The sequence below is a fragment of the Lutra lutra genome, chromosome 9 (assembly GCF_902655055.1).
Source record: "Lutra lutra chromosome 9, mLutLut1.2, whole genome shotgun sequence".
In the NCBI taxonomy this organism is placed as follows: domain Eukaryota; kingdom Metazoa; phylum Chordata; class Mammalia; order Carnivora; family Mustelidae; genus Lutra; species Lutra lutra.
Window position 1 is genome coordinate 69479004 of NC_062286.1, and position 144179 is coordinate 69623182.

Consider the following 144179-nt stretch of genomic DNA (forward strand, 5'->3'; position numbering starts at 1 on the left):
CCATACATCACATGGTGCTCATCACAAGTATACTCCTTAATCCCCAACACCTGTGTCACCCATCCCCTTCACTCTCCCACACCTCCAGTTCTCTATAGTTAAGAGTTGGTTTCTTGGTTTGCTGCACTCCCTCAAGTTGTAGATTTATTTTCTTCATCTTTTTACTCTTAGGATTCGGGGTTTTAATTCTGGAAATCTATAGATTTTTATCTCTTTGAATACTGATGTTCCACACTTCTTGCCATTCTCCTCTAAAGCTTTCAGATGCCTGTTGGAACCTCTCAGTCTCCCTTTGATATCTCCTAACTACTCACTCATATTCTTTGTCTCCCTGTGTGCTGTTTTGGGTGAACTTCTCAGCATCACCTTTTGGTGCACATACTCACTCACCACATACAGTCTAGAGCTTATCTAATTTGTCCCATTTTAAAATGTTTCAATATGTCAATTTTTCCTTACTAATGCTTCTTTTCACATAGGCACTTGTCTGTTTTATTTATGTTTATATATGTCAAACATCATGCTCTTTAATAAATGTTATCCTTGAGTTTTCTAGACAAACTTATTTGAAATCCCTTGTGGTACTGCTCTTATAAGTAGTTCCTTTGGGAATAAATTCACATTCTAAGTATTAATGGGCTGTCCTTAAGGGCATTACATCTACTCATGGGTTTTGAAATTTTGGTTTGCAAGTTCATTTGGAATATTTAGCTTTTGTTTTCTGGTGTTATATTCTCTTTCTATCTTTCTTTGTTCTCTCTACACCAGGAGGATCTGCAGTTGTCACTTTCCAAACCCTTAGGATCCTCAGGTCTTAATGGAATACTGGGAGTCCTTCCCATTGTGATGTTGATAAAATTGTACAACCAGCTAGTGAGCCAGGGCATGGCTCTGTTCAGTCATGGTTTGGAGGTTGTATAGGACCTTCCATTACTGTAGTTCAGCAGCTCATGTACACCCAATGCCACATATAGTGGCCAGTTTTTTCTTCATAGCATATATTCATAAGCTTCCTGTACAGTCTCTAGATTAAAGCAAAAAGATTTCTGCAAGGTTCCATGCCCCATGGAGTACTTTAAGTCTCCCTTCTCTTTCAAAGGTCAAACGAAACCACAACATATACTGCTTGAGGTCCTCAGCCAGAAAATTTATGGTCCAGCTACATCCACCATTTTTAGTTCCTCTTTATTTCAGCTCTATGGAGGTTCTTTTTCTTTTGTTTATGTTTTTGTTTTGTTTTTAGCCTAGTTATATATTTTCTTTCTCTGTCTGTTCATAATTTACCTATGTGTTTGAAGCAGAGAGAATATATTACAATATTAATTCATGGTGCCCTCCTGAAAAGAAATCCATGTCATAATTTTGAATGGTGAGTTCACCTTTGTACCTATTTTTTTTTTTTTTTTTACAGACAGATCACAAGTAGGCAGAGAGGCAGGCAGAGAAAGAGAGGAGGAAGCAGGCTCCCCGCCAAATAGAGAGCCCAATGCGGGGCTTGATCCCAGAACCCTGGGATCATGACCTGAGCTGAAGGCAGAGGCTTTAACCCACTGAGCCACCCAGGCACCCCTCGTACCTATTACTTTATTCTAAGTTCCATTTACATTAAAATTCCGTGGACACAGTTGTATTTTCAGTTACAAATTTCCCAAACTATGATATTATCACTACCAAATTATTTTATTATAGAGAATATCATGAGAAAGTTTGGCAAATGCTCTGCCTATATCCAAATACCTATATTATTCTCTTTCTATATCAGTTACTATAAAATGAAATGATTAACTTTGGCCTGACTGAATTTCATAATCAATTAGTAATCTTTATGAAAATCTGCTTGAGGGACATATCAACTTTGTGAGCCCACTTTAATGACAATTTAAGTAGTAAAACAAATACTAGTTTTTATGCCAGGAACTCTGGAAGGCCTTTCTTTCCTAGCACTTCTCCAAACCTCTGCCATTCTTAAAAATTAGCTATATAGGCTCTTTTTCTACCTCTGCATCTTCACTCAACCGCCCTCACCAAAAGTATTTATTTGGTTCTAAAGAAGATATTTGATATAAAAGAGCAAGTTTCCCACAATAATCTGTCATGAGTTTCCATTTTCTCCTGATTATGTTTGCTTTTTCTTTATTTGCCAGTGTATTTTCCTTGGTAAGAAAGAACGAAGCATAAAAGAATTAAATAGGTAAGATTTCTCACAGCTCTCCACAGTGTAGTATCTTCCTCCAGTGCTATCTTTATCCTTTCTTTAACTTCTTTCCCCCTCATCCTAACCAGACTAAAATCATCCCAGTTATCCTTCTGCAATTTTCCTCCTTTTCTGTATTTTATACCTATATTTTTATAAATCTGTGCTTGCTCAAGTGTTTCTAATAGAGTTAATTACTTTTTATCAAAAACAGTCATGAGAATTCTGAAAGACTCTCTACAAGTAATTGTTGATCCATATAACCATATCATGATAAAAAAAAAAAAAGAAATTCCCCAAATCTTGATAGCTATTACCTTTTCCAGGGGATGGTTTTTATTTTTATTAAATATTTGAGTTAGGGATTTCTAAAAAATTGAACAAACATGATCAAATGCTTAAACCCTCCTTCCATATACATGACCCCTTGAAGATATCAAGAGGATATCAAGAGGTGATATAATAGTGGTAATAATACCAATATCTAACTTTGTGAGGCATTTACCATGTACCAATGCACTTCATCAAAAACTCTACATAGATTAACTCATTAAATTCTTAAAATAACTCTTAGATAGTATAGTGGGTTGAATAGTGTCTCCCCAGAGTTCCTGTCTACCTTGAATCTCAGAACATCACCATATTGAAAATGGGGACTTTGCAGATGTAATTACTAAAAATGAGGTCATATTGAATTAGAATGTGCCCTAATCCTATGACTAGAACTCCTTTAAGGAAAAAAAATGGAAAACATGTAGAGCACACAGAGGGAATGCCATGTAAAGGCAGAGGCAGAGACTGGAGTGATATGCCCACAAACCAAGGAACAACAAGATAGCTAGCATCTACCGGAAGCTAAGAAGCTTCCAGAGGCAGAGAAAAACCCCTAGAGAATTAAGGGACAACACCTAGATTTCAGACATGTAGCATACAGAATTCTCAGAAAATAAATTTCTATTGTTTTAGGCCCCCAAGTTTGTGATACCTTTTTATGGCAGCCCTAGGAAACTGATAAAAGTAATTGCTTTTGTAATTCCATTTTATAGATGAAAAAAAACTAAAGTTCAGCAAAGTTAAATAATTTATCCAAGATCATATGGCTTGAAAATAGCATAATCAGACTGAAAACTGAGGAAGTCCAATCCCAAACCCAGATATCTATGTATGTGTACATAAGATATATATATGTGTGTGTATATATATATATGTACATGTACATATACGCACACACACACACACACAAACACATGCACACTACAAATCACCATAAAGTTGTGTAGATATGAGTGCTGCTCATGTAAAATAAGATAAGGTAAGATAAAAGCTTTCCAGGGTACTCTCATCAAAATTTTTGTCAAGGAGGTAAAACTTATATTGGACCTTATATTATTTTGATAGAATTAAATAAAATGAATAGAAATTAGAATTCTCAGGTTGGGGAATGGATGCAGAACAATGCTTTAAAGCATGGAATGTCATAGCTGTTAAATGATTCTGGCTATAGGATAGTATCCAGAAAAAGATTCAAGTTAGGACATGATTGGGAATACAGAATGGAGGGAAATGGTGGAGCACCAGGTACACCAGGAAAAGGAAGTAGGTCTTTATCATAAAGGTACAAATTGTTATGATAATTGAGTGTAAAAGAGTATTTGCTTTGAAAAGAAGGACTTAATGAAAACTGTACATTTGGAAGATTAATTTGGCAACTATATTGACTATGACCAATAGGGGAACAATATTATTGGAAAGAAACTATTTTAGAGAACAAAGCAATAACCCTGAGGAATTAAAAACCTAGATATGATTGATGGCAAAGGAAAACAAAAAGGTAAGATAAAGATTCAAGAAATGTTGCAAAAGAAAAAAAAAAAGAAATGTTGCAAAAGAGATTAAAGGAACTGATTTCTGATTGACTTGGTTAGTGGGAAAGAGAAAGGAAGGAGAGCAGATGGAAAAAATTATTTTCTTTGTAAATAGGTAAATTTGGAAATAAGATTAGGACAAAGATTGTTCCTTTAACAAATCTAGTTTATCTATATCCATGATCATCGTAATTATTATTTTATTATTATTCTTTTCTATCCTAAAAATAGATTGATTCAAATTTTTCTCCAAAATTATTTTTAATATGCATTGTGGTGTTTTCCTATTTTTAATTCAAAATCCTAAAAGCTATAGACTCTTGAAATAACACACACACACACAAAATCATTACATTAAACTTAGAAATCATCACAGAACACATTTTCCTAAATAGCAATTGGGAAAGCTAAAGGAAAAAAAAAAAAAGTTTCTCTTTAGACTACTTGGTCCACCCACTAATTTATCCAATTATTAGTCATTTAAAATGGTGTATTTCACAATTTTCCTAGCGAATTGATATTTAATGTGTACAGCAGGGCAAATCAGGAAAGCATCAGCTGATTTCAGGAAGAAAGTTTTACCACGTCAGCAATAACCATGATGTCATATATTACGTAACGCTCTTTCTTTTTTAAGCCATGAATAAGATCAGGTTCATTAAATTTTTTTTTTTTTCAAAGCTGAGTGAAGAGAGACTTTTTTTTTTAAGATTTTATTTATTTATTTGACAGACAGAGATTACAGGTAGGCAGAGAGGCAGTCAGAGAGAGGAGGAAGCAGGCTCCCCGCCCAGCAGAGAGCCCGATGTGGGGCTCGATCCCAGGACCCTGGGATCATGACCCGAGCCGAAGGCAGAGGCTTTAACCCACTGAGCCACCCAGGCGCCCCAGGTTCATTAAATTTTTTGCACAAAGAAAACACATATGAAATAAAATACAGTTTCATTGAGAATCTACAAGAATTTCAATTTTTTGGCAAAATCATCCCAAGGCTGTGTCCAAATGCCTAGCTGAATTTGACTGAGTGGAAAACTTTAATTACCAATAAGAATTTCATCAATATAAGAGCAAAAAATTTTCCATTAGTTCCTCCTCCCCACAAAGTCATGAGGGCAATGTAGTAAGGACATAGACTACTTTGACTCACAAGACATTTGGAACATTTATTAACCTATAATATATGCTAGCATGATGGAAGCGGGTAGTGTGATTTATCAATCTCACACTCGGAGGCATTCATAGAAGGCTTTGTGATCCAAATACCCTCTATGGTCTAAAAGAAGTATAGCTCCTTTTTCCATCTCATCACCATAGCAACTTTATCTTACACATTATCTAACTAGCACGAACATGTAAGACAATACCTATGCTAACATGGTTTTACCTAGTAATTATAGAGAAGGTGAAAAATCCAAGATCTAAGTCTGATTATAAATTTAAACATAGTTTTAAGATGAAAGATTAGAAGATGGCATTGCTTACTGGTTTTAATGACATAGTGTTGAGATAAATTTTGCCTAAATTTCTCCAAGGCTAATTAATCTCTGTCTCATTTGTGTTTTTGCACTCTAGATGTACCAACTATCCAGCCACATACTTGTATATCTCTTCAGTAATAATGACAATGTTTAAATATTCAAAGTATCCTCCTACTCAGGAGCATATTTGCTACACTGGGGAGCTTTTATTTTTCTCCTAGGTTCAACATGCCTTCGTATTGCTGCAATACAGACCACATGGGGAATGGGAGCCACTGTCTTTACGTCAGTCTTTGAATTTCTGTTTGAAGATGTGAGCATGTTGCTCTAATTACACAGAAATGTCCCAGTGCAAGCTTTCCACAGAGGAATTTCACTTGCGGAGTTTACACCTGAGGTGTTCTTCCCGATCTTCAAAATCTACTGACATTGATACATATTCATGTCAACAATATACCACAAACCCAACTAGATTGTGGACTTCTTGGGTTCAAGTACCATATCCCAAAGTATATTTATAGTTTCCAAAATATCAAATACAGTGTTAAATACACACTGAAATATGAGTAAATATTCACTAATTTTAGCAGTCAAATTATATTATTTTTTGGTTTAATGAAGAAGTGGTCTGGTGTTACTCCAAATCAAAGAAAATACTTCATGACTGCTAGACATTTAAAGGGAAGAATTCAAAGATAATTGCCATATCTCTCTGATAAAGCAACCATTCTCTCTTCATTTTGTAATTTAGAAATCTACAGCAATAGTTTGATTTCAAATACCAACCTAAATGACAGCTCCATCATTCAAATTCTGAGTGCAGCTGTGACATTCTAGTCAGGCTGAGAGAGAGCTCTGCATTTGTTGAAATTCTAAAGGTCTCTATTAAAGAGATCCTTTATTAAAAAAACTTAAGTGCTATCAAAATATTTTATCTTCCAATTATTGTTTTAATTATGAAAGTATAAGCATTCAATTGAATTTTGAAAATAATCACTCTTACATCTACACTCCCTACTTTTCTACAAATTCATTTGGAAAGTAATCTCTCTGAAAGCCAAACCAACATTAGAGATATCATATCCATAAAACACCTACATAACAAGTTTATTGTCTCAATTTCCAAATTTTTGGAACCTGTAAATTAAGTTAGGAATGTATTAAAGAAACAAAAAAGAAGCAATAAAAGAGAATGAACTTTGAGTCAGACTCATGTGGATTCTGTTCATGGCTTACTTACAGAACTTGCTCTGTACTTGTAGGTAAGAGACTCTGATTTCTATTTTTTTCATGGATAAAACAGAGGTAATTGATTCTGCTTCATAAGATGGTTGTGTGAATTGATGTAATAATATATATACAGTGACTAGTGCATGGCCTGGTACATAATACCTACTCAATAAATTATAATATCTACAACTTCTAGGAAGAGAGGATGGAGAGGCAGGATGAAGAAAAGAGGGAGAAGTATGAGGAGAAATGATTTTCATCCAACACAATTTTCTTCTTTAAAGAAATGGCATAGTTGGTCTGGTCACAGGAAGAGAATTATGCAACTCAATATCCTGGCCAGTATTTAGATATGACTTAATTAACCGGGTGAGTAAATGGAACAAGAGAAAAGAAAAGAAAAACTAAACTAGGGGCGCCTGGGTGGCTCAGTGGGTTAAGCCGCTGCCTTCGGCTCAGGTCATGATCCCAGAGTCCTGGGATCGAGTCCCGCATCGGGCTAGCTGCTCAGCAGGAAGCCTGCTTCCCTTCCTCTCTCTCTGCCTGCCTCTCTGCCTACTTGTGATCTCTCTCTGTCAAATAAATAAATAAAATCTTAAAAAAAAAAAAAAGAAAAACTAAACTAAAAAAACAAAGAAAAGAAAGAGTGAGAGAGAAAAAAAAAAAGTTACTCTGAGTATGCTCACCACATGTGGGACAATTAAAGAAGTACAAGCTATAATCCAGTGGGACACTGTCATCACCAACAGTAAATGTCAGCACATGTAGATTTGCCCAAATATAGTTTGAAAGACCGAACCAGATAATTGTAATTCTAACAATTCCTCAGAACCATTTACCAAATTAAAGCAACTTGTCCTCATTGATAAAGCCCTATGTGAGGTGAGGCAGGTGCACACCTGAGTGCCAGAACCCACCCACGCTTCCCACAGACGCGCATGGAGTATTTCAATCTTTGCTATCCTATTCCTAAATTCAAGATATGAAAAAACCCATGGGGGAAAAGTGGTATTTATACCCTATTTTGATTTAATCTATTTTCTTCCAGTTAAAAATTGGTATTTGTGAGCCTATAATTCCCTTTATTCCAACCACATAAATATGAATCTAAAGAAAAAAAAATAGATCATCTAATAGTGGACCGTAGAAGGTGTACTCAAAACACAGTTTGATTTAAGTTTTGGTTTAAGGAAAAAGAAAGGAAGAAAGAATTACATTTATAATTTCTCAGAAGCCCAGGTTATTATGACCATACATTCTCAGTGACCACACTGTCATTAAGCAATTAACTTGACATACAAGTTGATTATGGTTTTAGATCCTGGAATCTAAATTGATTCTTATTATCTCAGAATATAAAAACACTTATGGCTTGGGTAACAGCTGGTTTTCATAGATGATTTTCAAAGGAGCTAAACACAGTCACTTGGGGAAAATAAATTATGAACACATGCAAATACATATAGACAATTCAGCTCACCAGGTTTTAAATGATGCTTGATTTTCCTGAAATGTTTTTCTAATTGTATCTCATTTATTAAATGAATTATTTCTAATTTTCGGAGGTGCTTGCCATTATACTGATTTGTGTTATATAATTTCATAATGAACATAAGAAAATATTATGTTTTATCAACTACATTATTTAGAATCAGGCTCTTGATAAGGTAATATAATTCATCTACTTTATTAGGAAGGAACCAGTTATGTTTGCCACTGTTTTATGCTAAACAATATTCTTCTAGGCCCACATTTAAGTACATGCATTTTAAAAAAATGGCAATTCATGTAGAGATACTTGGATAGGTGATTTCAGAGTATGTTTTGTAGAGCGGATATGGTTTCTCCTACAGACACAAATTCTTGACTATAATAAATGTAAAATATGTAAGATTCAAACTATTATTGATGTATTCCTTAGATCACTGCCTATCTGATGTCCTTTACTCTTTAGATTTGAGATTTTGCTTTCACTTTCAATTTTTAATTTCACCAAGATTTCTGAGGACTAACTATGAGTCATGCACTGTTCTAGCTTCTGGTTCTGCTAAGAGGAATAAGACAAAATTGGCTCTCAGGAACTTACAGTTTAGTCAAGGACTCTAGAAAAGAAAGAAGGAAAAAAGTTATGCTTACAGTGATAGAAATCTGAATGCAAAAGGAGGCAGAAAGATTATTTCCCACTATATAAATGTATGGGGAGAAAGGGAAGGGCATACAGAACGAGCTATATCACAGAAAATAAAACGACAAATTTAGAGAATTTCAAGAGGTTGTATTTGCCTTCAGAATGCCACGCTAGAAAGTATGATGTAATGGGAAGTTGGAAACAATGAGCAAGACAAGGCCATTGATGGCTTTCTGTGCAATGCTAAAAGGTTTGGAGTCTTAAGTTTCCAACAGGGGAGTGAACATCACATTACTTATTTGTTAAAAAGCTCCCTCTAGTGGCAGTGTTGAATTTGTGTTGAAGAGTTGGAGGACTGCCGGTGGGGACACTAGTGATAGAACATTGAAGAATCCAAGGGAGAAAAGGTAAAGGCCTGGAAATTAAACACTAGTTGTAGGAATGCAAAGAGAAAACAGATGAGAAAAAGTTCAGACATTAGGATGAAACCTGAGTTTAGAGCTTACAGATTGGGTGGAGGCTTATGACATTTACAGAAACAGGGAAAAATAAAACAAACTATGAGTGTGGAGGGAAATCTCTTTAATTTTGACTTCTTGAATTTGAGATTCTTGTAGAATACCCTTCCAGAGATGCCCATGGACAATTAGATATATGAAAGTAACACCGACTTTTTATGCACTTGAACCTCTTAAATCATTTCTGTGGTGGTATATACTTCTGGGAAGCAGATATAGGTAATGGTTAAGAAGCTCTCCCAAGTTCACACTTAAACAATAAAAAGCCAAATCTAAATGGAAGCTTCTGAGAACAATTATGACACCCAGAAGGCAGTTAAGCTTATCCACCAGAAAGAAAACAAAGATACTGGCAAGAGCTAAATCGTAGTCAGCTCTGGGTCAAACGGAGTCAGATCTCATCTCTAGTATTTACCAATTGTATGAGGTTAGGCAGTTGACCCAGCCTCAAGTACTTTGTAAAGTAAGGCTAGTGACTCTAATCTCAGATTTGTTGAAATAAATATTTTAGATCATGTACATAAAGTACCAGCAGAGAGTCTTCACCTGCCTAAAAATGCTATCTAAATTTATTCTCTCTGATTAGTTCACAATCTTAGTCCCATGGTTTGCTTCCTGATGAAGGTTGCCTATAGGACATACACATCTGTCACAGAATGTCTGACAGGTTCACAGCTGTGGAAGGTAAAAGTTGAGCTATGACTAGATGAATGCTAAGAACAGGTAGTTGATAGATGGCTCTTTGTTCCCACAGTTTCTACTTCTGAGCCTTTCCTAGAACTCCAGTTGCTTTGTTTAAGCTCAAAAAAGATGGAAGAATGATTTGCTCCTCAACACTATCCAAAGGCATTTTGAATATGCATTGTCATCCTTCATCTTTCTCCTTGACATAAATGAAAACATTACTGCAGAGATTTATGTGGTATTCTTAAATACTTTTCTAACCAGGGATTACATCATTCCTCCCCGGGGCCATCTACAGTGGGAACCACTTCAAACAGGACTTTACAAAGAGCCTCTCCAAACAACCCTTCTCAAAACAAAACAAAACAAAACAAAACAAAACAAACAAACAAAAAAACTGGAGGTAAAGGGAAAAATGAAACTTGGAAGCTCCACTGAAGTAAGCCCATTATCTAAGTTCTGGAATGTGCCACTGAGGCCACAAAAAAAGCACAGACAGTGGTACTCCTGCTACTTAGCCTCAATATTGTGTCCTTAGCTGTCTGTGTCCTTGGGGAAAAAAAAATATAGAAAACAGAAGGATCTTTATCTGCCTTTCATCCTTGACCCAAAAGAGAAAGGTATGGCATATAAGGTGTAGGATGGAGTTCAAAGATGTCAGTTGGATGATTTTTAAAGCATTAGTTCCAACAAATCTATGGTCTGTATACACATTTCACTAATTTACCTACCCCCCTGAATATCTTTATAACCAAATGATTGTAAGTAAGTTTGTCTAGGAGGAAATATATGAATCATATTCTCTTTAATACAAAAAAAAAAAACTGAAAAATGTGGATAATTTATTCTCTAACAAATCCTCACTTACTCTAATTGTGGTGCAGTGGTAAACTACAAATCTAGTTTTTGGTCTTCGTTGGGAGGTGATTTTGTAACAATATGTTCTAGAACCCACTTCCTGGAGTTCTTAGAAATCAGGTCAGACTTCCTGACTCCTATTTGCTGTAACTGTTGAGGAAACACTTTTGAAATTTAGACCCTTCCTAAATAACAATCTGTTGTCCACTTCTAAGAAACACCAGTTTTGAGGACACCAAAAGAATTTCCAGAGGAAGCATATGGACATCAGGAAATTATGTTGCCTTTTGATCATGAACGAGTCATCTGCAAGTGTCCCTTGAGAGATGAGATTGGCCCAGGACTTCATTTTCAAAGAGAACTGTTGGAGCATTAAAGCCAAAAGCATCTGGGACCAACTAGACAACCCAATCAGCTTATCTTTGCATGAACTATGACAGACACCAAATGTAACTCCAAAAAACATCAAAGCAATCGCCTGTGGATTCTGCCAAAAGAGGAAATGCTGCCAGTATAAAAGAGCATTCCTGGCTTAGCAGTTGGAGCCTCAAACTGCCTTTTTTTTTTTTTTTTTAAATGAGCAAAAATAGAAGCACAAACAAACGGTGGTCAGCAATACTTGGGGAGCATGAAGTGAAAATATTCAATAAAATGCATTTGATAGTCATATTATAACTCTTCCTTTGCCCACTTGGAAATTTCACATCCAACATGAGTGCTTCTCTGTTGGTTAGTATGTCGTATTCAATTACACAGTTTTTAATCTAATAGGTTTTCTTTAAGAGTCAAGGGAAGATAGTGATTAGGGAAAAGTGGTATGTGTTAGATGCTTTAAAGACATTAAATTATTTACTCCTTTCTGTTTTTACTTCAAGAAGAAAGCTCAATGACCTCTTTAAAAAGGGACATCTTTGAACTAAAATGGTTGAAAAAAATTAAAGCCACTCAGAGCCACATCTTGGAAAGGACTTTAGAGTTCCTTCCACGCTATTCCCCATTCAAGGCAGAGTCTACCAGGTTTCCTTGCTCATTTGTAGACATGGGGACTCCCCTAAGACTGTTCATATCATCATTGTGTAGTTTGCATTATTAGAAAGCATTTCTCAAATATTTCCTGCTAACTTCCATGCATCCATTTGAACTCTGCTATATGACGAAATAAAGACCAGGGATGCTATTTCTTCTCCATCAAACCCTCATTTCAACTATGAGGTGACAAAAACTATGGCTTCCCAAGTTTTCTTTTTTCTTAGAAAAATCTTCAATTTATACAATCATTACCTTGGGTAACTCTTGACTCTAACATCTTGTTCAACTCCCTTTCTATATTTAAGGATTTCGTGAGGGGTCAGGCATAGGACATGCTTAGATAACTGAATATAATAAATATGGTGAAAAAGTTCAAGTGCAGTCTGCTAAATTTCATTGTTTTTGTTGTTTGGTTGACTGTGTCTTAAGGTGCTATTATGTTGACTAGTATGAACTGTGCCCTATGTCTACTAGGATATACCAATCTGCTGTGCAAACTTGAGAGTATTTTTGGGGGGGAGGGGGCTTTTTAGACTTGTGGGTGGCTTCTTCCTATTTTTAGAACTCTCTAAACTTGCCCAAAGCTCTCCTGTATTCATCCCAATGTCACCCTGAAACAGGCCATCCTCACTCTAAGATCATTTTCACTTTATTCTTGCCCTAATCCAACCTTATTCCAACCTCACCCTTACCTTGCATTTGGAAAGGCTTTTTTAGGAATCATTTGATACATTTTACTAAACCCTACATCTTTTAGGCAGAGCAAGCAATATTATGTCTTTTAATACTAAAACATGTATAAATTTTATCTTTTGGTTATAATGCGTCTGAATGGTCCAATACACAGTCATAAGATATGGAATCTAGATGTGAACTCAGTGTTGTGGATGTAGTAAGGTCAGCACAGAAAATGATAATTGACCATTTACTTCATTTCTAGGCTCATGGTTTTGATTCCTATTAAATCACTTTAAAAGAATAGCACATCAAATTTTCAGGTATAGTTAGGAGAGGAAGCTTCAATGAAAGAGAAACATAAAGAAGAATACTAAATATCTGGAGTAAAAAGAGTAGAAGTTCTATTCAATAGGTGGCTGAGAGCACTGAAGAAAGCCTCACTGGATCAGTGTTCATTAAAGTTAACTCCTTTGCTGACCAAGGTAAAACCTCCATTCAATACCCCTTGAGCTTCCTGGAGAAGCAGATGATAATTTCCACATTCTTGAAAGACAGCACACCTCTCTATTGGTGAAAGCTTGAGAATCTAGTGACAGAAGAGGAAACATGTCCATCTCTCACTCTTGTCGGTTCTAGGTATTACTGGGACACGGACACGGACACACACACATCCGACTATTTGAATAATATCAACTGTATTCATTAATTTTCAAGGTTGGTTTTCCCTTTTCACTAGCTTCTGATGTGGAAAAGTCTTAAGGATAGAGACGAGTAAATGTTGGAGGGTTCTGAGGACTTACACGCAAGAACTAAGTGTTCATAATCAAGGCAAGATTAAAAATCAGAAGTATGCAATGCTACATGCTATGGATTTATACTCCAGATTTATCAAACAACAGAAGCCAAAGTATCAGATTGGATTGGTTTTACAGTGGACACACTTTGTAGAAATTATCATTCAACAGCCTAGTCCAACTCTCCTTGAATTGCCTTGGTTTGATTGTCACATTTCAAATCCTTAATAACTATCATATAGCTTATTCCATCAATAGAATACTTTAGATTAACACCTGATTCCCAGAATTAGATCTTACCAACAGCAGTAATAAACACAGGAGGGACACTGCTTCATCACTGTGAAGGAAAAACAGAAGGAGAAATCCTGTCTTGTACAGATGTCTTGTTTTTCATTGAGATGTGAGTATATTTATATGTACAACTTCCAACAGGGGTCATTGTATCTGCAGTGGTAGAAAATAGACAATAGAAAGGTCAATCTTCTCTATTTTCTCTTTCTGAAAACTCTGCTCAGACTGCTGTGAAGGCTTACTTCCCATTTACTTCTAGATACTCAGAATGGAGCTGTGTGTGCCTGTGTCAAGCATCATGATGTGATGTGACATGATGAGAGAGAATGACCCTGTGATGTGACGTGATGCCAGGGCCCATCACTCAGAGATGCACTTAATGATACATACATGCCGCCTGCATTCCATGATCCAGCCAGCAAAAGAGCAGACTCAACTGTCACTGAGCTTTGCAATCTCTGTGATAAATAAGCAAGGAAGGGGAGGAGAGTGTTGCAGGAATGATTTACTCAAAGCTAATTACACAGAAAATCACCACCTTTGGGAAGCAACCATGTAAATTAGCAGGCAAAGAAAATGGCTGGACCCAAAACTCTGCAGTGTGGGTGGTGACAAAGCATATGAGCCATTCTTTACCTGCGTAGTACGCATGCAGGGCATGCCCATGTGCAGAGATAAGATAGTATTTGTGGAATCCTTCTGTGCGGCTGCTCCTGGGGATTTCCTAGCTTGTGGATTCCTAGGGGATTCAAGGTGTCTTAAATAACATTTCAAGAGCTTTCATTTCAGATCATTGCAGAGTCATTTCAGTTAAGGGCCAAGTCTTGAAAATTATAATTTACCCTTACTGCTACACTTTGTTGAAAAAGAGTCCTGAATTCATTGCTGCCTTAGTGACACAAATATCTTCTCCCAAGCCAAAAATTTTCCATGGGAATCAGAATACAGTCTAGTCCAGCAAAGCTGGAAGATCCAGAGGTTTATGATTTGAGAGCAACTGAGTTGGCGCAATTTTCTTAATGTGATCTACCTCCAAGAACTTTAGAAAGCCCCAGTGAAAAGCATCACAGATACAAGTGATGATTTTTTTTTTCTTTTTTGTCTGCCAAGTCTGGTTGGCAGTACTGGCAAGACCAACTGTCAAATGCCAATTTAAAAAAAAGAAAACAGTCCTTTGTTTCCTCCACTGAAATTTAGCATTTACTTCACATCACCACACCTGTTTATTCTCCTTGTCCTTTGAGGTTTCTAGAATGTCCTATTTGAACTTGATTTTCATTCATCATACTGCTTAAGAGTTTCAGAATACATTTCCCTCCATTAGACCATGTTCTCATGGGATTCTGGCAACTGGAGAGGTCTGTTGTTCCTTTCCCAAGCTGAATTTTTTTTTTTTATTTGAGTATAGTTGACACACAATGTTACATTAGCTTTACCTGTACAACCTAGTGACTCAACAAGTTTATATATTATGCTATGGTCACCACAAGTGTGGCAACCACCTGTCCCCATACAAAGCTATTACAGTATCCGTGACTATATTCCCTATGCTGTGTCTTTTTTTCCCATGACTTATTCATTCCATAAGCCAAGCTGAACTTTTAACCTTGAGGATTTCAGATACAAGCTATTTGCCTATTGATGGTGGTTTCCCATCACTTCAGAAGAGCTGATAAAAAAACTTCATCTAGATTATTATTATGCATAAATCCTTTCAGTGGTCTATTTTGAGTATCTTCCCCTTCATAAAATTCAGAAATTAATCAAAGGGTAATCATATCATTGTTCTCTGGTTGAAAAGTCCTATTCCAACTTGCCTGTAGGATACCCCAGGGTTGTGATAGTTGCAGTAGCTACCAAAGACACATTTAATCATACTCCAAATACAATTGAGAGATTCCGCATTGTGAAGTAACATTAGATAATTTTTTTTTTACTTTCCAAGGTCAAATATATTCTTATAACAAGGACAGAAGAATAGTAGACTCAACTGATTTCTTCATATTAATTATAAGCGACTATTTCTTTTAGAAAACTACTTTAGGCTTTCTTCATTGATCAAGACTCTCAGAAAAAAAATACACAAAGCAGCCTGTTTGGTGTGTTCCCTACAATAATGAAATAACAAGAGCCCATAATAGATAAACAATGATGTTTTCCATATATTCTATAAAATCAAAGTACAAATTCCTTCTAGCTTCCTCTTGGATCACAAATTTTAAGATAGATCATTCCTCCGGAGGAATCAAACACAGTCTGATCAGCACAGTTGGTAAATGTCTCCAAAATAGGAAAGCAAATGAAAGATGACAATAAATATAAAATTAGAGGTATCCTGTTGAATCATCAAAGTATTCCTTTAAGCTTAAGAATTACTGACATCCCAAACTACTGCAGTGACAATCCACTGCTGTCTACCTTGATCATCTCTTCACACAAATAGTATTTTCACTTTAAAAGTTATATATGCACAGCAAGCCCATGGAAAACTTAGCAATGTGCACAGCTTTAAAAGGAAAATGACAAGCTTCCATTTTCTCTTCAGTGGTTATAAAGAAAATAAAGTGTGTTGAATGATTCACTGGGCTTTTGATTCCAGTTGGAGGGTTGGCCCTTACCAAAACTGATGAAGTGTATCTTTCATTAATTACCATAGCACTTTATAAGAAATAAACTCAAAATTCTGTTCAGAAAAATGATATTTATATTTCACCAGGTAATAAGGGTAAGAGACTCCCTTGGAGCCCTAGATGTCTGTGGAATAGTCTTTTGTTTTTGACATAAAAATTCTTGACATCCAATATACAAATATTTCCAACTATTATTCTTTGTTATTTGTATATTGAAACAACTATATTAGACAACTGATATTCTACCTTGTGATTTAGCAACTTCTTCATTTCTGTCCTGCTTTGAGTAGCTTTGGTCCCCATACCTAATCCAGTGATGACCCAAAGAAAAGCCTGACTCTAAAAAAATCATTAATACCAGGTCAAGTTCAGCAAATAGAAAATAGCATGGAGTAAACCAAGGCCATCATACTAGCAATGAGCACCTACTCTCAGAAATGGCTGTGGCATTCATTACTTTCTTTATTTATTCATTCAGCAAATCTTATTTAGCATCTACTATGTGTCAGTCTTACTCATGGGGTAGTAAAAAAAAACAAAAAACAAAACAAAAAAAACTCCACCTTCATTTACTACATTCTAGTAGAGAAAAATGTTTAGTAAACAAATAAGAAATATAATCTTGGATAATGATAATAGTTATAGACATATTTAGAAAACAGCAGGACAAAGAGAAAGAGAATGACTGGGTCTATGTTCTAACATGTGAACAAGCAAAGCGTATCAGAGAAGGCAAAATCTGAGCAGAGAACAAAATGAAGTGAGCAGTGGAGCTATTTGAAAATCTAGAGCTAAAGCATTTGGGGCGAATGAAACATCAAGCAGAAAAGTCACTGTGTCTGGATGAGATTGGTGTGCTCCAGAACAGAGCAGGAAGTCAGTGTGCCCGGAAAGGAAGAGCTAGGAAGAAGGTTGGGAGACAAGGTTGTGTAATGGACAAGGACCAGTTCAGGCTGGGCTGGTACACCATGCTTCCTGTTTAGGAGTGGGAATCTTCTGTTAACTGTGGTCTTCATCCAAAAGATCTACTCTGAGCACAGAAATGATATACAATGATTTAGATTTCAAAAGGCCACTGGTTGCTATGTGGAGAAAAGCCTAAAGAGGAAGCAACACTGGAAGCAAGGAGAGTGGGAAGGAGACTGTTGCAAAAGCCCAGGTGAGGAATGGTGGTTTGAACCAGCGTGGTAGTGTTCAGCGGTTGGATAGGGTTGGATGATGGTGACTTACTGAAATGCTGGCCACAGAGTGAGAATGAATGAGAAGAATCAGGGAATGATTCTACAATTATCACTTATCAAGGTGAGCTGTGGAGGAAGGACACTTGGCCTCGGTGCTATTATTCCCCTGCCTGTACTGCTATTGATGCTCCTCTCCTGATGTTAGCTCAAATCTGCTCAGGTCTCTTACTTATCTGCTGGGCTTTCTCAAAATTCTTTCATGTATGAAGCCATGATCAGACCTGATGCTGAACAGGAAGAGGCAGCATAGGAAAAAATGCCCTGGAGGCACAGAAACCATTGTTGTATTTCAACATATAGAAAACACTCACGAAGTTGACCAAAAGGAAAAAAATCAATCAAAAGGAAATAACTGAGCATCTACCATATGCTTTACCTCATTTTAGGTGTCATCAGAAATTTAATAAAAGGATCAAATGTTAACTGCTCAGAAATTAGAACTGAGTTGGAAAGCCAAACAGTATGAATAATACAATTGCAAAGCAAATTAAAAATTATGAAATAGAAACTTAGGAATTTACTATAAAAAAAGTTATCTGAGTTCCTACCTGACAGCACCTAGCACAGTGACTGGCATATAGTTCTTCAATAATTTTTAAAAATTATCAATAAGTTAATTAGTTAATTTATTAATACAATCAAACTAACTTAGATTGGAATTATGTGAGGGGGGAACCTTAGGAAAAAAATTACATTTATACAGTAAATTATTCTGTGCCAAGAAAAACACATAGAGGGGCGCCTGGGTGGCTCAGTGGGTTAAAGCCTCTGCCTTCGGCTCAGGTCATGATCCCAGGGTCCTGGGATCGAGCCCCGCATTAGGCTCTCTGCTCGGCAGGGAGCCTGCTTCCTCCTCTCTCTCTGCCCGCCTGTCTACTTGTGATCTCTGTCTGTCAAATAAATAAATAAAATCTTAAAAAAAAAAAAAGAAAAAAAAAAAAGAAAAACACATAGAAATGTATAGGAGAGGCCATTTATAGGAATAATGCAGTCTAGAAAGAGCATCATGCTATTTAATTAAAGAAACAATATGCAGGGACACCTGGGTGACTCAGTTGGTTAAGTGATTGACTTTTGATTTCAGCTCAGGTCATGATCTCAGGGTCCTGAGATGGAGCCTTGTATCAGACTCCATGCCTGGTATGGAGCCTGCTTAAGATTCTTCCTCTGCCCCTCCTCCCTGCTCTCTCTCTCTCTCAAAAAAAAAAAAAAAAAAAGGAAACTATATGCAAGAATAGTCTTTGATCATTTGATCCTGTACCACCATCAGCATATAAAGCTTCATGTTTTCCAGTCAGGTCATCTCCTCTCATTAGACAGATGTTCCATGGAAAGAGACAAGACCCCTATGGATTTCTGAAAGCAGAGAGACAAAGAGCAGCAGGCATTGGCCTCCTCTCACCCATTGAGGTTTGATGCCACCAAACTAGAGAAATATGGGCTCTGCTGCTGACAGTCTCAGGCAGATAGAAAGGTCCGTCCACCCCGAGTCTCCCTGTGAGGGTGTAGGCCATTCTATCTGGTTGGCAATTTTGAATATTCAAGGCCTTCCAAGATAAAAGCAGAAAACTTATTTCCTGGAAAAGCCTTACCCCCTTCCATCCTTGGTATCTCTTCTATTGCCTAAAAGAGGAAAAAGCCAAAGCTATTTACCAGATGCTCTAGACTGATTTTATCTTTGCCCTGAACTTTAAATCAAATAATAGAAGAAATGGACCACAAGTGGATTGGCTTAAAGGTGAACCAGAGACACAACGTGGCTTAGTTGACAGGAGGAATTCACCCACATAATCTCTGCTACCCTGCACACTACAATTTTGAAGTACATCCAAACATCCCTTATGCAAACAGCAGGGGTTTTTGATACTTGCCATGAAAAGGCAGGGTACGCTCCACGTTTGTTTCCCTTTGTTGCCGTCATAACGTAGCAGGCTGTTAATATCAATTTGATGAAAAAAAAAGACTGGATTCCCTGTCTGTCTACTTTCATTCCTTCAGAGGGAGTGTCTCATCTCCAAGTTCTCTGCATAAGGAAAGCCTCTGAACAGTGTCCTTCCCCGTGGGACTCATCAGTGAGCCTCACATTCTACCCCATTTACAAGCTTAGAATCTATATTTAATCTCCACAGTACAGTGGAGCAGCTTGGGGGAAATTCACGGGTTTATCAAAGGGAAAGCAAAAAGCTGAAGAAAATACTTCTCACACATCAGACGGACAATTTTACTTTCTCTGAATGACCATCAACAGAAAACTTACCTTCCAGATGGTCAAATCAGACCTTGCTCTCCTTTATTTGTATTTTTTTTTTTTTACACAGACCTCTCCTCTCCTCTTCATGCCCTGACAAACTCTCCTTAGTTTTTGTACCAGAGAGTATCCCTTTATTCACAAGAAGACCCAGCTGCGATCTCTAAAGGCATTTTAGGGTTATGTCTTTGGTGGCATATTTTTTCTTCCTCCTTTAGGTTGAAAATTAGGAATGCTCTTGCCTACATGTAGAGAGGCCTCTCCAAGCAGTGAGATAATATTCCAGGACAGTGAGAAAGCCCTCAAATCAGCTTTCTCTTCGCCTCTTGACAGCCAGGACCAGAAAGAAGAGGTCTGCCTCCCTAGGATGGTTAAGTGGCTGTGAGCAGGTGCTCTAGTGTTGGAACAGAGCTAACTTCTCTCAAATATGTTCTCAGAGCAGAGAGATAAAGGATAAGGGGAACTGACCCCAAACAGAAGAAAAGTAAAAAATTCATAATGCTTCACAGTGATTTTTCTAGCATTCAAGTCCTGCTTAGAAACACACACACATTCACACATACATACTTCTAGATTCCCCACCCACATGCAAATTTGGTTTAAATGCCTTACAAAGGTTCCAAGTTCTCCAAAATGAGATATGCTTTTTAAAACTGGTTGCAAACAACAACAACAACAAAAACAAAAACAGAAAAACAAAAAACCCCAGCATCCTACTTTTTTCATGGTGCAAAATCACTCTTAAGACATTAATATTGGCAGGAGATAGGAGTATTATTAAAGAAAAATCACTCAGGTCGACATGAAAAGGCAGGTACTGATTTTATTCCAATATCACCAAAAACCAGCAATAGGAGGCAGAGCATAAGATACTCAGCTTTGCGGATACAAAGGTGGGAGGTTTTTAAGTGCTGGGGCGAGCTAGTAGAAAAGTACTGAAGATTGTAGGGAGAGGCTGGTCAATGGGATGTGTCTTATTATTATAACATTGAGTTATCACTGAGTTAGCAACTGCTTTTCTCTGTGATTATGTCATCTGTGTTTGCTGATTGGTGTCCACTGAAGTTAGGCTACTGCCATCCAAAGACTGGGAGATGGGGTTCTACCTCCCTCTGTGTTTACATTTCAAAGAGATAGTTCCTACGTCCTTGAGAAAGACTTTCTGGGTTATAAACTTGCAAGAGGCTGAGAGAAGATTCACATCTCCAAGCAGCAAAGAAAGAAGTTAAAATGGCAAGTTTTCTGAAGTATTTTGACTACCTAAAAACTTGACTATTAATAGCCTGCCATTGACCTGACCAATAATATAGTTGATTAACACATTCTTTGTAAGATATATATATTATATACTATCTTCTTAAAATAAAGTGAGCTAGAGAAATCAAAATTTTATTAAGAAAATGGTAAGGAAAAGAAGACACATTTACAGTACTGTGCCATATTTATCCAAAAATATCTGTGTGTAAATGGACCCATGCATTTCAAACCCATGTTGTTTGGTGGTCAATTATATACACATTTCTCTCAATTTGTGGATTTATATGTCAGAATTATTTCTTATCAAATCAGATTCTATAGGAGAAATACTCTGGATGTTAAAGTGTTGATTTTAATAGGCCATCTATTAGTTATGGAAGTCAAGGGTTTCTCCCTCTTTCTCAATCTTCTTTCTCTCTCTCCTCCATATATATGTATACACACACATACATACACACATTTCAATAAGCAGGATTTGATTAGCTATAGAAAACTTGAGTTCTTGGCACCTCATATCCCCAATATTATCAAGAAATGAAATAAAGCTCAAAGGTCCATAATGAGGTTAGAAAGTTCTCAAGAGGAGCCACACTTAAGAGAACAATGTTCCTTCCCACACCTTTTCTTTACCAGCCTATGAAGTTCTTAGAAGTTGTAGAGAACTATTAGCACCAACCAGCCAGGGCCTTTCATTTCTATTTAGAGGATAAAATTTTCTGTCTTATGAGGATTATGCAAAATGATCTAACTGCTAAAGAATTCTGAAAAGGAATTTTAAAAGCCTGCAAAGATAAAGAGAAAAACTCTCAGGGCACTTTGAGACATTATCTGGGTAATCTTTTCCTAAGGAGCTTAGATACCTGTACGAAGATATTAACTTTCTGTGCAGATAAGCAGGTCAAATACTTATTCTTCTCGGAGTCATCATGTCCTCATTTGTGAAATCAGGAAAATAACATCTACCTTTTTGGGTGGATTTAATGAGATCATAGATGTTAAGTATCTGTCCAAAAGTGGAGGCTTACAAAGGGTAGCTTTTATATTCACATGGCAATTCTAATTTTAAGATTCTATAATCATTTACAGTGGAAAAATTTTTTAAATATATTGAATACTTTATTGTATTCTTAAACCCATTCTACTGGACATATAGAACTTTGTTGATGGCTTGAGATCATTGGCATGATCTAAGAATGATGCCACCAAGGGGTTTGAAAATCCTACAGGGTGTTTGCCTAACATCACAGTTCATAGCTCTGTCTAGAAGTTTGAAGTTGCCAGAAATCTAAACTCCATATTAAGTCACCACAAATTTCTTCAGTTCTAAGCTACATTTATAAATTAATAAGAGAAGGTATATTTCATTCAAAGGCTTAAATAGAAAAATAGAGTTTATTCGGATAACTCTAGTACAAGACAAAAAGTGACCTACACTGGGAATAGAGAAGCAATCATGTAGGAATAATTACAGTCCCAAAAAGAATTCTCAAATCCTGAGTTTTAATAAAAATGTGGGTCAACCTGGGAAATAAGATATAGCCAGGGGCAAGCAATATTGTTCAGCATATAAGGTTAACAGAGAAAAAACACAGGGTGTAGGCAAAGCGTCTGAGTTAATGGCAGATGATTTCAACCCTCTAGAAAACCTTTTGGACAAGAAATTCATAGCTGGAGGGACGATGTATCAGAGGAATTTAAAGCTCATCTTAGACTCAAATGGTGAAACCCTCCACCATACGTATTTAGAGCTAAAGCTTGGGCAACTAGAAATTTATTAGTTTGAGGAAGAAGTTGAAGTGGCCATATGACATCAGAATTAAAGAAGATATCACAACAGACAAAATGAATTAACCCCATAGTCAGGTTTCACGTCAAGATACCTGGTTGGGAAGAGGGTGAGGGGTCCTCCCACTGCCTACTGCCAAGACTGACGGCTCCACGGAGAAAGGGGAGCACAGAGTTCACATTCTGGTGGGATGCAAGAAATAAATTCATCACTAAGAGTTTTGTGTGCTCCAGCTGTCAGAGAAGAGGGCAGCTGGATTTAGGACAAGGTTAAAGGAGAGGACCATGGTCTGTAGATTGCAGTAGGTCAATGCTATCTGATTCCCTGTCAGGAATGGGTTTAATTGTTTTTGGAAGCTAGTGGCAAAATAACGGATGCAATTATAAGCAATGGGATGTGCCATGCTTACCTAGAGCTCTGTATTAAAAATGAGTTGTATTAAGGCAACTTTGTATTAAAAACAACTTGAAGAAATCATTAAAAATAATCACAATTAGCATATACGTTACAATGCATACTTGGAGGCAAGTATAGAAACAGTAGCAAGCAAGTGCTTGATTGGATTTTGTGCTGGAGGAAGTAAGGGGAAAAAATGAAATCTTGACTAGTTTAAATGCTCAGGTTATCTTTTATAATAATTAGAGAGAAGGCAAGCCCTTGGTGCTTAGAGTATGAGTATTTTCATCTTCTATAATCTGCAAAGTGTTTTTCAAAGAGAATAAGTAATTCGGGCTCTCATTGGTGAAGTCTTTTACAGAATTCAGGGAAGATTCTCAATCAACCAACAATTATTTCTAAAATACTGTTTATGTGCCTAGTACCAAGATAAATACTATGAATGGTAAAAGAGAACTGTGAGATACTGACTGCTGCCTTTGTATAGCTCATAGTCTAGCTGGAAAATCAAAATTGGTGTTATGAAATTATTTAAATGCTCTAACAGTTAACAAACTCCAGTGTGTAACACCAGACCAGAAAGAACTGTAAACAGCGAGTGCTTAGAGCAGGTAAGGGTAGACAAGGAGGGAGACCGACTTCCATCGAGGAGATAGATTCTTACTTGGGTGTAGTCGGCAGAAATATTCCGGGTGAAGCTAGCTAGAAATACCTCATGGAGAGAAATGACATGTTAATAAGCCCATAGGCAAAAAAGGGATGTTATGAAAATTGAATACTGTATTCTTCTAACAATATGACATTCTTGAGAAGGCAAATCCATGAGACAATAAGTAAGATCAGTGGTTATGGGGGGTTAGTGGAGAGACAAATAAGCAGAGCACATTTTTAGGGAATGATAATACTCTGTATGCTATTATAATGATAGACATATGTGACTATACATTTTTTCCAAACCCATAGAACATACACCACCAAGAGTAAATTGAATCCTAGGTAAACTATAGAGCTTAGGTAATTATGATGAATTAACATAGGATCATCCTTCATTAAAACACTTTACCGGGGCGCCTGGGTGGCTCAGTGGGTTAAAGCCTCTGCCTTCAGCTCAGGTCATGATCCCAGGGTCCTGGGATCGAGCCCCACATCGGGCTCTCTGCTTGGCAGGGAGCCCGCTTCCTCCTCTCTCTCTCTCTCTGCCTGCCTCGCTGCCTACCTGTGATTTCTATCTGTCAAATAAAAAAAACAACAACAACAACAAAAAAAAACACTCTACCATTTTGGGGTGCCTGGGTGGCTCAGTCAGTTAAGTGTCTGACTCTTAGTTTCAGCTCCGTCAAGATCTCAGGGTCATTATCTCAGGGACATGAGATCGAGTCCCGTGACCAGCTACATACTCAGTATGGGGTCTGCTTGAGTTGAGTTGAGGTTCTTTCCCCCTTCCTCTCCCTCCCACTCGGCTCTTCCCCCAACTTGTGATCTCTCTCTCCTCTAAAATAAATAAATGAATAAAAACTTTTAAGAAAGTATCATCTTGGTGAGTGATGTTGATAATGGGTGAAGCTATGCATGTTTAAGGGCAGAGGCTACATGGGAAATTTCTGCCACTTCCCAATTTTGCTGTGAACCTAAAACTGCTCTAAAATATTTTTTAAAAATTTAAAAAGGGGATTGTCGGAAAACAGTTTCCATTCCACTATAGAAATCATTAAGGAAAAATGAACTCTAAATGTTAAAAAATCAACCTGTGGATAAAATATATTTGGTGTCAATAATGTGTCTCAAAACAAACATTCTCCAAGATCTCTACTTCTTCACTTTCATCCTAGTGTTTTTAAATCAGGAAGGAGAGAACTGTATCAATGCTAAGTATCATAGTGAAGGCTTTTTCTAAACATGTTCCCCCTGAGCTTTATGGGAAAGGTTTCTGGACCATTGCCTTTTGCAGATTTATAAGTTGAGTTCATCTGTGAAGGGCGAACTGACAGATTCTTGGGTAATATCTCGATTTCATCCTTTGTTCAGTCCAACCCCCTCTAGAGTTCCCTCTCCTTGCCTTTCAGATTGTCAGTCTGCTTCCCTCTGTCCACTGTCCTCTCCCTGTTTTAGATGACAAGGGTTCACTTACTTTATCTGAGACACAGATTCACATTTCAACAGTTCTGGTCCATTGTCCTTCCCTAAAGGGTCAGCTCTATTATTCTATGGTATCATCAGGAGAGGGCACTGCAAATTTACCGCTCTCTAATCCTTTTAATTAGGCGTTCCAACACTGTCTGCTATGCACCTGTTTGTGGTCCTACCTCAAACATCCCTGTGATATCTGTCTTGTTTTTCCATGTAGGGTGATCACTACTAGAAGACAGAGAGTCTGACAGATAGACAAATCTCAATTGCCCAACTATGCAAATGGATTTCAGAAAGTGTGCAGAGGCCAGACTAATTGTTTAGGAAGCTGTACATTTATGATCATCTCTGTGATATCAGAGAGCCCGCAGAGTGGTATAAGTCTTCATTTATAATTTTAACACTTGGAATCAGACATGTAAAAATACTCATTTTTTTTGTAGATATCCAACAAATAATATTTTTAAAGTGGAACAATATTTATGTATTTCTGAATTATTTGTACAGTGGATTATATACAATCCACAAGAAATTCTTAAAGGAAAAAGAGTTCAAGAAGCAACTGCAAACATAAAATTTGTAGACTATCTGGCTGCATTAAATTTCTTCTTCCCCCAAAAAACCAAAACAAAACATTTCCATATGTCAGATAGGGTAGGTGGAGTTTTTAGGAGTTTCAAAGACATTATTCAAAAGACCAATGTTGGGGCACATGGGTGGCTCAGTGGGTTAAAGCCTCTGCTTTAGGCTCAAGTCATGATCCCAGGGTCCTGGGATCAGGCCCCACATCGGGCTCTGCTCAGCGGGGAGCCTGCTTCCACCTCTCTCTCTATCTGCCTGCCTCTCTGCTTACTTGTGATCTCTGTCAAATAAATAAATAAAATCTTTAAAAAAAAAACCCAAAAACAACAAAAAAAAAAAACAAAAGACCAATGTTCTTTTGTCTTGGAAGCTCTTCTATATTGGTATGGACTTGACTTAGGAAAAAAATCATTCTTTTTCCATCTCTCTTTACTAGTCCTGGTCATATATTCAAGTAATCTCTATAAAGTTAGGTTCTACCTTTCTAAAAATGATGAGTTTTTTTATTTTACATTTACTGAACATTTGCATGCATCAGAATCCTGATCTAATCCCAAAAGAAGTTTTACATATGACATGAAATTAGATGTAGCTAGGTCAAGGTAAATTCCTGGCATAGTGGGTCCCAATCCCATGGGTTTTATTCCCAGCTCTATCATAGAAAAGCATGTAATCTTGGTCAAATTACTTAACCTTTTATAGTCTATCTCCATAGTAACATGTGGAGCTGAGTGACAACAGGAAAAAATCTGGCATACAACATTTCCTTTTAAATGAAGTTGATTCTACATCTCAAAGTTGCACAATTTTTTTCTTGAAATGACAAATTCAGCTGTGAATGCATAAAGTTACCCAAGGAGTTTATCCATTGAAACAAACCAATAATAAAATATCCTAATATTTTTGTATTTATAAGGACAAAGGAACATTAAAACTTTTGAGGGTTTTTTTTTTTAATGGCAATATCTACTGCATTGCCTGAAATTTGTTCAAAATATTTTCAAGAAATCTTATAAGGTAATGGGAGTACAGGAGGGCTATGAAAAAAAAGGTTTAGAAAAGACATATTGTTATTTATTAAGCCTCAAGTGCCGTAAATCTCAATTGTTTACAAAAATGGATAAGAAATCTGGCAACAATGTGCAGTACATTATTAAAGCAAGGAAAATAAAATCTAGAGGGAAAAGAAAGCCAAATCAGGCATAATATTGGCAGTTTCATGATACAGGTACAGTTAGGGACTGCATAATCACAAAAGAAAGAGAAATTAATTCAAGATGGGCAGATGAAGGACTTCACAAAATGCTAGATATGGTTTGGCCTTGACCATGTGGACAGAATCCTATTATATGAGAGGAAAGAGAAGAAGGATACATTTTATAATACATGGAAAGAAAAGAGGAAAAGATTGGTTGAGGTGGGATGGGCAGAAATTACTTCAGAAGATAGTTATAAATAACTACTATTTTCCCTCAAGAAGTAGACTCCATGTAAATATATACCTTTATACTTGACAATGAAGAAGAATCCCATGGTTTGAAAAAAGTCATGCGGCTGTAGGGTGATCTCAAGAGGTGTGAAGAAGGGTTGAAGGTCTTCCTGCCTCACATTCCTTCTCTACCACAGATGGACACAGGGACCTCTTGAAGCGCTGTCAGAGTCAACAAGGGAAGGTGACAATTGTGTCCATGAAAAGTGTAATAGAAAAAAAAAAATCTAAGGTTCCCTGTGCTTTTGTTATTCTCTTTTCATTTAATTTAAAGCTGTTACTTATCAGGAAATTATTTAGTGCTCTCAGACTAAATGCAAAACTCAAGCTCCTAGGATTCTGATCACGTTTATTGTTTCAAATAAGTAAATGCAACCTTTCAGAGGCTTTTATCTCTCTGGGACAAGGCCGAGCAAGTGTGCTACTGTGAGGCTTCCCATAAGGACGGGGGTGAAGGGTAGGAGTAGGTTGACTATACTTTTAGCCTCAGCCTCTTCACAGAGTCCACAACCCACACCGTGTTCTTTCCTTGAGGACTCACCAGCCTAAATCCCTTTGCTTTCACCAGTTTGAAGCAACCCATTAGTGGCATCGCGATGATTTTTTTCCCATGTGGCTTAACACACTAGTAGTTCCATCTCAGGTGCCTTTAACTAAGTGCATCTGCAGATAATTGTTTTAAAGGATAACCAATTGTTTTGACAACTACAGGGTAAGGCTTTCAATAGATAAAGCAGCGTTAAATTTGGGGTTTGTGAAACTACCAGAGTTATACTTGAATACCATATGCACTTTCAAAGCCAACCACTGACATGCTCTCTTGCTAAGTGGCTTTTTATTTCAACTACTATAGACATAGGGATCAGAACACCTCTTGGTTCACAACCTCATTATAATGGGATCATCTAGCACTACTACAGCTAATTTCCTGGGTTTAATCTCTTTCTGGTCCCTGGGGGAATTTCTGTGAAAAATGTCATTTTGAGGAGAAAATATGGCAGTTATGAATATACTCATCTTCAGACTTTTGTATAAATGCCTTTCAAGGATACAGATAAGAATCAAATCCATGTAAAAAAAAAAAAAAAACATTTCATTCTGTGCTCACTGTATTCCAAGGACAGTTGGGTTAATGACCAATAAAGCAATTCCTCTATTAATGAAGAGGATGTCTTCTCAAAACACATTCTGATAGATATACTCTTTAACTGAACTAAAAGTTGGAAGTCTATTGATGGCATCTAGAAGTAAGATGATCACTCCTTTTTTCCTTCCTTTACTTTTAGTTTGGGCAAGAGTCCTCCCCGCCACACCTGAAAGCTGCAAATCTATGAAGGTAGTCCTCCTGCTTTGTTTAAGCAACCAAAGGCAGCCATGCAGTGAAGCACAGTCCTTCCCTCGCTGGGCCAGCTGGGCCAGCACCTTAGCAAATCTAGGGTATCTATGCTAAGACAGTGTCCATGGCATCTCCTTCCTAGCAGCTATCAGCTCAGGCTGAGGAGCAAGGACACACCATTGGATCTGCCACTTGTTGACAAATAATAATGATCTCAACAGCAGCAATAGTGTTAGCAGTACAAACAGCAACTGTTGTTGGCTTGGGAGAGGAGGAATCCTGACTTTCCATGTCCAGGGGAGAGACATCAGCTGAGACCTTGCTCCCCAACTCTCATACACTTCTCCTTAGGAGAAGAGGATAGTCTTATCTAAATGGAGAGTTGAAAAAAAAGAGCCACAGAAGTATGGCTGAGAACCACTGATACTGTTCACAGAATGCATGCTGTTTCCCTCTCTGCTGTGCGGGCGAAAACTGTGCCTTCTGGGGGTCTTGAATTGTCCGAGTTCCACCTGGGGAATCAAGTTAATTCAGGAATACAATGTTATCATATTTACTTAGCTGCAACTCTAAAGCCACATTATCCATCAGTTTGTCAGTAATACTCTGATCTCCATAATACTTATGTTTAACTTTTAATTGATTCTGAATTTGGGAAATGAATGAGGGTATTATTTATGAGCCTCTAAAGACTTACCAGTGACAGAATCTAAAGCTAACAACTATAGGACATTAACTAAATTTTGGATACCATACTGAATAGTCATTAATATAGCATAGTGGCTAATTGCTGGGACTCTGGAGACAGAAAGCCTGGGTTCAAATCTCTCACATCATGTGTTCTTTACTTAGGGAATATTACAAAACCTCATTGTCTCTCATTTTTCTCATCTGAAAAAACAGGAATTATACTAGCTCCTACCTCATAAGATTGTTGTGAAAATTCAGTGGATTACATGTAATATGCTTAGAAAAATGCTCGGCACATAGTATGTGACATTTTTTACTACAACACAGTAAGTACTTAATTTGTGTTAATTTTATAGATGCAGGGACTGAAACTCAGAAAAAGTTAAATATATTTCTCTGGAAGTGCTCACTGTTGGCAAATTTGAAACCAGATCTAGCTAACTGTAGTGTTTTGGTTCTGACCTCTGTATTTTGTTCTGAAAAGGGATGTTTATTAAGATAGAACAAGTGAATTGAAAGAAAAGGGGCAGAGAAAGCTAAAAATGCCTTCATTTGTCTTGTTTTTCTATATAATAAATAAATGTCCACTGTTTCACATCATAGCAATGTTCCCTGCAAAGTTTTCAATCAATACTGTCCTTTCTTAGTATCTATATGTAATGGAATATCCACAACCATGTTTTAAGAATTGCTCACTTTTAAGGCTGTCACTAAAGTTATATCTAAACTATCATTCAGATAGTTGTAAGAAGTTTCCATTCTTAAAATAAAAATCCTTGCCCATTCACTCTTACACAAATATGAGAAAAATCATAGGTATATTTAAAGGCATTCTTTATACTTGAAATTCCCAAGGGTGGCATTCCTATTTTTAACAAAAATCTGTTAAGTAATTTAAAATACGTCTTGGTGAGCTTACTTATTGAATTTTCTCTGTAGACTCAAGCCTTGAGTTGAGTCAGGTTGCTTAGTAATCAGAGCATTATTCTACCAGATTTACTTTTTGGTGAAGTATTGTTTCCAGTTGAGTGGTATGTTTTAAGGCTAAAAATTGTCTGTAATGAAGAGAAATAGCATAGGAATATGGAACTTAGTCACCACAGAGGCATGAATTCTCTTATTACATACAGTGTTTAGTCCTAATTCACAATGGATTCTCCCAATTTACTCACTTTCAACCTACTGGACTGTAGAAACCGGAAATTACTAAAGTTTGAATGGTGACCAACAGTAAGTTTTTCACCCAACAATTAGGGAAAAAAAAAAAAAGATAGACTGAAAGACAACATAGGTCTACATGAATCTGAAGAAGATGCTAAGGAAAAAGATTGGACCAGTATAGACACGATAGTCCTCTCAGTTAAAAATGTGGAGACATTCGCAAGCAACCTGGCTATCCAATCTTGTTGCTTGATATATTTCTAAGGAAAACTTGACAAATTGTACATGCATTTGCTCTCCATCTAGCATGATTTTTTGCCAACTCATATACTGCACACATGAAGGAATTTCACTTCCTCTATGGCATTCCCAATAGTTCCTGCACTGTTCTCTCCAATACACAGAGGAATGGCGCCAACAAAGTTGTTTAGCTAAGAAGAGTTTGACAGAAGACAGCAGCTCTCCCACCTCTTGATGCCAGCCTTCATTCACATGAAAACTTAAGCCTCTGACTATGAAGCTGAAACTAAATGGTTGTCACCAAAAGTAGACAGGTGGGTTGTCCAAGCTTATTAAATATGTCTATATCTGACAGTAATTGTTTCTATTATTTATCCCTACCTGAATGATAAGGACTTTTTAATTAGTGCCTGAGAAAATAAATGGGGATTTAATTGACAGAAACAGTGTGCATGGTTTTGCTATAATGAAGTCAATCATGTAATGAAGCATAAGCCAGTTTATTACTCTACCCAAGCACAAACTACTAAACTGCTAGAGTAGACAATTTCTGAATTTCACCTAACATTAATATAAGCAATGTGAGACATCAGACATATATATATATATATATACACACATACACACACATATAAATATGTGTATATATATGTATATATGTATACATATATATGTATGTATATATATATGCAATTTCCTTGATACAGCCTTAATTTCAGCTTGTACATTTCTTAAATAAAGTTTTGTATAAGATAATACCAAAAACTCAATGAATAAGGAGAAGTCAGCATTCCTACTCCTAAAACGATTCTCATTCTTACTTAAGGAAATGTAGCATACAAGCCAAGTCATTCTGCAAAGTTATGAAAGACTAAGACTTGTTTAGGAGGAAAGCAAGCAAGGGAAAAATTAATGAAGCCAAAAAAAGAAGCCTCCCAAGAAAGAGAAATATATAAAGAAAAGACTAACATGGAGGTTTTGTGGGGGTGTTTTTTGTGTGTGTTTCCCCCCACCCCAGTCTATGAGACTTCTTTTTCTCCAACAGAATTCGCTTCTCTTAACCTTCTTGATAGAAGGCAGATTATCTTTGGCAGATTCCTGCAAGCTCTGATTCTCCCCCCACCCCTACCTTTTTTTTTTTTTTAAGATTTTATTTATTTGAGAGGGAAAGTGAGTGAGTGAGAGAAGGAGCAGGGGGAAGGGCAAAGGAAGAGGGAGGCAGACACTGGCTTGATCCCAGGAGGTGGGCATCTTGACCTGAGCCCAAGGCAGATACTTAACCAACTGAGCCACCCAGGCACCCTGCAAGCTCTGGTTCTATCACCTTCAGCTGTCCAAGATTTATAACAGGTATAACAAACATAAACAGTAGCCACTTATTTTCTTCATGATTTACTCCTAAGTGGGCACTTGCCCTTGGGCATACCAGTGTAGGTTTCCATCTCCCTTTGCCACTTACTGATTGTAATAACCTCGTATGTTATCCTAATCTCTCACCTGCATCATAATAGAGACTGCAGTTTTAAACTCTATTATTTCCTGAATGGTTCCTCATTGACATGGCAATATAACATCTATCCAAATTTATAATTAATTCATTGTGGGAAAATTTATTCACATTTCTTTTGTATCACCAAATACAAGAGGCAGGCTGTATATAAAAAGTATACATTAAAAGTATACATTGAGGGGCGCCTGGGTGGCTCAGTGGGTTAAGCTTCTGCCTTCGGCTCAGGTCATGATCCCAGGGTCCTGGGATTGAGCCTGGCATTGGGCTCCCTGCTCAGCAAGAAGCCTGCTTCCTCCTCTCTCTCTCTCTCTGCTTGCCTCTCTGCCTAATTATGATCTCTGTCTGTCAAATAAATAAATAAAATCTTAAAAAAAAGTATACATTGATTATGTGATATGTGTTCAACAATCTAGAACTAGAGGATCACTCCTAGTCTGCTTTACAGAGGTTGAAAATTCACTCTAAGTGCTGCTGGTGTGAAGAACCAAATATTCCAAACAATTGAATCTAAACATATCCAGACAATTTTCCTATTGACAGTTTTCAGAATTTTAGATCTAGAAGACAACTTATAAATTAATTAGACTTGTTAACTCCATCTTGTCCTTTCTTAATGTGAAGAGTTTCAAAGTCACAGATATTTTGTGACTTGATCAAGATTGTGGACCATTAATCAAAGATCCAGAATTAGTACCCTGATCTTCTTAATCTCTGTGGATAGTATGGAATTGTGTCTTATTCTAATAGTATTCCTCTTATACTATGAAGGGTATCATGTTCTTCAAATTTAGAGATTTAAAAATATTAAAAATAAAATAAAATCTATGTTGGTTATAATCACATCTTTCAGATATATATATATATATGTGTGTCTTCAGTATTTTCCTTACATAAGTATAAATGTATAGTATTTTGTCAAATTGATGTCTTTCTTCTTGATTGCATGGTGTTGACTATGGCAAAATTGAATTTAAGAGGAAGATTCTGTCTTACTTCAGTGGAACTAAAGTTATTTTTTACAGATATGTTAAGAAGAATATTGAAATAATATTAAGGCATATAAGTTTTCCTATACAGAAATATTCCAAAATATTCCACAGATTCAAGAACTACACTAATTTGGTCAAGAAGGGGAAGCCTTGAACTTCACCCATTGTCCCTTCTCACGCTGGGCTTCCAAAACATCTGAGAGTGATAAAGGACTATGGGAAGTTGGCTTAAAAGCCATTACCACAGGAAATCAAGCTGACTCAATGTTGATGATGCTTTCAGCCCCTTTTCTGACCCTTTTTATTAAAGTCCCACTCTTGCTCTATCTTCACTTTGCAAGGAAAGGTGATGCTAAAACCCAGCTTGGCCTGTAGCGCCAGACAGCTTTCTGTTGCCAGGGACACTAAGGAAGTTTGTCCTGCAGGTTGTGTGGCAGTTATAGGACAGAAAAAAGTAGATTCTGGAGAAGCAAGCCCTTCTTTTTTTTTTTTTTTTTTAATTTTTTTATTTTTTTCAGCATAACAGTATTCATTATTTTTGCACTACACCCAGTGCTCCATGCAATCCGTGCCCTCTACAATACCCACCACCTGGTGCCCCCAACCTCCCACCCCCCACCCCTTCAAAATTCTCAGATCGTTTTTCAGAGTCGATAGTCTCTCATGGTTTACCTCCCCTTCCAATTTCCCTCAACTCCCTTCTCCTCTCCATCTCCCCTTGTCCTCCATGCTATTTGTTATGCTCCACAAATAAGTGAAACCATATGATAATTGACTCTCTCTGCTTGACTTATTTCACTCAGCATAATCAAGAAATGGGCAGAGGACATGAACAGACATTTCTGCAAAGAAGACATCCAGATGGCCAACAGACACATGAAAAAGTGCTCCATATCACTCGGCATCAGGGAAATACAAATCAAAACCACCATGAGATATCACCTCCCACCAGTCAGAATGGCTAAAATTAACAAGTCAGGAAATGACAGATGCTGGCGAGGATGCGGAGAAAGGGGAACCCTCCTACACTGTTGGTGGGAATGCAAGCTGGTGCAACCACTCTGGAAAACAGCATGGAGGTTCCTCAAAATGTTGAAAATAGAACTACCCTATGACCCAGCAATTGCACTGCTGGGTATTTACCCTAAAGATACAAACATAGTGATCCGAAGGGGCACGTGCACCCGAATGTTTATAGCAGCAATGTCTACAATAGCCAAACTATGGAAGGAACCTAGATGTCCATCTACAGACGAATGGATAAAGAAGATGTGGTATATATACACAATGGAATACTATGCAGCCATCAAAAGAAATGAAATCTTGCCATTTGCAACGACGTGGATGGAACTAGAGGGTATCATGCTTAGCGAAATAAGTCAATCGGAGAAAGACAACTATCATATGATCTCCCTGATATGAGGGAGAGGAGATGCAACATGGGGGGTCGAGGGGGTAGGAGAAGAGTAAATGAAACAAGATGGGATTGGGAGGGAGAGAAACCATAAGTGACTCTTAATCTCACAAAACAAACTGAGGGTTGATGGGGGGAGGGGGTTGGGAGAGGGGGTGGGGTTATGGATATCGGGGAGGGTATGTGCTATGGTGAGTGTTGTGAAGTGTGTAAACCTGGCGATTCGCAGACCTGTACCCCTGGGGATAAAAATATATGTTTATAAAGCTGTAAAAAAAAAAAAAAAAAGAAAGAAAGAAAGGATGAATCCCCAAGTTTTGTAGCAACATGGACGGGACTGGAAGAAGCAAGCCCTTCTTAAATCAAAGCTCGCAAACTCCGTAATTTTATCTGAAATATATTACCATGACATTCCAGTAAGACTATGAAACAAAATGAAACATCTCACAGTCACTTCTGTCTGACCTTGAAAAGATACGGTCCCAAAACAGATCATGTGATGAATTTTAAAATTATATAATCAATTCATTATATTTTATTCCAACTGTTTTTAATGGGGGAGAATACGCCTTCATTAGGACTATTTAGAAAGTTTGTGAAGCTAATAAACAGCTATTTTAAATAATAATTAAAACTTGCTTTCTTGCTCCTATGTCTTACTTTAACACCTGTCCCCTGAACTACCAATATCTGAAAACTATAGCCAGAGTCACAGGGAATTAAAAGGGCAATATCACAGTGTAGATCAACAAATTCCTCATCAAATTTAAACTAATTAACGAAACTAAAACTAACGATATTGATAATATAATATGTAACATGAAAATCAATTTACAGCCCTATTAGTAATATATATTCTATAATTTTGAGAATAAAAATACATAACGAAGAAATACATAAACAGACATATATAACAAAAAAACCCAATCAGATTAATTCAAAGAGTAGTCATGTCTAGGGATCAAGGCATACATTTTTATCTAGCATTTAGATTCACGAATAAGAAAAAATGTGTTCTGTAAAGGTTCCCCTAGCTGACTCATCTTATAAACAGTGTGATTTTTCTCTTGGGAGACTAAACATTTTGCTAACTTTATCTCAAACTTACCACCAGACCAGAGAGAAAAGATTGCTCTAAGATCAAGAAACTAGTGTCTGCAAAGTCTCTAAAATGTAAACTGTAGATTATGAATCCCAGTTGATTAGCCATATTTCTTCACACCACCAAAGTCATCTAAATGTTTTGAATCTAAAGAAAATACTCCATGAAAAAGCAGTTGGTTCAAAATATCAATGAAAAACCGTTTCTCCAGGAACATTTCTTTTACATTAAAAATTATAATTTTCTGGGACGCCTGGGTGGCTCAGTTGGTTAAGCAGCTGCTTTTGGCTCAGGTCATGATCCCAGCGTCCTGGGATCGAGTCCCACATCGGGCTCCTTGCTCATCAGGGAGCCTGCTTCTCCCTCTGTCTCTGCCTGCCATTCTGTCTGCCTGTGCTTGCTCTCTCTCCCTCTCTCTCTCTGACAAATAAATAAATTAATTAATTAAAAAAATTATAATTTTCTAAAAATGCAAAAATTATAAATTGTAAAAAATAAGATACTGGTACTCATGCCCGATAAAATGACTAAGATCAAAAACAGATAACAAGTGTTAGCAAGGATATGGAAAAATTTGAACCCTCATACACCACTGGTATAGCTGCTTTGGAAAACAGTTTGATAGTTCCTCTAAATGTAAAACAGAGAGCTCAACAATTTAATTCCTATATAGATACACAAAAGAAATAAAAACATTTATATAAAATCTTACACATAAAAGTTCAAACATTATTCATAACAACCAAATAAGTGAAAACAGTCCAACGATCCATCAACTAATGTGGTAGATCCATAAAAGGGACTATTATTCAGCCATAGAAGGGGTATAGTATTGATACATGCTAGAACATGGATAAACTTTTGAAACAGTATGCTTAAGAAACCCATCACAAGGAATCATATATGATATAATTCCATTCATATGAAATGTCCAGAAAAGGCAATTCTCTAGAGATAGATAGTAGATCAGTGGTTGCCTAAGCCTAGAAGGCTTAAGGGTAAACAGAGACTGCCTGCTAATGAATATGGGGTTTCTTTTGAGGGTGATAAAAATGTCCTAGAACTGATTATAGTGATGATCACACAACTGTGTATATGTTTAAAAAAGAAAAAAACCCACAAAAAAACAAAAAACATTGAATTTCACATTATAAATGTTTGAATTGTATGGTCTATAAATTACATCTTAATAACACTGTTTAAAAAAAGTAGATGATGTTATAATCGCAAATGCCCATTTCTTCCACCTTTTATCTTATCAGGAGAACGACTCAGAAGTGATTCACTACATCATTGAAATCAGGGACTCTCTAAATTAATGACATTACATTTTCTTCATGTTCTCTTTGGTCAGTTAAGACCAAAACACTTGGGCTTAATAATCAAAATAATTTTATCAATCACCCAGATTGTTCCAGAAATTAAGATGTTAGCATCATGAAGCCAGATTGGAGAAGAAAACTGAAGGGTGGTTCTGTATATTCCAATGACTGGATCTCTGTTACCATAGGGAATTAACATGACTTTTGATGATGGCTGGAGGTGGACAGGGTTTATTTGGATTTTTGATTCCAGCCTAACATTGGAATCTCACATTATTTACATCTCTTATGATGATTTGGAGATTTTTACTCCCAAGTCTTTAAAGGAAAACCAGTAAGGAGCAAAGAGTTTTTTTGTTTGTTCGTTTGTTCTTTTTTTTTAATGCCTGGTTGAACTGCTTCATTGTAACCTTTAGACCATCTGGAAAGGTACAAACTTGCAACATAAAGTCCAAGTGCTATTTGTGAACAGCTAGCCAAGCTTCCATCCAGGAACAAAGGTGATCTATATATACAGAACTTACTGCCAATTTACTTTAAATAAGTGGAATATTAGATTTCATTAGGATTCCTCCAGGAAGAATGGTCACCAAAATCCTGTCAAAAAATATACAGTTATAGTTGAAACAAAAGAAATTACATCACAGATTGCTTTCTGAATATTTTAAATCCCTGAGTACCTCTATCAAGCCTGAATTTGAAAGTTAACAACAGGTTAAAAAATATACTTTTCTATTGGATTTAATGAAATAAATACATGGGATTTTTAGAAGTAGTAAATTTTTTATTAAAAAAAGATTGAGAGATACAAAAATAAAACTCACAGGATTTGAATATCAATTTTTGCCTGCATGACCTTAGGCAAGGTATTTAATCTTTATTCTTCATGTCAAAAAACAGACTTTTTACTTCACAAGGATCTGATGAAATGCCAAATGAAATTAAACAGTCAGTATTAAACCCTCTATAATGGTCGCTGAAATTGGCCGAGACTCTGCTAAAATAATGCTAACAGTTCTCAAGATCAGTTTTATTTTTCTCTTCATACCAACAACAGAGGTATGACATCCATCTAAAGAAATAAAGATGTTCTTAAGAGCGTGAGATTAATATGAAAATGCAAGGCTTGCAAAATTCATATACATGTATAAGTCAAAGTTAAATGCAATCTTCTGGAGGCTAAAAAAGATGGCATGTCCAAGAATTTTTTTTCCATTTTCAGGAGATTTAAACCCTACTTAATCTTTTGGGTACCACTTTGAATGCAGCTGGATTATAAATAGAGATTTGTGGAGATGTAATTCACTTTTATACAATTCACCCACTTAAAGCACACAATTAGTTTTTAGTATATTTAGAGGTATGTGTAAACATCACTACAATCACTTTTAGAACATTTCATAACCTTTAAAGAAATCCAGTACCCTTTAGTGACACTCTCCCATCCCTTGTTCCCATTCCCCGTACTTAAACAACCACTAATCTTGGTGTCTCTATAGATTTCTCTATTCTGGACTTTCGTATCATAGGAATGATGTAGGAATCATGTAATCTTTATTCTTCTGTGATTGGCTTCTTTTATTTAGCATGATGTTTTCAAAGTTCATCTTGTAACATGTATCAGTATTTTTTTCCTTTGTATATCTGAACAGCATGCCATTGTATAAATATACTGAATTTTGTTTATACATTCATCTGTTGCTAAATCATTCTGATGTATTTTCTCCCTCAATTCTATACAAAATCCCAAGACTTTCATCCACTTTGATCTTCAGAAAATTGAAGTAACTTTGTATATCATACTAAATTACTAAGTGGAGCTGCTGGGATTTAAATGCATATGGTCTTCTGTAGAACCTGCACTCTTTACATCTATGCTCTACCACCTTAAACATGTTTATCACAGATGGACTAACAGATTCACTTCCAGGAATTTTTCAGCAGTCAACAATCAACTGCTTACAGAAATATGAATATACAATAGTTATTTTATTATATCATTTATAGAAGTGAAAATTTGAACATAACTATACCATATAGTAATTGTGGATGTGTTAAATTATGGCACATCAATGTTATAGAATATTTTGTAGCCATAAAAATGGAGTTTTCAAAAAATGAGGATATAAAAAACTGAGGAGACCATAGTCTTAAATATAAAGAAAAATTATAAAAAATACCATGTGTAGTTACATATAGCAGATTTCACTATTTCATATGTTTATCATTTGTAAACTATGTATCATAATATCACCTTCATGGGGATATTGGGAAGGTTAAATGTGCTAATATATTCAATGTGTTTAAAGCAGTATGCATACACACTTATCTGTTAGCCACACACAGACACACACACATGCACACACACACACACACACACACACACACACACACACACAGTACCAAAGAATAAATGGATGCACACAAAAATTTCCAGCAGAAAGGTTGTGGATGATTGAAATTTTTTAAAAAACATTTTTTTCTCTGTATTTTCCATCTATTTCATAAGAAACCCCAACATTTTAAAGCTGGAGGAAAGAAAGGTCTTAAAGACAGGAGTAAAGCAATAAAACAAACAATCATTTTGTTTAATCTTTGTTTCCATCAGATTGAGGGGCAATTTGAGCCCAAGTAACCAATTCAGGTTTATCCTAGAACATAAAGGTGGCACCGTAACAATCATTCCAAAACTATCTAACTTACATCCCTAGGTGTGAAAAAGTGATTTCTGTTTATAGACCAAGGCCTGTTTTGAAAAGGAGATTACCAAAATGATCCCAGTAAAAAACCAGATGCTTAGCAATCTTGAAATGTTAAGGCAGGAAACGTGACAGAGAACTCTTGCCACTGTCAGATGTTGCTTATTAACCCCCCACCTAGCAAAGCACACACTTAGACTGGGGAAGAGCCTGAAAAACTAGTTTCTTCCCAGGAGACAATTTGTTGGTATGTCAGCTGCAGAAGACAGTTTTCCAAAATCACTCATATCTTCCTCTTTTGAATAGCTCATACTTAATTAACACTGTTTCTCCCTCCATTTTAAACCTGTGTAAGACAGCTGTCAAAAGCTGATTTAACTTACCCTAAGTAATATTTCATTAGAAATTAAAAACTTCTCTATCACTTTTGCATCCTGCAGATACAGTAAAAAGAAGACAAAACCAAACCCAAAGAGGAACTCATTTTCACGTACCCACCTGCCTTTCAACTGCCACACCAACAAGAACTGGACAGGCACTTCAACGGTTCTGACCTTGGATCAGAGGTTCCACTTCGCTTTCTAAATATATTTGTAGTGTATTCTTCTCTGATTATAAAATTAGTACAGTCATACAATTCCTTATCTGAAATTCTAAAAAATAATAAATAAATAAAGCTTTGAAAACCAGAAGATTTTATAACTCACTTTTTGGTAAAAGGTGACCTGATCTGATCTGACCTAAAGCCGTATGAATGCCACTTATTGAGCATATCCATACTGTGAAGAAATAATGTGCTTGATTACAAGAGGCTGTCTCAGATCCCATAGAAGGTTAGGCTAATATAAAGTATATATACCACATAAACTTCTCAATTCCAAATCATATTTGGCCACACTGGCTTTGAGAAAGGGAATGGAGATCTGTATATTCTTATTGAAAAATATTATACAAAAAAGCGTGAAAAGGGGCACCTGGGTGGCTCCATAGTTAAGCAGCTGCCCTCAGCTCAGGTCATGATCCCCGGGTCCTGAGATCAAGCCCTGTTTCAGGTCCCTACTCAGCAGGGAGTCTGCTTCTCCCTCTTCCTCAGCCTCTCCCCTGGTCATGGTCTCTCTTTCTCTCTTACTTGCTCACACGCTCAAATAAATAAATAAATAAATAAATAAATAAAATCTTTTGTTGTTAACATATAATGTATTATTTGTTTCAGGGGTACGGGCCTGTAATTCATCAGTCTTACACAATTCATGACATTCACCACAGCACATACCGTCCCCAATGTCCATCACCCAGCCAACCAACAAATAAAATCTTTTAAAAAAGCACGAAGAGGGAGGAGTCAGGATGGCAGAGGAGTAGCAGGCTGAGATGACATCAGGTAGTAGGAGATCAGCTAGATAGCTTATCAAACTATTCCAAACACCTACAAATCCAACAGGAGATCAAAGAGAAGAAGAGCAGCAATTCTAGAAACAGCAAATTGACCACTTTCTGAAAGGTAGGACCTGTGGAGAAGTGAATCCGAAGCGACAGGAAGATAGACCACAGGGGGAGGGGCTGGCTCCCAGCAAGTGGCGGAGCAATGGAGCACAAAATCAGAACTTTTAAAAGTCTGCTCCACTGAGGGACATCGCTCCAGAGGCTAAGCCAGGGTGAAGCCCACATGGGGACAGCATAGTCTCAGGTCCTGCAGGGTCACAGAAGGATCGGGGGTGTCTGAGTGTCACAGAGCTTGCAGGTATTAGAGCAGGGAAGCCAGCTACAGAGATGGAGCCGAGGAGTGAGCTCTCAACTCGGGGTTACCTTAAACTGTGATCTGTGGCACAGTCAGACCACTGCTCTGTGAACAGGGAGCCCACAAGATCTGGGGAGAGGCCCCTGGAAGAGGACAGGGATCTGCTGGGTTTAGAGACTCCAGGCGAGGCTGTGTGGCAGACAAGAGACCCTTGGTCACAGGCTGGGTGAGCCTGAGCACAGCCGGGAGGCCAGGGAGACAGGAGTGATTGAGCGCTTTTCTCTGAGGGCACACTGAGGAGTGGGGCCCCGAGCTCTCGGCTTCTCTGGGCCGGAGATCAGGAGGCCACCATTTTCATTCCCGTCCTCCAGAGCTCTATGGAAAGCAATCAGGGAACAAAAGCTGCTGAAAGCAAACACAGAGCAGATTACTTAGCTCAGCCCCTGGTAAGGGTGGTGCAATTCTGCCTCAGGCAAAGACATTTGAGAATCACAGGCAAGGGGCCCTTCCTCCAGAAGAGCAGCAAGAACATCCAGCCAGATCAAGTTCACTTACCAAGGAGAGCAGAGGAAGAGGAAGGAGTAGAAAGCAAAGCATGGAATTCATGGCTTTCTCCCCATGATTCCTAAATCTTGCAAAGTTAATTAATTTTTTTTAATTTTATTTCTTTATTATGCTAAATTTTTTTAACTTTTACTCTTTCCTCTTTTAATTTTTTTAACTAATTTATCTTAACAATAATTTTCATGAAAAAATCTTTTTTGAACCTTCATTATTATAGTCATATTTTATCCTTCATTGTAGCTAACTATTTTTTGTATACACATAGGGTATTTTTCTTCTAAAAAAATTTGGTATACAGCTTCTTCTAATAGATCAAAATATACCCTAAATCTAATACAGGGCTTTGTTCTAGTCTACAGCCTGAGCAAATCCTTTCACTTTCTTTTTCTTTATTCTCCTAAACAACCTATCTTATCAACTCCTTTTTTAGAAATTTTTTAAAATAAATTTTTCATCTTTATAATCATATTCCATCCCTTCATCTTGTTTACTCTTATTTTGTGTGTGTGTGTGTGTGTATATTATATATATTATATATAATATATATATTTTATTCTTTAAAATTTTGGGAGGTAGTTTCTTCTAAGAGACCAAAATACTCCCGAAATTAAGTGGGTGACTCTGTTCTATTCACCAGTCAAATATATGTATTTTCTTTTTTACATTTTTTCTTTATTTTTTTTTCTTTTTAAAATTTTTTTCTTTTTGTCTAAACTTCTTTTTACCCCCTTTCCTTCCCCCCATGATTTGGGGTCTCTTTCTGATTTGGTTAAAGCACATTTTCCTGGGGTCTTTGCCACTATTTTACCATATTATTCTCTCCTTCATATATTCTTATCTGGATAAAATGACAAGGTGAGGAAACTCACCACAAAAAAACAAAACAAAACAAAACAAACAAACAAACAAAAAACAAGAGGAAGTACCAAAGGCTAGGGACTTAATCAATATGGACATTGGTAATATGTTAGATCTAGAATTCAGAATGATGATTCTCAAGGTGCTAACTGGGCTAGAAAAAGGCATGGAAGATGTTAGAGGAACCCTATATGGAGAAATAAAAGCCCTTTCTGGAGAAATAAAAAAATAAAATCTAATCAAGCTATTAATGAGGTGCAACCAAAAATAGAGGCACTTATTGCTAGGATAAATGAGGCAGAAGAGAGAATTAGTGATATAGAGGACCAAATGACAGAGAATAAAGAAGCTGAGCAAAAGAGAGACAAACAACTACTGGACCAGGAAGGGAGAATTCGAGAGATAAGTGACACCATAAAATGAAACAACATTAGAATAACTGTGATTCTAGAAGAAGAAGAAAGAGAGAGGGGAGCAGAAGGTATATTGGAGAGAATTATTGTAGAGAATTCCCCTAATATGGCAAAGGGAACAAGCATCAACATCCAGGAGGTACAGAGAATCCCCCCTCAAAATCAATAAGAATAGGCCCATACCTTATAAGCTAATAGTAAAACTTACAAGTCTTAGTGACAAAGAGAAAATCCTGAAAGCAGCCTGGAACAAGAAGCCTGTAACATACAATGGCAAAAATATTAGATTGGCAGCAGACTTAACCACAGAGACCTGGGAGGCCAGGAAGAACTGGCATGATATATTCAGAGCACTAAATCAGAAAAACATGCAGCCAAGAATACTATATCCAGCTAGGCTATTATTGAAAATAGAAGGAGAGATAAAAAGCTTCCAGGACAAACAAAAACTGAAAGAATTTGCAAACACCAAACCAGCTCTACAGGAAATACTGAAAGGGGTCCTTTAAGCAAAGAGAGAGCCTAAAAGTAGTAGACCTTAAAGGAACAGAGACAATATACAGTAACAGTCACCTTACAGGTAAAACAATGGCATTAAACTCATATCTCTCAATAGTTACCCTGAATATAAATGGGCTAAATGCCCCAATCAAAAGACAAAGGGTATCAGAATGGATAAAAAACCAAAACCCATCGATATGCTGTCTACACAAAACTCATTTTAGACCCAAAGACACCTCCAGATTTAAAGTGAGGGGGTGGAAAACAATTTACCATGTGAATGGACATCAAAAGAAAGCTGGGGTGGCAATCCTTATATCAGATCAATTAGATTTTAAGCCAAAGTCTATAATAAGAGATGAGGAAGGACACTATATCATACTCAAAGGGTCTGCCCAATAAGAAGATCTAACAATTTTAAATATGTATGCCCCTAACGTGGGAGCAGCCAACTATATAAACCAATTAATAACAAAATCAAAGAAACACATCAACAATAATACAATAATAGTAGGGGACTTTAACACTCCCCTCACTGAAATGGACAGATCATCCAAGCAAAAGATCAACAAGGAAATACAGGCCTTAAATGACACACTTAAATGACACATTCCATCCCAAAGCAACAGAATACACATTCTTCTCTAATGCACATGGAACATTCTCCAGAATAGATCACATGCTGGGACATAATTCAGGTCTCAACTGGTATCAAAAGACTGGGATCATTCCCTGCATATTTTTAGACCACAATGCTCTGAAGCTAGAACTCAATCACAAGAGGAAAGTTGGAAAGAACCCAAACACATGGAGACTAAAGAACATCCTTCTAAAGAATGAATGGGTCAACCAGGAAATTAAAGAAGAATTGAAAAAATTCATGGAAACAAATGATAATGAAAATACAATGGTTCAGAATCTGTGGGACACAGCAAAGGCAGTCCTGAGAGGAAAATATATGGTGATACAAGCCTTTCTCAAGAAACAAAAAAGGTCTCAAATACACAACCTAACACTACACCTAAAGAAGCTGGAGAAAGAACAACAAAGAAAGCCTAAACCCAGCAGGAGAAGAGAAATAATAAAGATCAGAGCAGAAATCAATGAAATAGAAACAAACAAACAAACAAAAAACCAATAGAACAAATCAATGAAACTAGGAGCTGGTTCTTTGAAAGAATTAATATGATTGATAAACCACTGGCCACACTTATCAAAAAGAAAAGAGAAAGGACCCAGATAAATAAAATCATGAATGAAAGAGGAGTGATCACAACCAACACCAAAGAAATACAAACAATTATAAGAACATATTATGAGCAACTATACACCAGCAAATTTAGCACTCTGGAAGAAATGGATTCATTCCTAGAGACATATAAACTACCAAAGCTGAACCAGGAAGAAATAGAAAACCTGAACAGACCCATAACCAGTAAGAAGATTGAAGCACTCATCAAAAATCTCCCACCAAACAAGAGCCCAGGGCCAGACAGCTTCCCAGGGGAATTCTACGAAATGTTTAAAGAAGAATTCTCCTGAAACTGTTCCAAAAAATAGAAATGGGTGGAAAACTTCCAAACTCATTTTTTTGAGGCCAGCATTACCTTGATCCCAAAACCAGACAAGGATCCCATCAAAAAAGAGAATTACAGTTACATAGTACTAGAAGTCCTAGCCTCAGCAATCAGACAACAAAAAGAAATTAAAGGCATCCAAATCAGCAAAAAAGAAGTCAAACTATCACTCTTTGCAGATGATGTGATACTATATGTGGAAAACCCCAAAGACTCCACTTCAAATCTGCTAGACCTGTACAGGAATTCAGTAAAGTGTCAGGATAAAAAAATCACTGCACACAAATCAGTTGCATTTCTTTACACCAACAACAGGACAGAAGAAAGAGAAATCAAACAGTCAATCCCATTTACAATTGTACCCAAAACCGTAAGTTACCTGGGAATAAACCTAACCAAAGAGACAAAGAATTATACTCAGAAAACTATAAAGTACTCATGAAAGAAATTGAGGAAGACACTAAGAAATGGAAAATGTTCCATGCTTATGGATTGGAAGAGCAAATATTGTGAAAATGTCTATGCTATCTAAAGCAATCTATCCCTATCAAAATCCCATCCATTTTTTTCAAAGAAATGGAACCAGAAAAGACCTCAAATAGCCAGAGGAATGTTGAAAAAGAAAACCAAAGTTGGTGGCATCACAATTCCAGACTTCAAGCTCTATTACAAAGCTGTCATCATCAAGACAGTTGGTACTGGCACAAAAACAGACAAACAGATCAGTGGAACAGAATAGGAAGCCCAGAAATAGACCCTCAACTCTATGGTCAACTAATCTTCGACAAAGCAGGAAAGAATGTCCAGTGGAATAAAGACAGTCTCTTCAACAAATGGTGCTGGGAAAATTGGACAGCCACATGCAGAAGAATGAAACTGGACCATTTCCTTATACCACACACAAAAATACTCAAAATGGATGAAGGACCTCAGGGTGAGAAAGGAATCCATCAAAATCCTTGAGGAGAACACAGGCAGTAACCTCTTCGACCTCAGCCGCAGCAACTTCTTCCTAGGAACATCGCCAAAAGCTAGGGAAGCAAGGGCAAAAATGAACTATTGGGACTTCATCAAGATTAAAAGCTTTTGCACAGCAAAGGAAACAGTTAACAAAACCAAAAGACAACTGACAGAATGGCAGAAGATATTTGCAAACGACATATCAAATAAAGGGCTAGTGTCCAAAATCTATAAAGAACTTATCAAACTCAATACCCAAAGAACAAATGATCCAAACAAGAAATGGGCTGAGGACATGACCAGACATTTCTGCAAAGAAGACATCCAGATGGCCAAGAAACACATGAGAAAATGCTCCACATCACTTGGCATCATGGAAATACAAATGAAAACCACAATGAGATACCACCTCACACCAGTCAGAATGGCTAAAATTAACAAGTCAGGAAATGACAGATGTTGGAGAGGATGTGCAGAATGGGGAACCCTCCTACACTGTTGGTGGGAATGCAAGCTGGACAGCCACTCTGGAAAACAGCCTTGAGGTTCCTCAAAAACATGAAAATAGAGCTACCCTACAACCTAGCTATCTCGCTACTGGATATTTACCCTAAAGATACAAATGTAGTGATCCAAAGGGGCACATGCACCCAAATGTTTATATCAGCAATGTCTACACCAGCCAAACTATGGAAGGAACCTAGATGTCCATCAATAGATGAAGGGATAAAGAATGGATAAAGAAGAAGTGATATATATATATATATATATATATATATATATATATATATGAATACTATGCAGCCATCAAAAGAAATGAAATCTTGCCATTTGCGATGATGTGGATGGAACTAGAGGGCATTATGCTGAGCGAAATAAGTCAATCAGAGAAAGACAATTTTCATATGATCTCTCTGATATGAGGAATTTGAAAGGCAGGGTGGGGCTTTTGGGGGGTAGGAGGGGAAAAATTGAAACAAGATGGGATCAGGACAGAGACAAACCATAAGAGACTCTTAATCTCATGGAAACAAACTGACATTTATTTGCTGGAGGGCCAGCAATAGGGATAGGGTGTTTGGGTTATGGACATTGGGGAGGATATGTGATATGGTGAGTTCTGTGAAATGTGTAAGCCTGATGATTCACAGACCTGTACCCCTGGGTCGTGTAATCCAGTATATGTTAAAAACAATTTAAAAAAAGAAAAAGAAATCTCACTAATAAAGGGGTTATTTTTAAAATAGCTACTCTTCTCACCAACAAAGAAAAAAAAATAAAAGCTTATACTTTCAACAAAGTACTTTGCTCTCCAAGGGAAATCTGATTCATAATTACATAATTATAATTTTTAAAAAGACAATTTATTCTAAGTTAATAATGGTAAAACCCATTAATTTAAAAATAACAGATTTTTTGTAGTGGTGTGTCTCTTATTCATAATGACTGCATATTTGCCAACTATTATTTCATACTCCAAAACCATGGTCATTGATATTTAAAGAGCCATGAATATATCATCAAATAAAGACCATAGTTGCTCAATTACCTGGTAAGCTTGAGTGCACAATGACATTCAATCTAAATCATTATGGCAAAAGAACAATAAAGTGATTCTGGCATTCAAATGCCTTTTAAGTTTGAATTAGCTATCTTCATGGAAGAAAACAAAGCCCAATTTATTTATGGAAATATTGCCCTTGAAAAGGCCAGGGGTGAATCCCCAAGGAATCAATTGCTCAACTAGTCCAAAAAATTGTTTTTACCCTTCTACTTTCTCATTCTGAACCACAATGGGACCAGTTCATAGGACAAAAAGGCACTAACGGGGACTGTCTCTATAGCTTGAATAGAAGAGATGGATGACTAAGTGAGCAGCAGTGGCATTATGGGAATTAGCCAGACTCCTTTGTGGATTGTGTTCCTAGTTTCAATAATTGTTCTTAAGAGAGAAAGAAATGCAGTTCCTTGAACTTAAAAATGTCTAGTCTGTGTTATTATAGGTGATCTCACCTGCTCTCCTGACATTTTGGCATTTGGATTTGCTCATATAGCTAGATACGATTGCCAATTGTGTGAAAAATGCATTCTGAGTAATTCCTAGGTGTGAAAAACAGCTATAGTATTTTAAGACTGTTAAGATGGAAGTACTCATTCTTTTATACAACCCCCCCAAAAAAATCAATATGCAGGAGACTACCATGTAGTTATCATCTTTATTAAATGGATAGTGGCTAAACAATAAATTTTTATTTTATAAATTTGACTTCTATATTAAAACCTCTTCACAAGTTTTGCAAAAGAATTTTGAAGCACGTTGTAAATTTAATGATTCAGGGACAGTTCCAGTGATTTTTAATATTCATAGAAAAATGAGGAAGTTTAGATATAGAAAAGTTATAAAAACAAAGCCACAATATATTCAGAAACTTTTCTACTGTTAAATGTTCCTAATAATGTGAAAATTAATATAAATTAATGTAAAATATTTCTCATAATTAAGTTATCCTTAATTTAGAAATATTCAGCCTTAACTTCTTTCACTTGAGATCATTAGGGTTATTGATAACACCTAAACTATTAGGCAATCAGGTTAGGTTTAAGGGAGTTAACTCCACTTCTTTTATTTATTTATTTATTTATTTGAGAGAGAGAGAGAATGAGCAAGAGAGAATACATGTGAGCAGAGGGAAAGGGAGAAGCAAACTCCCCGGGGAGCAGGAAGTCCGATGTGGGGCACCATCCCAGGAACCTGGGATCACTACCTGAGTTGAAGGCAGACGCTTAACCAACTGAGCCACCCAGGTGCCCCTTAACTCCACTTCTAATACGGTTCCCACTTCTAATAATGTTTCCCTATCTAATTACTATAGACAGGAAGGAAGACAAGGAAATAGGTTGAAGGATGTAGTCACCTTAAGAAGCTGTTAACTCTGCAAGCAGAATCAGTGTGGGTGAGGGTTGGCAGTTTCCATAGGAGGAAGGAATAGGATAGGATCAGGCTTAAGGTAGGCAGAGTTCAAGGGTGGAGTGAAGGACGTTTACTCCACTGAGTTGATGGGAATAGCCCCCAAAAGGAGCAGAAGATAGAAATACAATCTTAAAAGCCAAAAGTCCCTTCTGTTAAGTGGAAAAGACCTCTCACTTCATTGGGCAATAGAAAAAAACAATCTTTATTTCCTAAAGTTGTGTGAACAAAATTTAAAAAGTTGTTTATATTTCCCATCTTTTGGGGTTTGGTGGCTTATTCTTGTTCTTAGGAGCTCTAGCATACAATTTGAGGAAAGGATTTATCTTTCTCTTCACCCTGAGGATGATGTTCTAAGAGATTTTCTCCCTCATCCATGAACAGATGTTTAGTTCATGGCCAGAACTCTCTAAGTGCTCTATCTAGATAGGCTTTGTAGCACACCACAAAGTAGCAGCCCTTCCTATGATAGAATAAGAGGCTAAAAGTCTTTAGGCCACTGCTGAGAAATTTAATTCCAGTATTAGTGATTAACCCATCCCCTCCTCAAAATACTAGCTCTTTCAAGCTCCCAAAATCCAAAGCAATTACTTCAAACATCCTCTACTGCAATAAGAACGTCATTAGTTTCAATCAAAAAGGTACAGAGGACATAATCTATTAAATAACAAAGATAAGTACTGGTTTATAGTTATATCATGAAATTGCTGGCCCTTCCTCTTGTATTCTCCCCATCTACCATTCCAGGCTGTAGTCAGACACCTGGCTTCTGAACTTTGAGGTAGACTCAAGGAAAGTGTTGCTTTCATGAGCTAACACACAGATGCAAGCATTCTCCTACCTTCAACTCCTTGGGTCAAATGTTTACTCTTCACTCCAAGGACATGATTACTGTCTTGCCCACTGCTACCAAGTAATGGAATTGTGAGGTCAGCTCTTTGTTGGAACACAGGCAGGAGAGAAAGTTTGTATCCGCTGTTGTGACCATTTGCAACATCAGCTGATTTCAGGGACCAGTTAGAATAACCAAAAATAGAGTGGTTTACATGAGAAAAAAAAAATCGCTTTTGCTGCAATATTCACATCAAGAACCAGAACCATTTATCTTCTGGTGGATATGTCTCCTTAGTTGCTTAGAATGAACAAATGAAGAGCTCTGTTTCTATGGTTTTATGGATAAGCTACTTGTTCAAATGTGATCATGCTAAAGTAGTGTTGCCACGGTTGAATAATTATTGAACTTCAAGTTGGTCAATTAGCTATAGTATGAATGAGTGTTTTACATGCTATGACACTTCAGTAATTTCATCATCAGTAAAAATAACAATGCACAGAAAGTTTTATATCAAACAATGCAATTAAATACTGGGCAAAGTACCCGAGTAACCATTTTTCCAAAGAAGACAAACAAATGGCCAACAGGGAAATGAGAAGCTGTTCAACATCATTAATCATCATGGAAATACAAATCAAAACCACAATGATATATCACCTCATATCTGTTTGGATGATGATTATCACAAGAATAAATAAAAGGAAGTGTTGCCAAGGATGTGGAAAAAAGAGAACCCTTGTGTACTCTTGGTGAGAATGTAAACTGGTGCAGCTATCATGAAATGGTACGGAGTTTCCTCAAAAAACTGAAAATACAACTACCCCAACAATTTCTCTTTTGGGTATATACTCAAAGGAAATGAAATAAGTACCTTGAAGAGATAGTTATGCTTCTATGTTCATGGAAGCAATAGTCATAATAGACAAGTATGAAAATGACCTACGGATTCATCAACAGATTAATGGATACAGAAACTGTTATAGATAGATGGTAGATAGATAGATATAGACAGACAGACAGACAGATGGAAGAAAGGAAATCCCATCATTTGCAATAATGCAGATGAACATGGAAGACATTATGCTAAGTGAAACAAGCCAGAAACAGAAAGAAAAATATTCATGATCTAATTTACATGTAAAATCTAAAAAAATTAAATACATAGAAGCAGAAAGTAGAAAGCAGGTGGAAGGGATAGGGGAAATGGAGAGATGGGAGTCAGAGGGTGCAAAGACATAGTTATGTAGGATGAATAAGTATACATATCTAATGTACAACATGAGGACTATAGTTAATAATGCCATATTGAATACTGGATTCTAAGAGAGTTTATTTCAGGCACTCCCATGTCTTTCCCTTGTCTCTCTCAGACACAAATTTGTGTGCACACGAACACACACAGAATGGTGACTATGTAAGAAGATATGTTTAGCCCAGTGTCCATGAATAGATAAATGGCTAAAGAATGTGTGATACACACACACACACACACACACACACACACACACATACACATACACACACATACGAATATTATTCAGCCATTAAAAAGAATGAAACCTTGCCATGTGCAACAACATGGATGGACCCAGAAAATACAAAGCTAAATGAATTAAGTCAGTCAGAGAAAGACAAATACCGTATGATTTCACTCATGTGTGGGATTTAAGAAACAAAAAAAGCACAGGGGAAAAAAGAGACAAACCAAGAAATAGACTCTTAACTATAGAGAATAAAGTGATGGTTACCGGAGGGGTGAGGGTGGGGTGCGGAATGGGTAAAATAGGTGAAGGAGATTAAGACTACACATCACGATGAGCACTGAGTCATGTATAGAATTGTTGAATCACTGTATTGTACACCTGAAACTAATATAACACTGTAGGTTAACTATGCTGGAATTAAAATTTTTTTAATTAAATGAGAATTAAATTAAAATTTAATTAAAAATTAAGTAATTCTCTAGTTAAAAAAGATGATAATTAGCTTGACTGTACTAATCCATTCATTATGTATATGTATAACAAATTATCATGTTATACATCTTAAATATATAGTTTTATTTAAAACATTTTATTTTATTTATTTTTTTTATTTAAATTTTATTATTTTTTGAAAAACATATAATATATTTTTATCCCCAGGGGTACAGGTCTGTGAATCGCCAGGTTTACACATTTCACAGCACTCACCATAGCACATACCCTCCCCAATGTCCATAACCCCACCCCCCTCTCCCAACCCTCCTCCCCCCATCAACCCTCAGTTTGTTTTGTGAGATTAAGAGTCACTTATGGTTTGTCTCCCTCCCAATCCCATCTTGTTTCATTTACTCTTCTCCTACCCCTTAACCCCCCATGTTGCATCTTCTCTCCCTCATATCAGGGAGATCATATGATAGTTGTCTTTCTCCGATTGACTTATTTCGCTAAGCATGATACCCTCTAGTTCCATCCACGTCATTGCAAATGGCAAGATTTCATTTCTTTTGATGGCTGCATAGTATTCCATTGTGTATATATACCACATCTTCTTTATCCATTCATCTGCTGATGGACATCTAGATTCTTTCCATAGTTTGGCTATTGTAGACATTGCTGCATATTTAAAACATTTTAAAATGGCTATATTTCACTAGTAGCCATCACTTTGTTTCCGTTTCTCTTCTCCATTTCATTGCCTCAAATCACAGTCCCACATTCTGAACAATGTATAGTTCCTCTGACATAAAATATTTAAGAAAATCTTAGTTTAGGCAGCTACCACTGTAATATCAAACTCCTTTATTGCACACAGTCCTTACCTGCCTTTCTCATAATCTACCATTAACCAGCCTTCTGGCCCATATTTCTAACCCATACTCCTACTCACTTGCCTGTGATTTAAATCCCTATATACCTAGGATCTCTCAAGAGAACTGTCTGAATTTTTCAATCTAGTCTACCTAGCTTTGCTTCTATTTCCAAAGAAACTCAAGGTTTAGTCTACTTAGTAGATGTAAGAAAGAAAAAAAGATGGCTTATCAAACAGCACTCTCCTATTATTTAATTCCATAAGGTATCCAGACACTTGCTACAGAACTCAAAAGAACATGGAAATTTTAAATAGACCTGGGTGGGAGAACATGGGCTTAGATACTGCTGATGTATTTCATCTGAACCTCAGAATATCAATAAAGGATCAACAAATTCTTAAGACAGCCTACAGTATTTATACCTTTATAATACACATAAACATCTAGTCCAACAATTGGATTATATGAGCAAATGAGAAAATGTTACTTGATTCTATTGTTATCACTTCCTCAAAGGCAATTGACTTTGAGAGTTATTTAAAAAAAAATCTTGCTAAAAATACCTCAAGTACTCTTTAAAGTCTTTGTGCTTAAAAAGAAAGAAAATCTCACTTGAGTTTAGGTCAAAAAGCTAAAGAAAACTTGAGGAGACATTAGAACAAAGTATTTTCTCTTCACTCTTAAGCAAAATAATTGTTAAACACACAGACACCCAGATGCACAAACACTCTTTTTCTCCCATGTCAAGACAAACCTAGAGATTCTTCCATGTGGCCGCTCTTCTATGTAACACACACACTCGAGGTCCAGCCTTTTCCAGTATAGTTTCCACATCCAGCAGAGCTCTTCTACCATTGCAGACTGAGGTCAGAATCTTTGGAAAAAGGAGAGCTCTACTGGCAGTTAGAAATGGCATCTGAATCTTAAATTCCAGAGCCTACACCATCAGATGAATCCAGTTTGAAGATCAATGTTTTCAATCACCATCACCTGCTATCTCACCCAGATTCCAACTGGCTCCTCAACCATGTCTTTTTGTTGTTGTTGTTTTTTTTATTAAGCTTCTATCTCCTTGTATATGGTCTATTTGGATGTTTTCTTTACATAGCTCTCTTCTTACTTGATTGCACATTATGTGAAAACAAAAGAAATGCAGAAAGTAAGTTATCATGTAACCTCTTCAACAAAACAGTAGTAGGCAGTGAAGGATATCAGCTGGCCCAGAGGAGTTCTTATAAATTTCTCTCAGATATGAAGTTCTGGAAATCATATCTGGATTAAAATCCAGTACTGAGGCTATACCCTGAAAGTTATATATTCCTTTCAACAACTAGGGCTTGGGGAGATTTTACAGAAACATATTTTTATTTCTGAAATAAAATATTTCCTTCTTCAAAACACTTTGCTCCAGAGATCTCTGGGTGGTTCAGTCAGTTAAGTGTCTGCCTTCGGCTCAGGTCATGATCCCAAGGTCCTAGAATTGAGCCCCATGTAGGGCTCTCTGCTAGGCGGGGAGCCTGCTTCTCCCTCTGCCTGCTGCTCCCCCTGCTTGTGTTCTCTCTCTCTCTCTCTCTCTCTGATAAATAAATAAATTTTTTAGAAAACAAAACAAAACACCTTGCTCCAGACTTCAAAGTTCCTCTTTCTAAGAATATCATTCTCTCAATCACCCAGGATAAAAACTACAAACTCGGGGCACCTGGATGGCTCAGTGGGTTAAAACCTCGGCCTTCGACACAGGTCATGATCTCAGGGTCCTGGGATCGAGCCCCGCATCGGGCTCTCTGCTCAGCGGGGATCCTGCTTCCTCCTCTCTCTCTCTCTGCCTGCCTCTCTGTCTACTTGTGATCTCTGACAAATAAATGAATAAAATCTTAAAAAAAAAAAAAAAACAAACTACAGGCTCAAATGTGATTGCTAGTTCCTTGCCTCCTAAGACATTGTAAAGTCTACAATTTTATTACCTAACATAACTTTCTGCTGTCTCCTCCTCTCTATTTCTCCTCCCCTATTTCAGATCCCCCAAGATCTTCAGAATGTCTAAAATCTAAGTGACATCCAGTATTTTCTATGCTCTTTTCCAGTCCTGCCTTTCCAACCTATTTAGTGAGCAAATGGCTATGTTATTTTCTTTTGTCGGGGCCTTGGCTCTTCTGCCCAGAATACTGACCTTTATGTTTTCCATTTGCTCAACTCACATTCATTCCTCAGGCAGCAGTGCAAATGCTTCTATGCTGGAAATCCTTCTACTCTTTCCACAAATGTAATGACAACCATCACTCCCTCCCCTGAATTCCTATGTTCATAATCATGCCCCCTCTCGTTATTCATCTATTATCTATATTTTTTCTAGTAGACTATAACATCCTTGAAGGTAGAAACAATGATCAATGCAACTTCATTTTTCCATCATTTTCTGAAACATAAATGGATATTTAAAACATTTAGGTTAAAAAAAAGTACGTTAACATTTTAGTGCTAACACTTTAATAGATAAATTGGTCCTTGATGCTGTCTAGGTAATAAATGGTTCCACATGGTCATGGAATAAATCAGCACAGCCAGGTGATGGGATTTTACTGTTTTACATTATTGTCATTTACCTGGTCAACTTTGTCATAAATGCCCCCGGCTCTACTCTAAATGGATCAGAAAGATGTAAAACCCCTCCACTGAAAATGGACACTTAAGGTCCAGACCGGCATGAAATTCAAATAGGGTAAGGCGGCAAGTAAGAAGGCTTATTTCATCTTTCACAAGTCTGGTCAATATGACCGCCTTCAACAGATGAATGGATAAAGAAGATATGGTCCGTATATACAATTGAGTATTACGTCTCCATCAGAAAGGATGAATACCCAACTTTTGTATCAGCTTGGACGGGACTGGAGGAGATTATGCTGAGTGAGATAAGTCAAGCAGAGAGAGTCAAGTATCATATGGTTTCACTTACTTGTGGAGCATAAGGAATAACACGGAGGACATGGGGAGATGGAGAGGAGAAGTGAGTTGGGGGAAATCGGAAGGGGAGATGAACCATGAGAGACTGCGGACTCTGAGAAACAAACAGAGGGTTTTGGAGGAGGGTGTGGGAATGGGTGACCCTGGTGGTGGGTATTATGGAGGCCACATATTGCATGGAGCACTGGGTGTGATGCATAAACAATTAATCTTGGAACACTGAAAAAAATGAATAAATAATAAAAAAATTTTAAAAAGAAATTAGAATAAATCAATAAAAAAAAAATGACTGCCTCATTAATGCATGAAGTTAGCCTGAAGCTGCTTTTTCAAGTGGAATGCTATTCAGTGCGGACCTTCAAAGTCACTACTCAAGTAGGCTGTTCACACACCTGGTTCACACCCAACATAACTTTCTTAATCCCTCAGAAACAACCGACCAATGCAACAGTAAATTAATAAATGAAATGTTTCTTTTAACAGGTCTTTGCATTCATTTGCAAGTTCAGTGAAAACTGAAAAATCAATTACAGAAATGAAAAGTAAAATTGGGAGAAAAAAAGAATATAAAATGGTGCACTTCTGATTCAATATAACATAAAAGCAGGAGGAATTTAAAAAAAAAATAAATAAAAACTTCACTTGGCAAGAGCTGTTCTTCTGGTAGCCCTGCATTCTCAATCAGAACTGCCAATGGCTATTTGAAGAGGAAAAACAGGAAACGGAGCTTTTCACAAGAAAAAAAAAATAATATTTGTCAAGGGCAGTTTATTACAGAATGTCATTTCCAGATGACTCCCTTGAACAGAGTAATAAAAATGATTTTAAAAATTAAATAGAGCCCTTGCAGACAAATATAAGACTTTTTGTGAAGGCAGACAATCAAGAACTGGGGCTCACCTTCAGTCACGGATATGAACTAGAGGAAAATAAAAGCCATATAGGAAAAAAGAACATCAAAGTCCAGTGATATTCAGTAGCAAACACTGAAGGTTTAACTAGAAATATGCTTACTATATTAATGCATCAATAATGATTTCTGAGTCTTGCTCATATTAATGCACGTTTGTGTTGGCATCCTGCACCAGAACTTCCAATTCAGAGAAAATAATAAACCTTGAGAAGTTTATTTTCCTGAAAGCCAAAGAGCAACAGAGAGAGGAGGAGAGAGAGACAGAGACAGAGTGACACAGAAACTTCACCAGAGTCTAGCAGGAAACAAAAAGTTCTCTTGCAAAAGCATAATGGTTTGCTTGCAAAAAAGAAAAACATAAAAAGTTGCAAAGTAATAAGTTAACATCTGCTGGAAGGACAGGGAAAACTTTAGGTCAAGTAAACTTAATCCCAGGTAGATGAACAAAATTGTGCCCCCACCCCCACAAATTCCTATTTGAAGCACTAACTCCCAATGTGACTGTAGTCAAAGGCAGGGTCTGTGAGAAAGGCTAAGTAAGGTCTTAAAAGTGGGATCCTAATCCAATGGGATTGGTGCCTTCCTAAGAAGAGGAAGATCTCTTTCTCTCTCTCCCCTCACCCCTGCATCAGCTATGTGAGGACACAAAGGGGAAGGTGGCCATCTGCAAGCCGGGAAGAAAGCTCTTACCTAATTGGCACCCTGGTTGTGGACGTCTGAGTCTCCAGAACTATGAGAACTTATTGTTGTTTAAGCCACTCAGTCCACGACACTTTGGTGTGGCAGCCCGAGCTGACCAAGACATCCAAGTAAATGGTCAACTTGATTCTAGCCTTAAGAAGGAAAAAATTAGATATTTTCCACCCTTTCAATAAATGGATATTTATCAAGCCTATTTCCAATCATTGTGCGAGGTGCTAGAATTTCAGTGATAAACCAAAGAGCCACGTACCTTATCTTTGGGAGCTCAGAGTCTAGTTAGGACAAGAAAAGATATTATTTAAATAAAAAAATGTAATTACCAACTATGACAAAAAGCTTTAAAGAAGAGCTAAAAGGACCCGTGGGGCCTAATTCAGTGTGAGTGGCCAGAGCAGGCTCCTCTGAGGAAGTAATATTTGAGGTGAAAGAGGGTAAAAAGGGGCGCCTGGGTGGCTCAGTGGGTTAAAGCCTCTGCTTTCGGCTCAGGTCATGATCCCAGGGTCCTGGATCGAGCCCCGCATGGGGCTCTCTGCTCAGCGGGGAGCCTGCTTTCCTTTCTCTCTCTCTGCCTGTCTCTCTGCCTACTTGTGATCTCTGTCTGTCAAATAAATTAAAAAAAAAAATTTTTTTTTAAAGAAAAAGGGAAAAAAAATCAGCATTAATTGATATTACTAAAGAAAAGGAGAGAGACCAGGGCAGGGCTGGCTAGAGGGAGAGCTGGCTAAGCTGGGGAAACTGGCCATGAAAAGGCCCCACATACGAGGCTTGCTTTTCCTCATGGATTTTGTCACTTAGTTTCATGTATTGAAGTATATGAAATAAAAGCTTTTGTAAAAGTATTGTCTGTGTCAGGAAAAATGAATTGCTCTTTTTAAATGTGGAAGAAAATAAAAACAGCCTTAAAATTCATCAGCGATGTCCTGGGAACTCAAAGATGATGTGACCTATGAGGCAGTTGGTAGCATTTGGAGATGATGGCAAGTGAAGACAAAAACAAAATGAATTCCTTCAAGTTTCATTGCTCTTTCTGAGCTTCTTAACCCAAGTGGCCTGTGTTGTTGCCATGGGAACAAACCTCAGCAAAAGAAATCAATGAGTTAAAAATAAGAGTGAGAATGATAATAACCAACTCAATTTGCCCCAGTGTCTGACCTCTCCAGAATGTAAGTCAGTATTGCTGGGGAAAGTGAGAGAAGACATGGAGGTTCCTCCCCAGAGAGGGATCTGCTTGGCCCAACTTTCTCTAGTATGCCAAGCTACACAATTCACCTGTCCTTGCTAAGTCAATAAATGAGTCCTTGGAGCAGTTCCTTCTCGGGGTCCAACTGTCTATGATTACAGGGAGCAGAGTGGGATCATGCAACGCCTTCTTCACTGAGTGAGGCAGAATCTCCTAGAAGGATCCATCAGGGAAAGCAATGATCCAAATCTAGTACTGTTTTACACAAAGTCAGGCATATATGCTCTTGGGGAACCTTTTAATTCTGCCAAACGAAGATTAAAAGGATAGCTCTGAATATTACCACTGAGGCATCATTCATTTAGCATGAAGTTTTATCTATCTATTCAAGTTCATATATACCATTTAGGGGTAATCTGAAAGTTGAGTTAGTTCTTTAAACCTTAATGTGAGACAGTTTCTTAGATCCTCTCCTACAGTTTTAAGGGGAGTAGGATTATTTGCTGGCACCTGGCTAATGAGATTTAAAGGTATAAAATAAGCAAAGGCTGAGGAGGCACACACACTGTCTTCCTATAGTCAGTCATTTGAAAAGAGGCAGCCTTGATTCTATCCCCCAATAGCCTCGGCTTTATCTTCCCCAGTCCTGGCCCTCCTGATGCAGTCTTTTTTTTTTTTTTTTTTTTAAAGATTTTATTTCTTTATTTGACAGAGAGAGATCACAAGTAGATGGAGAGGCAGGCAGAGAGAGAGAGAGTGAAGCAGGATCTCCGCTGAGCAGAAAACCCGATGTGGACTCGATCCCAGGACCCTGAGATCATGACCTGAGCCGAAGGCAGCGGCTTAACCCACTGAGCCACCCAGGCGCCCCCTGATGCAGTCTTTAAAAAGCAATCACATGGAAGCATGTGATTTTGCATCATAGACCTACTTTGTTCATAAACCTACTCTGAAATGTTAACTCACTTTATTTTCAGGAACGGAACTACAGTTCCTTTTGTAAAAGTCAAAACAGGACTCATTGAAGACTCTGTTGTCTCTGCATCTGAAGCACCCAAAGAAAGAAGAAGTCTGAGGGAGAAATCAAGTCTCAGCAGTTTTATTTGCAGTTTGTTGATCAACAGCAGAAAGTAAAAGTAAAATAGGGCCCTGTCTCTGTAAGTGAACACCCAAGAAAGCGAAGAGGCCAGGTGCATGTTCAATAACGCAGCACGGCAGCAATGCACGCCAGATCTGCCCCACAGCCCATTCATTTCTGTGTGCACATCACAGGATGAGAAAATGAACATTTCGTCTCAGCCCAATGACCAGAAGATATCCACGAAGGCCTCTGCTCCAGCATCAGTGTATGAAGTGCATCAAAGTTAGGTCACGAAGGTAAGCAAATGGGCACATGAATGACATGGCACACACAGATGAAAAGTGAGAATTTATTATTTGTGAGGCCTGCTTCTTACTACCACTAAAATAATTCACTGCTTGTGAGAAGTCCTCAGCAGGGTACTAGATAAGGATTAAGGAGAATTACCTGATCATTTGGCTTGCTGTTGTATTCAGTATAGCTCTGATTTCTCTTTCCCGTACCCTTGTCTTCAGAAAGAAAGCAGATGAATCAAGTCAAGCAGGCAGCTTAAGACTTCCTTGCCATGTGGCCTGATGAGCTTCTCCTTTATCCACTTAGAACATGATGACATTCACCCTTTAAAAACAATATTTTATTAAGGCCGAGCTATTTCTTATTATACTAGCTATATCTGTGCCCTTTAGAAAAGTCACTCTAAGCTTCAGTTTTTACCCCCTCCAAATTATGTAGATAATGTTTAAATGTCCTGATAAATAAACTGCACGCCAAAAATGTTTCTTTTATGACACATTACTGTAATTTAAAAGTAAATAAATGCACGCATGCACACACATACACAAACCTTTTGTTTTCCGAGAGACTTGTAGGTTGAAAAAAAGTTCTGTATCTTGAATGTAGTGATGATCATCTAGGTTATAATTCAAAACTCATTGAACCGTACTCTCAAATGGATGGATTTTAGGATATGCTAATTATACCTCAATAATGTTGATTTTACAAATGAAAGCAGAAGAGTACACACTTAAAAAAAGATAGTTTCATCTCTAAGTAGGGCTTATTAATTTCAGATACATGAAAAATAACATCTAAAATTATTCTCACTTGTGAACTATTGTTCCAATTTTAGGCCTAATTTCAGCCATCTGTATGTTAAAATTTTAGGAAAAAAGCACATAAAAATTTGTACCCTCAGTAAAGCTCCAAAAGTGTTCTTTATCTTCCTTGAATACGGTTTCTTCCACTTAGGAAAGTTAAATTCAAAAGTGCCTACGAGGTGCAAAATACAATGCTTTGAGTCATGTGCAAAGTATTAAAACTGGTCCTTCCTTTAAGAATCCTGTAATTAACCTTAGATATGTGCTGTTTGTGCACTGGGCATACAAGTAATAAAATATTAAGTAACAAATGAACTGAGTGGTACAGGCAGGAAGCATATAATAGTGTTGTTTAGAAAGGAATAATTAGTGAGTTTAGAGCAGAAGAGGCTCCATGGTGGTATGTGTACATGGGAAAAGTGGCAAAGACTATATAGGGGTGTTTTCCAGCTCTGGGAAAAACTGTGATTATGGGTGAGTGTGCAAAATTTCCCAGAATGAAGGAAACGGGAAGGTAAAATACTGTGAGCTTAGCAAAGGGAATCAAAATAATAACATTTAATCCAGCCAAACCATATTGCATGTGCTTTGAAATTGCAACCTACATGCCATTAACGAAAGGTGATGACAAAGAACAAAAATAAATTCCAAGTTTTTTATTGGATTTTATTCTGTTATTTGGTATAGTACCTCAGGGACTAAAAAGAGAACCTCTTTGTTGACTATCTCCAGAAAAAAAACCTATTTTCTAATGTTATAATGCATAATGCAAGGGATAGAGATTATTTCAGCTTTCTTTTTTTCTTATGTGCCACAAAACAATCCCACAATATTAGCAAATGAATAATTTATTTAATGTAAATGTACACACCTGTTCTCAGAGTGATGCTGACACTTTTACTTATTATTGGAGGAGGAAAGACTTATAAAAGAAATCTCCATAGGTATCTGTGGTCCACAGATTTTTTTATTGTTGTTTTAATTGACAAAATCCCTTCCTCTACTAGCTTACTATAGAAAATTGTTTCTTGCCTGTTTAAAAAAAAATGCATAAGAATAAGGGATAAAATCTGTTTCTGAGGAATATCTCTCCTTCCCTCCAAATTAGCATCTTCCGTTATTATTTAATTTCAAAACATATTGAGAAGTAAAACAGTGCCATATGGAGGCCAAAACACTACTTCTTTTAATTTAATGCTAAGTTAAAGTTCATAGCTTTGTTGTGAGAACTAAATGCACTCCTAACATTGAATCCCCAAATTAGGCAGACTTACCCACCCAGTATCTCTCATAGACAGGAGAAGCAGAAACTACCTGTGGAAAAACCAAACAACTTGTCCTGCTAGTGGGCAGCTTTACTTTAATTCTAAAAGGAAGAAGTGTTTGCTCTGAGCTGAGCAGATAATAGATATGCCTATTTTTTCTTCCCAATTTTACTAATCAGATAGTTTATTCCACTGCTCCTGAGTTGGAGTAAAGGGACAGACAGATTCTGAGTTTCTTTAATATGCAGGAAACGTGAAGAATGAGGAGTTAGTGTTTCCCATAAAATTCCCCTATTTTTTTCTTCAAACCCCATAAAACTTTTCATAGAGCCTATAGTCAAGCAGGAGTGTAGCTGCCCTCTTTGGGAGAGGGGACAAAGCGTGTGTCAGAGAAATACATTAGACTGCCTCTCCATTACCAACCACTGCTCTTTAGGAATCATCCTGGGACCCCTGACACTCACTTTAGATTTTGCTAAAATTGAGAAGTACAAAGTATCATCTAAATCAGCTCCAAGGCCACTCTCGTACCCAAGAGTAAAAATACATTTCCTATTCAGTTTGCCATCCCAAGCACACCATCCACATTATCCAAATTCTGCAGGGACGCTGAATGCATTCAAATAATAAAAATAGGCACAAATAGGGACATTTCACTGTGAATAAAAAATATTCTCCCATTATTAGATTCCAAGGGAGAATGGCTAAATCCTCTTGCACGTTAAAACCCCCAAATATTCAAGTTTCAACGCCTTACTATTTAGATTCAAATCATTTTGCTCTTTGGCTTGTAGTCCAAAAACATCCAATTTTTTTTTTTTAAAGATTTTATTTATTTGTCAGAGAGAGAGAGGGAGAGAGAGCAAGCACAGGCAGACAGAATGGCAGGCAGAGGCAGAGGGAGAAGCAGGCTCCCTGATGAGCAAGGAGCCCGATGTGGGACTCGATCCCAGGACGCTGGGATCATGACCTGAGCCGAAGGCAGCTGCTTAACCAACTGAGCCACCCAGGCGTCCCAACATCCAAATTTTTAAGTTAAGTCCAAGCCCCATCATTTTCAGCAAAACGTTGGTGGTGTGATATTGAGGTTCTTTAAGCATTCTCAGAAGAGAGATGAAGTTCCTTTGGGATCCAAACTGCAATGCCAGTTCTTGGATATAGTTCGCTGTTAAACACTTCAAGGCGTGAATGGGCATGCGTGACGATGAAGCACTGCCCGCGCTATCACCAAGTCATGGTGGTGAACCACACTGAGTCCCAAGAGTCATCATACCCAGCAAAACCACGCTCCCAGCCACGCATACTTAATGTTGCAGAGGTCACAGCAAAAGGAGTTGGAGGTCTTCACGCTCTCAGCCTTGCCGAGTTACCAGTTACTGGTCGATGCCAAGACGTCTGTGGTCCCACACAGAGGCTTGACGGGAGAGGCCCGAGGTCCCCTGCAGACAGCTGCACGGTGCCCTGATCCGTGGAGCCGACTGGTCTCCGCGAGCAGCGAGCCTTCCTGCAGTACAGATGCAGCAAACCCACCGGCTCTGCGGCCGCCGCCAACCGTCGCAGCGAGCCCTTGCCTGCCTGTCCGCATCCCACTACTTTGACTGCGAAGCTGTAGCTTTCAAGAACTTGGCCCAGGATTTTGTTTTCCAGTCTCATGAGGACAGGGCACACGTTGAGAAACCCATGAAGCCACAGGTCAAGGCGGCGCCGCATCTTCCATCAGGATATGGAGGAACCAGAGCCCCTCAAGGGCTGTGAGGACTGCGAGGGTGGCAGAAGGCAACGCATTCTGCGTCACACTCAGAAACTAGTGTGAATCAGTCACTACTGGAACTGTGCAAACTGGCCACCGACGAAAACGATGCTCACATGTGTGACTTCTTTGAGGCTCATGGCTGAAGAAACAGGCAGGTGAGCGCCATCCACGAATTGGGTGGCCTTGTAACCAAGCTGCACCAGAGGGATGTGCCCCCTCCCTGTCCCGGTCGGGTCCCCGCCTGCCCTGTCCAAGTTCCAACCCCCACGCTGTGACAAGTGCACCCTGGGAACTAAGCCTAGGCTGGCTTCCCCACAGCTGTGGGGTGACTGTGGTCATCAATGCAGTGGGTGCATATCGAGCTTATATTTGCTCTTTCAATAAGTTGTACCAGAACATTTACTTACGCTTTATCGTTTGTACCATTTCTTCACATGAAATAGTCTGGTACCGCTCCCCTTCCCTCCCCTCCAAAACAAAACAAAACACCCAGAACCTGATTCATTTTGTCTCAATGCATATACCATATTTGGAAGAAGGAAATGAATGGGGGACACTGTGTTTCCCATGCAGCATATATTTCTTAAATTTGTTAATGTCCATTTCCTCCTGGACATGCATGATTTTTCAATCCTGGTACTTGAGCTAGTGTGAACTCCATCTAATGACATGCTGGTTTTTAATTCTTTATTATTTTATCTATTATTTTCTTTTATCTTCTTTTCTTCCCTTTTCTGTTTTTGCCACTACTTCTTGAGATAGATACCTAGACCTAAGGTTTTCACCACTTCTCTGCATTTGGGTTAACTGCAAATCACCTTTAGCAGATTACAGAAATTTCTATTGTTGCTTCTGAAGCTTGTGCTTATGGGAGTGTTTCTCAAAGTGTGGTCTCCAGACCAGCATTATCAGCATCACTGGAAATTTGCTAGAAATACAAATTATAGGCCTAATGGAAGAATCTGAATCAGAAACTTTAGAGATGAGGCCTAACAATCTGTAAGTTAGCAAGTCAGACCAGCATTATCAGCATCACTGGAAATTTGCTAGAAATACAAATTATAGGCCTAATGGAAGAATCTGAATCAGAAACTTTAGAGATGAGGCCTAACAATCTGTAAGTTAGCAAGTCCTCCAGGTAATTCTGATCCATGTTCAAGTTTGAAAACCATTGCCCTCTTCTGGGAGAGGCTGACAGACTTTTTCTGTAAAAATACCAATGGACTATATACCTTCTCTGTCATAACTACTCAACTCTGCCACTGTGGAAAGTCACTTTAGACTAATGAGTGTGGCTGTGTTCCAGTGAAATTTTGTTTACAAGAATAGCTTGTTTGACCTGTGGCTGTAGTTTGATGACTCCTGTCCTAGGGGATTGAAATAGAACAATATGGCCTTGTATCCCTCAAGAAACTATGTTCCTTCCATTCTTCAATTCCATCTAGCTGTGAAACCTGTTCTTTTTGGGCATAATACCACCCAGAATAATTCAGTCATCTTGAAATATATCCACTGATTTTTTTATAATTATTCATTCATTCATATGTATATGTACATGCATATATATATCTACACACACACACACACACATATATATATATATACATATACATATATAGCTGAGTTAAAGAGATAAGATTAATTACGCCCAACAGTTTTTCCTTGGCTCTGAATATATGACAGGATTTGGAACAGTCCTCTGGCATTGAGTTTAAACTAGATTTTGTGAACTGTAAATCATAGAATTATAGGAACTTGGCTTTCTTAATGTTTAAATGTAACAAATATTTTATACCAATACCAAGGACACAAGTGAAGATTCTCTCTTTTCTCTAATATAATCTTTGCCACAGATTTATGTCCATTAGAAAGAGCCCAGCCTATGAATTAAACTGTGGTCACACATAACCTATTAGAGGCCTATCCAGGCCACCTATGGCAGAGCTAAAAATCTTTGCTCAGGCAACTCTGGTGATGCCCATTTATCTTTGCTGAGCACATGCATATGAGCCATGTGCTTTTGCTGGGACTCTCTTGCTTTTGCTAGACCCTTTTGTGTCCTTGGCTAAGGCCTACACACTCTTCTGCAATTAAACAAAGCTTAGTCTAGCTTGCAATGTGAGGGCAAGTGGTAACAGCTAAAAATTGATAATAAGCCTCTAAAAGCTCCTAAGGTCAGAACATTATTGTGACCTATGAAAGCCCAGGGTCCAAAGATACCATCATGATTGCACCAAAATCTTCTCTAATATACTTTTCCTCCAGAATTCTAGTCCTTGTTCTTAATGTCCCTAGCTAATGCACCAAATGTTGAAGCCTCCTAGGGGACTTAATAAATAGCTTCCATCCTCCCTACTCAAGTTCTAAACACATGGAAAATTAATGTAGAGAGTAACTATCCACTTTACTGCTCAGAAAAATTAGCTTGGGTGTCAGAGCCCAGTGGGCTTTCTAACATTGATCCCCAGAACTGGGTAAAGTTAGACAAAGTCTTGATACCTGAAGACTGGGGAAGACCTTCCTATGTTCACACCCTTTGCCCACTGAGATGGAGCCTCCCCCTGGTGGAGCAAGAGGCACAGGCTCCCTCTAGTCCACTCCTCCAAAAGAAGGTCGCTCTTCCTGAGCTAAGATAGTCCGTTTCTTCCCAAATTTACCCAACAACTAAGTCACTTCATGCCATCTGTAGCAGAATGAGTAAAAGGATAAAGAATAGAAGGAGTTAAGTCAGTTGAACTCCTTCCCTGTGGCGGGGGAGGGGGAGTGATCAGGAATGAGCAGTAAATATCTCATCTTAACAGAAGTTAGTTAGGCAAGGAATATGTGTATGAGACACTGCTCATTGTCAACCATCAGTGTAATTGTCAAACATAACTTCCAAATTTTCCCTGTGCAATGAACCCTGATTTTACGTGTAGGATGATGAGGTGTTTTGATCTTAGAAAGGGAAACTCCTATGCAGGCCTAAACAATGGTTCAAATCAGTCACAACATTCCTATTCCACTTAAATTAAAATCAGTCTAGGGGTGAGCAAAGACCTTCTAGACAATGAAAAGTAAGATAATATTTTTACCCCTTGAGGACTTTCTTCCCTGATAAAAATTAAAATATCAATAGGAAGGTTTTGTTCCCAGTCCTTCTTTCTTGATTTGGCTGCTTGGAAGGCACCAATTATATCTTGAAAATCAGGACAAAGTCTGAGATTTTAAGCTGAATTAGACCTGAAATGATTAATACCTTTGATTGACTTATTGTTACCAAACTCCACAGTGAGTCTTCTGTCACTTTTGCCCAAAGCATTCCTGATACAAAAGAAAAGAATATATTCAACTACTTAGACCCAATTGTTGTTCAATTTACTATCTCTAGACTTGACTGAAAAGTCCATAAACAAATTATGTCTTGAAACATGAATTAGAGAGTTTGAGCTTCTTTATTTGAAATACTGAAACCCCATTTTAAATTTCTTGCAAATTGGGGCATAATTTAAATATAGTGATTTGTACTAATGCTAAATGTACAGTTTGATGAATTTTTACAGATGAGTAAATCCATGTACCTTTATCCCTACCAAAATAAAGAATTTTGTCATGACCCCTAGGAATACCCATCATTTACCCTTCTGTTTAATCTTGGCCCTACAACCAGAGGCAGCCGCTGTTCTTATTTCTAGTAATAGATTCATTTGCCTATTTTAAACTTTCATAGAAAATAAATCATTCATTATGTACTCTTTTGTGTCTGGATTCCCACAAGTGGCATAATGTTTTTGAGATCCATCCATTTTGTACTTATCTATATTTGTGAAAAGTATTCCATTGTACAAGTATACTACAATTTACTTATTTATACATTTACCTATTGATGAACACTTGTTTATTTTTTCTTTTCTTTCTTTTTTTTCCTTTGCTGTTGTAACTAAAACTGCTACTAGCAAATGTGAAACAGTGTTTTTGTGGACATACATTTACATTTCTCTTGGGTAAGTAGCTAAGAGTAGAGTGCTACTCATAGCATTTATGAATGTTTATCTTTATAAGAAAATGTCAAGATGCTTTCCAACATGATTGTATTATTCTACTCTTTTCAGCACTGTATGAGAGTATCTTTTCCAATATTTGGTATCATCGGTCATTTGAATATCGTTCATTCTGGAGGGTGTGCAGTGACATTTCCTTGATATTTAATATGGATTCCTCAGATGACAAAACATGTAGGGCATTTTTCTTTTCTTTTTTTTTTTTAATTTTTTTTATTTTTTCAGCATAACAGTATTCATTATTTTTGCACCACACCCAGTGCTCCATGCAATCCGTGCCCTCTACAATACCCACCACCTGGTGCCCCCAACCTCCCACCCCCCACCCCTTCAAAATTCTCAGATCGTTTTTCAGAGTCCATAGTCTCTCATGGTTCACCTCCCCTTCCAATTTCCCTCAACTCCATGTAGGGCATTTTTGATATGCTTACTGGCCACTTATAGATCTTCTGTTATGAAGGGTTTGTTCAAATCCTTTGCTTATTATAATTGGATTATTTGACTTTTTATTTTCAATTTATAACAGTTATTTATATATTTTGCAAATGAGTTCTTTGTCAACTATATGAATTGTGAATTTTTTCTCCTAGTCTGTGACTGCTCTGTTCTTTTCTTAATGATACTTGTTTTTTTTTTTTTAAAGATTTTATTTATTTATTTGACAGAGAGAGATCACAAGTAGATGGAGAGGCAGGCAGAGAGAGAGAGAGGGAAGCAGGCTCTCTGCTGAGCAGAGAGCCCGAGGCAGGACTCGATCCCAGGGACCTGAGATCATGACCTGAGCCGAAGGCAGTGGCTTAACCCACTGAGTCACCCAGGCGCCCCAATGATACTTGTTTTGATGAGCAGAAGATTTAAATTTTGAACAAGTTATCATTTCATCATTTTTTTCTTCTCCCAGTTAACACTTCTTGTGTAAAATACTTTTCTTAACCACCTATCATGAAAGTATTCTCTAATGTTTCCTTCCAGAAGATTAATACTTTTATTCATTTGGGCCACTGATTCATCCCAAATTAATTTTTTGTATGGTGCAACGTAGACATCATATAGATACATAGTGGTTCCCATTTCATTTGTTGAAGAGACTTTCCTTCCTTTCTTCTGTTAAATCATTTTCATACCCATGTCAGAAATTGAGTGATTGGATATGAGTTCACTTATGACCTCTCTACTCTCTTGTATTTATCTGCTCGTCTACTTTTACATAAATGACGTGTTGTCTTAATTAGTGTGGTTTAGTAATAAATCTTAAATCTTAAAATCAGGTGATCTTTATTTTCAAGATTTTTTTTCTCTTTTTGGCTATCCAAGCCCTTTGCATTTCTATATAAAGTTGAGAATAAGCTTGTCAATGTCTAAAAAAAAAAAAAGTGTTCTGTGTTTCTTATGGGAATTGAATAATATCTGTAAATCAGTGTATAGAAAATTGACTTTTTAATAATTTTGTTTTGCAAGCCATAAATATGGTATAACTCTCCATTTATTTAGGTTTTGTTTAATATATCTTAGAAACTATGTTTTGTAGTTTTCAGGGTAGAAGTTTGCACATCTTACATTAAGTTTATCCTTGCACATTTTATGATTTCCCATACAATTATACATTATATTGATTTCATTTTAACTGCTTGTCCAATTGCTTTTGTATATTAATGCTTATCCCATAAATTTGTTAAATTTATTTATTACTTATTCTTTTTGTTTTGGTACAAAAATTTTAAGATTTTCTACACACACACAGTCATGTTGTCTGCATATAGATTTGGTTTTACTTCTTCCTTTCTAATCTCAATGCCTCCTATTTATTTCACTTTCATTGTACCATCAGTACAAGGATGAATGAAAGTGATGAGTGGCTAATCTTGTTTCCAAATTTTTCAACTTTAGAGAAAAAACTTTTGAGTATTTAATTTTGATGTTACCACTAAGTTTTTCATATTTGTGGAAATTCCTTTCTGTTCCAAGTCAGTTCAGAGTATGTATCATTAATGTAGATTTTTTTTTCCAAATGCTTATTTTGCATCTATTGAGATAACTTGTCTTTTTAATGTTAAATAAATACTTCCCTTAGAATAGATGTGAGGAGAGAGAGATATGGCTTTCCTCTTTGTCTGTGGTATTTCAGTAGGTTTTATTTTTTGTAAGTTGAGTTTTGAATCTCTTGCATTTATATGGATTTGGACTGATAAATTAAAAGCTTAAGATTTGGTAGAGTAGCCAAAAGAAAATCAGAATGATGAGAACAAAACATGAAATATTAACAACAGTTTACATGGAATAAATGACTAATCTTTGAAAAAAACATATTCTCAATTTCAGATTGGAGTCACCAATAGTTAATTTTTCCTTCCTTCATTTACATATTTAGGAACGATCTAGTACTTATTACATATTAGGTATAAATAGATGCATCTGTGCAAGTATGTGCATACATATAGAGAAAAAAATTGCCAAAATGTACATCAAAATTGCAACAGCAGTTATCACTAAGTACTATGAATATCACATGTGGCTTATTTTCTTCTCTAAGTAATTGTATTTTATGAATTGTCCTCCAAATGATGTCTAAATTTTACAACTTGAAGCAAGTTATTATTTTTAATAATTTAATTTTATTTAAAAATCATTCCAAAGTGAAGACAGTATAACCTATGAATCTTAACATTACTCACCTATGACAGCAGCAGTTCATATGGTACAGATGGGCAAACTGTCATGCACAATGCATAGTCTCTTCAGTCCCAAGTTCAATGTCATCTGGAGCAACATTCATCATGTCAGTGCTGGATATCACACAACAGTTTTCATAGTAAATCAAATGTCCAGCATATCACAAAAACAGAATGAAGGAAAATGAGTATCTGTCTCTAATGTCCAAACTCAGCTTCACTGCATACTTTTCAGTACGTTCACCTGATTTTATAGACACCTAAACCAAATGGACCTTCAGGAGGGAAAATCACCATGCTCGTTTACTAATGTCTGACTTTATATCTCATTCCTTAGGCCCTCATCAGCTCAATCTTTTAGATCTAACGGTATTAGAGGTATCAAGAATGGGTGGCAACCATTTATTCCTTCAACAAAGAGTTCATATCTTCTTGGAAATATTCTGAGTATTGAGGATATACTAGTGAATAGCATAGACAAGACTCTTGCTTCCCTAGAGTTGCCATTCTAGTGACAAGGGGGAGATAGAAAATAAACAAAAGAATAAATGGCAATGCATCATAAATGCTAAGAAGAAAATTAAGCTTGTATCAGAAAGTTACTGACCTCTCTAGATTAGGAGATCAATAAAGGCCTGAGTAGTGAAACATAAGCTAAATTATAAGAAAAAAATTAGGCATGGAAAAATCTGGGTGACAACATTCTGGACAAAAGGAATGTTAAATACGTAAGTACTGAGGTAGGAAAGAGCTCAGTGTGTCAAGACACAGATAGAGGGTGAGACTAAAACATAATGGACAAGAAAGAACTGGAGGAAATATGGTTTAAGAGGTAGACAAGGGTGGCCCTCTATGATTCTAAAATTACCACAGATCATGACATTTTGCTAATTTCCCCTGCCAGCTTTTAAGATTCTTTACAAAAATGATCTCTCTCACACTTTCTAAATGTAACTCATAATACTAATTCTGGCAATAATTATACAAAGGTACAAAAAAAATGACAAAGGGTTACATTCATTCTAAGGTGACTTAGAAATAAAGAGCAACTAATACTGGAGACTCCAGATGTCTATTTCATTTTTCTCTGCTCTCAGTTTTAGACTGCACTATGTGTCCTCTACTGTATCATGAACGTGAGTCACTGGACCTCTATACCCTCAATTTTCTCAGCAGTTCAAAGAAGGTAATAGCAACTGGGAGGCTATGATGTGAGATTTTTAGTGAGATAACGGATGTGAAAGAACCTTGAAGAACTGGAAGCACTAAGCCTAGAGTAAGGAATCAGACTTTAGTGGAAAATGCTAACCTATAAAAGATCTTCTGTGAAAGAGGAATGAGAGTTCTTTTCCCTCTCCATTGGTAGGAGATGGTTCAAACTATCAATGAAATCACCCATCTGTATTACTTTCCGATAGCTGCAATAGCAGGTAACCACAAATTTAGTGGCTTAAATACAACACAAATTTATTTTCTAACCATTCTGGAGGTTAGAAGTCAGAAATAGATCTCACTGAACTAAAAGGCTCCTTCTGGAGGCTATGATGGAGAGTGTATTTCCTGGCCTTTTCCAGCTTCTTGAGGTCACCTGCATTCCTTGATTCACGGAACTGTTACTCCAAAAGCCAGCAACTTTGCGCTGAGTCTTTCCCATGCTGCCATCTCTCTGACTTTCTCCTTCCCCACTTAAGTACTTTTTTGATTACACTGGGGCCACTCAGATATTCCAGGATCAACTTTCCATCTCAAGATCAACTGACAAGCAACCTTAAGTCTAGCTCCAGTACTATTTCTGTCTTGCATGTAATCTAATATATTCTCAGGTTCCAGGGATTAGGATGTAGAAGTCTTTGGGGAACCATTTTTCTGCCTATCATACCACCCTAAGATGGTTTATTAAGAAATTCATAGGTAAATAATCATGGATAACAGTGAGGGTTTTCATGTGGGAGCGAGATTGTAGGTAAGGTTTAGGTGCTTAGAGGAAGAGAATAGTAGATGTAGGTTTGATATATTCATACAGGGAAAGAATCTGTTTCAAGGAGAGAAGGAGGCAGTTTCCCATAGATTCTTGATCAATCTATTCAAAGAATAACACAAACTTTCTAGTGTCTAGGCTTTCCCAAGAAAGGCCATGTGAGGTGAGAACGGAAAAACCTGGGGTCCACCAATCAGAGGTTTGTTTCCAGAGCATTTCCATTTCTTTTAGACAACTGCCATGTAATTTGGACTAAATCAAGCTCTGCTCTTTCTGTAAATATTTCCTTGTTTAGTCAAGAATTCTTCCTGTTGGCTTTTATTTAATAGCTAATTATTAGAAAAATTATTTTGGACCAAAACATCTATGGTTGCTTTGCCTATCTTAACTTATAGTTAGGATGAAAACTCTCCCTAATGCCAAGAATGTGACAGACCAGGAACTTAAGTGTAACATATGATCTGTGCATAACTAAAATTTATTAAAATCATCAGCATCAAATATTAATCATGAGCACACTACCCACAGGGCTTTCTATATTAGGCAATGAAGATAAATACTTATGAGACATGGTTTCTACTCTTAAAGGCCTGACAAGCTCTTCTCGGTGACAGGATCCATACATAAAATGATAAGTAAAAATGCAAGGCAAAGTGCCAAGAGAGTGTTTGAGGCAATGAGTGCTGCAGAATTTCAGAGAATGAAAAGAATAACTGTAAGAGAGAACATTTATTGCAGGCTTTATGGAGCTTGAATTCAGTTTGCCTTGCCTAGGTATAGAGAAGCAAATAGGTCATCCCAGATGAGGCGGATACAGTTATGGAAGAAGTAAAGTCACATAGGTAAAATCATATATGATTTTTCTGAGGGGCAATGAGAAATCTATTTTGACTAGCACAGGTAATATGTTAGACAATAGAGGGAAGACAACTTGAAGCTTGACTGCACACAGTTTTCTACATCAAGGTGATTAGGTTGATCCTTGAGCTTAGACAACAGGAGTAAGTTTGGATTAAGAGGATGTCAGTGGGAAGGGTCAGTTCAGGAAGAAAACTAGTGGAATGTATTAGTGCGAGGGTATTATTATAATGATGTGGCTCTGATTGTGCCATTATCCATCTCACTATCTCTATTTTTATATCTATGTCTATATCTGTACCTGTAAACATACACATATGTGTATAATTTTACCTATTTCCCCCATTAAATACTAACATTTGGTCCAAAAGTTGCTCTTTTATTTTTACGAAGCTGAACCATAGCAACAATGAGGTACTAAGAAAAAAAATAGGTATTCAATGTGTTTGTATATTGTCTAATACTGCTGCAGTTGAAAACTGTAGAAACAATGCTTTCTGAGGCTGACTACTCTAGTGAAAAAAACAAATACTCCTCCAGTGAATACATTTCAGTGAACATCAGTCTCCTGGGAACAAGCAGAAAAACCATATCCTTAGTACTAGATTTCAGTTGGCTACCTGACACACTCCTCTGAATTAATACATCTCACCATCTTCCCAATAGTAATGCAACCATGCAGGTGTGTCTGTGTGGGTTTTAATACCACAAGAATGCCTTCAGCTCAGGTGGTTTGGCTCTAGGATAGACAGGAAGGTGGCCCAAAGGAATGAATATAGTAAGAATCAAGCCAACACTTAAGAGTGGTTGAAAACACAACTGAAAGTTAATGGATATTGTGAATAAATGAACAGGCAATGACAATCACTCTGGCATCTCCAGGGCCTCTGAGTTTGTCTGTGCATTCAAACTGGAGGAAGATAATTGTGTTCTTATATGTAGCACTTCTCACCAGTACTGATGGCAAAATTAATGCAAAAATTAAAGGAACAGTCAGTGCACTGACAAAAATATTAAAGCAAGAAAAATTTCATTTCCAGTTTAAAACAAGTTTTATGCTTTGCACTTGTAGTTAGGGTATGATTTTTTAATAAATGTTCACATCATATGTATATCTGATTTTAGGCTACACAGGGTACTTTATATATGCCTAAGATCATCATAATAAATCTATGGATCATCAGTTTGTTTTATGAATGAGAAAAACATTCACATAGAGAGTTAATGACTCATCAAGGTTATATGGTCATTTAACAAAATCATATTAAAATAGATAATGCAGACTGTGGATTTTAACATATCTCCATAGGACTCTTTCTCAGTCCCCTTTTAGCCAAGAAATGTTCTAACTTAACCTCAAAGTGGGAATTAATATCTGACATACAAATTTGGGTGAAGATTTAATGAGATAATGAATGCAAAGTTTCCAGCACAGTATCCGGCATATAATAAGCACTCAGTAAATGAAGATATTTTGGTTTCTTATTACTGCATAACAAACTACCTGAAACTCAGCAGCTTACAACAAAAATTGCATATTATCCCTCAACAGACTGTAAGTTGACTGTGCTCGCCTGGTTGCTTCTGCTGCACTCCTCCTCACTTTGGCTGGCTGGAACGTCCAAGATCACTTGTTCACATGGCTGGCCGTTAATTAATGCTGGTTTGGTTGCTTGGAGCTCATCCCAGGCTGTCAACCAGATCACCTCCGCAGTCTTCCATGCGGTCTCTCTAAGCGATTTGGGCTTCTGTCAACATGCTGAAAGAGAAAATATTCACATCATACAAAAGCAGAACCTATCTTTTCAAGGCCAGGTCTTTGATGTTATACAAAACCATTTTCCTCTCATTCTGTTGGTCAAATTAAGTCATAAGGTCAGCCAGAGTGAATAGGAAATGGAATAAACTCCACCTCTTATTGTGGGGTATCCAAAAAATGTATAGCCATTTCTTATCTATCATAGTGTTCCCTCTAGACACAAGTTATTTACAACCTTCTCAAAGGCAAAATACATGCATCTTGTATTAGTTTCCTGGACTTCTACAAAAAGTGCCACAGACTGGGTCACTTAAAACAAGAGAAATGTATTGCTTCACGGTAGTTCAGGAGACTAGAAGCAAGAAGTTGAGGTATCGGCAGGGTCGTGACTCCCTCTGAAACTAGTGGAGAAGTGTCCTCTGTTGCCTCTTTTAGCTTTGGGAGTTTGCTAGAAATCTTGCCTTGGAGATGCTTCACTTCAATCCATACCTCCCTCATCACATGGCTGTCTTCTCTTTGTGTGCCCCTTCTCTTCTGAAGACATACCAGTCATATTGGATTAAGGGCTGACCCACCTTACTCCACTGCGACTTCATCTTAACTAATGACATGTACAACAACCCTATTCCCACACAAGGTCACATTCTGAGGTACTGGCAGTTGGGACTTCCAACATTTTCTTTAAATTATGCTTTACTTGTTGGGGTGCCTGGGTGGCTCAGTCGCTTAAGTGTCTGCCTTTGGCTCAGGTCATGATCCCAGGGTCTTGGGATTGAACCCCATGTTGGGTTCCCTGCTCAGCAGGGAGCCTGCTTCTCTCTCTCTCCCTCTGCCACTCCCCCTGCTTGTGCTCTCTCAGATGAATAAATAAAATCTTAAAAAAATAAATATTATAAAAATATATAAATTATCCTTTACTTGATTTTTAAAAAAGTTCAAGGATACTGACTGCATGAGGCACTTTGTAATATTTCTTCTAAATCTATAATTACATGGTTCTGTTAGCCTATAGTAATATAATCAGATATTTATCTTAATCTCAAGCAAATCATATGTGTTCTTCTTAAGGTTTGGGTATAGTGTAGCATTCTTTCAATAGATGTAATTGTAAAATGATAGTAACAATAGTAATAATAGCTGATACGAAATGAAATCATACTATGGTCCTGACACTGTTTCTTGCACTTTGCACTAATTAATGCATTTAATCTTCAATACAAGCTATAAGATATTCATTATTATTACTGTTATTGCTACTACTAGGTCATTGCTATTATTGTCCTCTTTTATCAATGAGATGACTGACGCACGGGGAAGTAATTTGTCCAAGTTCACACAAGTAAGAAGTGGCAAGGCCAGGATTTCAAGACGGATACTATAGCTACAGGATTTATAACTATAACTACTTTTACTGAAGGAAATTTCTGTGCTGGTAAACACTTTGCCAAAATTAGTAATACAAAAGAATGATTAAACACAATTTCTACTCCTGAGGAGTTTATACACATATGAAGCTGATTTCAGGTCAGCATGTTGCTTGAGGAAATAGAGGTAGATGTCTTAGTCAACTCAGGTTGCTATAACAAAATACCATAGGCTGGATGGCTTAAACAACTGGAATTTCTTTCTCACAGTTTTAGAGCCTGTGAGTCCAAGAACAAGGGGTCAGCAGATGTGGTTCCAAGTCAGGAAGCACGAGATTTGCAGACAGCTGCCTTCTGGCTGTGTCCTGACAGGGCCATCCTCAGTACATGCGCAGGAGGCAGACTGTCACCTCTCTCTTTCTCTTCTTGTAAGAACTAATCTCATCATAAGTGTCCTGTGCCTATGACTTCATCTAAACCTAGTTACTTCCCAAAGGCTCCCACATCCAAATCCTATTGACACTGAAGAGCGGAACTTCAGCCTATGAATTTTGAGGAACGCATTTGGTTCATAACTGGAGGTACACTGGGGATTTGAGTTTAGAAACCTTTTGTATGGAAGAAATTATGTTTAAATTGAGTCTTGGGGCTCCTGGGCTCAGTGGGCTAAAGCCTCTGCCTTCGGCGGGTCATGATTTCAGGGTCCTGGGATCGAGGCCCGCATCGGGCTCTCTGCTCAGTGGGGAACCTGCTTCCTCCTCTCTCTCTGCCTGCCTCTCCACCTACTTGTGATCTCTGTCTGTCAAATAAATAAATAAATAAAATCTTTAAAAATAAATAAATAAAATAAATTGAGTCTTGAAGACTGAAGAGAATTTCATAAAAGTGATTGTGGTAATGAGAACACTTCAATAAAAAATATACAAAACCAAATGCTATTTTAAGAGTCATCTATTAGGAATAACCCAAATATCAATTAACATACATCCATTCAAAAGTATTATAGGAAATCATTGTAAATTATGTCTCTAAACCTATGAGGCTCCATGAAAAATAGACATGATACTTTGGTAAATTTAAAAAAATGTAAAATTACATATTAATTGATTATGGAAATAAAAAATCCATGGGAAAATAGATTGGAAAGAATCATAAAATATAGAGTAAGGGACTTACTTTCCTTTTTAAATTCAAAATGTAAAATTTGTAATCATATTTATAAAGTGAAATATATGCACAGTAAAAAAATACTGATGAGTACAGAGGAGCATCATTACATTCATCTCTTAAAATTCCCTGTTTCTCATTTATTGCAATAGTATACAACTTAAAAATATCAAGGATATTAAAATCTATTACAAAACAAAAATTTTATAGATGGTGTGGACTGAAGAAGAAATCACAATGGAAAGTTATAGACTCCATAGTATAAAACCTTATGTGATACATGATAAGTGAAGCAGTACAAAATAATGCAAGTGAACACAGGGTATCTGTAAAACAAATAAAACTCATTGAAGCAGTGATTTTATACCCAAACTTAAATCACATTTATGCAATATTTCCATAAAGAGCAGTGAGATACATGTAAAAATAATCAGTTTGAATTTCAGAGATTATAGAAACTAACATGAACTGGGTACGATGTGATTATCTTCCTACAGGGGTCAAGATGAACTAAGGTTAATGCCACTCTATCAGTGACACATTTCACAGGCTTTGAATATATTCTAGAATTGATAACACATATATGTACATATAATCTATATATTTAACATATATTTATAAGGTATTTAATTATATATTTAATGTAATTAAACAAATATATATTTAACCAAATATTAACATTTAAAATATTAAATTATCAAATGTTAATAAAATAAATAAAATTTATTAGATATAAATAATAAAATAAAATGTCATATCACAAGTACATATTTTTTTAAAAAACAGATATCTGGGGCTTATTCTTTGAAACACTCTTCAATAATATCTGGACTATAACTACTTAATGGAATTCAGTATTCCAGGGGAAAGTAGTCCTTTCTTAGCCTTAGAACAAGTTGGAAGACCTGGTCTGGGGTATGAAATCTTACAAACCAATTCACTCTATTTAATTAGTACTTTGGGAAGCTTAAACTATATGTGGGACTACAGACACAGGATTTATTTATGTGCTTACTATGAAATGACATTAAGTCAGATCTGGGAATTTGAGACCAATATGTAAAACAGGTTATATTCCAGGAGATGGGGTGGCAGGAAAAGTCATGGAAGGGGGTATACCACAAAGCACACAAGGTAAGTGCTGGTCCTGATGAATATGTTCACTATATTGATTGTGGTGATGCTTTCATGGGTGTGATTGCACATGGAAACTTACTCAACTTTACACTTTGTGTATTTCCGTTTATTGCATATAAACTATACCCCCCCCCAAAAAAAAAAAAACTATAGGGATTAGACTACTGGGCGATAGAATTAAAGAAATTAAGGTGGTTTCCACAAAAGTTGGGATGCTGGTTATCCTTAGCAGGAGAGAGGAGGTTATGAATAAGAGAGGCCCTCTGAGGGTTTCCAAGATTATGGATGATGTTCTATCTACTGACATGGTAGTAGCTACTTGGTGTTTTCCTTATATGAATTCATTAAGATGTACACATCTAATGTGACTTTTGGTATTATTTTTAAAGAATTTTAAACATACAAAATATAAGAATTATATATAATTTAAATACTCAATAAAATGAAGAATGTATTTTGAAAGTTTTGACAGCAATTCAATATAGGGTTTATTTTTCAAGTATTTTAGAAACACAACTTGTCCCCACATTTTTCTTATCACAACACTTATACTATTTGTTTCCTCTATGCTTTATTATATTTGCCATTGTTTTAAGGGGTTCCAGTATTTTGAGATATAATTTGTCTGGTCTAGAGACGAATTCAGTTAAGCTGTCTTATTTGCTTTTCTTCTATCCTGACCTTCAATTTCCTCATAATGTCTGTTCTATACTTAACAACATTTTCTATTAAATTAAAATTTTTAATGCACCACCAAAAGAGTCTGAGTCAAAACAGAATGATTCTTTGGTGTGACCATTGCTCCTGAGTTTTGTTATTTAATTTTTTAACTTTTCATTGTTTAAACTGTTTTGGAAAATCTCCAAAAGACCAGTTTTTATGAACAGCAATTATAAAATATACTTTCTTTCTTTGTAATTTTCAAACTTCCTATGACACATTATCAGTGTCATAGGAAATTTATAGATGTAAAAACTAATAAGAACATGGAATATTGTTCAGTTATTAATTGATTGCCAATTATTGACTAAAACTGCCAATACTGGATCTGTGCTACTGGATCTGTGCTCTCTGTGCTATGATGACAACTCTATAAAATACTGCGTGGGTATAGACAAGATGGAGAAAACAGTATTTTGAGTATTACTGTCCTTACCACAGACTGGGCATTAGTGCCCAAAGCTGAGAAACAAGTGGAGATAAATGCTCCACAACCTATTATTGGATCCTGATCTTCTCCTCAGAGGAATATTAATAAGTTAATAATATTATAAGTAAATAATAAGAAGTTAATTATTAATAAGTTAACAAACTTTATTATCATAAAATATCAATAAAATATCATTTATTCTTTAACCCCAAACATCAGACCAACCCTTGCCCAGTTTCTCCTAAAATAATGGAAACCAGACATAAAGGAAATGATGGGAGTTATAGGGAACACGATCTTCGTAAGAGAATCCCTGCTACCTCCACCACTGGCACCAGGTCAGGTGAGAGTAATCCCTGAGAGGCGAATTTGTAAAGATTGGAGGTGCCTACAAAATGAGAAGACAGACTGTCCACACCTGCTAGGCAGATCACTGATTTACAGCCCACTCATCATGGAATTGCTCTTGGTGGAGTCAGGGGGGCAGAACAGAAGACAGTGATAGTGTTATTAGAAGAAGTTGACAGTTGCTTTCAGAAATTTAGGGCCACATATGAAGATAGAGTGTGTAACCTATTACTTAGCTGAGTATTTCTAAAGATGGGAGGCTTGAGGGGATAGACCTCTGCTGTGGGCTAAAAATGAAGGGACTATAGTATGGTGGGCCAGGGAAGAGTTCTCCATGTTCCTAGACGGAATAGAAAAGGAACTTAGTGGTCTCCACAGTTCCACGTAAAGGAGAGGAGCACAGAGTTTGGGGAGATGAAAACTATATGGAAGACACTTTCAGATGTACAGCAATATAAGCCTCCCTTTAGTCCCCAGCATGGAATTGAGGCTGGGATAGAGCCACAGACAAGGACTCATTTTCCTAACTCCCTTTGTAAGTAGTCAGATAACTAAGGTATTGTTGATAAAATGCAAGCCAAAGTGATATGTACTTGTACTTCCTTTATAGGAAATTTCTCCGACTAGTCCTTGATTTGGCAAGACAGCAGTGGCCACGAACACATGAACCTTTAATCATATATTGATGGCACATCAATCTATGTGTCTACATGACTGTATAGAGCTGACTATAACACCCACACTGAAGCATACTGGACCATTGTGCGAGAGGGAAATTAACTTATTTATTTATTTTTGTTAGAACTATTGAAGTTTCTTCATTAGAGCACCTTTTAGTAGGAATCCTTTCTAATCAGACAGCATCAACTGTAGGCCAAAAATCTGATAGGGTAATTGGACTACCAGCAGGACACAAAAAAGACATAACTGGCTATTCAAAGTGATACATACTTTGGTGCTTCCAGCAACCTGAGTCCACTTATGAAATCAAACAACCAAGATACACACGTTCTTTTGAATATTCAAACATTCTCTTGCCTCTAGTTAATAAGATTACTGTAAACTATCTGAGACTCTTGAGAGTATGCACACCCTAAATGCTGACTCGGTTTGCTCCACAAGGTTATGGAGAATTCCATGAGCAGGGTAGAAAGGAGAATGAAAATCTCCAGGGAGGAAGCCAATCATTAAACTGAGATTTTGTGTTTCCAGCGCCAAGACATAGCTATGGGGGAATGCCACTGAGGAACATTAAAGAAACATCAGGCTGATTAATAATAAGAATTTCCATCCAAATCCATCTACCAAATCAAGTGAATCTGCAATAAATATAAATCCACATGCAGTAGTCTATCTCCAGGGAAATCTAGCATTTCCCCACCAGACAGAATTGCTCTGCATAGCAGCCGTTTTACAGGGAGGATGACAGCTTGTCTGTCTTTGCCCGCTGGGATCACATCAGAATGTCAGATATGCTACCAGTCAAGGCCCCTCTTCAGACTAACTGAGGTGACAATTTGCCAAAAGGAAACATTCTCTCAGCCATACCATCCAAGGGCAGGACAATAGGAATAAGTGCCACTGATACAAATGATATGGGAAGTTTCTCAATACATGTATAGGAAACTTTTAAAATTCCAGGTTCTAAAGAAGCACACAGTGTCAAGAGGGTCATTAGTGACAAGATATTATCCTGAGTAGAATTAGTGATTTCTCTAACAGCAATTTGCTTTTTTTTAATTGAAGCATAATTGGCATACAATATCCTATTAGTTTCAGGTGCACATCATACTGATTTGATATTTTTATACATTAAAGAAATAATCGCCAGGATATCTAGTTACCATCTGTCACTATACGAAGTTATTACAGTATTACTGAGTATGCTCCTCATATTATGAATTACACCCCCTTTACCTACTTATTCTATAATTGGAAGTTTGTACTTCTTCAACCCCTTTGCCTATTTTTGCCTGCCCCCCAACACTCCCCATTCTGGTAACCAACAATTTGTTTCCTATACCCATGGGTCTGTTTCTGTTTTGTTCGTTTGTTCATCTGTTTTGTTTTTGGGATTCCACACATAAGTGAAATCATATGGTATTCGTCTTTCTCTGTCTGACTTATTTCACTTAGCATAATACCCCTAGGTCAATCCCTGTTGTTGCAAATGGCCAGATTTTGTGGCCAAGTAGTATTTCAGTGTGTGTGTGTGTGTGTGTGTGTGTGTGTGTGAGAGAGAGAGAGAGAGAGAGAGAGATCTATCCATTTATCTATTGATGGATAGTAGGTTGCTTCCATATCTTGACTATTGCAAATAAGGATGCAATAAATGTAGAAGTGTATATATCTCTTTGAAATGGTGTTTTTGTTTCTTTGAGTAAATATCAAGAATTGGAATTGCAGATCAAATTTTTGTGCACCAGTTTACATTCCCAGCAAGGATACGAGGATTCCTTTTCCTCCACAACCTCGCCAACACTTACTTTTTCATCCTGATGACTAGTGATGCTGAGGATCTTGTCATGTACCTACTGGCCACCTGTATGCTGTCTTTGAAAAAAAAAAAGTCTCTTTAATCCTCTGCTTATTTTTTAATTAGTTTTTTTATATTAAATTATGTAAGGTCTTTGTATTTTTGGATATTTAACCCCATTAAATGCATGATTTGCAAATATTTTCTCCCATTCAGTAGGTTGCCTTTTCTTTTTGTGGATGGTTTCTTTTGCTGTGTAAAAGCTTTTTAATTTGATGTAATCTCATTTATTTTAGCTTTTGTTGCCCTTGGAACAATTTTTTTTATTTTATCACTTAGAGATAGTGAGCCAGAAATTGAGCTGTAACTAATTTCCTAAAGGCTTATAGGTATGAATTGTTTTGTACCTTCAGCCAAGGATCTCTTTTTGTCTAATATAATAGTAAATAAATAAGAATAATAATAATAGTAATTATTTCAATGTTTGGGGATTTGTTGTTACTGACATGAAGATGGATGGCTCAAATGGTTCTTTACATTATTCATATCCACAGGACAGTTTTCCCCTTATGATTATTCTTTAGTTTTTGCAGGTTCAACTTTCCAATAAAGCAATGATATTCTGTGTCAATATCATTGATTTTGACACATGATTTTGTGTGTCAATACCCAAATGGCTTGTTTTTGTTCAACATGCCAGTGAGTAAAATAAAATCGAAATTTTAAAGATAAAATAAAACTTTTCTGGAAACCGTTTGCATCCAAATTACATTGTGATTTAAGGATTCAGTTAGGAAGAAACCAATTTACATTAATGTATTTCCTAGGACAGTGGTACAAAGGTATTATATTATGATGCTTTGTAGATTCTTAGTTAATTTGCCATAGAGAAGTATATATCCAATAAGAACTTGAACTAGCATTACTATTCAGTTTTGGGTTTTGTTTGTTTTGTTTTTCATAGTATTGGATGAGATGTTTCTCTTATGGAAGAACAAATATTACTCTGTTTCAAATAACAAAAAAATCATCCATCATATTATATTTCCCTAAGTAATACTATGAAGCAAAACCATTTGTACTAACATTTTGGATCCACTGGGTACTGAGAACGTATCAATTCACTAGATTAAGTGAAGATGTGAGCAAAAAGCTAGACCTCAATTTTAGGCATAGCTCACTAGAGATTATATATAAGGAAGGCTACATTTCACTCTAGAGAAATTTATCCATATATGTCAAAATGCTGTAATACAAACTTGTTAGCCAATGGAAGAAGTAATATTCAAAATGTAATTGTATATTTTTAAAGTTTTCAGCAGTGTTACTAAACAAAGTAAGAAAAAAAAAATCAAGCTTTTCCAAAGCAAAAAAAAGTTAAGAGATGATTTGACAATTTATAAGGCTATACTATTTTATTTGTATTAATAGTATCCTTGGCTGTATATCTCCTCCTTACCTGTCGCTTGATAATGTTAAAGCATGCAGGGTGAGTGAGTTGTGGGGACTAAAAAAGTGGGGAGGAAGAAGAATGTGTAGGCAACAGCATAGCAACAAGAACAAAAACGAACTCCAGAAGTGCCTAAATTCTGTCCTCACTTAAGATTTTGCAAATGTAAATATGTCCACATATGACTAAGCATTTCCATACTTAATGTCTCAACTTTACAGAGCTTCTAGAAAAACATTGGTATATACCATTAATTTACATATTTTTAACTGAAGTAAATTTTGTTCATTTTTGAAGAAAAACATGAGAAACAAAAATAAGCAATATATTAACTGTACAGCATCTCAAATCCCATCATCCACTTTGATTATTAAGACTAATGCTTGAGCTGTCCATTAGAAGGAAACCTGTTCCCTTCTCCTGCTTCCCTAGAGGAGTGATTTACCCAGCACATACTTCTGTCTTCTTTCTAGACCTTTCTCTATTCAATTGCTGGACAAAATGATTGGTACATATGGGAAGAATATGCTGGCATGTTTGGCTCAGAATACTTCCACCTCCAACTATTGCTGCGAGACAGCAACCAAATCTGCTTAATCACAAGGTTGGTTAGCATTTCTGAAGGCTGACACTGAGCCACAGCTTCCAACTGAATCATTACCAACACTGGAAAAGCTTCCATCTATTTCTCCTAATTTTGTTTCTGAACTTGTTCAGAGCCCAGGAAGACTACAGAGGTGCCATTTCCTTGGCCTTCTAAGAGATCTGTACTCTCAGCTATTTTTTATAACAGTAGGAACAAGTTTATAAGTAACATAAAAACATATAAGCTGGTCATTACAGGCTAGGGTTTTACAATTAGCCCCACTCAGTAATCCTAGTTAAATCACAGAACCCGTACAGGCTTCTACTTTTCATACAGGAATTAACAAACTTTTCCCACAAAGAGCCAAAGAGAACACTTTAGTACATATTAGGCTTTTGGGGCTATCGGGTCTTTGTCACAACTACTCACTTCTGTCTTTTTGGTGAGAAAGTAGTCACAGACAATACTTAAACAAAGAGATGTGGCTTTGTTCCAACAAAACAGAAATATGTGGCCTAGAGATTTGGCCTATGGCCAAATTCACAGTCCTAAATAAAACTGCTACTCCATCCCTGAATTTTTAGTTTTCCTTTTTTTGTTATATTATTTTTATTGAAGTAGCTAAGTGAAATGTGATATATAAGGTCTAAGAAATTATACTGTGTAACATGTAGGGTGCTGTCTCTGCAAGAGAAATTTTACAACTTGGTTATGAGCACAAAGTTCTCCTATAAATAATTCTGGATCTAGCTGAGAGATCCAAACCCATAAAGTAGTTTGTTGTCTGCTCAACCTATATTGGGCAATATTGGGTATTAGGATGACTGGCATTTCTAGGATAGGGCTATGATAATTTCAGGACTCTCTCTCAGCTGGCACTTAATCTAAGAAGATTAGATCTGATAATGCTGATAGAATGAGCCAACCCTCCACTTCTCTGCTTCCATAGGTAAGGCTGTCTGCTTTTTCTTGCCCAGAGAACACTTCTACTCTAAGCCCCTTTTTGATCCCTGTAGAATATACCTTTAGTTCTCTATGATTTAAAGCAGAAGCTGAGCAGAAGCTGGGACTATCGAAGAAAGAGAGGACATCAGTAGAGAGCTTGATTAATGTGATGGGTTGAACATCAAGTTATTCCAAACTTTGCACATGGTTTTCCCTATGATTAGGCCATGTGTGCTTGCTGAATGATACCCATTAGCTTCCTACCCTCCCAACAGAAACTTGGAAATAGGGGGTCCCTCTCTTTTCATGATTACACTTCAAAGGGATGGCTATCAGCTCCATGAGAAAGACATTTCTGGGTTGCAAAACTGGCAAGAGGCAAGAGGCTGGGAGATTATATACATTTTAAAGGGGTAGAAAAGGATTTTCACATACAAGTTTTTTAAAGTAAAATTTCTAAGAAAAGGGACTTAAGGGCCTAGAGTTAGGAAGATGCCTATCTAAAGTTTAGTTAGGTTAAAGGGAATGTTAATTCTATCATGGCCCAAGCCAATCAATACTGCCTGTATATTTAAATTTCCACTACCTTGGAGGAAAGGGAGGATTATTGAAGAGTTTTACTACATATTAATCTACCGATGGGTGAGATTTTATGTTTGTTTCCTATGTGTATAAACAAACAAATAGTTAAAAAAATATATTTTGTATTTATCTCTAAAAATAATCCAAAAATTGGTATTACCATCTCCATTTCCCAAAGGAAGAAACTGAGAAAGATAAAGGAACAACCCAAGGCTAAAAAGATAATAACTGGAAGAATAAAAATTTTAACTCAGATCTAATTCCATATCTTCTTTCTGTACCAGGACATTTCTCAAAGAAAAAAAAAAATGTGCCCTTTTAGAAACAAACAAACAAAAAAAATACCCACAACATTATAAAATCAATATTTTTTCCAGCACTTCAGGAGAGAATTTAGAGCTGTTATGGAAATCATAGCTCTGTTTTAGAGCTGGGTTTTTCAACCACAGCACTATTGACATTTGGTTCGTATCATATTTTTGTTGTAGGAAACTATTCTGTCCTGTGCACCTTAGTATGTTTACCAGGATTTCTGGCCTCCACCAATGAGATGCCTATAGCAGTACCAAGTTGTGACAACCAAAAAAAAAAAAAAAAAAAAAAAAAAATATATATATATATATATATATATATATATATATACACTATCAAATATCTCTGTGGGGACAAAAGAGCCCCTGTTGAGAATCACTGGTTTAGAGGAATTTTCCTGTATAGTATTTTTGGGAGTGGAACTCACTGAATAAAGAAAATTTTTATAGAACACTGATTTTTAAAAATTGGATAAAAATGAGGGAGGTTCCCCAGGTGATAGCAGTGTACTCACTTCATTTTATCCTCCCCTCCCTCCCCACCAGACTCCTGAGATACTTGTATCAGTCCTAAGATTTCAACGTGACAATGTAGAAATGGCTGCTCAAATAGAACTTACATCATTGTCTTGAGACATTGCCAAACATGGTTTTCTAATACATTCTATCTACCTTTCATCTCGTTAAACATAGATTTGCCAGTTATACTTTTGGCAAGGTAGACAAGCAGAGCTATTGTTATTGTGTTTGTTTTTAAAACTTCATTCTGGCCAGGAGAATGACTCCTGCTGTTCAGGAAAATGGCTGTTAGATCCACTTGGGTGAATAGAGCAACTCACTTGCCACAGAGATATTGCCAACAGTGATGCCCCCAGCATGCAATGGACCTGGCTCAGATTTCATTAGGAGTAAGACAGATCCTTGACTCAGCTGGTCCCAAACTTAGTCTGCAGGTTATAAGCATTCTAGTTGCAAACCTACCTTTTCTTTGTGGTTATTGTTCTATAAGAGCCCTTTGTTTTGTGACAAGTGAAATACCCCATCACTCTTAGTTTAACAAGTAGGAGAAATTCATAGTGTAGGTTGGTTCCTATGGAGAGGATGTTTTACACTTCACCAAATCTTCAGGCATATTGGTATAAATTAAATTTCATGCTAGCTGGCTAAAGCCAGCAGGGTCAATAATATTTGGTATTTAGCTAATTTTGTTCAAAGCTTATATACATTACTAAACTCATGTTGAATGCCTCTATTGTAAAAATAGAAATTATGTAAGTTTACCTTGTAAAGTATTTCAAACTATATACAGACCACAGAATAAGTATTGTGAGTTACACAGAACAGAGATTGTGTACCACACAGAATAAAATCAGTCTAGAAGATGTAATTTTGGGGGTTAATGAAATGTTTACATTGACCCCCAAAACAGGAGACACTGAACTGCCACTTGAAACCTCACCATTAATCATTAAAATCTCCTTTCATGGAAAAGACAATATTTTTAGTCATTAACAATTCAGAGTAAATAAACACATTAAGGGTTTGTTTTTTTCGTTGAATACTTAATAAAATGGAAAAAAGTTTAAAAAAGAGGTTGTTTGTTTTGTCATAAAGTCACATTTACTAAGATCTTACAAGAGTCCTAAACATTTGTTTGAGATAAAATTTAAAATTCTAGAAACTTCTTTTCTAAATTCATCAAAATTTAAAGACTTTTACCTATTGTTCCCATCTTCTTTTTTAAATAAAAAACTAATGCCAGCACTGGGTATTACATATTACATATTATAGAAAATGAATGGTCTGCACCTCTGAAACCAATAACACATTATATGTTAATTAATTGAGTTTAAATTAAAAAATGTTTAAAAAAATAATAACTAATGCCAATTCTTAAAACATATATGCCAAAATTTGGGTCACTTGAGAATTCTTAAGTATTACATTATTATCATGTTGTTGTTGTTAACCTAAACAAGACAGACAGAGTGGGGGGAAAAAAACAGTGAAAGAAAGAGAATGATGTTCTTCTGAATTCAAGACTCTAAAACACAGTATATAAATTAGCTTTTAATAAATTTGATAATATTTTTCTGCAGCTATTTTTCTCTGCAAGTTTGTTGATTTAAATCTCTGATGCTGGGGCACCTGGGTGTCTCAGGGGGTTAAAGCCTCTGCCTTCGGCTCAGGCCCTGGTCTCAGGGTCCTGGGATCGAGTCCCGCATCGGGCTCTCTGCTCAGCGGGGAGCCTGCTTCCCCCTCTCTCTCTGCCTGCCTCTCTGCCTACTTGTGATCTCTCTCTGTCAAATAAATAAATAAAATCTTTTACAAAAAATAAATCTCAGATGCTTCAGTGAAACATCTCCTACTCTAACTACTGATTTTATTTATACTAGTAGAGCAGATTCTGGGTGAGACCAAATCAGACACAAGGCCAAGTCAAAATTTTATTTTACCCTTACCTCAGCATCTTTTAACTGGTAAACAATACTTTAAAGTTCATCACAGTTCTCATATAACTCCAATCAACACATCAAAGATGGTTTAACTCATTAACAAAGGAATGAACCAATAAATTCTTATGATTGGTTCAAAGAAGAGTTCAAAATACCATACATATACTGGCAGATAAGGAAGGTTAAAAAGAACTTAAAAATACATGGGAATCTGATAGATTACATAGCAGAAAAGGAGAGGTGTTAATTGTAATTCCACCAAATGTAATTTATTTCTGTGTTTATAGACAAGAATTATTTGCATTCATATCAGTTATTTACAACTTAAAAAATTTTGAAATAGCTCAAAAGTAATGAAAGGCAAAGGAGTTAAATGTTAGAGTAGTAGGGGGACCCTGAGCTTCCTTCATCCTTCAAACACAGCTAGATCAACATCAAATCATTTTGAACAACTAGGAAATTGACCTGAATATTAAGAAAATAATCTGCACAATTGGAGAGAGAACATGGAAGATATGACATTCAGAGACATGAACTGTGGGAGAGAAAAACCTAATTGTTGTGAAGAAGAAGGGGCCCTTTTCTCATAGAGAAGTCAAGGAGAGAGGGACAGAGGGAGAGAATGGGAAAGAGAGCAGAGCATAGGGTTCACACAGGAACAGGGGATTTCCTGGATCACACAGGGAGAGAACATTCCCCTTCCAAGAGTACATTTGGAAGAGGGCATTTTGACTCTCCAAGGACAAAAGGCTCACCAGGCACAATGGAGCAGCAGTTCAATAGAAGAACACAGAGGAGGTGCAGAGGGCAGATGACCTGGTTGCAGCTTTTCACTGTCCTTCATTATAGACTCCAGGCACCTACACAGGAATGCAGTTGCTTTTCTGGGGCAAGACAGTGTCAGGAGCAGCACTGTGAGGCCCTCCTCTGGGGAAGGGGAATGGGTTTGCACCTTGCCTGGTCCTTTAAGATTTTGAGTTTTGAACTTGAGCTACCAGCCAGAGATAAAACACAGGAGAACTGTGGTGCCGGGCATGCCAACAGCCTGGGCATGGACAGGCTAAGGGCAGGGATCTGATAAAAGTCTGGGACATAGGAGGGCAGACTGTTCACTTTTCTGTGAGGGCCTCAAGTTCCCCTCCTTGGGAATTAGAGGGCAGGGTGATGACATTCCCCCCACCCCCACTGCCCACACACTAGCATGGTTGAACTTCAGAGAGAAACACAGTACCTCCAGGGGAGGCTGGAGTCACACCACACCCTGCCCCCCTATGCCCAAGAGGGGCATCTTTACAACAGCAGGTATGACTGTGAGCCAGCACAGAAGTCCTCTCCCTCAGAAGACCAACACAGTCCCCTGCATGTACCAAGTCTACTGATCATAGACTGCTCCAAAATGTCAGCTTCAGTTTTGCTGGAAATAGGACAAGGCTTTCCTTCTTTTCTTTTTCTTTTTCTTTTTTCCTTTGTAATCAGGCTTATAGTTTTTTTGTTGATTTGTTGGTTTGTTTGTTTCCTCTTCTTGTTTTTTGATGTTGTTGTTGTTTTGGATCAGGTTTCTTTTTTTCTTCTTTCTTTCTTTTTCTTTGGATTCAGGTTATAGTTTTTTTCTGTTTGCATTTTTGTTCCTTTTCCTTTTCTCTTTTCTTGGATCAGGTTCATTCCTTCCTTCTTTCTTTGTTTTCTCCTTCCTTTCCTTCCTTCCTTCCTTTTACTCAGGCTTATCTTAACAAACAAAACAAATCAAAGCACAAGTTAGAAGTCCAAACACTGCAAGCAAGAGGAATTCTGTAGGACTATCTTCTGGGAAAGAGAAGCCAAAACACAACAGCAGAGTGTATACAGCATACACCAGAAACAGTTTCTGAAGTGTCAGTCCCTGGACTGTGTGTGACTCCTTCTTAATACAGTATTAGTCTCAGGAGCAGGAAACATAACAAATTTTCATAATATGAAAAAGACAGAAACCTAGACATGATAAGATGGAGGAATTCTCCCAAAAAGAAAGATCAAGAAGAATTCACAGCCAGGGATTTGCTCAAATCAGACATAAGCAATATATCTGATCAAAATTTTAGAACAACAGCCATAAGAATACTAGTTGGGCTTGAAAAGAGCATAGATGATACCAGAGAAACCCTTTCTGCAAAGATTAAAGACCTAAATACTTATCAGGCCAAAATAAAAAATGCTATAACTGATATGCAAAACTAACTGGATATAATCACAACGACAATGGAAAAAGCAGAGGATCAAATATGTGTATAGAGAAGATAAAATTATGGAAGATAATGAAGCTGAAGAGGGAAAGAAAATTATTAGTTCATGAATATAGATTTAGGAAACTCAATTATTCCACAAAGTGCAATAATATCCATATTATAGGGGTCTCAGAAGAAGAAAAGTGGAAAAATGGGGCCAAATGTTTATTTGAACAAATTATAGCTGAGAACTTCCCTAATCTGGGGAAGGAAAAAGGCATTTAACTTCAAGAGGCATAGAGAACTCCTCTCAAAATCTACAAAAACAGGTCAACACCAAGACATATCATAGTGAAACTTGCAAAATACAAAGATAAAAAGAGAATTCTTAAAGTAGCTCAGTACAAAATGTCCTTAACATACAAGGGCAGACACATAAGGTTAACAGCAGATGGGTCCCCAGAAAGTTGACATTCCAGAAAAGAATGGCATGATATATTCAGTGTGCTAAATGGGGAAAATATGTAGCCAAGAATACTTTATCCAGAATAGAAGGAGAGATAATGAGTTTCCAAGACAAGCAAAAATTAAAGGAGGTCATGAACTCTAAACCAGTTATACAAGAAATATTAAAGGGGGCCCTTTGAATGGGAAAGAGAGACCAGAAGCAACAAAGATTAGAAAGGAACAGAGACAATCTACAGGCCAGTGACATTACAGGAAATACAATGGCACTAAATTCATAGCTATTAGTAATTACTACGAATGTAAATGGACTCAATGCTCCAATCAAAAGATGTAAGGCAGCAGAATGGATTTAAAAAAAAACCAAGACCTATTGATATGCTGCTTACAAAAGACTCATTTTAGACCCACAGACACCTCCAGACTGAAAGTGAGGGGGTGGAGAACCATCTATCATGTTAATAGACATCAAAAGAAAACTGAATGGCCATACTTATATCAGACAAACTAGATTTTATACCAAAGCTGGTAAAAAGAGATGAAGAGGGGCACTATATCATAATAAAGGAGTTTATCCAACAAGATCTATGAATTATAAATATCGATGCCCCCAACTTGGGAACACTTAAATATATAAATCAATTAATGATAAATAAAAAGAAACTCATTGATAATAATACAAAAATGGTAAGGGACTTTAACACCCTGCTTACAGCAATGGACAGATCATCTAAGCAGAAGAACGGCAAGGAAACAAGGGCTTTGAATGACACACTGGACCAGAGGGACTCAACAGGTTTATTCAGAACATTTCATCCGAAAGCAGCAGAATACACATTCTTTCAACTGTACATGGAACATTCTCCAGAGCAGATAACATACTGGGTCACAAATCAGGCCTCAAACAGTACAAAAAGACTGAAATGATACCATGCATATTTTCAGACCACAGTACTATGAAACTTGAAGTCAACCACATGAAAAAATTTGGAGAGGTCGCAAATACATGGAGGTTAAAGAACATCCTACTAAAGAATGAATGGGTTAACCAGGATATTAAGAAGAAATTAAAAAAAATACATGAAAACAAATAAAAATGAAAACACAATATTCCAAAACCTTTGAGACACAGCAAAAGTGGTCATAATACTGAAGTATATAGCAATACAGGCCTTCCTCAAGTATCAAGAAAAGTCTCAAATACACAATCTAACCTTACACCTAAAGGAACTAGAAAAAGAACAGCAAATAAAGTTTAGAGAAGAGAAATAATAAAGATCAGAGTAGAAAGTAATAATATGGGAAAAAAAAACAGAAAGATCGATGAAAGCAGGAGCTGGTTCTTTGAAAGAATTAATTAGATCAAGAAACCCCTGGCCAAACTTATCAAAAAGAGAAAGGACCCAAATAAATAAAATCATGAATGAAAGAGGAGAGATCACAACCAACAGTGCAGAAATACAAACAATTATAGAAGAATATTATGAGCAATTATATGCCAAAAAATTGGGCAAGCTGGAAGAAATGGATAAACTCCTGGAAACATATAAACCACCAAAACTGAAACAGGAAGAAGTAGAAAATTTGAACAGATTGATAATCAGCAAAGAAATCCAATCAGTAGTCAAAAATCTTCCAACAAATAAGAGTCCAGGGCCAAATGGTTTCCCAAGGGAATTCTACCAAACACTTAAAGAATTAATATTGATTTTTCTGCAGCTGTTTCAAAAAGTGGAAATGGAAGGAAGACTTTTGAATTCAGTCTATGAGACCATTACCTTGATTTTAAAACCAGACAAATACCCCTTTAACTAAAAAGGAGAATTATAGACAAATATTCTTGATGAAAATGGATACATAAATTCTCAACAAGATACTATTTAATTGAATCCAACAGTACATTAAAAGGATTATTCACCATCAAGTGGGATTTATTCCTGGGTTGCAGGGGTGGATCAATATCCCCAATTAATCAATGTGAAACACCACATTAATAAAAGGACAATAACCATAGGATACTCTCAATAGATGCAGAAAAAGCATTTGACAAAATACAGCATCCTTTCTTGATAAAAACCCTCAAGAAAGTAGGGATAGAAGGAACACATCTCAACATCTTAAATGCCGTATATGAAAGACCCACAGCTAATATCATCCTCAAAGGGAAAAAACTGGGAGCTTTTCTTCTAAGGTCAGGAACACAACAGGGATGACCACTCTCACCACTGTTGTTCAACATAGTACTGAAAGTCCTAGCCTGAGCAATCAGACAACAAAAAGAAACAAAAGGCAGCCAAGCAGGCAAGGAAGAAGTCAAAATTTCACTGTTTGTAGATGACATGATATTCCATGTAGAAAACCTGACAAACTACACCAAAATTTTCTAGAACAGATGTATGAATTCAACAAAGTCACCGGATATAAAATCAATGTACAGAAATCTCTTACATTTTATACACCAAAAATAAAACACCAGAAAGAGAAATCAAGGAATTGATTCCATTCAAAATTGCACCAAAAACCATAAGATACCTAGGAATAAACCTAACCGAAGAGGTAAAAGATCTGTATGCTTAAAACTATAGAACACTCATGAAAAAAATTAAAGACCCCCAAAATGGGAAAACATTCCATTTTCATGGACTGGAAGAAGAAATCTTGTTAAAATGTCTGTATTACCCAAAGCAATTACCCTATCAATATATTACCCTATCAGATATTAATATTTGATATTACCCTATCAAAATAACACCAGCATTTTTCACAGAACTAGAACAAACAATTCTAGGATTTATATGGAATCAGAAAAGACTTCACCCAAATAGCCAAAGAAAAGCAAAGTGGGAGACATCACAATCCCAGACTTCAGGCTGCTTTATGAAGCTACAATCTTCAAGACAACATGGTACTGGCACAAAAACAGACACACAAATTGATAGAACAGAATAGAGAACCCAGAAATGGACCCACAACTATATAATCAACTAATCTTTGACAAAGCAGAAAGAAAATCCAACGGAAAAAATAGTCTCTTCAACAAATGGTTTTGGGAAAACTGGACAGCCACATGCAGAAGAATGAAACTGGACCACTTTCTTACACCATGCACAAAAATTAATTCAAAATGGATGAAAGATCTAAATGTGAGATAAGAAACCATCAAAATCCTGGAGGAGAACACAGGCAGCAACCTTTTTGACGTTCACCATAGCAACTTCTAACTAGACACATCTCCAGAGGCAAGGGAAACAAAAGCAAAAATAAATTATTGGGACGTCATCGAGATAAAAAGTTTCTAACTCAACATAAAAAATAATAAAATAAAATAAAATAAAACAAAAGTTAAAAAAATACTATTGCATAGCAAAGGAAACAATCAACAAAAGTAAAAGGCAAGCTATAGAATGGGATATATATTTGCAAATGACACTTGATAAAGAGCTAGTATCCAGAATCTATAAAGAACTCATCAAAATCAACACCCCCAAAATAAATAATCCAGTTAAGAAATGGGCAGAAGACATGACCAGACATTTCCCAAAAAGGACATCCAAATGGCTCGCAGACACATGAAAAAAATGCTCAACATCCCTCATCATCAGGGAAATACAAATCAAAATCACAATGAGGGGCGTTTGGGTGGCTGAGTTGGTTAAACATCTGACTCTTGATTTCAGCTCAGGTCATGATCTCAGGGTCATGAGATCAGGCCCTGCATCAGTCTTTGGTCTTGGTGCTCAGTGTGGAGTATGGTTAAGATTCTCTCTCTCCCTCTCCTTCTGTCCCTCCCTGCCTCTCTCTCTCTCTCCCTCTCTAAAAAACAAACAAACAAACAAACAAACAAACAAAAGACCTCAATGAAACACTACCTCACACTTGTCAGAATGGCTTAAATTTACAACACAGGAAACAACAGATATTGGTGAGGATGTGGAGAACAGGGAACATTTTTTCACTGTTGGTGGGAAGGTAAGCTAGTCCAGCCACTGTGGAAAACACTATGGAGTTTCCTCAAAAAGAAAAAACTAGAACTACATTATGACCCAGCAATTGCACACCCCAATGTTTATAGCAGCACTATCAACAAGAGCCAAAAGAGCCCAAATGTCCATTGACAGATAAATGACTAAAGAAGATGTCATATATATATATATATATGTAGTGGAATATTTTTCAGACATCAAAAAGAATGAAGTCTTGCCATTTGCAACAATGTGGATAGAACTAGAGTGTATTATGCTAAGCAAAATAAGTCAGTCAGAGAAAAAGAAATATCATATGATTTTACTCATATGTGGAATTTAAGAAACACAACAGATGAACAAATGGGAAGAGAAGGAAAAATAAGATAAAATCAGAGAGGGGGGCAAACCATAAAAAGACTCTTAACTACAGATAACAAACTGAGGGTTGCTGGAGGGGAGATGGGAAGGAGGATACACTAAATGGGTGATAGTATTAAGGAGGACACTTGTTGGAATGATCACTGGGTATTACATGTAAGTGATGAATCATTAAATTTTATTCCTGAAACCAACACTACACTGTATGTTTACTAACTTGAATTTAAATAAGAAAATATAATGAAAGGCATAGAGGTCTGTAGAATCAGATAACCTGGGAGAATATTCCTAGACAGCACTGAATTTTCCTTAGAAGAAAAATAATAATCACTTTATTTCAAAAATTTTCACAGTTTTCTCCTATAAAAAATTTTTATTTCATTTTTCTAAATCAGCATGATGATAATTAAAATGAGTATTCCCCTTCATTATTTTTTATGAAGAAAGTAGTTTGATTATGCAATTAAATGCCTTGCTAGCAGCTAATAGGAAAAGGATAAGATAACATGAGAAAGGAATACTTTTTCTTTTCATCTGGAATCACTAAAAGAATTTTCTATTTTATCAATGACTGTTTTCCATTTCTTACTTAGCCACAAGACCAACACATAACTTTCATACTTTAAAATGTTAGTTGACAACCATTGATAGAAGTGTGCAGCCACGTTGAAGAACAACTGAACTAAATCATTTGTGGTACTCAAGTTCCCCCCTTTATCACATTGCTTTGAATCTAGAAGAGACCACATGATCCATTTCGGGTCAATGAGACATAAAGTCAATTCTTCTAAGAGAACACGTCCGGGAAAGCTTTTGCCCTGCTCTTTTGGGATACCAAACATGACTGGTATTGTTCTTCGATCTTTCTCTCCAGCCTTAAATTCAGATTAACAGTTGACTCTATTGTAGCCATCTACAGTACCCATTGTTACTGTGATGAGATAAGCACAAGGATAAAAAGTAACAATCCAAACATTGCACAGTAGAAACATGGAAAGAATGAGTGGCCCTCGCAGCAATGCCCAGTAGCTAAATCAATGCCAGAAACAACTGCCAACATTCAGATTTTTTTCTTAAAACCAACATTTCTTTAAGTCACATTTATTCTGTTTAAACAACTGTTACCTGCAATGGAAAGCATCTCTAGGTGATACATGTCATTTTCTACAATGGAGGGCTTTTTGCAACCTGTAATTGGCAGTGATAATATTATTGCCATTTGGTCTCTCTCTCCTGAACTTTTCCCCCCTTTATCTTCTGTCAATATATGCACACAAAAACAGAAATCACATTGATAAATCGTACTATAAATATTGTCTTGCAAATTTTATTTACCTTTTATTTGATATTTTCCTCATATTCCTCTAGATTCTAATACACAACTCAACAATGCCTAGTGTTCCATTATATGGATGAATTTTAGATTGTCCAATCTCCCATAGGAACTTTGTTTCCAATTATTTTTTTTATCATTAATGCTGTGAAGATAAATCTTGTATTTAATCTTTATGAGCAACTGTGATTATTTTTCTTAGAATAAATTTTTAGAAGTATAATGCCTGGAAGAAAGGACAGGCATGATTTTGAACCTATTGATATCAGTTTTTAAGTTGAGTTCCAAAAAGTGAGGAACATTTGTATAAGAGATTTTCTGCATATTTTCTGCATCTTTACCAATAGAGAGTAATATGATTTTCCCATCATTTTGTAACTGAACTTTCTAAAAAACCTCCTTTAAAAATGCTACTTTTAAAAAATTCACATAATAAAAATCCCTATTTATTTATTTATTGAAATTCATTAAAAATGAGTTACTTTGGATACAACTGACATCTTTTAATACTTAATGTTAATGAGGGGCACCTGGGTGGCTCAGTCTGTTAAGCATCACAACTCTTTTTTTTTATTTTTTTTTAATATTTTATTTATTTATTTGACAGAGAGAGAGAGATCACAAGTAGGCAGAGAGGCAAGCAGAGAGAGAGGGGGAAGCAATCTCCCTGCTGAGCAGAGAGCCAGATGCAGGGCTCAATCCCAGGACCCTCTGATCATGACCTGAGCTAAAGGCAGAGACTTAACCCACTGAGGCACCCAGGCACCCCACATCACAACTCTTGATTTCAGCTTAGGTCATGATCGCAGGGTCCTGGGATGGCGGCCTTGTCAGGCTCCACACTCAGCAGGCAGTTTCCTCGTCTTCCTCTCCCACTGCCCCTCCCCCTGCTCTCTCTTAAATAAATACGTCTTTAAAATATACACTTAATGAAATATAGAAACATGTCTATTTGTCCTTTTGTTTGTTTGTGTCATGAGAATGCTATGAAGGCACACGCAAGTTGTGTCTTTCCACAATGTCAGCTTTAGTCAATCATAAGGCAAAATTAAATCATCATTATAAAGCAGGTTCAGGATTCCATACTCAGTGACATTTCACTATGGGGTTAAACTTGGCTTCTTACACAGTACACAGAGCAGGACAGAAGACAGGCCACATAACACATAAGACAACAGAAGTGTGTAGGAAGTTAAGGAAACAAGTGAATGTGCAGTCTGATGTGCAGCTGAGATAAGGCCTTGGTCTGGTCCAGGTTGATGGGCCTGCTGGGAAAACCGGGGCTCCGAAATGGCAGATTTTCCCACCAACCTTCTCTAAGATGGCCCACTTTCCCCGCCAACTTCACTGCAGCTTCCACCAGTCAAGAAATTGAAACTTTCCACCCAGGAACTTCCCAGCTGGGAAATATCCATCACGGACTTCCCCTGCCCCATACCCTCCAATCACCACATACCTTTGCCTTATATGGACACAAGGCTATGCCCTACCTCAAACTAATAAAAGGACCTCGCCAACTCCCTCCCGGCGCGACTTCCCCTACTCACTCTTTCTCCGTCTTTCTGTGAGTCTTGGAACCTCGCCTGAGGGTGCCCACCTCCTCCCAGTGCGACTTTCCTGGCTCCCCTTCTCCTGAGCCCTGAAACTTCGCCAGAGAGTGCCTTTAATAAATCTTGCCTTGCGCCTGCCTCGCCTGGTGTTGTGTTTATCTCGCCTGCGAAACTTTACACAGGTCAACTTTTACTGCTTCTGATGTTCAAGTAGGGAAGGCTCTTGGTTCTGTTCAGAAGATCAGTCAGGCAGAGACTTCGGCTCCAGTTGCCTTTTTTAGGTGGTCAGACATGAGGGGTCAGGTCTAAAGAGTCTGAGGGTTTGCTGCCAAAATCCTTCCCTTTTTAAAGGGATTTAATCAGTTTGGGGTCTCTACAGACATCCTCTGGTTCTGCTCCTTATCAGTTCTGGGGTGTTAGCCGACATTGGTCCTGGTGATACCTCATAGCTGTAGTACCTTAACTGCTTAAGTCATTGTTTGACACAAGCCCCTGCTTGACATGAGGGACTCCATTTTGCTCTCTACAGTTTGTTTTTACTCCATAGATACAAAACATATTTTCTTTTGTTCATCTTTTGCTATTTTATCTTTTTGTTCTGCTCTATATTTCAGCCTAAAGAATGTTTTGGTAGGTACATTGCTTTCTCACGTATTTTTCTAGAAGTGGACTGTTTGTGCTCTCAGTGTCAATGAGTACTTACCTAATCCTCCTCTCAGAATGTTAAGAGAGGATTTACAATAACACACAAAATGGTCCAGCCTCCTGATAGCATTTGTAGGCACATATAGTCTCAGCAGAATAACGTCCACCACTATTTTGCATCTATAATCTGTCATCTCTTTCTTCTCTATAAAACTGTTATACTTGACAATTTTTTAAATTAATGTATTTGTTTGACTACTACTAAAGGGTCTATAGCCCTAAAGATATGTCCAAACTTTAACCTCTGTAGACAAAGGATAACCTATTATAACCTGAGTTTTATTTTTAAAAATGTAAGGATACAATCCAACAGAAGAGGCTGAGTTGGAAAAGCTTGTGGACTCACTTTCTACTTCAAACCAACTTTAACTTTTCAGAAGGTTTGCCTGTCTTAAAGCTCAGCACTGTGCAATCTTTCCACATGCTAAGTAGTTTTCTTAAAATGCAGGTGCATCTTCAGCATTATTGATGGAAACTCTCCCTTAAAGTGAGCCCTCATGAATATTTAGCATGGCTGGCATTGTAATGGAAATTGCCTTGCTTGCCTCTTCCTTGACTTATCAGTACTCATTTTAGGGTATTCCTTTAAGTAAATAACTCTTTATTAGCATAATAATAGGGCATTCCTATTGATTTCAGTAATAAAGTTTTGTTTGTTTGTTTGTATTTCTGACTAGCTTTGAAACCAAAGCTAAGAGGTTTTTATTTGTTTGGTTTTGTTTTTGTGTTTTCCCCAAGTAATAGGGAATCACTGAAAGTTTTTGAGCAATGGAGTTGATTGCTCAGACCACAACATATGCTGAGGACTATTTATCCTATTTAAAAGTATGGAAAATGGATTCTCTGAGGCAATAACTCCTTATAGCAAGAAGGAATGCATGGAAGATACTTGAAGACTGCATTCCTCAAGACAAAGCTCCCTTGGGTTGCAGATAATAAATTAAATTTTAATTGTGACAATAGTTGATATGAAAAGTTTTATTAAATTAAACTGTTGTTAAAAGCGGAAATAGGGCGCCTGGGTGGCTCAGTGGGTTAAGCCACTGCCTTCGGCTCAGGTCATGATCTCAGGGTCCTGGGATCGAGTCCCACATCGGGCTCTCTGCTCAGCAGGGAGCCTGCTTCCCTCTCTCTCTCTGCCTGCCTCTCTGTCTACTTGTGATCTCTGTCAAATAAATAAATAAAAATCTTTAAAAAAAAAAAAAGCGGAAATAATTGGAACTTCGCATAATAGTGTTTCTATATTTCGGGGTCTGATTAATTTTATGGTAATTCTTTAATTCTATGTTTAAGATTGAAAACAGGTATTACTACTTTTTTATTCATTATTTTGGAAAGCATAAAAAACTAAAATATTAATTCCAAGAGTATGACGTTTTAAAATCATGATACAGCTACCCATATTTCAAATTTGATGCTTCCTTATTTTGAAAGTTCCTGCAACTTGATTTTTTAACCTTAACTCATTCCATTTTAATTCAACCTTTAAAGTTTTTATATTTTGAAGTATCAATAACTTGCACAAACATAAATATGGATATGTACTTTCTCTCTTTTTTTTCTTTTTCTCTCTACCTGTAAATATCTCCAAAATTCCAGTTATGAGAGGACTTTAAGGGAATAAATGAGACAAGCAGACAAAATCTACTGGAATATCTACTTGCAACACACACATGAAAAGTGATTTCCTGAGGAATATTTTCAGGACCCATATGAATTGGAACCATGAGTAATTGTCATTAATCTATCTATGTAGAAAGATTTACTGTCAGTAGGCTGCTTGAGCTTTTTTTACTTAAAATTAACAATTTTGGGGCACCTGGGTTAAGTGTCTGCCTTCAGCTCAGGTCATCATCTCAGGGTCCTGGGATCATGCCCAGCATTGGGATATTTGCTCAGAGCCCAGAAGAAGAAGCCTGCTTCTTCTTCTCCCACTCCCTGCCACCTACCCGCTCCTTGTGTTCCTCCTCTTTCTATCTCTGTCAAATTAATAAATAAAATCTTTAAAAAAAAATAAACAATTTCATTCCATATTACATTCCAAAATTCTAAAATAGCCCTAGTATAAAATTAAATTATTTTAGCTCTCAGAAAATTTGTCTTCTTTGAATTAAATATATTATTTATATAAAATATATACTTATGTATTTAAATAAAACATATTTATATATTTACACACATATATTTATATTTATACATATATACATGGCATATATACCAACTAACTCCTTGAAGGAATTTGAAATAGTTGTACCAATGACCTCATCAAATTCAAATAATAATCTGCTAAAAAACAAATATAAGTAAATAGGTAAGGTGATAAATTGCAAAAATCTTCCCTCCCTTTGCACTGTAACTATGATATTCTTCCCAAAAAGAGAGAGAGCCTATTTTCCGCTCTTGAAATTGGCATGATGTTGGGATTTAATTTGACTATAAGAATGCAGGAGAATGAAAGTGTGCCAGTTCTGAGTTTAGGACTCTGCAATGTTTGCATGCTTACTTTCTCTCTTCCTCTTCTTCACCCCACTCTTTCTCCCTCCACCATAGCCTTGTGAACAATCTGGCGGGCTGCCAGAGAGTGAGACTAGTGGAACTAAGGTAAATATGGATCAGACATTCCTCACCCAATGGCTATTGACTACCAATATATGAGTGAACTCACCTGAGACCAGGAGAAATCCATAGTTTAATCCAGCCCAAACTGCCAAACAACAGAATTATGAAATTGGTTATTTAAAACTGCTGTTTTGGAATATTTTGTTACACAATAATAGCTAACTACTATAAGAAATGAACAGATAAACCACAGAATAGGTGTCTTTAAATAAAGCAGCTTTGACTCCCAAATCTATAAATTCAGTAGCAAATAGAGCCATATTATTAGAATACCCATCAAATTTTACTAAAACCAAGAAAACTAGATCAATTTTAGTAAGTAACCTCAAAGTTATATCCATTGGAAATTATGTTTTTCCAATTTCCATTAAAAATATACTTCTCATCTCTCCCAAATGATCATTATCATGCTTATTTTTGTAACTTACAAAAAATATAATTACAAATTATATCAAAATGTAGGTCCAGTTTTTATTTAATTTAAATAATGTCCAACTTTTATTTATAGCAAATAGTTTCTTCAGTTCAGACAACTCCACCTAAGCAAATATCAAATGAATACCCAGATGTTAGAATAAAACAGCAGGTCCTAATTTTAGTCCTAACAAATGATAAATAGTAATAAATTCATTTTCCCTCTGTTGTCCCACCTATGAATTAAAGAGAGTGAGCCTCTTACTCACTAGCCTTAGAGGGTAGGTTGTTCTTAAGAAGAGGTGAGATGATCCATCTTAAAATATATCATAAAACATAAAGCACTATGTAATGTAAGATGATATCACTATTATCAGGGGAAAAGCCTTTCTTCTGGGCTGTATAAACACAGAGAGACAGGACAAAAAGTCTCTGGCTAAAAATTAATCAATTTTTTTTGTGAGATACAGAAAGCACTTTCTTGCCCTCCCTTGAGTAGTTGAGGGGAGACTATCTGGTGGGCCCTCCAACCATTTCACGATCAATCTTATATTTCATTAATCAACTGTGGGCCACCTGTCCTTGTTATTGCTTAACATGAAAAATGGTACCCTGGGTGACTATTTTATGATTACTCTGAATATTTACAACACTATTTCTCATATTGTAATCAATTCCCCACATATATATTTTCTAAATATATGAAGTCAAAGGAAGCTTATAAAAATATTATGTTCAGTAAAGACCACAAGGGGGAATGAAGGGGAAGAGAGTGGGGGATAGATAGAAATAGAAGGGAATGGGGGAAGGGAGATAAATGTTCTGGAGCAGGAAACTTTTCAAATGCATTACTCCTTATAAATCATGGTTTTAATTTTTCGGAAGAACAGCAGATAACCCTCTGTTAACTTTGTGGATTTTATAATAACTTACTTTTTTTTTTTTTTATTCTTTAGTGTATCCACTTACCTCAAAATGAAGTACTGATAAAACTAGGGTTTGTGGGTCACCTGGGTGGCTCAGAGGGTTGGGTTAGGTCATAATCTCAGGGTCTGGGATCGAGTCCCACATTGGGCTCTCTGCTCAGTGGGGAGTCTGCTCCCCCCCCTTTCCGCTTGCCTCTCTGCCTACTTGTGATCTCTCTCTCTGTCAAATAAATAAATAAAATCTTTAAAACAAAAACAAAAACAAAACCTAGGGTTTGTGGTTCTATATCCACATGGACCACTTTTTTTTTGGTCCCAGTGGGAATGTAGTGAATCAACAGTCACACAGACAGCTAAACAGCCTTTGAGTCCAGGGTTTTATGTTCTTATTCCTTCTCTTTCTCTCTCTCTTTCTCTCTCTCTTTTCTACACCCCACCCCTTCTAGCTCACTAAGTTCAAGATTCCTTGATTTCTTTAATAGAGGCAAATCTTTTAGGACACGGTTAAAATAATACTTCAAATTAAGATGTACCTGAGAAAGTTCATAAAATACATTCTAACAGTTGCTTAAGTGACTCCTAATAAATAAATCCTTTCTGAAAGAAGGGCATCATAGACTGGAGACAGTCATAAAATCGTTACATGTCTTAATAGGAAATTGAGAGAAGGAAAATGATTGTAAAAAAATGACACTGGATTTGATTTCAAAGATGGACTTCATAGATGTCCCAGTTTGGGCAAGGAATTACCCTACATAGGAGGGAGGTCATGTGGATGGATCAAATTAAAACAATATCCCATATAGGAAACAACTCAAAGGGAATGTGCTCCTCATGGTGGGTCAGTCAAGCTCTTTGGTTTTGGGCACAATGTAGAGTTTAGCGGCTTCTGATCCGTTGATTTGAATTATTTCTGATTTGAATTATTGCTTATAGTGCAAAAATTGCATGGCAAAAATCCACTTCACCTTCAACTCCAATGGATTGAAAGTTTGCCTTCAGTTACACAGAGTACTTTCATTTTATTTTATGAAGAAGCTGGACCTGGGGAAAAGTCAAATCATATATTGGTCTAAAAGGTTAAATCACTGGCAGAAGATTAAAAGGCAATGGAAGAGAAGGGTCTTCTGAGGATATTTTGTGTGAGATGACCTGGAACAGATCCTCTTACTCACAATAACCAATTACTGTCTACACCTTGCTCTTTTCTAGCAGACAGTATCAGCAGGATTACTGCAGGATTCAGTCATTTCAGCTGAGACAGCCAGATGTGAAACTGGTGCTGATTGTGGTTGACATGTGAATGAGATATTCTCAAATATGACTGAAGAACAATTCCAAATGCAAGGTGTGGAAGCCCATGGAAATGTAGCAAAATCAGACAAAAAAGTCCCATCTTTGTTAAAATGTTGATAACTGGATCACAGCTATCCTTTCTTATGGCAGATCTAATAGTTGCCAATTAGAAGAAAAGTGTAGCCTCCCTATTGTATCTGAACAGTAATCTACAGGGTAATTACAAGAGCTCTACGGTAAAAGTTTAGCTAACAAGCTTCTGCAGGGTGAAAAATTTATTATTTTGCTTGTGGCAAGGTCTCAGTGTAATCTCAAAAAATGAATCCCATGTATTCTGTATTTGAATTAATATAACCATTTGAAACTATAATTCTGCCTGTGAAAGAAATAGGCCCTTTCCATTTACATTTTGTGATGTTTTGCCAATTTTTCATTCAACTCCACACTACAACTTTATGTAAAGCAGAGACTTTAGAATAATATATAGACTGTCACTTCACTTCAAAAAGGGAATGATTAAAATAGATCCCAAAGAATTAATCATCTCTGCCTGTAATAAAACCTTAAGCGCAATTTTTGGTAAATACTGACATGTTTTGAACTACATCAGAAAATTGACTCAACAGAAAATAAGTAGTATTTCTTATTAAATTCTTTAAAAAAAAAGATTTGGAGAATGAAGATGTGTTTACTTTACCTTCAGTCATTTTAGTTCCATTATCTGTTCTATATAATTCACATAGAAAAATGGACTTACCTTAACACATGATTCCACTTGACACATAAATAACTTTGTGATCTAAAGGTATTGTGTGGGCACCTGGGTGGCTCAGCGCATTAAGTGTCTGCCTATAGCTCAGTACATGATCCCGGGGTCCTGGGATCAAGCCCCATATTGGGCTCCCTGCTCAGCAGGAAGCCTGCTTCTTCCTCTCACACTCCCCATGTTTGTGTTCCCTCTTTCTCTGTCTCACTCTCTGTCAAATAAATAAATAAAATCTTTAAGAAAATAAAATAAAAGTTACTTTGGCCGGATTGAAAATGTTTGGAGCTAGACATTAACCTGTGTGTTCAAACTGGGTGGGGTCAAAACCAAAGAATGTCCTTGGGCCTCAAATACCTCATCTGAATAATGAAAAAAATAATGTCAGAACTGTTGTGGGAAGTAAATTGCATAAATTTAAAACATTTTGAAATTAAAAATGCAATATGAATATTGGGTTAAAATGTTACGGTTATCATTTTAAAAACATAGTATTCTTTTGATGATAAAGGAACAAAAAAAACCCCATATTTCCTTCCTTTTAGCTGGAACATACATCATGCTAGAGTTCATTGGGTGACCATACTCAGTAATAAAAACATGTACAGCCTCTGCATTTATATATCATATAAGAAAGGATTCTTTGAATAACTTACATGCCACAATACTGTTCAAGTCATGATTAATTAGACAAAGGATAGGCCCTGTAGTAATGGCACCCATCATTAAGTTTATCAAGGGCGTGGGGTGACCTGACATTGGAAATTTGCCCAGTTTAGGTTTCTCTATATTAATTAGATACCAACAGATCCATCAATCCAATCTTGTAAAGAGCTGGAAATTAGTCATGGAGAATAAGCCACAGAATAATGACATAGAAGCTGAATGATGTCCATTAACAGAGATCATAGGTAGTAGAAGGTACCAGTCATAAGAAAACTAAAATCACAGGTAAGCAAAAGCCAGAGGCTAAGAAAGGAGTGGAGAGTTCAGTGGTTGACAGTGAGAGCATGAACCATAAGATAGGTGTAAATGGTTGTAGAAAAAAAAGAAGTAGAAGCAGAGATAGAAATTGCTCATCATTGTGTAATAGAGCAAGGGGTTACAGATTCTTGGTGCTGAGGGGCCAATAAGGCAACTTAATTCAAAGAACTGCAACATATCATAAACCATGTCCAATTTAATCTAACAGGACAGCTTCTGAGCCAACTCTTTTTTCTTCATTGCTACTTTTCCTTTCTCTTTTAGTATTAGCCAATAATCCCTACAAATTGAGGCAATATCTCCATTCTTCCCAACCTGTTAAGCTTAGCTTGGCACAATGGAACCTTGGCAGATATCCGTGTTTCTTACCTCTGAAGTTAGACCAAACCGTAAGTGATCAAAACATCAGTCATGGTTTTTCCAAGACTCTTATTTGTCTACTTTTCAGTTAAATTAAAAAATATATTAAAAAATATATTGAAACCTCACAATATATAATCTAATAATATCTCACCACAAAATATCTAATCTATAAATTCTGAATTGATCCTTCCAGTTATGGCCTTTGGCTCCCCCCCCCCACCTTTTTAAATTTCTCACTAATCTGAAATCAGACCACTACGTTTTGTAGAATGGCAAATAAAAGAACTAGAATTTAAACCTAATTCTCTGTACCATCAAATTGACAATTATTCAGAAGCAGTCTTTTCAAAGGGTTAAAATATGGATCAAGCTTGAGAAATATAATGTCTTATATTTGTAGCCCATTATATTATTTCAACACCCAACATACACCCACACTACACACACCCACACTCCCACACTTCACATATACTTGCGGTATTTGACCTTTTTTTTTTTTTAAGATTTTATTTATTTATTTGACAGAAGGAGAAAGAGCACAAGTAGGCAGAGAGGCAGGCAGAAGGAGAAGGGGAAGCAAGCTCCCCACTGAGCAGGGAGCCTGATGCCGGACTCAATCCCAGGACCCTGGGATCATGACGTGAGCCGAAGGCAGTCGCTTAACCAACTGAGCCAGCCAGGCGCCCCAGTATTTGACCTTATTTGTCTCTCACAACCTGTATAAGGAGGCAGATTGATTGCCTTCATTGTCTATTTGTCAAATGAACCACCAGAAGTTTAAATGCCCTGTCCAAGGTCCCTAGAACAACTCAGGAGTAGAATTAAGTCAGGTATTACACACAGGGGAATCCTTTATACAGTCACACTCCGCAGTCATGCTTGCAACAGACATGCAAGATTTAGAAGGATTTCAGAGATTTACTGGTAGAAGTATAGTGTATTTGAAGATGCCTGGATTTAGGGAGGTAAGTGAGAAGATGCTAAGAAAAGTGTAATATGTGGGAGGTGTTGAAGAGGCAGAGCTCTATGGGGAGGGAAATCAAAGATTCTGCTCTCAAAAACTCCCATCCCTTTACTCACTATATAATACCCACTGGGCTGTGGGCTGCACTTTAACAGATTAGCCATTCTAAGTCTTGTGGGTGGTGGCCTCAAGCTCAAGGCATTCAGTCAATTTTAGGTCTGGAGATATTTTTACAACTCTCAACTAGTGCTTGTTTCCCAAAGGCAGGAAAAGAATAGAATTTATTATTGAAAGATAATCAAATATACTCATCACAGAGATGTGATTATATAGATGTAGAATACTGTCCAGGAATCACAAAAACAAAATGAAACAAAACAAAACTACTTTGAACTGATGATGAGAAACTTTAGGAATCAAAATGCTAAGCTACCATTCTAAAAAAAAAAATCACAGCATAGTTTAAAAAAATAGACACCAGATATGAATTTTTCATTACTTTTAAAGGCAGCAGAATAGATTTTTGGGAAATGAATTCTATTGTTATAATTTTACTGTCTTTCAAATACATGAATGGATAAAAATATTAATTTATTTTGTGGGAGAATGATCAAGTTATATGAAATTGCTCTATGAACACTAGAACTCTAAATGTACAGTACACTCTGGAATGTTCCACCAAATTAACATGTGGCATGATGAACCTTCCTGGAACCTTACTGTCCTCAAGCAATCTCTCCAGTATGGGCTAGTTACCCTCTGGATCTGCTCTAAAGCAATTAACTTAGACCTTTCTTTACCATCAACTTGGAGTTTGTGTTCACTTTTCTGGTATTGGATCCTGAGTCTTTTTTTTTTTTTCCTTATTTACTCTCCTATTTATATCCAATAGCTTCTTGAGAAAAGAATTCATGGGAGGTTAGCCTTAGTTCTTTCATATATGACAATACTTTTATTCTACTTTATGTTTATTACTGCTATCAGTTATGCTAATCAAAGTATGTTAAAGTGTTATATGACACGAAAATCTTATTTTTATGTGGACCATTCTGATCTGTTAATTTTCTATCTTCCATCTCTTTGTCTTAACTGGTACTTTTTATGAGACCCTAAAACTTACTGAAAACTGTTGAATTTTTTCACATTTGTCATCATATTTTTACTTCCTATAGTTCTTGTTTATTCTCTTATTAATGTTCTTTAATAGCAGCATGGCGAACTGTTCTTGATTCATGGATACATTTTCCCTTATCTCTCTGAGGATATTAATAATTTCTTTTTAAGTTTGTTATAAATTCACTGTCTGTATTTTTTTCAAGGTATATTATTCTGCTTGTTTGCTTTGGTGTCTGACTTCAATATTAGAGACTTTCCTCAGGATCTCATGGTCCTTGGCTGACTACTAACACTGAAGAAGGGAAATTGAAAAGTTGACTGGAAACCTGGAGTGCTCCATGAGTTTTGTCAACCATGGTGTTTTGAGAGGTGATTGAAATAAAAAGCTGAAAAAACACCACTGTACCTATCTGTAGGTCTTTTCTCTTAGACTTTTTTAATTTCCCAAGGTATAGTAATAATAAACACTAATCATATGCTTATTACGTACTAGCCAGAGCTCTAAGTACTTATAAGGTATTATTTTATTTAATCCTCACAACTCTATGAGAAATGTACAATTTTTATCTTAGTGTTACAGATTGAAGGCACTAAGACAAAAAGAAGTTTTAAGTAACTCGTCCAAGGTCACAGAGCTAACTAGTGGTATACAAACATACAGCCCAGTTCATGCCCACTACATCACATTGCTTCTCCAGTCCCCACTGGCAAGATGTAAGTTCTGTGTTACGTGGGTGAAAAGAGCTGTGATATCAACATTCTGTATGTACACAGTTACTTAATCTGTTTTCCATGAAGTTTCCCTGCCTTTAACACTGACGCTTCCTTTTACACTCACCTCTTATACTCACTCACACACCAATGCTTGCCTTGGGAAATTTAGTTACAAGATACCACACCTGGGATTTTGGAGGGAGAATTATTATTTGTTAAGTATTCACCTATATACAGGAAATAGGATAAGTAATTTAATCATCCTCTCTAATTTCATTCATTCATTCATTCAATAAGTATTTATATGCCGTATTATGTATAGATTCCTATAAACAGTAATTTTAACTACAGTAGGTATTATCTGAGAAAGCACTTGCCAATGTCTGGAGACATTTTGGTTGTCATAACTGTGAAGGTGGGGGTTTGCTACAGGTATCCATCTGGTGGGTATAGGCTAGAGATACTATCAAATATTCCAAAATACATTAAACAGTCCCCCACAACAAAGAATTACCTACCCCCAAATGTCAATAACAGCAAGGATGCAATATTGTGAAATAAAATCTTATGAAAATGCTTAGCAATTGACGTTATAAAGACCTATCTTCTTGTATCAGCACCAATTCAGCTCCTCTCATTCTTGTACTCTGGTTCTTGAGCCTCAACAGCATTCCTGTTACTCTGCTAATTTCTCTACATGATCTTTTGGGTCAAAGAGGGAAAAGTTTTCCTGCTTACTTCACTTTTCATTATCAGCTTTCATCAGAATAGAGTAGAAGACTGCTCTCCTATAGTTTAAAAGATTGGCCACAGCAACAGCAATGAAGATCCACAAGAACAACCAAAGACAGTCTACCGGTAGCCTTGAGAACACCAGCCAAAAGGTGCTGTGGAATGACTGTGGTCACACCTCTCTTCACAGACATGGGAGAAGTAGATTTTTTTTTTCTCCAGAGAAAGTTGACCCTCCATGGGAATGGGAATGCCCATGTTACCATTGCAAATTAAAAAATTGGTCTCATTGTGCCCAAACTGTAAGACAGATCCAAAGCTGAAGGTGTCTAAGGTTGTTATACTTTTTGAAGAATATCTCATAAGAAAAAGTTTATTTAGGAAAAAAAAATACAGGTTTCTTGAATCATAAAAGATTTATTGTGTGAGGGGATTTGTTATACTAGAGACTGAAGATACTGCAACAGAATTCATCTGCCATAAAATTGTACCACTACTTTCAAAAATAATAAAAAATTCATAGCTCAATTTTTCTTCTTCAACAGAGTTGGTATCATTTCCAAATAGAGTGAGAAGTCATATGTTCTATATTACTTTCAGTTTTAATGTGGGGGAAAAAAGTTTTATTTTTCTGTGAAATCTGATGATAGTTTTATTTCTTCATAAATGTCTCTTCACCACTTCATCCTGACCAACCTTCCCCTTATATTTCACCTGTATCTTTCAGGGCTTCTAAGTCTTCTCTGTTATGATTTTTGGACTGTGGGTCTTCATCACAAGCTTGTGAGAGAGAGAGAGAGAGAGAGAGAGAGTGTGTGTGTGTGTGTGTGTGTGTGTACATGTGTGTTTTGGGGGTGTATTCTTTACAGAGTTTTTAAAGAGCCAGGAACTAAGTGTTGAAAATTCACAGCTTTGTCCATGTTGTCCTATTTCTTTTGGGTTTTAAAATACAGGCTCATTAGATTGACCAATTTGCACAATACTACCAGCAATTTTCAAAAGAGTATGGTCACTTTTTTTTTTATGAGGCCTCAATTAAGGTAAACATTTCTATAATTATGTCATTCACATTTTGGCCCATTTTCTAACATAACATTATAAATGAACATGAAATTACCTTCTACTATCTTGTCTAAATCTTTATCTTTCTCACTGAATACACTACTAATATTGTGAGTGCTTTGCCCATTAAAATATGATAAGAAGTAGACAATTTTCTCCCCACAGAACAGATATTTAAATTAACACAATGGATACTTATGCAGAGCCCATTATGTTCTCCAAGTTGAACTAGAGAGTTGCCAGACCCAGCAGGAAACAAGAAAGCAGACTGGTTAGCATTTATGTTTCAGTTCAAATATACTTAAATACTTAATCACTTCAAAATTTCAGCTAATTCTTTGAAAAGGAAAAGAATTTCCTGGGGCCTTTTATAAAGTGAAGTAATATAGCCTTTTTTAAGACTTTTGGTACTTACGTGATCATGAACATTTTCCTCAAATATTTTATAAATTTCAATAAGTCTCAGTTAAAACTTTCCATAAAATTAATAGACATGATCCCAAGGGGTCTTTTTCCATAGTTAGAATAGTTTATAATCATATATAAATGGCAAGATATCTTGTTTTACCATTTTTGTATAGCCTTGAGAATCTTTATTTTTTCCCATCCCCACTGAGATGACTGGCATGCCAATCACCTTAAAACTTATGCGTTTTGCGAATTGACAACAGAACCAATGACAATGCATTTGGCTTCATTAGTTTTGTACAATTCATGTCTATTTCTTCTCTAAGGTTTATAATGTTAAGCTCAGCCTTTGTGATTGTTTCATTTAAGAGGGATTCTGGAATAAGTACTTTGTCGACTCTAAGACAAGTAACCTAACTGAGTAAAAATTCTGAAAGAAACACATAAGATCTTGAGATGAATTTAATCCTTCTCTGAGAAAAGTGGTTGACTGAATACAAAATTAAAAACAACAACAACAAAAAGTTTCCAAGGGGGGGAGGAGGTAAATGGGCAATAAAAGCCCTGAGATCCTCTCCAGATCCTCATAAGAAACAACATGGAAGAAACACTGAATGTGCTTCCTTGATAGCAATTATCTTATGTTTAGGAGCATAGATTCTGAACCAGCCACCCAGGGTAAATACCCATTCCTACTATTTAACTAATTGTGTGACCTAAGGCAAGTTACTTAACCTCTGTTGGCTCAATTTCTTCATTTGAAACATGAAGATAATAATATTTACTTTGGAAGTTCTTGTGAGGACTAAATGCGGCAATATATGTAAAATGGGTAGAAACATGTCTGGCAAACACCACAGTAAGAATGTTTGTTATTATTATATCAGCTTGAGGGGACTAAGTACGAGGTGAAAACAAAGTGACCAATGGTCTGGCTGATGCAATGCACACTGGATAGGACTGGAAGTTGCAACTTCCTGAGGATTTTTAAAGTATGGGTGAGGGGCAAGAAAATGAAACAAGACGACAAGACCAGGAATGAAGTGATAGAGTGGAGTCCCATTGCTGAACCCCAATACTCTGGCTGCTTGCCCCAAAGACAGCAACCACATTCAATGAGCCAATACTTCCCTTCCCTCTACCTCTAAGCTACATACATCCAAACTGTCTTATTCATTTTCTTTAAACATGTGAGGCCATAATAATTTGATTTATTGTTTTTTAAAGTCCTGGGTTTTGGGGAGGTTTCCTTGTTATTTATTTTCTCTAGACAGCAAGGTAGAATTAAACAACGCCAGGTGAAAATAATCACACCAAATTCACTGTAATTCCAGATTTGTTGTCAATTGGGGGAAATGCTCATCCTGCCTGAATATCTCCAATACCTATTTCATAGTTTGTGTGGAGGATTAAATGATTTACTCTACATAAAATGCCTAATATAGGGTCTTACTGAACAGTGCCTGACACATAGGAGGTACTCAATAAATATTAGATGTCTTTTCCTTTACAATAAAGGTCAGGCAGGGTTTTTGTAGCCCACCATAAAAGATTGGAGTTCCCTAAGCTCAGGATTCCTCAGCTGTGCATCTACCTGGACTAGTCTGCTTCCCTCCCTGGGGAACTAAGGGTTAAAAGGTACCAGCTGAAACCTGAAGCTCCTGCTAATTGTGTGCTATAAGTAATAAAGTCCTTTCTCTCTGGTCCATGAGTCTCCTGTCTTTTTCCAGTATCGCTAAAATAGTGAAAACTTAGCTTGTTAGATCTCCATTATGGTAAAATCTCATCTATTTGCAGTTCCTAATGACAATCTTCCCTTTTTCTCAAAAGATTTCTCCCTGGAGCCCAACAGAAGTGGGCTAGAAACGGCACTCACTGAGTGAGGGTGGGGTCAGGTAAAGGTGTGAGAAGAAATCTACCTCATACTCCTTGTCCACTTTGAGCTTTAGAACCTGAGTCAGGGAAGGAGAAGTTTTGAGTTGGGTAACAGATTGAGGCCTTGATATCAGACTGGAATTAATTTCTTTATTTCTGAAAAAGAAACTTCTTTTATACTTGGCATTGTCTGGGGAAGTCATGGGATCTACCTAAGATATTCTAAGGGCAAGAGAGAGGGCTTTAATGGATCATGACTGACATTTATGGCAGGAAGACAAAAGATTAAGTTCATGCTTATCTTTTATCAAATCCAGTTTGTTATAGACACTGACAACATGCTTATGAGTATAAATATATGTACAAATAGCTAATATTTATTAAATAACTAATGAGGAGACACACACACACACTCCAAGCACAGTTCTAAGAGTTTTGCACATACCGATTTACCTAATTCTCACAACCACATAAGTTAGGCATGGGTGAAGCCAAGAACAGTTAAAATATACAACTGAGATCATGCAGCTAGAAGATAGTGGAGCCAGTGTCTGAATGATTTTATTTCAAAATATTTTATCCTACCAATATGGCTTTATAATAAAGATATTTCCCTTTCATTAATTATACTGGTCATCAGTAATATTTTTTTATACTTAAAGATAATCTTACAACTTCCTGAGTTTAGTTAACTTTTTTTTTCTTTTAATTTTATTTATTTGTTTGACAGATTACAAGTAGGCAGAGAGTCAGGCAGAGAGAGAGAGAGGAGGAAGCAGGCTCCCCGCTGAGCAGGAAGCCTGATGCGGGGCTCGATCCTAGGACCCTGGGACCATGACCTGAGCTGAAGGTAGAGGCTTTAACCCACTGAGCCACCCAGGTGCCCCAAGTTTAGTTAACTTTTGAGCCTATTCTTATTCCCTCCAACCTCCAAGGTTTTAAAGAAGCAGTTGATCTGGGTAGGCTCTTCAAGAGATTTCTTACTACATTACTATTATATATCACGGTAACCCAAATAATCATTATAAAATTATTAATAAATTGTGAATGAATGAATGTATGTTTCAGTTACCTGTTGCCACCTAGCACACCATAAAATGTACTGGCTTAAAACTGCACATTATTATTACCTTTCACAGTATTTTGGGTTGACTGGGATAAGCTTGAGAGATCTTGCCTGATGTCTCTCACACAGGTGCCATGCAATAATGACTAAGCCGACATCATCTGAAGGCTCCACTAGGCTGGACTTCCAAAAAAGCTTCTCACAGGGCTGACAGCTAATACTGGCTGACATCTGAGAGCGCATCTGCAGCTGTTAACTAGAATGACCTTTCCATTTAGCTTGGGTTTATCACAAACTGGTGGCTGGGTTTTGAGACAGAATATCCGAAGGGCAAATATCCCAAATGGCAGGAAGCAGAAGCTTCCTGGCCAGTTATGAGGTGGCACTGTATCACTTCCTCCAAAGCTGAATTATGATTTTCATGAGCCCTAGGTACTTTTGCTTTCATGGACCTCTTCATCCATAAAATAAATAGACAAATGAACAAACTTAAATTATACGTATTTCATATGATGGCGTTAGTAGAAAAATGAATATATAAACCTATGTTCAAACATTTTCTTAAACCTAAATATTCAGCTTTTTATTCTGATTTTATTTTCTGATTTATTGAAATATTTTCATGGGCTCCTAAAAGTCTCATGGCTCCAGATATTGTGCTAGTTGTGTCTGATGGACAAGCTGACCCTGACTTTTGCCACTGTCTATATTGGTCGAAGCGATCACAGGGCTCATCAGATTCAATGGGGTAAAGGGAAAATCTCCACTTTTGATGGGAGGGGACTAGATAACATTGCAGAAAAGTATGTGGATAAGACATAACACTTCAACCATCTTTAGAAAATAAAATCTATCAAAATGAACAAGCTTCTGAAAAACATAAACCCTTTTTCCTTTCTTTCTTGAAAAGCATGCATGCAATAACATTAAGCTCTATTACTCTAATAGTTGCTGGGAAGGCTTAAAATAATATTTGTTAGTATTCAGGGTTTTCAAGAAAATGTAAAACAGCCACACTGTTTTCAAAATTCTGACATACAAATATAAAGATACATTGTACGGTAAGGAAATTGTTATCGAAGCAATCATAACTTTACAGAAATTTTCAAAAAATTTAAATGGGTTCACGAAGAAATATTCACCTCTATGGGCAAGTCAAAAACACAATACTAAGGAAATTGATGTTACACTAGACTGTTTCAATTTCAATGCACGGTGGAACCTAATGGAGTAAACATGCATTCATACCATGACATCAAATGAATAAACGAGTTATGAATGAGTATCCATGTTGGCTTAATGGACCTAGTTGTTTTCTTCCTCAAAGATTGATATACTTTGGTGCAGAAGACAACCCCTGTCATGTTCTGAGAAATTCCACACACACACATATGCTCACACATCTTTTATACCAGTTGGAGTTTCAGTAACATTTTCTAAATAATAGAAATATCAAACGTAGGTGACAAAGTACAAATTCGGCGTATTAAGGATTAACTAGGATATTTTTTTCTTTCTTCCATAAAAATACAATGGCATTTTTATGCCAGGTTAATATACTAGACTGCAGTCTTAGACGTCCACTTACTCAGGGCTATTTCAAAGTACCAATTATAGCAGCACAGAGCTAGCTTGAAAGACTAGAATGAAAAGATTGCCTGGTCTGTGGAAGATTGATTTTACATATATAAGACAATAACTGTGTGAGTCAAAGGAGAGCAAAACAATTTCATACAAAATAGTTAATTTAAAAACAAAACACATAGTAAAAATAGACCAGATTACCATACACTTTTTAAAACATTATGAAATATAAGCTAATGCTCACAGTAGTAGCAATAATTTAGACACCAATTTTGACCTTACAAATGTGGAAGAAATCAGTCTTTTATCTACCAGCATCCATTCTTTTGGAAATTTTATCCCCACTATTGTTTGGGGAGATTGAATTCTCCACCAAACCCTCTAGCCCACAGGATAGCATTCAAATTAAAGTTTCCATCGTATTACCTCACCTCTCCTAACATAGAATTGGTATATTGTGGAGCTCAAATCCAACTGATTTTACTTTGGGATTTCCTTTTTTTTTTAAATTTAAATTCAGTTAGCCAACATATAGTATATCATTAGTTTCTGGTGTAGTGTTTAATGATTCATCAGTCATGTATAATACCCAGTGCTCATCACTTCATGTGCCCTCCTTAATGCCCATCACTCAGTAACCCCGACCTCCACCCACTTCCCCTTCTGCAACCCTTTGTTTGTTTTCCAATCAAGAGTCTCTCATGGTTTGTCTCCCTCTCTGATTTCTTTAGTTTTTCCTCCCTTCCCCTATTATTCTCCATGCTATTTCTTATATTCCATATATGAGTGAAACCATATGAAAATTGTTTTTCTCTGGTTGACTTATTTCACTTAGCATAATACCCTCCAGTTCCAGCCATGCTGATGTGAATGGTAGGTATTCATCCTACCATCCTTTCTGATGGCTGAGTAATTTTCCATTGTATACATGAACCACATTTTCTATCCATTTATCTGTTGAAGGACATCTCAGCTCCTTCCACAGTTTGGCTATGTGGACATTGGTGCTATGAGCACTGGAGTGCATATGACCCTTCTTTTCACTACATCTGTATCTTTCAGGTAAATACCCAGTAGTGCAATTGCTAGGTCATAGGGTAGCTCTATTTTTAACTTATTAAGAAACCTCATACTGTTTTCCAGAGTGACTGTACCAGATTGCATTCCCACCAACAGTATAGAAGGTTCCCCTTTCTCTACATCTTCACCAGCATTTGTTTTTTGTCTTGTTAATTTTAGCCATTCCAACTGGTATAAGGTGGTATATCTCATTGTAGTTTTGATTTATATTTCCCCAATGACAGTGATGTGGAGCATTTTTTTCATGTGTCTGTTGGTCATTTGTATATCTTCTTTGGAGAAATGTCTGGTTATGTCTTCCGCCCATTTCTTGACTAGATTATTTGTGTTTTTGGGTATTGAGTTTGATAAGTTATCTGGTATGTCATTTGCAAATATCTTTGCCCATTCCAAAGTTTGCCTTTTAGTTTTCTTGACTGTATCCTTTGCTGTGCAGAAGGATTTTGTCTTGATGAAGTAAAAAAAATAGTTCATTTTTGCTTTTGTTTCTCTTGCCTTTAGAGATGTGTCTTGCAAAAGGTTGTTGTAGCTGAGGTTGAAAAGGGTATTGACTATATTCTCCTCTAGGATTTTGATGGATTCCTGTACACATTTATTTCCTAAATAAATCTAAGAAAATGATAATTTCAATGGATATTTGTTGAGTGTTGTATTATACACCAAATACCATTCTAAGCATTTTGCACATATTAACTCATTTAATTTTTCCAATAACCCCAAGAGGAAGCAAAATTTTTAGCCACATTTTACAAGTGAGGAAATTGATGCACAGAGAACATATAACTTGCTTAGGAATACACAGCTAGTAAGTATAATTCTCATACCAAGATTGAAACCCAGACAGTCTAACATCAGAGCTTGTGACCTTTATTATATTATCTCACCTCTAGGGCATCAAAATTGGAAAGAGCACACATGGTTATTTTTATAGGAAAATTCCAGGGGGAGTATTAGCAGTGGTTACTTTTAATTTGTTTAGAAGCTTATGTTCATTACCAAAGATACAAAAATTAAAGTCCTTATAATTACAGATATATTTATAAATGTGAAGTTCAAATTTTCAGATATTTAAAAGATGCAAATTGCACTCCTTTCTTGAAGTCATTTACCATATACATATCATACGAAATTTTTTATTAGAAACTTATCCATAAAAAATCACCATTTCATTGTACTAGAATTGTGATAGAAATTAGTTTCTCAGCTGATTCAAAAAATTGTGTCTTACTGCTACAAAAGTAGCATAGGGATCTTCTGTGTTCATTAATGGCAGATCTATGTCTGATTCCAGCCCTCACTAGACTCTAGAATTTGGGGAATGGGTAACCTCACCTGTCTTCAAGATTCTCCAAAATAGAAACCACTCTATTTTTTTTTAAGATTTTATTTATTTATATGATAGACAGAGATTACAAATAGGCAGAGAGGCAGGCAGGGAGAGAGGAGGAAGAAGGCTCCCCACTGAGCAGAGAGCCCGATGTGGGGCTCGATCCCAGGACCCTGAGATCATAACCTGAGCTGAAGGCAGAGACTTTAACCCACAGAGCCACCCAGGTGCCCCCCACTCTAATTTCTAACATACTATTTTGAGAGTGGCCAGAGGCCAACACTTGTTCTATCAATAAATCAAAAGCCCCAGTCTCCTGGTCTATCATAAGTCCTATGTCTTCCCCAGCTACTATATTCACCCTAAATGATAAATCAATAGAACTATCCTAAAATGTTTCAGCAGCTACAAAAAGTGGTGTATTTGTTGGTGCCAGACTCTGTGCTCCTTGCAGGTTCTCTGGATACAAATAATAGAGCTCTCACTTTGATATGTGAGGTTAAGAGAGAATACCCTGTAAGTACATATGACATATCTGAGTCTATAAAATAAAGTTGCTTCTTTCCTTGACATCAGTCCTAAAATTCAAGTTGTGTAGTCAGAGTGCAAAATAGTATGTGGGTACTGAATAGCCCAACTCTGGTGCTTCCTTTGATTTTTTAATTCCATAAAGCTTATGTGGTGTGTCTCCTCTACCCCTTTCATTGAAATAAAACTTCTTGACCCTTGGGTTTGCTTCAAAACTGCAGACTAGGTCAAGCAATGATTAAGACTGATTTTTTTCATGATTATCCCCTATATGGAAGACACCAGGAACTGTTATCCATTGTTATATTTGAAAGGAATTAAAAACAAAAAATAGTTCTAACACACATTTTCCCTCCCTAGTTGCCTATCTAAATGTTTAATTTCACAGTGATTGTACACTGTTGTAATTGTCCTTAGGCATCTAGTTTCTTTAAATAGTGGCTTGTCTCTCTACAGAAGAACTTTCTCTGTAACTTTAGTTTAAATGTCATATACCAATTGTAATTTCTCGCTAATATAAATAATATGATTTATTTTTAAAATACATTCTGAATTCAGACTAAAATCAAAAAAGGAGTGTGGGGTGGGGTAGAAACCAAAGACAAAGCCTTTGAATATTAGTATTTCAGAGTAGGGTCAGGAATAAGCCTGAAGAACTAGGATATTGACCAAATGAATATACTGATTACATGAGGCTTAGTTTTGAAAAATCTATTCTTGGTCTGTCTTATCCAGGTGATTTCTGTAGGACTTTATCTCCTAAATTACTTCAAGAGCATTAGCAAATAAGGTAGATTACTCAAAATACTCATGTCTATCATGTGTGTTTTAAAGGTTGTCCTTCTTAAGGTCTAATCAGCAAAAAGCGAAGAGAAAAAAAGTTGTCCTCTTTTCCCCTCAGTTATCAGTAGCAAATAAGGAAGAAGAAACGGGGAAGAAAAAGGAAATAACAATATAGATTGGCTGGTAAAAATATCTTTCTTCCGCTACCATTTAGTATTGGTTAGATTGCCATAAAGAATAAGAATCATAAAGTGATATTATTGATAGAAACCCTATAGAAATAATTGAGATATAAATGAGGCCTTGGGACTAATTTTTAAAAAGTCACTTTGATGGGGCTTCTAAGTGGCTCAGTCATTAAGCATCTGCCTTTGGCTCAGGTCATGATCGTGGGGTGCTGGGATCGAGCCCCGCATTGGGCTCCCTGCTCAGCGGGAAGCCCCATTCTCCCTCTCCCACTCCCCCTGCTTGTGTTCCCTCAATCACTGTGTCCCTTTCTGTCAAATAAATAAGATTTAAAAAATCTAAAAAGTCACTTTGAAACAAGATTATGTTCTAACAGGGAACAAGGATATTTATTTTCACAAACATAGGATACTGAAGAAGGCATGCTTAGCTGGATTAGTGAGGCTGGCATTAGAAGATAGTCCAAAAATAGAGTTGAAAGGAAGCTTCTGAACTGATTTTATGATTGTGACAATGCAGTCGGAAAGTCAACACTAATGATGGGCACAAAGATGAACTTAGTATTACTACATCTATAAATATTAATTTCAGATTCAATCAACTGATTCTATGACCAGGCACCAATTTCCATCAATTAATTGAAAATTAGACAATGAGTCCTTCAGGTATTATTATTTGGGGATAATTGTATTAAATAATCTAGGAAGACAGTGAAGATAACCAGAAGGGAAGTATAGGTTACATTGCTACAAAGAATCTTATACCCTATCATTAACCTACTCTTTTGGTGTTGAAACTTTTCTTGATGTTAACACAACATTTTTCTTGATGAGAACATAGTGGGATTGATCTTGTTTGTATGAATCATTTACTGGCCCCTCATCCATTACCATTAATTCACTACCTAAAACTCAGAAGAACACATTCATGATTTGATTTTATCTCCATACGTTGAAACTGATCTATTTCTGGCAGGTTATATCCAGGCGTAAGTGTTATGGATCAACTAAGCTCAATCCCTAATACAATAGAAAGAAGATAATACCTCATCATTCCACATGTCTGTCAAGTACTATATTTTGCTATTTGCTCTCTTCAGCACAAACACATACCTATTTTAAGTAGAATAACTGTTTCCCCCAAAGCATCACTTCATATTCATATTTACTTTATTAATACAAATATATATTTTCAAAATGCATGGTCATGCCAGACAAATCTTCAGGATGGACATTTTTTAGACTGTAAAAGTTTACTTCAGCACAATTAAAGTAAATATAGTTCACTGACAAATACAGCAAAATGGTCACTTTCTGGGGGTTCTGAAGAGTTTGAAGTCTACATAGCTAAGAAGACATGGCAGGCCTTAGATAACCATGTTTAAGATAATGTTTATTACTGTAATATCTTGCAGCTCTTAAGTTCATGAATCAAAGCATAGGATTGTATAATGGCTATTGAAAATCTTATAAAACAAGAATGATAGTGATGCTGTTCTTAACTGCTAACACATTAAGAACTGGGCATTTTTTAAAGCACTATATGTAACAACCTTTGGAGTTTCAGTTATCTATCTAATAGGAAACTGAGAGTAAGAAGGGGCTCATGGGTGGTATGAAGTAAAATCAAGATCACAGTCTGACCCCAGAGTTCAAACTAAATCTTCATGAGGCAACAGTGGGGGGATGGGTTAGCCCGATGATGGATATTAAGGAGGGCACATATTGGAAGGAGCCCTGAGTGTTGTGCACAAACGATGAATCATGGAGCACTGCATTGGGAACTAATGAAGTACTGTATGGTGACTAACATAACAATAAAAAAAAATGTCAACAATCTAAAATAAACAAAGTAATATTTATAAAGCAGTTATTATGTGCTGGTTCTATTCTAAGTAATTTACATGTATTCACTCATTCAATCCTTACAATAACCTTACAGAGATAGGTAGTATTCTTAATTTTACTTTATAGATGAGGAAATTGTGGTGAAGAGAATTTAAGAAACCTGCCCAAGGTCAGACATTTAGTAAGTTGTGACTTTAGAATTTAGATCTGGTTCTAGAGCCCCCCAGCTTAACCATTATGCTCTGCTGCCTGAACTTTTCTAAATTTCCTGCAGCTCAAAGTCAACTAGCAATTCTGGCACAGCAAGAATATATGATGTTGTGTAATTGACAATGTCCCCATATTTTCTTAAAGATCAAGAGGGCTGTGTTTCATCAAACCCCAACTAATGAAGTACAAAAATATAAAAGGAACAAAATTAAGGTAATTCAAGGAGTCTCATCTCTTCAAAACTTCAGAGGAATGAACAGTTCATGGGTGCCATTAACACTGGTCCCACAGAACTCCTCAAATGAAATGACTTCTTTGAACCTCAATTAGTACTCTGATGCTTCTTCCCCACTTCAAGGCCAACTTAATGATCGGGGGCAATCATCCATCCTACCAGAAGGGGAAACCTTATCAAATGTTGGCCTAGCCATTAAGTAGACTTAGTCTTGGTGTGTGCTGACATTTTATAATCATACATGTATAATCATATAATATTTTATAATCATACGTCCATAAATCCTCTTACCCAACAAATCTTCCAAACATATTGAATTACTGTCCTTGTTCTTTGATGTACAACTTAAATACACACACTCACACACACACACACATTCTTTCTCCCTTTGATGTGCTTATTTAACACATTTTCTTCCTTCAATTTGGGTGTCTCTTTTATGACACTAACTCACAGAGTTTGCCCATCCTACTTATTATTTGTTCTGCAGTTTTGTACTTGTGTAATTTCACAATGTTCTTTTCCAGGGATTCAAATGTACTTTCATATTCCTGAGGGCTAGCACAATTCCTATAAGATAAAGCACACATTAAAGAAAAAAGATAGTTGATCAAGAAACTACCCTTTCCTGAATGTTTTTAATCAGATCTCCTGTTTTTATTTCAGTTTTCAAACAAATGATTTTTATTTTCTACATACCTTAGAGAGTGTTAATCCCCTTGACTATTAAAGGCATTTTTGAAGTGTTTCTGCATAATTCATACTGAATGTAGTGCTCAGAAGCTAGCATTATTGGGGTATGCATATTAATTATTCATATGCAAATTGAGAACCATGGGACCCAGCACAGCTGGAATATATAACTCTTGCTGCCTTTTCTAAAGAAGTACACTTCTTGTACCCTTGTATTATCATTTCTTTATATAACATTTTCCAATTCACCCAAACAAATGTCTACTCATATTAAGATCTTAACTTTTCCATTAGCTAAAGCAATTATGAATGTGAGAAGATGGAAACTGTTAATACAAAACAATTACACTTTATGGCTCATCTTTTGCGGTCCCCAGAAGCTGAAATATACGTCTTTTGGATGTTGTTCTTTATGAACCGTGTATTTCAAACACTTCACCTCTCTATCTATTTTTCTCATACTTGAGCATTTTTTATTTATACCCATTGATTTCCCCCTAAAGCAATATTTAGAGAAACATAATTCCAAACTAAAGATGCAATAAGGGTTCACTTGATTATGACCTCCATCATGACAATCCTCATTTTCTCAGTTGTGACTCCTTCACTGGTGAAGATAAAGGGAATAAATATAGAGGCAGAGGGGGAATCATTAAAAGCAGTGGTCTCAGGACACATTATAATCCAAATATCAAAAGCATCCTCTGAAATAGATTCAGAAGTGAAACTCTTTGCTTCAACTTTGGAATTGTCACAGTCTCTCATTCTTAATATAACAAGTCATCCTAGACCAAGGATCCCTGAGACAGGGAGGGATGTCAGGAGGTACTTTCATCTTGTAGCCCCTGGAAGGCTTACATGGCAATTATCAAATTGAAGTCAAGGGTGACAGGAAAACATCGGCCCGGGATCTTCTGTTTCAAGAAGACATACTTAGGAAGATGCCACCATTGTTCTGGATTAATATCTCAGTTCATAATTCACTTCTGACTAAAACTATATGGAATGAATAAATCATGGGCATAAGAGACACCAGCATAGGGGATATAGTCAATGGTACTATAATAGCATTGTATGGTGACAGATGGCAGCTATACTTATGGGGAACATAGCATAATGTATAAAGAAGTTGAATCAATATGTTGTATAGCTGAAACTGATGTAACATTGTGTGTCAAGTATACTCAAAAAAATTTTTAGAACTATATGGAATTTTAAATTGAAGAAAGTTGGTCTTTGGCAGCGATGCTGCTGTCACTCCACTTGGTATTCATTTCCTCTCTTCTCAGGGTGCCTGTGCCAAATCCCCAGGCCTCCAGCCACTCATTTCCTCTCTCCCATTACCATTCTCCTATTAAAAGCTGTACTCCAGAAAGACCTACAGTTAAGCATTTAGAGTAACAATCAGATTGAAATGTATCACATCTCCCAGGCCATTTTCACAGAAACAAAAGGCAAAGCCTTAGAAGAGAAAAATTTCAGAGCTGCTGGAATTCCAAGGAGCAACATGCCTATGAGAGATATGGGTTATTTAGGTAGAGCCTACAAAGCTGCTTCCTGCAGGGTGGATAACTGCCCACTCGTAAAACATGGTCTCTTAAGGTCTTGTCAGTAAGACATATGAAGGTGAAGACCAGTAGCTCCATATTCCTGATCCTAAATGTGATGAAATGTCACATAAAAGTCAAACCATTAAATTTGGGAATCAATTATATTAGGTAAATAACATGAAAGCAAGAAGCTAAATTTAAAAAGTCCAAGTACAGAGATTATTCTAACTTGTCTCTTAACTACTACTTCCTTATCTAACACTGCAAGTGCCTTCATACTTGATAAGGCATGAAGTTATTTTTTATTTAGAATGATTACCTAGTCCAGGCCTCCTTCATCAATTGAGAGTTCGATTCTACGACTGTCTTCAAACTGGACTCCTTGAGCCCATCCTCTATAACTATATCAGAACTTCAGCAAGTAACTCCAGAGTATGGCTCCTTAACAGAAAACAAAAATAAAAACAAATATCAACAAAACAACAACAAAAACCCTACGTGGAATGAGAAATTGAAAATAGCTGGAAGTGTATTGAACTGATACATAGATCTCTCATTCCTGCTCTTGATCATCCCATTGGTATTGGATTCTTGGAATTCAGATTGCAAGCTCTTGGACTGATTCTGGTTTCCAGTTACTATCTCGCAACATAGCCATGCTTCAGGAGACCTGACATACATTTTGTGAAGTATCATCTGCATCATCATCTTCCCCTGATGAGGTGGTTGTGTTTCCATTTATGTATGCCTCTGTTTTCAAGCTGTTGATAGCGCATATACCCGTCAGTGCATGCTTTTCCACAGCTCCCTGTACTTTTCCCCACAACAGACCCACTGTTACTCCAGTGAGAAAAATCTCTTCATAAAATCCCAGAGCTTTCTAGGATTCCAAAAATTCTTTTCTTTCACTTAAATTTTTCTTCTTTTTCTTCCCTTTCTTTTATATTCTTTGGCACTCTTCAGAAAGGAATATACCCATACAATTTTCTACATTTACCTGGGCCCTCACAGAACCCTTGGTCTAGCTGGTTATTCTATATTGCCTTGAATTGTTTTTTATTTTGGGATCTTCTTTCCCTAAGTACATTTTAGGTTAAATAAAGCACACTGGACAGGTTATCTTGGGAAACTGAACATATGTCTTTATCTCTACTTTTTTGAAGCCCATTAAATTAAAGAGATATAGACCCAAAAGGATAAAGAGGATGGGAGAAGGGAAGGCAATCAATAACTTTGGAAAATGGATAAATAAAAATCTGAATTGGCAGAATGGGTAAAACCAGAATCTGAATGCTTTCCCCAGGAAAAGATAAGAAAGAAGCTGACCTATGCTATAGAGAGAATTGGAGGCACCAGGAACTTAACACTAGCATAACAGATTACATACTGGATAAGGAGTGCTAAGATGCCTCAGATATCCTCTGAAGGCCCATGTCACCAGGAAACTCTCCTCCCCGATCCTAGATGGAGGGATCCTGGAGTTTTGTTCACTCCAACAACTGAACCAGATATACTCCATGATTATAGCTGCCAGAGAGTAGATGCTGGAAACAATGACTTAGTTAATAAAGAAACTATATCAAACACTGAAATCAACTGTGACCTTCTTCATCTTCCTTCCTTCCATAGATTAGAACCCAGATTGCTGGTAACCTCCCACTCAGCACCTAAAAGTGTATAAACTATTTCTCTTTAATTTACAATCCTCTCCCACAAGTACAATGACATTTAAAGATACAGCAGTGAAACAGTAATTTTCTCAGTATTTCTTAAAAATGAATCAAAAAATTTGAAATTTTGAGGAAAGCCTTCAGCATAAAAAACAGACACTAATAAATAAATTGGAAAACAAAAGAAATGATTACAGCAGAAACAAGGTAGAAAGCAGAATAAGACATCAAAATAAAATTATAATCCACGTACCAGTTTTTATACAGAATGTTATAACAAAAAATTAAGAAATAGGATTATTCTTCAGTCTCCTTTAATTATAATTATCTCAGTTGCTATGATAATAATACTTAAATAATATATTTGTTTGCATATCAAACAAGTGAAAGGTAAATTATTTCTCTTTCATTTTTATTGAATTAAGTATGCTGTATAGTTTCTTGCATATCTAGATATCAAGCAATTGTTGAGGGTCTTATTTAATGCTACTAAGAGCTTCCTTAAAAAGCAAAACTCTAGAATTTTTCGAAACAATGCTCTGAGCCCTCTGAAGCAGCTTCATTTCTGTTTTCTTTTTCTAGCTAACCAGCCCTACTTCCTAGAAGATCTGTCTTAGACAGTACCATTATGACCTCAGACCACTCCAACAGCATTTTTGGAACCCTCTGTTTAATCATTTCTTACAACCTGTTTTTTGATGGAATATTTTAGAACACATATCACAAGTTAAATATAGTTAAGTTATAAATTTTTCTACGCTGAGACCCAGCTGTCCTGCCAGGAACTTTACAGATGACAAGCATAAAAAATACCTCACTCTGGTTCTTTCTCAGGTTTCTGGATAATCTAGAAACCAGCCTGAATTAAACCAGCCCCAATTTTTTGCTCATCATAATTACACAAGCTTTGACCATATAAAATTTGGACATTTTTAGATCATTGTCAGTGAATTCATTTTAATAGACACTGGGTTGAATTATCTCTCATAAAACCACATTATGGTTTTCTGGTTTGGGTTCATCAAAGAGTAAAGGAAAGAACAGTTTAATGTTTAGATTTATTCTATGAAAAATGACTGTGCTCTTCAAGTATTTAGTTGGTGACCAGCTTGCATGGCAGCCAGGCTTTCATGGAATCATTTACTACCTGGAGAGTTTAAGCTTTGTTTTCTGAGTTTAATAACACTCAACTCTCTGGGGTTTAGTAATCAGAATTGGGTGTTTATGCCCAACACTTGAGGAGCTAGCTCATCAGAAAGAATGAATGGAAATCCTTTACCCTGAATTTTTAAAAATGTCAGTACTTGCAAAAAAAAAAATCTTTAAAAAGAAAACAGCAATGGAGGAGGTAAGAAAAAAAATATTTTTATTATATTAAGGCCTGAAGTTATTGTCTGATTCTAATCAGCAGATTAGCTTCAATACTATTTCTTTAACTAAAGTTTTGGAGTTTAAGGTCAATTTTAATTAACAGTTGAAAAGTGCATCCAAAACATTCAAAACATGAGGCACTCTGAGATGATTTTTGTTGTGTGTGGTTTCCATTTTGGTATCTTGTCCTTCCCCTGACATTTCGTGGGTTTCGTATTATTTCATTTTATTTTTCAGGAAGCAGCACTAACAAAAAACATTGCTGATATCAAAATTCCAGCTGAGCTTTATTCACTTTGATTTACCCCATAACTAGTTTCGATGTCTGCAAGCGATGTGAACTGGAGAGTTGAACAATTAGCTACTAAATATTGTCCCTGAAGCTACTTTTCTCCCAGTTGCTTCTTAGTGTCATGATTATCAGAGCAATTACTCCTTCTTTTCTATTGTAAGATGTAGCCATATTTCAGTCCCTGTGGCACAAATATTTAATAAAATGGTCTCGGTGTGTTAGAATTTCATTGCTGGGAAAAAACAGCATCTGATCAGGCTCCTAAAATACAGGCATTAATTTTATGTGTATAATATCTTGCTTGAAAGCTACAACAGAGGAGGCATGCAATTTCTGACAGCAGTTTTCAAGTTGTGTCTCTGAATATATTTTCAGTGGAGGGATAAAAAGGTTCAAATTTACATTTTAGTCACTTTAAAAATGGGATCGAATTCTCAACATTCACAGTTTGGTTCAGATGCCAATACTGATGACAGTACACCTACCAAACAGGTATGGAAAGGTTTACTACTTACCTAATGAGCTTTCTGGGGAGAGCAGAGTGGCTCACAACCAGGTCCAAAATGGGTTGAAAGAGCAAAGAAGGGAGAATGGCTTAGGCTTTCACGGTGGTTCAGGATGGTGGGTGGGGTGAGAGGGTGGGCATGTGCCAGCAGAGATTTGTGGTTTGAACTTCTTGCCACAGGGAGCTCTATGCTTCCTTATCCACTTATGTAGATGTGGGGCAGATGGGGGAAAAGAGGGGTATAGCTTAAAGGTTTTCGGCTGTCAAAGATCAAAATTAAATCAAACTACTTATTGTAATTTGCATTTAACATTTCCTTCCTAATGAATATTTGGTATCAACTTACTGATCATAATTTGCAAGGTTCCTAGACTTCATTAGTTGTTAAGACTGATACATTTTTAAAAAGGTGAGGTCTTCATTAATGTGGCTTGTTGAATAGAAATAAATTATGTGTAAGTTGTTATAGACAGTGATGATTTGCATACTGTTTTAATTTATTTTTACTTTTTAAAATGTCTGTTTATTGCCCATGTTAATATAGACCAGTGGTTTTCAAACATTAACATGCCCTAATAGGACCTGAAAAATCTTGTTAAAACACAGATTGCCTGGACCTCATCCCCAGAGTTTCTGATTTAGTAGGTCTGAGGTGGGGCTCAATAATTTGCATTTCTAACAAGTTCCCAAATAATACTGATACTATTGTCTAGGGGCCACACTTTGGGAATGACCAACCCAGCTTTTGAGGATTTTTCTTGTTTTGTCTTGTTTTGTTTTTTAGTTTTGGGGTTTTAATAATTTGTTTCCCGGTATCTTGTCCCTATGAGGGCTTGCAGCTCTTTAAGTATCATTAAATAATGATTTTTGGTTATTCATATTAAAAGCAAGTCCTCTTAATGGCTAAAGAGCTATCTTGTTACTTTCTAGTTTAGCTGTAGCCCACACTACAATAGCCTCCTAATTATTAGTATTTTGTGATATTTATATTAAAATATATTATAGCTTAATAAATTTAATTGTGACACTGGATAAATATTCATAAAATTATATGATCTGTGGCATTTCTTTTTGGGAATAATTCTTAAAACTGTATAATTAAATTGAACTAGTAACCCTCGAAAAGTTTAGGGAAAGTGAATAAACTCCAGTGTTCTTGTAACTATTTTCTTCACCAAGGTTCCTTATTCACCAAGGAACCTGCTCTTCCCAAATTTAGTCTTCAATTTCAACATTAGATTATTGGGTGTAGTGAGAAAAGGTGGTAGGATAGAAAACACATGAAATTAAGAGTCAGGAAATACAGATTCTGGACTAATTTTGGACTAATTTTGCCACTAATTTTTCATGTGATCATGGGCAAACTATCTAAACCAGTTGGCAAGTTTTTCTGAAAAGGCAAGATAGTAAATGAAATATTTTACACTTTGGAAGTTACATGGTCTCTGTCAAAATACCCAACCCCATTCTTATAGAACAAAACAGCTGCAATTATTTACGAAAAACATGAGGGTCTAGATTTAGTCCACAGGCTACAGTTTGCCCACTTCTGATTTAAGCATAGGTTTTTATTTGCTTTTGTTTTTTTAATCTGTGAAAGGAATAGGTTGGACTAGCAGCAAACATTCTGTGATGTTGCAACTTGGTGAGCCTTGGTCTTGGTTACAGAGTCTATTTTCACCCAACAGGGAAGAACTTACATATTAGAATCACTCTTTGTATAAATTGCATCATCCAATTGGAAAGGGAGATTTAAGGTATTTGTGATAGAGATAATACCTTATATTCCAACTCTATCTAGACAGGTAGATAATAGTAAAAGATAAAAGAGGAATTAGAAATTGTTACAAGCAGATATAATATATAATGTTAGAAAATGATATTATTTTATTATTTGTTAACTATTAGCAATATAACTATTTTTATTGTTATAGCAGAGAGTTACATGGGGGTTCATTCATGGAAATAGAGACTGGGTTCGGAGTTTTTTGTTTTTGTTTTTTTTTTTTTTAATACGATCTCCTATGACTAAACAGCAATGTTTAGAGTCTGAGAAGGAGAGAAGGAAAAAAACAAACAAACCAACCCACACAACTGGCGTTTAAACAAAGACTGGAAGTAACAGAACTAGAAACCATGCTTCAGAGCCAGGGTCCGGGTATATAGATTGGTTAAGAGGGAGTATACACATGCCAAGTTTTACCTAGAGAACGAATTCATAGGCAACACAGGGACACTGAGAAAGAAAGAACTGGAACAACTTCTCAGGTGAATTCCTGTTGAAAAATGGAGAGTGACATGAGGAACTGGATACAACTGTTGGATTTCTTGCTGGAGTTGCCTTCTGTCTACCTCCACTGGTTTCAAGGATCATTCTTCACATGGCACATAAGGGTGAATAAATGCTTGAATGCATGACGAAGTGAACCATACAGAGGGTGTCCTATGAGCTCTAAAGAACAGGCACTCTCTTCTTCAGGGGTTCTAAGGAGTCACCACCATCTTAATATCAGTTCCTTTCTAGACTTCTTTACTCTCAGCAGAGCAGGCCTTTTATTTTCTGTCTACTCTTCCTTTAATGATGCAGGAAAATATCTGTCTCTCCTCTGAATTATTAGACATTTACGACTTAGATTCTTACTTTTTATGTCTGTGAGAGCCAGTTATGTGCCTTAAAAGGTTTTTTTGGTTTTGTTTTATTTTGTTTGTGTGTGTGTATGTGTGTGTGGAAAGAGACACACACACACACATTTTGTATGTATATGTATATATGTGTGTGTATATATATATACCGTGTACCAAACATAAAACTCAGTATTTAGTAAATGATAATCAGCTTGGTCAAATTTTTAAAACTATCTTAAAAGTCCAGTGAATTAAAGTAAATTGAAAGATGAATTTTGCCCTCGCTGTCCAGCATTACTGCATTTTCACTTTGGCTTTGGTTTGAACTCAGGTTAGTCTTATCATTTGCCAGAGAAAACATAAGTCTGGCAGCCCAACTTGTTACTCTCTAGAGAATCTTTCTGTACCACCCCCCCCCCCATTTAGATATCTGCTGCAGGAGTTCTAGAACAAAACATGCTGAAAAGGAAAGCTTTTAATCTATATTCTAGTTAAATTAAAAATGGAGATGTTTCTTGTATAGAGTTCATTTGATTATTTAAGTATATTTTGATGATAGGGCAAAATGCAATCAGATTTATATTAGATGACAAAAACTTTGGGTCTGCTATACAAATCCATTCTAAATATGAAATATTGCATACACTTAATTTTTAACATAAGGGTCTCTAATTTCAGATCCTGGCACAATCTACAACATGAGCACAAGAATGCCTTGATTCCCATGAAAGGCAGGTTTAGAGTTAAGAATGTTCAACATTACCCTAAATATAATCTGTGTAAATAAAATATCAAGTTAATCTAAGAGTCAATTTATTGTGGATTTTAAATGGGTCAAAAGAGAGGAACCCCCTCCCTGAGTTTCCCTGCTTCTAGCCTGAATCCTCAGCAATTTTTACCAGATAGGTCACTCTAACTTGATAACATAATCTTTTTTTTTTTCCTTGACCAGCAGTTTTCAATGTTTATACTCTGCCCAAAAGGTAACATCCAGATAATTTTCACTTTGTGCAATGCTCTTCACAACATGGCTTTTGGCTCCATGTTCATTCTGCTCTCCTGCCATTTTCTGTCTCCTTATACTTTATAATAGAAGAATACAGAACTACTCATTCACTAAGGAACCTGCCGTTTTCAAATTCTTTTGCAGTGGGCATATTATTACTTCCATCTGAAATGCTCTTCTTATCAGCCAACTTAGATATTTCTTTTTAAATTTAATTTAATTTTTTTTGTGTGTTCCAAAATTCATTGTTTATGCACCACATCCAGTGCTCCATGCAATATGTGCCCTCCTTAATACCCACCACTAGGCTCACCCAAACCCCACCCCACTCCCCTCCAAAACCCTCAGTTTGTTTCTCAGAGTCTACCATCTCTCATAGTTTGTCTCCCCCTCCGATTTCTCCTAACTCACTTCTCTTCTCCTTCTCCCAATGTACTCCATGTTATTCCTTATGCTCCATAAGTAAGTGAAACCATATAATTGACTCTCTCTGCTTGATTTATTTCACTCAGCATAATCTCCAGTCCCATCCATGTTGATACAAAAGTTGGATATTCATCCGTTCTGATGGAGGCATAATATTCCATTGTATATATGGACCATATCTTCTTTATCCTATTTGTCTATTGAAGGGCATCTTGGTTCTTTTTACAGTTTGGTGACTGTGGCCATTGCTGCTATGAGCATTGGAGTACAGATGGCCCTTCTTTTCACTACATCTGTATCTTTGGGGTAAATACCTAGTAGTACAATTGCAGGGCTATATGGTAACTCCATGGTATATGGTAATTTTTAATTTCTTAAGGAATCTCCACACTGTTTTCCAAAGTGGCTGCACCAACTTACATTTCCACCAACAGTGTAAGAGGATTCTCCTTTCTCCACATCCTCTCCAATACTTGTTTACTGTCTTGTTGATTTTGGCCACTCTAACTGGTGTAAGGTGGTATCTCAATGTGGTTTTTGATTTGAATCTCCCTGATGGCTAATGATGATGAACATTTTTTCCTGTGTCTGTCAGCCATTTGTATGTCTTCTTTGGAGAAGTGTCTGTTCATGTGTTCCGCCATTTACTATAGCACCAAGAACCATAAGATACCTGGGAATAAACCTAACCAAAGAGGTAAAGGATCTGTACTCGAGGAACTACAGAACACTCATGAAAGAAACTGAAGAAGACACAAAAAGATGGAAGCGCATTCCATGCTCATGGATCGGAAGAATAATCATTGTTAAAATGTCTATCTTGCCTAGAGCAATCTATACTTTCAATGCCATCCCAATCAAAATTCCACTGGTATTTTTCAAAGAGCTGGAACAAATAATCCTAAAATTTGTATGGAACCAGAAGAGACCCCAAATTGCTAAGGACATGAAAAAGAAAAACAAAACTGGGGGCATCACGTCGCCTGATTTCAAGCTTTACTACAAAGCTGTGATCACCAAGACAGCATGGTACTGGCACAAAACCAGACACATAGACCAGTGGAACAGAGTAGAGAGCCCAGATATGGACCCTCAACACTATGGTCAATTAATCTTTGACAAATCAGGAAAAAATATACAGTGGAAAAAAGACAGTCTCTTCAATAAATGGTGCTGGGAAAATTGGACAGCTATGTGTAGAAGAATGAAACTCGACCATTCTTTTACACCATACACAAAGATAAACTTGAAATGGACAAAAGACCTCAACGTGAGGCAGGAATCTGTTAAAATATAGAGGAGAACATAGGCAGTAACCTCTTCAACATCGGCCACAGCAACTTCTTTCAAGACATGTCCCCAAAGGCAAAGGAAACAAAAGTGAAAATGAACTTTTGGGACTTCATCAAGATCAAAAGTTCCTGCACAGCAAAGGAAACAGTCAACAAAACAAAGAGGCAACCCACGGAATGGGAGAAGATATTCCCAACTTAGATATTTTTTAACCGTTCTTTCTATTTCAGTTCAGATGTTTTGCCTTCTGTGGAACATTCTCTGATTGTCCGTAACTGACTAGAATTTCCTTTTTCCTTTGCTTCCATGGTCTTAGCACAAATAAATAAGTATCTTGAATTCTGATTATTTTAATACAATATGTAGAAATGTAAATATATATTTCTCTGGTAGTTTATGTTGTGGGAAAATTCTCTATGGTTTTTAACCATATTCCTGCAGAGTTCAGAGCTTCTGAGCAAAGGGCTTTGTAAGGATGTTTGCTTTAACAAACAGCCTTGGAAGCTAGATTTTTGTGCCCTTCCAAAGACAAAATCTCCCTCTCTAGAGATGCCTTTTCTCTCTCCCGCAGAGATTTGTTTAGTGAATAAATCTATCTCTGGGGCAGAGGATGGGCTTGAGTGTCAGCAGCTTGTAAAAGTTAAGAGCCTTCTAATCGGGGATCCTCTTCCTGTAATGAAAACCCACCGCATGCGCAGATGAACACTGGCCTTCATCCCATTGTCCTATGGGGATAGTGGCTTTGGGAACCAGAGCTGAAGTACTGTCCTTGTTATTGTTCTTTACTGTGAGTAATCAACGATCAGCTTCTGACCTAGGGTGTGTGGTGTTCCTCAGTGTACATATATGAAACTGTGGCAAGACAACATGTTAGCTTGCATGAAGTTTAAAATCACGGATCCTTCACAGTTTCTAACTTTATAAGGTTGAGACCTGGCATAGTGGCTGGCATATAGGAAATTCTTTATAAATATATACTGAATGTTTGGGCTGGTCTGTGAAGGCTAGAGGAAGACATTAATCGGTATACCCAGTATCAGTAAAAAGTATGAATGACATTGAAATTGACCATAAAGATTACTGATGTACTATCTAGCATACCCTTCTGGATATCTGCACTTTCATTATCTCTGAGCTATTTTATTAATCTGTACTGAAAACTGATGGTAATGCAAATGTTTCTTTATCCATTAAAAAAGCAAATGAAATTTGCCTTGTGAGTATTGACCCATTTTATATCCATTTGTAAATTCATGTCAGTATTGTTAGGTTGCCTGAATTATCTACAGTATGTATTGCCTACATGTATACCTATGTTTATGTGTGTATTATGTTTGGATTTTCCTTTTAATTGGTTTTAACATCTTATTGGTTCCATCATTAGCATGTTAGAAAAATCTGGGATGTTTGTGTTTATTTTAGAGTTATATTAAAGTTATGATTTTATAAAAATATTATCCTTTATTACTAGTGATATATCTTTAACATCATGAAGTGTTGTGCAGGAATTTCCTCTGTGTGGGCATGCTTGTCTCTGTGTGTGTGCATGGGTGTGTGTGGAAGAGCTATTCCATTTGGCTGTTTTAGACTTTCCTCATTTTCCTTTTCTTGGCATTTTCCAAATCTATAGATCACAGAATATCTACAGTCATTGCAATACCTAAACTACTCTGTATTTTTAGTATGGGCTTCAGATTTGGTAATATTTAAAAGGTGCTGGAAAAAATATATGGTAAGGTAGACAAAGAAATCTCTAAACTTGACCAACCCTTTGCATTGTGAGTAAAAATAACATAGATTTTAGGTTTATAAAATAAATAAATGAACACTCATTATTGTACTTTATAAAGGGATTCTAAGTACATCCAGCATGGGAAATATCTTGGTAGAATGAGTCATACCCATGCCATGCCACAACCAAGCACCCAGAAGGTATACACATTTAAACAGCTGCTGAGAAGATTCACGCTGCTTGCTGTACATCTTGCCAAAAGCAAACTTACCTCCAGGAAATTATGAAGTTCTTTATCCCAAGTTCCCTTAAATAGAAAACTGGAAAATTCTTGTTCAGAACATGAGATTAAAGTAAGAAAGTCCTTACTTGCCATTCAGATTTACCCTTCTATTTATGAGAAATCAATCCAACAAAAAAAAATTCATATATACATATATTATTATATTGCAAAGCAACAACAACAAACAACAACCTCACCTAAAACAAAACAAAACAAAACAAAACAATTGGTGACTTTATTCAGAGTTCGTCTGTTTTTTTCACTGATGTCTGTTATCTCTGGACTCAATTCAGGATCTGATTGCATTTAGATATTCTGTACCCACAGCATCCTCTGAACTCTGACCATTCCTCAGTCTTTCACTGTTTGACCTACCTGAAGAAACTTAGTCTGAAATTCTGTGGAAGTTTCCTCAGTTTGGGATTGTATGATATTTTCTCATGATTAGATAGACACCTATGTACAGTGATGCCTTATTGGGAAAAATATCACAGAGGTGACTTGACTTTGCTTCATCACATCAGGTGGTTCACCATGATAATATGTTTTCTTACTGGTATTATTTGTCTACATTGGTGTCTGCCAGGTTCCCTCACTGTTTAGTTAGTACTGCTATCCTTGTAATTGGGGAGAAAATATTGGAAGAGAGCTCATTTAAGTCTATGCAAATATCTTGCTTTCTCATAAAACTTTGACTATTTTTTAGCATCTGTTGATACAGCTTGCCTGCAGCCATCACTGCTGAGGTGATTTTCTATTCTCCTCATTTCTTCCACATATATTAATTGGAATTATTTTCTAAGAGTTGGCTCTTCTCACCCATTTACTTATTTATTCAGTTATTTATAGATATTTTATGCTTTAAGTTATAATTCAATACTGTCAAAATTAATTTTGTTGCCCAATGGTGCCAGGTTTGGCCATTTGGAACTTTATCAAGTTGGTTCCTGCAGTTTTCAACTTATTCTCATCTTTTTTTTCCTAGCACCACAATATGCTCCAGGATCATTTTATCTGCCTCAGTCTGAAATCAATCACCTCTCCAAAGAGCCATGGTCCTTTTATTAGAGTATAACAGCTACCATTTCTTAAACTTACAAATTTGATAAATGATTCTCTTCAAGGTTTTATGCTAGATTTCCTAGAATTTCATAATGGGATATGATTATATTGAATGTTTTTGTATATTTCCATTAGAAAAAAATGTAAATAGTATACTATACATGAAGAGGTAACTGATTTCATATGCTGTCTTCTGTGTGGCAATGTACTCCTCAAGTAAAAAAAAAAAAAAAAAAACAGCAATAGGGAAAGAAAAGAAATGGCCAGTTTCCAGAACAACGGTCAATATTTATTGAATTCTAACTTATAAAGAGTACTGTGCAAAGTGCTGCAATATGGAAAAGATATGGCCCTGCCCTTAAGAGGTGGTGCTGTCCTAGTGAGACCAGGAGAAACATTTAACAAATGAACAAGTGCTAGTGTCCCATGGGATCCCATAGGTCATACATTACATTGTATTCCAATGTTTCAACATCATATTTCTCCTTCAATTACTTTTATTAGATCTCCTGTCCTATAAAAGAGAGCCCGCTATTTTTAAACACCATGTAAAATCCAATTCCTTCAAGAATTTCTTCTTTATGAGTTTTATTCCTTAGAAAGTTATTGAACATCTACCATTTGCAAAGCAAAGACAGCAACAGGATAACTAAAGCATCTTTCCTAATTTTAAGAAATTTTCAATTTGTAGGGACCAATCTTCCCTGATCTCCCAAATCCACACCACTTTGTTTCGTTTTTATATTTGTTTTACATTTTAAATTCTGAAAAATGCCTATGTACAGTAATACACCTCTGTGTAGTATTTTCCATTCACATTGTTTCCTAGTTAGCCTTTATGGATTTACTTCATCCTATCATCTTAGAGGTTTAATTTGCTTGAGTGACAGGTTTTTAGCATCATTTCATTTATCCTTGCAGTAGCGGTCAGTGGTATTTAGATTGTAGATAGATATAAGAGGCTTATTATCATTGTCAACATCAAATGCATTTAGTAAAACAGAATACAAGTCTCCTAGATTCAAAGAACAACCCTACTTTTCTCATTGCTGAAAAGTTGATTTGATATTATTTCATAGGGTTGTCATATAGAAGGAATGATCTCCTACATGTAACATTTAGACAGGAAATTGGAACCTAGTAAACACTTAATGTTATTAATTTTTAACACGAGTTTATGAGTGACATTAATATTTTATGTGATAAAAAGCATAGAGTATTTACCACACAATGATTATCACTGAAAAGGAGAGTAATATATTCAGATATGTATAACTGAAGTTAAATTTTGGACCAAATGCCAATGTCACTCTTCTTGACTGACCACTCTTTTGTCTCTGTTCAACATCCTCACACAATTTAATTTTTCTTGCTGCAAAAGCATTTGAAGAAATTAATTTTCAAATAAAATTGCCATCCTTGAGCTCCATCTAATTAGTGAGAAGTCAGTACTGTTAGGCTCAACAAGTAAACTACAGATGCCTTCATCCGTCCAGGCTACTCTCTGCAAAAGGGTTTGCATCTTTTTGTACAGCCCATGTTTTCACAGATGCACACAATGGCATTCAAGATTAAATAATTTTCAGTTGTTGTTATTTAATATTAAAAACATACAAATAAAAATACAAAATTATTCATGAAAGATACATAAAGTATGAAGAATATCTACTAACTACCTCAGTTAAGTAAATAAGAAATTATAATCACTTTGGTGAAGTCATCCATATGATCTCCCTTCATTCCATGGCTTCCCTTCTTCATTATTTCTAAGTTGTGTTATTCTTTTGTTGCTTTTCCTCATAGTTTTACAAATTAAATCTGTGTACCCGAGTTTGTCAAGTTCTGCATCTTCTTCGATCTTGTATAAATGGAACACTGTAAATGTACTGTAACCTGCTTGTTTACTAAAAAAAGTCAAAATTTATCCATTTTTTTGTGTACAGCTATATTTTATTCACTTCACTGCAGTAAAAGAAATCTAAGGTATGAATACACCACAGTTTATTTTTCCAATCTACTAAATGATAGAAATTTCAGTTTTCAGGGTTTTTTTTTTACCTGTTTTAGTTTTAGTTTATCAGCTTTATTGCTTTATTCTATGTGATTTTAGTACACATGGATCAGAGTTTTGCATGAATGTGTAGAAGTAATATTGTAATATTGCAAGATTAAATTATCCACATCTTTAACTTTACCATATAATGCCAAATTCTTTTTGATTTTGACATACCAATTTGCAATACCAAAAGTAGAATATAATTATTTCTGTTATTCCCTACCCTTGCCATTAGCTTTTCATTTTTGCCAATATGTGAAGTGTGAAATTATTATTTTGTTATTTTAAATTTGCATTGAATTATTTAATAATGAATGCTTATGTTTATTGGTCAGTAATATTTGTTTTCCTATGGATTATTTTTAAAGTTTTTATCAGTATAGTAATTTGATTGGAAATGCATTGAAATAATAAATCAACTCAGAATTCATATTTAATATGTTGAGAATTTACCTTTCTGAGCTGCATTCTAGGTAATTAACTCAAATTGAAATTCTGGTTTATCAATCAGGTATTCAATTGATTTTATCCACGTCAAAACTGCTGTTGAGCTTTAAATAGAAATTATTACATTTTTCATACAAGTTCAATTTAGATTTATTTTTGATCAGCTTGGTCTTTTTTTTTTTTAGCTATTTCTTGTAATTACTTCTATTTTCAATCACCCCTAATATTTTGTTAAATGTGTTAAACATATCAATTTTATATTTGCCTAATTATTTGCCTAATTATTCTAATGTGTATATTGTCCATGGGTTTGATATGGTTATTTGTGGCTTTCACTCACAGTACCTTGTTTCTTTGTGTTCTGTGAATTTTACTATAGTATCACGGTTTTTTAATCTTTGTGATCTACTTTGAAGGTGAGCATGTCAACTTCCCCAATGGAGACCAGTAGTCAGAGGCCATCTCAAGTCAAATTCTCTACTTGAGGTTCCTTAGGCCACCAAGGTAATCTGAAAAAAAAAAATTCTGCAGTAACCTTGAATGTCAGATTATAGTTATAATTTTCCAAGGGACATGCCTTTTTTATGTCCACTGAGAACCAACACACAGAGTTCCTCATTTGGAGACAAGCATGGGTTTCACTATTATTCATTCTCTAGGTCATTTCTACTGATGCACCCACTTTGGGTAGCCTTAAAAGCCAAGCTCAAGTTTCCCAGGTTTGGCAAATGCCAAAATGCCCTCCACATGGAAATCTATTTCTGCTTTATGTTTCTCATCTTAGTTTCTGGTCTCTGAGATATACTTTACTTACGTTCCTGTACCTGTAAAGGTATCAGTGTGTGTCTATGTGTGTCACATCTACTCCAATATTTTTAGTTGTTTTCAGTGGACAAATCTTCCAGCCTCTTAATGACCATAGTATAAGAAATGGAATACTCCTCATTATTTTCTAGTGTGGGTGGACTTGTATTTAATTCAAAGAAAAATTAGCTCTACTGCCCCAAAACACAGACCCATGCTCCAGTGAAAAGAACTGAAATGAGACTGTTGCTGCCAATTTAACACTAAGATAAAAGCATGTTTCTAAAATATTAGGACAAAGATATTGGATTCCAAACTAGCCAGGCTCTCCTGCTGCTACCTGTTCCCATACAATGTTCACTTAGAGTCTTAAGGAACAGTGTTTGATGTTTATTGTGGGAATCTGTCCTATTATGAAATCTGTGTTTTCCTTTGCTCCAGATCCCTTTATGTGGGAGTAGCTTTTATTCCACTTCATTCCTCTGCATGTTTTCATTAAAAAAATGATTAGAGAGGCAGTTTCTGTGGCTGCATCTTTTGCCTTTACCTAAATAGAGGGAAACCTGCTGAAATTAGACCATGCAATGAATATTAAATTTCCAAATGCTTTCCAAATTATCTGGAAATAGTAAAGAAGAAAGGGTCAAAGAGTTGAACATAATTTATTGAAGACCCCAAGACAAAGACCCTTTGTCTTAAATACTTCATAGTCACAAGATAAATATCTATAATGATTCAACCCCAGCAAGAAACCAGAGGATCCCCTATGCAGTGTTATGGCAAAAATATCTGACTCTGTTAATAAAATATGCCCTTTAATAGGTCTTATCTTAAAAAAAGACATTATGAAAGATACCGAAACTGTCTCTCCAGCTTCCTTCACTGGTAGTTATGATTTGTTTTTTTAAAGGGCTATGTTAGGGTTTTACAATAGTCATTTTGGAATTTTAGAGCAGCAAGGGACTTCAGAAGCCAATTTTCTCCATATCTGTCTGGATAATAGTTAGAATTAACTGGCAAGTCTTCTGGGAATTCAAGGATTCAGATTCCTGCCCTCCTCTCTGAATATTATTGAAATAGTGGGGGCTAGGCATTGGCATATGTAGTTTTAAATAACTTCTCAGTAAATCTGGGTGAAGAAATGATCATATCTAGTCATCTAACTATATCAATGAAGAAACTGAGGCCTTGGTTGAATATTTGCAGAAGTCACATATTTTTCTTTCTTTGTGCTAAACTGATGCTTTTTAAGTGCTTATATAACTTATAATATTGTTCCTGGCATATCACTAAAACAGGCACACCCAAAAGATGATTTGGAAGAAATGGAGTTATAGTCCATTGGTAGTAAAGTATTTAAAAGTTTGTATTACTGTTACGTCTTATTTGTCCCATCTTACTTCTTCTTAACATCAAAAAGCTAAAGATATTAATAACAGGGTTGAGAGTTATTGTAGAACTGCTTTGAGTGTTAACACTCCTTGGAATGTATTCAATTCCTTAGACATCTGCTTATTGTCATTCGGGTCTCTAATGTCCATGATATGTACACATAAAGGACAATTAAAATTGCTTAAGTTTAAATTATATTCAATATTTCTAGTTGTAACCTAAGTGATCTAAATTTTTTAAGGGATCTAAATTTTTTTTTAAAGATTTTATTTATTTATTTGACAGACAGAGGTCACAGGTAGGCAGAGAGGCAGGGAGGAAGCAGGCTCCCTGCTGAGCAGAGAGCCTGATGCGGGGCTTGATCCCAGGACCCTGACATCATGACCTGAGCCAAAGGCAGAGGCTTAACCCACTGAACCACCCAGGCACCCCAAGGGATCTAAATTTTTAAGGTGTAAGTTTAACTTATTAATATTTTTGTTCCATTTACAAATGTAGTCAATTTTATATTAAAAGACATACTTTTCACTTTTTCTCTGATAAATGCTTGATTTCTCAATTTTAACAGATTAGAATTCCTTGAAAACTAGTCTCACAAATGTAGTTTTTTTTTTTTTTTACTCTTGTGAACACAAGAGAACAACATTCTAGATTTAATAATACATTAGACTTTCAAAAAGCACTTCTAACAACTGACAGGGTAGCCATAATAAACTAGCAATCAAGCTCACCCTAGGTTTTAAGCAACTATAGTGAATCTAATAATTAAAACTGAACAAGGTAATATAACTTGCTTCTCATACATGGTTAAATACAGTTAACCAAAATGATCAAGTTCTCTTAGACCTTCCACATTAATATCAAAAGCCTGAAACCAATTTTAAGAATAATAATACTTAAAACAATAAATCAATACCAATATATCAATATATCAAATAAATATCAGTATCAATAATATCATATATCAAATAAATAATATTAAATAATATCAATAGCAATCGATTTTATATGAAAATGTTAATGTTATGAGTTTTGATTACTTCATCATCTCTACTATTTCCATCCTTTTTTTGGATTTATAAAATCATGCATTCACTTAAACAGGATTAATTTTACTAACTTTGGCACGCTAAAGTTACAGGGTGACAAACTGGGCCAGGTACAAAGTTACCTATATGTCAAAGACTCCCATTCAGAACTTGGGTCTGGGCAGTACATACTGGATTCTTCCCCAGCACACATGAACAGGCTCAGTACCTTTCATGGTAAAAATTTTGATTGCCATGTCATGTAGAGATTCCAAGTCAAGAATTCAATATGTTATTAGTTTCACATTCACCCAAGATGCCAATTTTCTTAAGCATTATTTTGGTTAAATTAATTTATTACCTGAAGAGATCTTCCATTTTTTTTCTCTATCTTACCAATCACTATTCTAGACTCCCTTTACTTCTAATATGTACTCAGCAATGGCTTGAAAATTGTACCTTGATAGGGTGGCCAGATGAAACAATGAATAGCCAGTTAAATTTATATTCCAGATGAATAACAAATAGTTTTTAGTAAAAGTATATTCCATGCAATATTTGGAACATACTTACACTAAATGAAAGATTCACTCACTGCCTATCTGGAATTAAAATTTAACTGGATATCTTATATTTTTATCTGCTAATTACGGTAATCCTTATGCTTGGCATAGATTTCCAGAAGCTACTGTGTAAACTTTGCTTCTATTTATAGTAAGTGATTACCTTACCTGTTTTGTAGACACAGTGAGGTTAAAATCCTGTCATTCTTTCCCTTCTCCCTCTGGCAGAGCACACTGCTTCAAGTAGATGTTCAGTGAATATTTGTTTTATGAGGCCTTCTTCTCAGAATCTAAATG